Here is a 105247-nt window from a genome sequence, read left to right as displayed (position 1 = left end):
AACCCTTTTCTCCTCCCCTTCTCCTCTTCTCCATCTCACTGTGGATTGCAAACTGCCACACTTCTGAGCCCCTCTTCTGAAGGTCGTCATGCAGAGAAGGGGGTTGGGGGGTCGGCTGCCATTTTCCCAATTTCTCAGCCCAGGGCCTCACCTGAGTTGATACCTGGCAAATATCTGTGGGATCAATGTGTGGCCAAAAGACTGTGGCTTCCAGGGAGGGGCAGGGAGGGCAATTTAAGAGGAAGGGGGTCGGTTGAGGTGGCTCATATCTGTAATCCCGGCACTTTTGGGGGCCAAGATAGGAGGATTGCTTGTGACCAGGAGTTCGAGACCAGACTGGGCAACATAGCAAGACCCCATCTCTACCAAAATATATATTTATAGTGGGATGTGGTGACATGGGCCTGTGGTCCTAGCTACTCAGAAGACTGAGGCAGGAGGATCGCTTGAGCCCAGCAGATTGGGGCTGCAGTGAGCTATGATTGCGCCACTGCACTCCAGCCTGGGTAACAGAGGGAGACCCTGTCTCAAAAATAAATAAGTAAATAAATAAGAGGAAAGGGTCCTAGGTAAGATCCTTGCTGGGAGAATTGCAATTCCCACTTCAAGTGTCAGAGCTCCAGGGTGTAGATGCCAAGGTTTGATGTTTCTCACTATCTTGTACAGAGATCTCACTTACAGTGAGTAAGGAACCAGCACGTGCGGGAGGAGGGAGAGCCTAAGGGGCTGGAGTGGAGTCTGTCCTGTGTGCGGAGATGCTAGGCCACTGGAACAGATTTCTGCTGGACTGAGGGATCATGGCTTGAGCCCCACCACACTTCAGAACCCGGGGAAGGGGCAGGACAGAGCCACAACCCCTTTCTGTTCCTTAACACACACATCTTGTCCTTCTCCCTCCTTCATCCTACCCCACCACATCCCCAGCAAGCTGAGCCCTGCCTGGCTGCCAGGTCTTTGGGCAGAGCTTAGAAGCCCCTGTGTGACTGGGAGGCCAGAAACCCTTCCCTGGCCAGGAAAGAAGCTGGGGAGGCCTGAAGGTCCGACTACTCTGCCACTGCGGAAAGGGAGGTCACCCTGAGTCCCCAAGTCCAGGGCAATTCTCTGCTAATATGTGCATTTATTGCTATAATTTTCCTTTCAAATATGGCTTAATATGGCTTTAGCTGCCTTTTTTTTTTTTTTGAGATGGAGTGTCTCGCTGTCACCCAAGCTGGAGTGCAGTGGCACAATCTTGGCTCACTGCAACCTCAGCCTCCTCAGTTCAAGTGATTCTCCGGCCTCAGCCTCCCTAGTAGCTGGGATTACAGGTGTGCGCCACTATTCCCAGCTAAGTTTTGTATTTTTAGTAGGGACAGTGTTTCACCATGTTGACCAGGCTGGTCTCAAACTCCTGACCTCAAGTGATCTGCCCGCCTAAGCCTCCCAAAGTGCTGGGATTACAAGTGTAAGCCACCGTGCCTGGCCTAGCTGTCTTTGATATATAGTATTTTCATAATTACTCAGATGAAAGTATTTCATAATTTACAGCATGGCTCTGTGACATGCTCTATTTAGAAGACGATTTCTTTAAATCTGTCCATTTAGGGGTGATGCAGTTGCCATCATCATCATCCTAGTTTTATTCCACAGCGAGAAGAGAAGATACGCTACGATTTCAATTATTTGAATGGCTTACAATTGGCTGGGTGGTAAAGCTTGTGGACAATTTGGGGACATATTCCATGTTCTGTGATTGTTGGCTTCTGCGTTCTAATACGCCATTTGGATCAAGCCTGTATTTCTGCAGTGCAAAACTCCTATATTCCTAAACATTTTATGCCAGAGCTCTATCAGTTAAGAGAGGTTTGAGAAAATCTCCCACTGTGATTGTCTATTTCTTATATTTCTTCCTTTGGTTCTGTCAAATTTTTGCTTTCCACTTGTATGTGCTGTTTAGACTTGCTTTCTCGTCACATCATCGTATACTTTGAAGCACTTTTTGCCATAAAATCTGTTAAAAGAACGCCAGCCTACTTTTGTTTCTTGTCTGAATAATGCTTCCCTGGGCTTTTACTTTTATTCTTCCATATTTTAAATATGAAGAAATGTCTTCATATTTAAAATCCCTATAGTGTAAGCATTATGTGGCTGAGTTGTACATTTTATCTTGTTTGACAAAGCTTAAATTTTTATTGGATGTTGGTTAATTTACGTGTGATGATTTTAGTGATATGTTTGTGTTCAGATTTGTTTCCGTTTGCTGCATTCATTTTTCCCTCCTGTTGAATCCTTGCATTAACAGATTATTTTGATTTAGCATCCTCCATTAGCATGTTATTATTCAGTTCCCCTGGAGACTATGATGTGCATCTTTGATTCATAATTCATAATAATTAAAGATAAATTAATGCTTTCATCATAACCTTAAAAATGTTAACAATTTAAGACATTTTAATTCATTCCATTTCTTCTGTCTTTTGATTTGTTGGATTCACGTTTTTAAATTCTACATACATTTTGAAACTCACAAGGTATTATTGTTATTATGATTGATTTATGCAGTTTAGGTTTATCACAGATTTTTTAAAAATTTGTATTCATTATTCCTTTCATTTATATTTATCTGTCTGAAATGATTTTCCTATCCCTAAAACTGACTGACGTGGTTTGGATACTTGTCCCTTTAAGTCTCATGTTGAAATGTAATCCCCAGTGTTGGAGGTGGGCCTAGTGGGTGGGGTTGGGATCATGGGAATGAATCCCTCATGAGTGGCCTAGCACCATCTCCTTGGTGATGAGTGAAGCGGTTGTTTAGAAGTGTGTGGTGCCTCCTCCCTTTTCTCTTTGTCCTGCTCTTGCCATGTGATGTGCTGGCTCCCTGTTGCCTTCTGCCATGATTGGAAGCTCCCTGAGGCCTCACCAGAAGCAGATGTCAGCACCATGCTTCCTGTAAAGTCTGCAGAACCATAAGCCAATTAAACCTCTTTTCTTTATAAATGACCCCAACCTTAGACATTTCTTTATAGCAATGCAGGAACAACCTAACACACTAACAAATTGTATGGTTTTTAGTGTACATTTGGTGGCACTGAATTCTCTCAGTCTTTCTTTTATATAAATTTTCATTTTGCCTTCATTTTAAACTTTTTTGGTATGTTATTTCTAGATAGAGAATTCAAAGATGACAGGCATTTTCTTTCAGTTATCTCTTTTACTTAATTTGTATAAATTTAAGGGTACAAATGCTATTTTTTATTAAGTGGTTGTTTTGCCTAGTGGTGAAGTCTGGGCTTTTAGTGTGTCCATCATCTGAATAATGCACATTGTATCCGTTAAATAATTTCTAATCATCCACACCCCTCTCCCCACTCCCTGACCCTTCCAAGTCTCCAATGTGTATCATTCTACTCTCTATGTAATTTGATTTGGTTGTCTTCAGACTTAATTTTGGTTTTGTGGTGTGTGTGTGTGTGTGTGTGTGTGTGTGTGTTGTTTTTGATAGGGTCTTGCTGTGTCTCTCAGGCTGGAGAGCTGTGGTGCAATCACTGCTTACTACAGCCTCTACCTCCCAGGCTCAAGTGATCCTCACACCTTAGCCTTCTGAGTAGCTGGGACTACAGGCATGTGCTCCACACCCAGCTAATATTTTTTTAATTCTTTTGTAGAGACAGGGTCTTACAATGTTGCCCAGGCTGACCTAGAACTCATGGTCTTAAGAGATCCTCCTGTCTCAGCCTCCCAAAGTGCTGGCATTATAGGTATGAGCCATCCACTGTGCCTGGCCAATTTTGTATGCTGAGAAATTAGCTAAAATTCTTATTATTGCCTCTTTGAATAGAATGTGTGTTTTTCCCTTTGTTTTTGTTTTCATTGGTTTGCACTGGTGTGTCTAAGTGTTTTATTTTCCTTGTATTCCTCTTGCATTGGGTTAGTAGAAATTCTTTAATCTATGCTTACATTTCCATGATCAAGTTTAGATATTTCTTATCCGTGATTTTTTCAAGTATTTTTTCTACCCTATTCTCTCTTCCTCTAAGAGTCTAGATACAAATTTGATAGGCTTTTTAAAAAATAAATAAAACAAAGTAGTTTTAGATCTATAAAATTATAAATTTATATAATAGGGAGAGTTCCCACATACCCCACACTGAGTTTCATTTTGTGTTAACATCTTACATTAATATGAAACATTTGTCACAACTAATGAATCAACATTAATACATTATAATTGATATGGTTTAACTGTGTCCCCATCTAAATTTCATCTTGAATTGTAGGTCTTATAATGCCCACGTGTCATGGGAGGGACTAGGTGGAGATAATTGAATCATGGAGGCTGTTTTCTCCATCCTGTTCTCATGATAGTGAGTGATTTCTCTTGAAATCTGATGATTTTATAAGGGGCTTCACACTGCACTTCTGCTTCCTGCTGCCATGTGAAGAAGGACATGTTTACTTCCCCTTCCACCGTGACTGTAAGTTTCCTGAGGCCTCTGCAGCCATGCTGAACTGTGAGTCAATTTAACCTCTTTCCTGTATAAATTACCCAGTCTTGGGTGTGTCTTTATTAGCAGAATGAGAATGGACTAATACAATCATTAATTAAAATCCATACTTATTTCAGGTTAATTTTGGTTTCTTAGTTTTTCTTTAATGTCCTTTTTCTATTTCGGGATCTCATCCAGAATACCTTATTCCATCTAGTAGCCATATCTTCTTAGGCTTCTTTATGCTATGACAGTTCCTCAAAGTGTCCTTGTTTTTTCATGACTCATACAACATGTAGCCATTTCAGATTGGTCATTTTCAGTAGCAATATACATTTAAGATTCATTCACATTTTCATGTTTCTGAACAGTTCATTCCTTTACACTGGTGTACAATATACCATTGTATGGATGTACCAGGTTTGTTTAATCATTTGTAAAACTATATCTCCATTACTTCCAGTGTCTGTTGAATATGAATAAATCTATTAAAATATTCATATGTGAATTTGGTGTGAACATGCTTTTTTTTTGAGACAGGGTCTTGCTCTGTTGCTCAGGCTGGAGTGCAGTGGCATGATCTCAGCTCACTGCAAACTCAGCCTCTAAAGCACAAGCAATTCTCCCACTTCGGCCTCCCAAGTAGCTAGGACTACAGGCATGCACCACCATGTCCAGTTAATTTTTGTATTTTTTGTAGAGATGGGGTTTTGCCATGCTGACCAGGTTGAGTCTTGAATTCCTGAACTCAGGCGATCCACCTGCCTCAGCCTCCCAAAGTGCTGAGTCATGAGCCATGGAGTCTGGCCAAAAATACATTTTTAAGTCAGTTGGTTAAATACTTAGGAACATGGTAGCTAGATTGTAATGATAAGACTATGTTACACTTTGTTGAGAATCTGCCAAATTTTCCTCAAAATTGCCAGTACCATTTTGTCATCCCACCAGCAATACAATACCATACTAATAGTTGTACAATTGCATTGCGTCATTATTTTCATTTTCATTTCCTTAATGGTGAATGATGCTGAACATCTTTTCATATACTATTTGCCACCAAAACACTGTAAAGTGTCTCTTCAGGACTTTTGCCATTGTTTGATTGGGCAGTTTGGGGATTATATATTTTTTTCTTACTTTGGAGTTGCATTGTTTTTAATAATTTTAACTTTCATTTTAGATTTGGGGTTACATGTATACATTTGTTACATGGGCATATTGTGTGACACTTAGATTTGGTTTATGAATGATCTTGTCACCCAGCTAGTGAGCATAGTGCCCAACAGGTAGTTTTTCACCCCTTTCTCTCGTTCCCCTTTCCACTTCTAGTAGTCCCCAGTTTCTATTGTCACCATCTTTATGTCCATGATTACCTAATATTTAGCTCCCAGTTATAAGTGAGAACATGTAGTATTTGGTTTTCTCTCACTGCACTAATTCACTTAGGATGATGGCTTCAAGTTGCACCCATGTTACGGCAAAGGACATGATTTTTTTCTTTTTTATGGCTGGGTAGTATTCCATGGTGTGTCTATACCACTTTATTTCTTAATCCAATCTACCATTGATGAGCACCTACATTGATTCCATATCCTTGCTATTGTGAACAGTGCTATGATGAACATATATGCATGCTGCTAATGCCACAGAATTTTGTAGAATTATTTATTTTCCCTTGAGTATATACCCAATAATGAGATTGCTGGGTCAAATGGTAGTTCTGTTTTTAATTCTTTAAGAAATCTCCAAATTGCCTTCCACAGTGACTGGACTAATTTACATTCCAACAAACAGTGTACAGCCTCACCAGTGTCTATTTTTTTTTTTGTATTTTTAATAATCACCATTCTGACTGGTATGAGATGGTATCTCATTGTGGTTTTGATTTGCATTTTGCTGATGATTAGCAATATTGAGCAATAGGTTTTGTGACCACTTATATGTCTTCTTTTGAGAAGTATCTGTTCATGTCCTTTGCTCACTTTTTAATGGGGTTATTTGTTTTTTGCTTGTTGACTTAAGTTTCTTATAGATTCTGGATATTAGACTTTCACTGGATTAATAGTTTGTGAATATTTTCTTTCATTCTGTGGGTTGTCTGTTTACTCTATTGATAATTTCTTTTGCTGCGCAGAAACTCTTTAGTTTAATTAGGTCCCACTTATCAATTTTTGTTTCTGTTGCAATTGCTTTTGAGGACTTAGTCATAAATTCTTTGTCAGTGCTGATGTCCAGAATGGTATTTCCTAGGTTTTCTTCTGGGATTTTTAAAGTTTGAGGTCTTACATTTAAGTTTTTAATACATCTTGAGTTATTTTTGTACATGGTGAGAAGTAGGGGTCCAGTGTTACTCTTTGGCATATGAGTAGCCAGTTATCACAGCACTATTTATTAAACAGGGAGTCTTGTCTCCATTGTTTATTTTTGTCATCTTTGTCAAAGATCAGATGGTTGTAGGCGTATGACTTTATTTCTGGGTTCTGTATTTTGTTCTATTGGTCTATGTGTGTTTTTGTACCAGTACCATGCTGTTTTGTTTATTGTAGACTTGTGGTATAGTTTGAAGTTGGGTAATGTAATGCCTCTGACTTTCTTCTCAAGTTTATATTTTTTGTGGCTTCTACTCCACATAAAAAGATCTCACTTGTGCTGTCTTTCTGGATTTGCTTGTCCCTTTAGATTTGGGGATGTCAGTTTGGTCTGTGATCTCAATTATCTGATGAGTCCAAGAGAAGTTATGGACTTTCTGTATATTCCATTTATTTATTTATTTATTTATTTATTTATTTATTTATTTATTTATTTGTAAGGCTATGAATAATGACTTCTGAACTCTTTATAGGTAGAATCTGAAACTGGAAATCCTTGAAGGACTTTTTTTTCCATGTCAATGGTGTATAAAAATGCCTGCACATTCTCTGTTACTCCTTTCCTTGAAAGGTGAAGTTTATTTGATCTTCCCTTGAATTATAGTTAACATTATTAAGGCTCCGATGATAGAATATAGCAGAAATCATGTTCTGATAGCCCCTAAAAGATACTGCAAGGACACTGTCATCTTCTAATACTTCTTTGTTGAAATACATACTCTTGAAATGCTCCTATTTGGAGTTGAGTCACTGAAAAATTCCACAGAAGAATTATCTGCTGGAGAGAGAGCTCATTTGGGGGAACACAAAGGCATCAGACATATAAAATACTCAACCTTTGATATTTCTGCATCTAGTAGTTTGTGTCATCCTAGATGACACCCCAGACATCATGGAGCTTTGGTGAGTTGGCTCTACAGTGCCTTTGTCCAAATTACTCATTCATGATAACTATTTAATAATAATATGGTTTTATTACATCACTAAGTTTGGGAGACGTTTGTGACATAGACATAACCACAACACTCCCCTACATACCTCTATGGCTTCTGTGTGTCTTCCCTTCTTTTTATTTTTTATTCTTAAATCTGAATATTTACTACCAACGTATTTTTGAAATCACCAGAACTCTCTTTACCTGTGTCTAACATGCTTTTAAATATAATCACTATGTTTTTAATTCACTTATATTTTTCAGTTCTAGAATTTTCTTATATATACTTTAAGTCCTAGGATACATGTGCAGAACATGCAGGTTTGTTACATAGGTATATACGTGACATGGTAGTTTGCTTCACCCATCAATCTGTCATCTACATTAGGTGTTTCTCCTAATGCTATCCCTCCCCTAGCCCACCACCAACCAACAGGCCCTGGTGTGTGATGTTCCCCTTGCTGTGTCCATGTTTTCTTATTGTTCAACTCCCACTTATGAGTGAGAACATGCGGTGTTTGGCTTTCTGTCCTGTGTTAGTTTGCTGAGAATGATGGTTTCCAGCTTCATCCATGTCCTTGCAAAGGACATGAACTCATATATAGACCAATGGAACAGAACAGAGCCTCAGAAATAATGCCACACATCTACAACCATCTGATCTTTGACAAACCTGACAAAAACGAGCAATGGGGAAAGGATTCCACATTTAATAAAAGGTGTTGAGAAAACTGGCTAGCCATATGCAGAAAACTGAAACTTACACCTTATACAAAAATTAACTCAAGGTGGATTAAAGACTTAAACATAAGACCTAAAACCGTAAAAACCCAGTTCTAGAATTTTTATCTGAACTTTTATAAGTGAAATTTATTTGTGGACATTCTCCTTCTTCTCATCTTTTTCGCTGAACTGCCTCCACTTCTGTATCCTGTTCCTTTTTGTGTCTGGTGTTGGAATAATAAAATAAAAATTATAGCATCTGGATAAATCTGAATAGAAGATACTTTATATTAATAGAAGATAGTTTGTGTAGGAGATTATCAATTTTATCTAATCTGGAATATGGATGGATGTGAGGCTGGGTTTCAGTCTTTATACATCTGAGATATTGCTAGCTTTCTCATCCCTATAGGGTAAAATCCTTCAGAGTTCCCAATCTAATTCTGAGTTGTTCAATAGGATCCTTCTTTTAGGTGAATCCTACACTTCAGTTTCGCACCCCAGCACTGTAAGACTTGTGAAAACTCTAAAATTTAAGTTTTTAGCTACTGCTTTGTGCTTAGTTTTGCTGCCCTCACATATGACCTTGGTGACACATCAGTAAATTTGTTGAGAGGAAAATTAGCTCCAAACATTGGGCTTATTTACCCGATCTCCCTTCTCCATGTTATGCTGGCCCCTCAATTCATTCCTACCATGGCAACCATAACCTCAATTTTTTTTCGCCATCACTGTGAGATGACTAAAATCTCTGCTCACCTATTCTACATATTACACTTTCTATTCAGCCTCTCTGGCCTGCACCACTTAAAAATCTAATAAATATCTTAGAACGAAAAAACAACATAAAATTCTAGGCTCACCTTAATGAAGTTGCATTCTCTCTTTCTTGATCTTTCCAACTCTGGAAGCCTTGAGAGTTCTTTGATGTCTTTTAAAATGTCACTCTTTGGTGTTTTTGGTCAGATATTTTTGCTGTTCTCAATAGTACAGATAGTTTGGTATAAACTGGTGCATTCTAGACAGAAATGGAAGAGCCTGAATGTCACTGTTTTTAAAAGCTTTTAAAAGAACGGGTAGTGTTTTTCCTTGTTAATATAAATTGGCCTGAAGCCATCTCCCTCGTTTTGTTTTCCTAGTGTTCATTTTTTCCTTTAATTTATTTTACCAATTTAATATCAAAATCTAACTTAAAAACAAAATTATGCAGGACAAGAGATGAAATAATGAAGAAAGACTGTCACTCTCAGAATATTTTTATTCTGGCTTAGGATATAAAGCTATATCACATAAAACACACATCAGCTAATTTAAAACAATTGCATTTAATTAGGAGACAGTTACACTAAGTGTAGGAAAATGTGTGTAAAATAGTAAGTACCACATAGACCTTATCACTCTATGGAACTTGTCTTAACATTGTAATTCTGTATTTTAAAGTTAGATTTAGCATGGTTGGCTCCTGGTATGGTCTCTTTGACCCAGTATTACAATCCAGATTACCGTCTTTCACAATCTTTTAAGCAAATTCTGACATTATTGGAAATGGTTTTCAAGGCTGCAATTGGAAAAAAATTCCAAGATAAACAAGGAAAGAAAAAACACCAGTCTTTGTAGGATGAAGATAGTTCTTTATAATGACTGAGCATCCAAATTCACTCTGAAGAACTTTAAAAACAACTCATTCCTATGGAATTCTGATATAGTGGGTTGAAATTGCAGGTATCTAATAAGATCACTGATGTGTGGAAGCCACAGGATGGACGATAATGACATCATTGGCCAGCACTTACCCTGTTATTGAACATCAGAATGGTTGCTTCATTCACAAAGATTTGACCAAGGGTCTTCTCTGTAAAACCACCAGGTCCTTGACCCATCGCCATAGCTGACTGAGTTAGCGGTGAAGGCATTTTGTCCAAGCAAGGTCCATCAAGTTCTCTTCTCCTGACAATTGAAGATTATATTGAAGACATCTAGGGGATTGAGGCCAAGCCCCACAGTGGATGTGCTTGGAGAAAAAGAGCATGAAATCCAGACATTGGGGTATCCCAGCTCTTCCCTTCCTGAATCTTGTTCAACATTCACTTCTCTCAATTATCTGAGCCAAAGCCTTCTAAGATGTCTCATTTTAGTGTTAATTATCCAGAACTGTAACCAAAGAACCTAACTAAAAACTCACTGCTGAAAATTACTTTCAGAGATGCAAATACCTGATAGTCAGTCAACCGCAGACACTGAGGATTCAACAACCAAGACTGAAATAGGGTTATCAACTCACATATGGGCACCCGTGAGCTGACAGAAACCTAGACCCTAATGAGTAGCAGATGGTGCTTCTGAATAAAATGGTCAATTAGCTGTTTTGAAAACAGTTAGCATTCTAATGATAATAACCCCTTTTGAGAATAGGGATTCCTCACATGATAAGGACATTATTTCCCACTAACTCAGCAACCTAAATCTAAATGATACCAATAGTTGTAAGAATTAACATTTATCAAGCACTTACTTAAATGTGTGCCAAGCTTTCATGCCCATAGCTTTAGACATATAATTACATTTACTCACCACCGCCATCTTATGGAAAATATCTTCTCATTTTCTGGTTTTGGAAGTGAAAAACAGACAACAAACAAAAACCCTGAGACCTAAAGAGTCCACAGTCCATGGTCTCTTGGGTAGCAAGCAGCAGAGCTGGGATCTGAATCCACATCTATCTGACTTGGGAATCCACATGGGCAACCTCTACTTTTCACTGCTCCCCTGTGGAAAGAGGGCCTTTCGGGCTATAACAACGTGTAGTGTCATCTTCTTAGCATGTGGGTTGTCCTTTCCAAAGGAATAAAGTTGTTTTTATTCATGTCTCAGCATCCCATAAAGTTTCTTTTAGAAATCTGTGCTGATTACTCAGAATCAATCTGTAAATGTGATACTAAAATCAATATGTATTATAGATTATGAAATGCAAACATTGTCTTAGTAAATATTTATGACATAATGCCCTAAATTGTGTTCAATATTATATTTTGATTATCATTTTTAAAATTTTAAATCATATAACAAAAGTCTAAACAGGCAACTAATCAATAGCACTTGAAAAAAGTAGGATTCTACCTTAGAAGCTTGGGGTTAAATAAGATATGCATGGGTTGCAGACGGGGTGCACTGAAACTCCTTACAAAAGAGTCACTTACGAAACCCAGTTTGCAACACTGGATAAAATCAAATCAGGAATAATTTTTCAGGGACCAGATATTTGTATTCAAAATTTGGTCTACAAAAAAAACCAGCAACAACAACACATACACCCATTTAATTAATATTCCAAAATAAATTGTTACTCATTATAGTCAACCTGAATGAATGCAGCCTTTCTCTGGCATCTTTGTGGGATTGGACACATTGTGAGTTCCCTCACGAAATACTTCATAGGATGGTAAAATTCAACAGAAACTCTTGTCTAGACACAATCCCTGCTTGGTCACCCTGGAATGCATCACAGAGCCACACGCTACTCTAGTGGGTAGAGGTCGAGATGCTGTCAATAATTCTACAGTGTACAGGATGGCCTCCCAGGATGATAAGTCATCTGATGCAAAATGTCAATCATATCAAGGTGGATGATCTGGTTTGGCTTTGTGTCCCCACCTAAATCTCACCTTGAACTGTAATAATCCCCACTTGTCAATGGCGGGACCAGGTGGAGATAATTGGATAATTGGGGTGCTTTTTCCATGATAGTGAGTGAGTCTCAGGAGATCTGATAGTTTTATAAGCGCCTGGCATTTCCTCTGCTTGCACTCATTCTCTCTCCGGACACCCTATAAATAGGTGCCTTATGCCATAATTGTAAGTTTCCTGAGGCCTCCCTAGCCATGCAGAACTGTGAGTCAATTAAACCTCTTTTCTTTATAAATTACTCAGTCTCAGGGAGTTCTTCATAGCGGTGTGGGAACAGACTAATACAGTGGAGAAAGCCTGTTTTAAAGGTCCACTTCCCTACCTAATATATTTATTATTAGTTATTTAAAAAAATATTAAACACAGAACTGTAGTCCAGGCTGTTCTCAGAACTAAGGCTTCAGCAATGACAAGGCAGAGTCCCTGCCCTGAGATTACCTCCTAACTAGTAACGTGACCTTTGGCAAGATAAGTAAACTCCTGAAGGTTGGTCCCTTACCTGTAGAATAGGAGTACATAATAATATCTAAAGTGCACATTTTTATTAAGGATTAAAGAAGTTTATAGACAAGTTCTCTTTTGTACCTGCCCTCAAATCCCATGTCCCCTTCCCACCACCCCTTGGGAATGATTTGTAACATCTTATCTAAGGGACTCCTTTGGTTTTAGATACCTTCAATCATCGGTAGGTTCTTGATCATGTTTGATGAAAACATACATTTTAATGTTAGTCCCATCTTGTAATATTCCTTATTTTTTGCTTTTTCACATTTGCCATGGGAGTTGCTGGTGCAAACAACAGGTGGAAAAGTTCAAGGGCAAAAGGAAGACTTGCTAAATATAAGTTTCTCTGCCATCAAAACCCATCTGTTTGTCAACAACACTGGCAGAGTGGCCATAGTATAGCAGACATTGAAGCAGGCTCTGCAAAGTGCATGACCATTATATAGACAGATGAGACAGATGGCCCCATGGAGATAGAAATCCACAGCAACTCTGAAGCCATGTACAACTCTCAACCTAAGTTCCAAAAAATCTTCCACGGTGTTTCAATTTGCAAAAGAGAAGTATAAGCAGATCCATAGAAATTAAAAACAAATACTCTCCAAATCTCTAAACTTTGTTCAGTGATGTAAAATGATCTCTAAACTTTGTTCAGTGAAATAAAAGTACTTAATCTGCTATAAGGTCTAGGCAAGTCCAGAAAACTTGCCCCTTGGTATGGCAGTGGGACAGCATCAAATCCTCCCAGCTGTTCAGTGCTTACAGTAAGCCTGGTGGCATGTCTCAATCCTTACAAGAGCCAAGAGAGGTGGATGCTGTAGAGATGAGAATGGTGTGGCTCAGCAAGGCTGAGGAGTGGGTGCAGCCTCTGTGGTGTAGACCTCCTTAGACCTTCTTCAGCACCAAGCATAGTGCCTTCAATTATTCAATCTTTAATGTTTTCTAAAAACAAAGATATGCATAAAGACCTATTTTCACAGAGTCAGGAGTCAAGAGAGATAGTCTATTACTTTGGGTGTGTACATTTTTAGATTACTTCATCTATTGCTTACAAAAAGACCGCTGGATTTCTAACATAAATGTGGTCTAGGCATATGTGTCCCCATTTCCCTGATGGACTTTTCCTAAGCCAATGTACAAGCTCCTCAGACTGAAAGAAATAACAGTTTTGCTGACCCTGTGTTGAGAGTAATTACTCAACATTTGATAAGAAGGCATAATAGGTTGCCCCAATTCAGGTAACAAAAGAGGTCAGGGTATCAGAAGCGGTTCAGAGACCCGTTTGTGGGTGCACACTTTTCTATCCGTCATATCTCTGTGTAAGAATATCAAAGTGTAAAAATGTGACTCTGTCTTGAACTTCTTCTACTCACATGGGTGAGATGAAATTTTAAATATTAATGGTTAAAGCAGCTGAGAAATGATCAACTAACTATATATATAATATAAAAAGACAGTTCACTTGAAATCTGAGAAGAGAATGTAAAAATGCAGTACTTACGTTTGAGGTGTTTTTCTTACTTTCAGATTCTAAAGGTTGAGAACGTTGGGTGTGATGTGACAATTCATTTTGCACCAGCGCTGCTGTCAAGGCCTTCACCCAGATGTCTGTGTTGAGGTCCCAGACTTCAGAAAAATGAGAGAACACGTCGACCAGGATGACAGAGAGAAATCCCAAAGCCATATGTGAAAGTTAATTTCTCCACTGGCCAGGCAGCAGGAGTCTGAGAGCCTCGATTTAACAGCTTGAATTTGAATTGAATAAAGCCTCAACCAGCTGCAACAAAAAGTGAAAGATTTCTGAAAAGTAACACTGATAATTGTGGATAAATTCATTGTGCTAATTAATCTTACTCTAACAGTAAAGTAATTTGATTCAAGTATCTTCCACTGAATAGGGCAACATAATGGACAGTGAAATATACACCTTCGATTGGTAAAGATTATAAATTAAAATTTTGATTTGTGTTTCCTTTGCTTTCAACTTTTAGTATAACCCATGGAGATTAAATTGGTCATTAGAAGGCACACTACATACAGTTTGGTACCTGAATACAACGACAAACAGACATACATAATTTTAAAAAATTTTTCAGTATTCCACTGCCTAATTTCTTTTTCTCTGCAAGAAAATTGTAGTTTTCAAAGCATTTGATTTTGCAATGACTTATAACTAAATAATAAGCCAATCTTAGAATGTGTCTTTTAGTGAACATATGTTCTCATTCATGTTGGCAAATATGTAAGGATGAAATGTTGGTTGTCAGGTATACATATATTCAGCTTTAGTAGGTACTGCCTAATAATTTTCCAAAGTATTTTAACAATGTTAATTAATATCTTGTAATGTTAATGTTATAAAGAATAATGTTTTCTCCTTTTCTGCTGATTATTTGGGCTAACATATTGCATTCTATGTTATTTTTTCTTGGAAATGTGGCCTCTATGAAATGAATGTAGATGCTTTTATCCTACTGATCATTGAACTCTGTTCCTAAAGGGAGTTGATACCCTCTGTGGCACTCTCATCTGGCGACAGACATCCTGAGTTTTATCTATTTCCTTCTCTTATGAGTAAGATAGTTAAACTCTTTGTGTTTCAGTTTTGTCACCTGCAAAATTGGGATAATAACAGTTCCGACCTGATGGTGATGTAGTGTGAAACAAATAACATTATATATAAAGTGCTTAGAAAAGCACTAGACACAATGTAAGGGCCTGAATTATGGGTTAACGCAATAATTATAACTGCAATAAACTGATCAGTGGAATACCATTTTATTTGCCATTTTTCTCTTGGCTGTCTTGCCAAAAAGTAATAAAATAAGGTGTGCTAGCTACTTCTGGGAAATAGTTGTCTCTCTTTAAAAAGAGAGAGATGGCTGGTCACGGGGGCTCCTGTCTGTAATCTCAGCGCTTCAGGAGGCTGAGCGGAAGGATCGCTTGAGATCAGGAGTTCAATACCATTCTGGGCAACATAGCGAGACCCCTGACTCGACAGAAAAAATACCAAAATAGTTAAGTGGGCATGGTGGTGCATGCCTGTAGTCCCAGCTATTTGGGAAATTAAGGCAGGAAGTCTCCTTGAGCCCTGGAGTTTGTGTAATGATGCAATCATAGCCATGAGCTATGATTGCATCATTACACACTCCATCCTGGGTAGGAGAGCGAGATCCTGTCCAGAAAAAAAAAAAAAAAAAATAGAGAGGGAGAGAGCTGCATAAGGAAAATATTTTTGCTCTGCTCTCACTATAGATTGGAAGTTGTCAGGTGTGGGAATGATATCTGGAATTTCAGCAGCCACGTTTGACCATGAAGAGACAAGAGTGAATAGAAAGCCAGAATCCCAAAATACCCCTATTGGAAAGGAAAGTCCGGTTTCCTGAAGACACCAGAGATCTGTGGACACAACTTGCATTGACCTGCCTTTGCATTTACTGTTAAGTACCCAGTAACCATAACTATCATTAACCTGTCTGTTAGGTGTGCCATGTCTTGCAGGCAATGTATCCTAAGTGATATAATTCAAAAGCCAGAAGGGGTAAAGACATCCCAAGGTACGTAGGAAAGAGTTTTCAGATGTGCCATCACTCCCCCTCCTCACTCCTGAAGAGAGGCCTCAGGAGCAAGCCAATCATAGCATTCAATACAAATGTACAAGATTGCAGTCAACATCTCCTTCATTCTTCCTTCCCTCTTTCTTCCTTTGCTGGCCTCTTTTCTGCTCCTCAAGCACACCAAGCATCCTCCTTCCTTAGGACCTTTTCACTTGCTATTCGCTCTGCAGAAAGTTATTTTCCCCAGATGACCCACGCCTTTCTCACTCATGTTCTTCAGGTGTTCAAACATCACCTGTGGGACAGGAGCCTTATGTGTGTAAACTAAATCAAGTGCAAGCACTTCCCCTCACTCTCTATTGTCCTTGCCTTGTTTTATATACATCGGCACACTCATCACAACCTGACAATCCATTAATCGTTTATAGCCCCTTCCATCATATTATCAACTCTCAGGAACTTTGTTGTTTATTTTTTGCTGTATCTCCGACATGTATAAGAGTGCCTAGTACATAGAGGGTGAACAAGAAAAATTTGTTGAATAAACTTCTTCAACAGACATGTATTAAACACCTACTAGATACCAGACACATAAAATAATTAATTAGATCTGATGAGCTATCAGTTTGATAGTTAATTTGAAAAGTAAAGATATCTTAAGGGAAGCTTAAAAATCATATTCTAGACATAGAATAAAATGCATTATACAACTTTAAAATGCATTTGACCTTTGAAATAAAAATATAAATAGCAAAGAATTCGTGTTGATTAATGACAGTTGGTGATTTATAAGAGCTCCCTATTACTGCAAATTCAATGCTTCAACAGCTTCTGAATTCTCAGACAGATATAAATTAATTTCTATTGACAGAAATAGCAAAGTCTTTATTCCTGGGTCTGGAAAAGGAGTTTATTTTAGACTAAGATGTTTCTGCATATGATTCATTTCCTAAAGCCCTGAATATTAAGACATTCTATGGTGCGCTCATAAAAACTCTGCTTTGGAATCTCACTTTGGCATTGTCTGATATCTGTTTTCAGGGCCTGTACCTTTCTAGGCTTTTGACCCCAAACCTGACTATAAGATGCTGAAGAGCTGACACTATACCTTTGCATTTCTTGCAGGCCCACAATGCAGCCTCAAAGTGAACACGTGCAGAAAGTCGGCACCAGGGACGTGCTGAATCGGGAGGAGGCACTGCTCAGCGGATGAGACCTAGGCATGGAAATCAAATAACTCAAGGCGAGATTTCTTATCTGCCTCTTACTATCTGTGTGACTTTAAGCAAGCCTCGTCTCTTTAAGCCTCAAGGTCTAAATGGACAAAACGCATGTAAAAAAATCAATATTGTTCTCCTTAATTCAATCAAATTAATAGAAAAAATAAATAGATAAATATTGTCTAAAACAAATAATACCAGTCTCTAATTCTGATTTTCTCCAAATGACTATTTCATCTTCAGTTACACCCTCTGACTTCCAGAGCATGGATTTTTGTTCCAGAAAAATTTCCCTTTAAAGCCTGCCTCATATCACTTCTAATAGCGTTCTTCTGTTTTGCGTTTTCTGAGTATTCTCTTAATCTAAGGTTCTCTATCAAGTTTTGTCTTCTAATTTCTACTCTTTAGAACATTCTGCACTCATCCAGTGGACATCCCTATAAGGACAATTTAGAGAACTGGCTATCCATGAATTTTTTTTTCCAGGAAGCCACAGATCTATACTGAGGAAGTATGATAGTGCCTCAAAAATACACAATTCTGCACACATTCTCATCAAGCCTTGACATTTGGGTATCTGTTAGAAATACATATGTTTTCTACTAATACTTTTTAAACTATCCAAGTAGATAACAACACACCCAGAACACATACAGCAAAATGTTTGCAAGAGAATTCATGTGAAATGCCAGGAACACTTATGCATATCTTTTTTCGTTTGCAGGCTTCTCTCTGAAAAAGAGTCTAAATGGCTCACGTGCCAAGGAGAAGACATCTCTACAAGTTGCAGCATGAATTAATGTGACATGGACCTTCCTATAGAGAAGTCAATTCTTAAAAGTAGAAATCAGTTTCTGACCCAGGAAAATGAGTTGGAACCAGGTAGTAACCAAATATCTCTATGGAATATTCTTTCTAAGACAGGTGGGTGAGGTTTGTAAATCTTTCAGGCTAATTTAACCAGCTAATTTCATGCAAAACACAGCTTTTTGTTTTACGATTTGTTTTTCCATTGAGAATCTTTTAGCAGTTGGTGATTGTCTCTGAGATTTTAACATCTTTCTACTTTTATCTGCTTTATTTACAATATTTATATACTCCCTAATATTGCTCTTTTGGGGGCAGATAAAGGGGCAGGTGAATGGCGGGGCTCATAAGCACAAAAATGACATCCATTCTATATCTACATTTATGTCTCTTCTATACATTCACATTTCTATATCTATCATCTATCTATCTATCTATCTATCTATCTATCTATCTATCTATCTACCTATCTATCATCTATCATCTATCAATTTACCTGCCTATCTATCCTGTGTCTGTCTTCTACATCTACATGCATACCTTTTCTGTATTTATACCTTCATTTATATTTGTGTTTGTGTATTCTACAGCTATATCTACTTTATATATTCTACATCTGTATCTAAATCTATATTTCTCCATCTATGTAAGTTTTGTGGTTCTCCACTTCATAAATCCTGTTACGGCCCCAGTGGTGGACAGAGCCAAAAAAGGATTTTGGAGCCAAAAACACATCCTTTCAAATGTGGTTTGGTTGTAAATATAGAAATAGTGCAGTTTCACCACTTCAAAAATTACCTGCTGGCCATTTTTTTCACGTCTGAGGATGGAGTTTAACTGGCAGTGAAATTGATGGCTAAAGAATTTAAAATGTTTCTCATAATTCTTCCTGAGTAGAGATCTCACCTTAAATCCTGCTGAGCTGATCAGTGCATTTACATCATCGGGATATTAGAGTTGAAAGTCACATCAGTTGCAGCAGCTCCCTGTCATGAACTTCCTCAGAAGGGAAGTAGAAGCTGAGCTTAAAAAGAAATTCCATCACCTTGAAGTAAGGCCACATTCGAGGTGTCTTTCAATGCTACTGATGCATGAAGCCACTTGTCTATTTTATCTCTAGCTAGAGAGAGACAGATAGGTATCTATATTCACAAATCTATCTATATCTATCCCTCCATCCCTCCATCCATCTGTCCATCCTTCTGTGCATCCATCTACCTAACTGCCTACCTATAGACATCTATCTATCTATCTATCTATCTATCATCTATCTATCTCTATATCTATCTATATATCTATCTGTCTATACATCTATCTACTTACCTACCTATACATCTCTCTCTCTTTCTACCTCCCTACCTATACCTATACACCTCTCTATGTATCTATGTATCTATCTATCTACCTTCCTACCTATTCATCTCTCTATCTACCTATCTACCTACATATACATCTATCTGTCTGCCTGTCTGTCTGTCTGTCTGTCTGTCTGTCTGTCTACCAACCTACCCATCTATACATCTATATATCTATCGACTATGTGGTTGAGAAACTGGGCAGTCAAAGTGGCTCATTTAAAGCATAAATTCAGTCATGTTGTTCTTGTGCTTAGAAGAAAAATGACTTCCCATTTGGCTTAGAATGAAATCCAAACTCTCCACCATGATGGGCCAGGCCTGTGTGACAGCTCCTGCTTCTGCTGTCCACTTTGTGCCCTTCTCCTTCACCCATCCTTACAGCCACAATAGGCTTCTCTCTGCACGCCCAGTAACAGAGAACTTTTAGTCGGCATCAGACCTCTTTGACAAGGTGACAGTTTAGTCAAAGGAATCCTGCAAGAAGAGAATCTGGCCCTGCAGCAACAGGGCAAAGGTTATTCAGCCTTTGAGAGCAGCCAGTGGAAAGGTCCTGAGGGGTAAGGAGCCCAGCAGGCATTGCAATGCCCGTTGCAAACTCAGATCATTCTGCTTAGTGTTCTCCGAACACTCATCACTATCTGAAATCGTCTGGACCATTTGTTTGTTGTCCGTCCCACTCATGTAAGTTCCATGAAGGAGGAGACTCTGTTTGTCTTGTCTGTATCATTGCCCAGGACCCTAAACCTAAAAGCCTGCATATGACACACTAAGTGCTCAGTGAATGCCTGGGGAATAAGGGAGCTGCATGATTCTTTCTTTCTCTTTCTTTCTTTCTTTCTTTCTTTCTTTCTTTCTTTCTTTCTTTCTTTCTTTCTTTCTTTCTTCTTTCTTTCTTTCTTTCTTTCTTTCTCTTTCTTTCTTCCTTCCTTCCTTCCTTTCTTCCTTCCTTCTTTCTTCTTTCTTTTTCCTTCCTTCCTTCCTTCTTTCCTTCCCTACCTCCCTCCCTCTCTCCCTTCTTTCTTTCCCTCTTTCTCCCGAGACTGGGTCTCACTCTGTTGCTCAGGCTAGAGTACAGTGGCATGATCATGGCTCACTGCAACCTCCACCTCCTGGGCTCAAGCAATTCTTCCACCTCACCCTCCCAAGTAGCTGGGACCACAGGTGCATGCCACCTTGCCCAGCTAATTTTTGTAGTTTTTGTAGATATGGGGTCTCACCATGTTGCCCAGGCTGGTCTCAAATTCCTGGGCTCAAGTGATCCGCCTGCCTCGGCCTCCCAAAGTGCTGGGATTACAGGTGTGAGCCACCATGCCCAGTGGGACCTGCATCTTTCTCTGCACAGACTTTCCAAATTCAACCTAGGTAAACTCGTGGCTGCTCTCCATCCCTGTGTTCCCAACCTATTGCTGGTTTCTTTGCAGAGTCCCTTCTCTTGTTGCCTCTTGTCTCTACCCTGGAGAACCAGGTTCACGTCTTAGCTATTACAGAGCCTCACCTCACTTCCAGAAGTAACTATAACCCTTTGAACACCTGGTTGGCATCTCTATTAGCCTCATTTGCTTATACAACTTACTTGTCTGGGTTAGAATTCTTGTTTTTTCACTTTCTGCGTAACTTTGGGCAAGGTGCTCACCTTTCTGTAGTACAGTTTTCTCACCTGTACAAATAGAGAGCATAATAGTACTTACCCCATAATGTTCTTAGGAGGATTACATGAGCTAATACATAGTCTAACCACAGAACTGCAGGCGGATGTCATGGTCGCCCATGAGCAGGTCCAAAAAGGACCCCTGAAGCTTAAAAGCATTGCAGAGCTCAGCATAACCAAGCAGAATAAGAAAAAGAAAGACCAAGACAAGGTGAAACTCAAGGAAGTGATGGAATGAGCAAAAAGATTAAGGAGCAGAAGCAGTGTGGCCAGGACAAGTGGATCCCAGCCCAGGTGGCCTTCAAGAATCTCCAGGAGAACAAATAGAGAGGATCCTGAAGAAAGCATCCAAAACTTACAGGCAGAGTGTGGAGGACTTCAGCAGACACCTGCTGCACACAATCAAGGAGCATGATGAGGTTCTCACAGCTAGCTGGACGATGTGGCCTCCGCCCTGAGGATGGAGCAGCAGTGCAGGGAAGCGGGAGTCCACACTGGAGTTGTGTCTGTTTCCTTTGGCATTTTCTAGAAACATTGCTTTGCATGCACCCTCGAATCTCCTGTTGTGACAGTGCTTTTCAGAGCTGTGCCCCCTCATTGGGGAACTTGATTAAAGTGAAACACCTTTTACTCACTTTAGGTTTCTTGGTGGCACATAGAAAGTACACCTTTACATGTAAATGGGAAGTTTTAAAAGCTTATCCAGAGGTAAAGGCCACTTTTGTGTCCATGCCCTGTAAAAATGTTTTTACCCTCGAGTTGCGTCTCACCCTCTGAGGCCAGCCAGCTGTCTTCGCCTGGATGAGATGAACTCCAGAGGATGAGGGGCTAATGCCAGTGTGACCTGCGGGTGCAGACTCCTGTGAGACCCGGGGTGGGTGCCCTTCCAAGTGTCCTCCACCTGTTCCCTGCAGGCCGCAGGAAAGCCACTTGCAGCTTTGTGGTCCTCCGACGGCCTCCTCGGCCACCTGGCGGGTGAGACAGTGCAGCCCGATAGCAAAGCAGCCATCTAAGGCAGCGATGTACTATTTGCCTCATCCCTTTCTAGGTTTGTCGCCCCAGATCCCCTTTCCAAAAACTCCTAATGGACATTGCCCATTGATTGCCACTTTTCTTTGTAATGAAGCCCAGACATGGGCTGCCTTGGCCCTCAGCTCAGAAACCCAAGGAGCCTCTTGAGTTTACCCAGAGTTGACAAGATCACATGGGGCTCTTTGGCATCCCTATGCTCCAAGGATACCTCAGGGGTGACAGGACCAGGACAGAGCCCTAGCACAGACAGACACGGGTGCAATCAAATGGTAGAGCCCAGGCACCAGTGCTGGAGGGCCAAGAGGGCCTGTGTGTGCCAGGTTAGGGTCCACCTGCATGCGCTATTGGGAAACATCATCTCTTTGGGGAGAAATGGTCTCTGTTAATGTAGATATTTAAAGAATAACAAAGGCAGAAGAGAAAACCCAAGTGTGGAGTTTGGAGTTGTCTGCAAACTGTAGAATAAAGCAAAAACAAGTTATTAAAAAGTGAGCTCATATAGACAAATAGGTTAGAAAATTGATGTATTATCATAGCTTGATAGATATTTGCTTTTAAAATTATAATTGTAATAATCATAGTGCTTTGAATCATCAGTCCTTTGTAAAATCTTCACTCTCCTCAGACTAAAATACATTTTAGTACAAATGAAGGGATGGCATTTCATTTGTTTTAGAATATTTTCACAGATGTCATACATCTGGCAAAATGTAATTATATGTTAAATACATATCTCATTTCCACATTTAGCATATAAGAGGAAAATTATTTGAGGTCAAAATTCCTCTGGAAATTCCTTTAAATCAACTGTAAATTACAGCGTATGCATGTATTTGTGTACATAATCCTTTTAAGTAATAACTATGCCTCTCAAAGTGTTGAAAGTCACTGAGTTAGACCAAAAATTGAATGAAAGAGAAAACAACACACAGATAGGTAAGAAGCTGTCCAGTCCTCATCATAAATCGGGCATATTGGAGAAGCCACAAGTGTCCCTTCTTGCCTGCAGGGTTGACTCCATTAGGTTCCACTGCTAACCCCGGCAGACAATCCTAAATTATCTTCCTGTGAAGATTAACGAGATCGTAGACAACATCTTGCTAAAGATTGAGTTTTAATGCTGGTGCTTTAATTATCCTTTAGCGCTACAAAACCATGTGAGGCAAGGTATTAACATTTAAGTTTTTTTTAAAAGCATCAAGAATTCCAAAATCAGGTACAAAATCAAAAGGCAGATTTTCAAACAGAAACTTTGAAAAGTGGTTCTTTAATGCTTAAAGGATCTCACCCTTTTCCACAACAGAGAAGTGTCAAGAGAAGTGAGCAAGAAAAAATTTCTTTGGACAGAGCTTGGTGAAGAGACATCTTTGTGTTTAAAGGCAATCTTGAAACTCATGGGCACTGTGGTCTGGGATCTGAGTCCTGCTTAGGATGTGTGAGGCTCAGAAAGGTCTGGTTTTCTGTAGGACATCAGAGCTGGGAAGTGCTTCTAATCCTAGAAGGGACCTGGGCTCTCAGAAGGTACTGGAGGAAGGAGGCTTCATGTCCTGTGCACCAGAAATGGGTAAGTCCTGGGCTGACTGTGACATTTGGCATTTATTGTCCAAAGGGAGATGTGTTTGAATATGAGCATGTTTGCTATTGATGATTATGCATAAAAAATAGACAAGGCTGGGAGATAAGCCAGGCAATCAGAACCCTGTGGTCACTCTAGCCATGCAGAGAACCAGCCTGGCAATGGGGCCTGGACAGAGTCTGAGTGGGGTGGATGAACAAATAAAAGCAGTTGTGAAGGTTCAGGAGGGGTCGGCAGAAGCACACTATGCATTGCTCAGGGGGATCGCTGTCTGTGTGCCCGACAGGGTACCTCACAGGAGCCCATGAAGGTCTACACAGAATGAATCAGACTGAAACTTCCACCAGACCAGAGACCTCAAGCCAGCTGAAGACAGTATGTTACAATCTCTCCTGTCTCTTTTGTGTCCTTTCTTCCCTTTCCTCTCCCTTCCCCTCACCAACCCTGGAAAGATTAGAAACCCTGGAAAGAAGAGAGGGGAGAGAGAAGAGAAAATTTTCCCATCGTTTCCCATCAAAGTCTTCCAGCCTGAGCTGGGAAAGGAAATAATTTAATGTAGAATTGTATTTGAAGTTTTCTGTAATATTTTGAATTGATTATTCTAATTTAGACTGTTTGCAGCTTTTAGGGGAACACAGGATTATTATTGACCCTAAGAGAGGTGGTGGAAAGTCCTGGGCTAGCTGAAATTTTCATCCATTTACAGGAAGGATTAACTTATTGGAGAAAATTTAAGGGCTCAGGGAGACTGAATAATTGCATTTTAATATTATCCCATAAATTGTATATTCAGTGTACCTATTACTAGTGATTTTCTTGTGTTTCCATTCCTCCTATTAACAAATACTTACAAAATATTGTGTGAATCACTTTAAGAAATATAATTATGATATGACTTCAGCTTACTTAACACATGTTGTTTAAAGTTCAAAGCGTTTGTATAAATGCTTTCATTAATCTAATTCTTCTTTACAATAAAAACATAATCCCTCTGGCTTAATACAAAGAAAATTCCCCTTAAAACATTTTGAAGATATTAATAAGTCTGATATATATTAATGTCTCCCTCAGCTTCCTGCAAGTCAGTTTCGAATACTTTTTACATTTTACTTTCAGGCTTCAGACTGTGAAAAGGGGCTCAACTTGGTGAATAGAAAACTACCCTGCATTGAAAAGAACGCTGCTGGATCCACATCCTAGGTTCAGCTTTTATGAGCAGTGGGGCTCAGGGGAGGGGAGATTTACTAAATACATGATCCTGAGGAAGTATAAAAAGAATAGTAATAAAGAACAATGCCCTGAAGATTGTAAACACTGAAAGTTGTTGGCTGAGTTTTATCCTATCATTTAGGATTTTTTTTCGTCTTAAGTGACAGAATTGCGGCAGGAACCAGCTCAGAGCAGAAGTTGTCTGGGGCTGTTTCTGGGAGGCTGGGTGTTGGGGGTGGAGGTGGGGAAGGCAGGGACCTGAGTCCCAAGGACTGGAACGAAGCCAGTGCCTTTCTCTCCCTTCCTGGTGATCTCAGCTTGTCTGGTGTTGGTTTGGACTCCTTTGTTCCCACAGCAAAGTCTTCTCCACAAGGTTAAACAGCACCCGTCTCTCTCTCCACAAGGTTAAACAGCACCCGTCTCTCTCTCCAGCCTTTGTCTCTGGTGGCAAGGCTGATTTTACTCCAGCTTCAAACTTTAAAAATCTAGAGAGAGTCTCAGAAAGGCCTGGCTTGGTTTCCATGCCTATCCCGAATCTATCCTGGGGGAACAGACAGCTAAGATTGTCCAGGTTGGGCCACCTTCCTCCATGGGGTCAGAGGAAGGATGGGGTGCACGCTGCTGTAAAAACTAAAGTAGAGGTTCCTCTTCAAAGAGACTTTCCTCCCCATCTAACTAGGAATAAATAGTAGCTTCTCTTAGAAGCAAAATTTATTCAAAGACCTGTGCTAACATTCTTAAATATCTGCTAGCTGTAATAAAGAAATCAATGTACTTTATGTTCTTAACTCCCACAATTTAGCCTAAATATTTCCCCTGGCATGCTTACACTGGACCAAGCAAGCATTAGGTCATAGCCTGTTCCTCTTCCTTATTTGGAGGTGTTTTTACCTTTCTCAGCATTCCACAAGTTACTTCCGCCTTCCTTTGTTCTCCTCTGCCTTTGCCTCTTTTAAAAAGTTCTAAGTTGCTAGCCAATCGGGACAAATACAGAATCGGAGGTCCTATTGCAGCCAATAGAAAACGGACATAGCAGTAGGGTGGACGCGTCAGGTTATAAATGACCCTGTCTCCTTTGTTCGGTGTACTCTTATGGCAAAATTGCTGGCGAGTATACTCTTTCTGCAAAAAGTGAAAAAATGGCCTTGCTAAGAAAATTAAATTTATGTTCAAGTGCTATTTCTTTGCAACATCAGGGAACAAGCATTTCTAACACTGCTAAGAAAAAGGAGAAAAAAGCCTTGGAGTAGAATCAAACAGAAAGTTGGAGACTACTAGATTTCAATGTAAGTCCACTCAATAAGCCTCTGAGTGTCTACCTGAGGCAGGCAGATGCTGCTGCTTGCTAAGGATCCAAAGACAAGAAAGGCATGTGCATACCCCTTGCAGATGGCATGCATTCACTATGAGAAACAGAGCTTTCACCCAACAATCACCGCACACTGTGAGGAGCTAGTGTAGACATGTTAGAAAGCAGCACTGTGGCAGCTCTCAGAAGGTGTTGGTGGTCTCTGCCATGGGCAGGTAGGCACCAATGACCTCCTAAGATTCTTGATTGAGGCCTTGTAGGATGAGTAACAGTGTTCCAAAGACAGCAGTAGGAGTGGCTTCCAGACAAGGCGTGGAATAGCATGGCCTCAGGCAGAACCTGAATTGTCCCAAATTTTGGGATTAAAAGGAGTAAGTAGGAAAATAGAAGAGTCACACCTACTCATGGATAAATGGGCAGGTGTTAGCATGGAGGGTATTGCCGCCATGCTAAAGAGCTGGCAACTTGTTTCTGAGCATGGTTAAAAAATAAGCTGGTGATAGGACTATCGTGAAGAATAATAACAGATCCTCATAACTGTGGACTCTGGATAGGCATCGTGCTTTGTGTGTTTCACCTCTTGAACAGGTGCTGTTCCAGTTCTTTATTTATTTATTTTTGAGACAGAGTCTCACTCTGTTACCCAGGCTGGAGTGCAATGGCACAATCTCAGCTCACTGCACCTCCGCCTCCCCAGTTCAAGCGATTCTCCTGCTTCAGCCTCCCGAGTAGCTGGGACTACAAGCATGAACCACTACGCCCAGGTAATTTTTGTGTTTTTAGTAGAGATGGGGTTTCACCATGTTAGCCAGGATGGTCTCAATCTTTTGACCTTGTGATCCTCCCATCTCAGCCTCTCAAAGTGCTGGGATTATGGGCGTGAGCCACCGCGCCCGGCCGGTGCTGCTCTATTTCTTACAGTGCAGGTGAGAAAACTAGGCTTAGAAGATCTGTATGCTTGATCCAGGATCCCTCAGACAGTAAATGGCAGATCTGGAAAGTCACTTCACTACACTACACAGCCTCTTGAAAAAGGCGATGCATGTGGCAAACACAGAATATAGAGAAATACTGAAAATGAGGCATTATTACTTTCAAGCCAATGTCAGAAACAAATAGTTAACACACTGGACCTTTTAGAATATGTGAGCTCCCAATTTGCCCTGTGAAACTCATCAGCATTATTCTAAACTCCTCAAATGTCCATTTGAGTGGGGTGAGTCACAGTTTGTATTTGTTTTACTATGATTTCTGTGACCCATGTTTTGAATTTTAACATTTCTTCATCAGAGAATAACCAACAATGATTGCAGGGAAAGAACAAGTTCTGCTTTCTTACTAAAACTGGCTATTTCTTTTTTATTTATTCATTTATTTTTTTAAGATGGAGTCTCACTCTGTTACCCAGTCTTGAGTACAGTGGTGTGATCTCAGCTCACTGCAACCTCCACCTCTAGGGTTCAAGCGATTCTCCTACCCTAGCCTCCTGAGTAGCTGGGACTACAGGCTTGCGCCACCACACCCGGCTATTTTTTTTTGTTTTTTATTTTTTTGTATCTTTAGTGGAGACTGGATTTCACCATATTGGCCAGGCTGGTCTCAAACTCCTGACCTCAGGCAATCCACCCACCTCGGCCTCCCAAAGTGCCGGGATTACAGGCGTGAGCCACTGTGCTGATCAAGAACTGGCTATTTCTTAAATCATGCATGTGTATGTAATAACAGTTCATATTCATGGAGCACCTATTCCATGCTGAGCTCTTTATGGGTGGTCTGCATCTGAATTGCTAATTAATTGCTAAAGACTTCAGTGTGGTTGCACAGAAAAGGATTAAAGTACTCACACACAGAAAAACGGTTACTGATTATGACAGAGCTTTGTATCAGGCCTTGAAGAGAGCAGGAAAAGAAAAAAGAAAAACAAATGGGAGAAAGGGTACACCAGGATGAAATAAGCCACCTTAAAATCAGAAGTTGACTTCCAGAATCCATTTTTAATGTAAATTATTGATATTTTGAGCAGGTCCAATTTTGTAGCTATTTTGAGATTTTTATTTTTTTTTTCATTTCCATGATGGTAACCAAAGAAAGAAAATGTCTAAGTGCTGGCTTGACAGCATGGAGATTTTTTAAGGGTCCTCTTTGGTTTCTGACTTCTGAATTTTAAGTATCTATGGGAGCATTAATAATGAATCCATCTTTGCTGCTGACATCAATGGCAATGCCTGATCCTAAGGCACAGAACTTACCTTGGCCTTAGAACCCCAAAGAAAAATTCCATTTGTCTCTGGAATAAGAGGCACAATTACAGGGAGGAAAAAAAAAGAAAAAAAAAATGCCTGCCTGACTCCAGAAATTCTCTCCATGGAGAACTTTCATGATTAAGTTTCTAAACAAGCTTCACTGCAGATGTTCTGGGTATCTCTGGATTCATTTGTTCCACGTGTTTTCTGGGATGTGCTAATTTGTGAGAAAACACTCTCCTCCCTACCTTCTCTTAGCTACATGGTGTATATAACCCATGCCTTTGGAAGAATCAATTTTATACTTTGTGAAGGCTTCAAGACAGGATATTGGTGAAAAATGAGGCAGCAGAGGGGGTGGAGGGGATGTATTAGTCTCTTCTCATGCTGCTAATAAAGACATACTCAAGACTGGGTAATTTATAAAGAAAAAGAGGATAATGGACTCACAGTTCCACATGGCTGGAAAGGCCTCAGAATCATGGCAGAAGGTGAAAGGCATGTCTTACATGGCAGCAAGCAGGAGAAAGCGTGTGCAGGGGAACTCCTCTTTATAAAACTATATAGATCTCATGAGACTTATTCACTATCACAAAAACAGGGGAGTTTCTGGGCCAGAGTGAACGCTTTTATCTACCTCAACCTTTTACTTTAATAATACACACAGGAGATGGGAGAAATTGAGTACTGTCACTCAACTTAACTGTTTTCAGCTTCTTAAATTTTTGCCCAGGTTTCTCTCCTTAATTCCTTCAGTTCCAAAATAGATGAGGACCAAAGACAATATTTACAGCTAAGCTGCTCAGGTGCCTCAGTGAAAAGAAAGAAAACTCTCTTACCTCTGCCCACAGGGGCAGCCTATTTGTGGGTATAAAGTCTGGGCTGTCTAAGAAATGTGAACGGAAAATATCCTGGGCCCTTTCAAGCTGGGAACTGCTTAAGGCAAACCTGCCTCCCATTCTACTCAAAGTCACCCCTCTGCTCACAGAGATAGATGCGTATCTGATTGCCTCCTTTGGAAAAACTTATCAGAAACCCAAAATAATGCAACCATTTGTCTCTCACCTACCTGTGACCTGAAAGCTCTCAGTGTGGGAGGGGGAAGCTTGCTTTGAGTTGTCTCTGTCTTTCTGGATGGATCTAATGTACTTCTTACATATATTGATTGACATCTCATGTCTCCCTAGAATGTGTAAAGCCAAGCTGTACCCCAACCACCTTGGGCACATGTCATCAGGACTTCCTGAGGCTATCAGCAGCGTGTCTTCAACCTTGGCAAAATAAACTTTGTAAATTAACTGAGACCTGTCTCAGATTTTCTGGGTTCACAGAAATTTTATACAAAAGGAAAAAAGAAGTTTCCTTTAGTAAAAATCCTTGTTAAAACATCTCCCATTGCATCTTAAGATTGTATATTTTCCTTCCTATTATGTTGGTGAAACTTTTTGATGGCCCACATCCAATTGAGAGACAGGACTAGCTGGATTTCCTAGGCCGACTAAGAATCCCTAAGCCTAGCTGGGAAGGTGACCACTTCCACCTTTAAACATGGGGCTTGCAACTTAGCTCACACCTGACCAATCAGAGAGTAAAGAGAGTTCACTAAAATGCTAATTAGGCAAAAACAGGAGGTAGAGAAATAGCCAATCATCTATTGCGTGGGAGCACAGCGGGAGGGACAATGATCGGGATATAAACCAGGCATTCGAGCTGGCAACGGCAACCCCATTTGGGTTCCCTCCCTTTGTATGGGAGCTCTGTTTTCACTCTATTAAATCTTGGAACTGCACTCTTCTGGTCTGTGTTTGTTATGGCTGGAGCTGGGCTTTTGCTCGCCGTCCACCACTGCTGCTGGCCGCTGTTGCAGACCCGCCGCTGACTTCCATCCCTCCAGATCCAGCAGGGTGTCTGCTGTACTCCTGATCAAGTGAGGCACCCATTGCCCCTCTCCATCGGGCTAAAGGCTTGCCATTGCTCCTGCACAGTTAAGTGCCTGGGTTCGTCCTAATTGAGCTAAACACTAATTACTGGGTTCCATGGTTCTCTTCCATGACCCACTGCTTCTAATAGAGCTATAACACTCACCACATGGCCCAAGATTCCATTCCTTGGAATCTGTGAGGCCAAGAACTCCAGGTCAGAGAACACAAGGCTTGCCACCATCTTGGAAGCCACCCACCATCTTGGAAGCCACTGCCATCTTGGAAGCAGCCACCACCATCTTGGGAGCTCTGGGAGCAAGGACCCCTGTAACACATTCATCCTTGAATGACAAAATGTCTGGTCCAGCATGGTATTATAACATAAACATGGTGGGTGCATTTTCTTTTCCTTGAATTCCTTCACCATTTACCCACATTTTCATTCTAGCATTCTCGAATGGAGCATAATCAAAGTGAATGTCCGCATGTCCAGTAACCAGGCAACCTGAGGGGTGGAGAAGGATTGGGACTGCCAGTGGTCTGGGTAAGGAAGTTGCTCTGCTGCTTTGTCTTGTCTGTGTTTGGGGTTTCCCCTGCTATAGGGAGCAGCTGTCTGAATCTGGATTTTGGTCTGGTCTGGCATCCATGCTGGACAGCTCACATGGCCAAGTTCAGCCCCTTTCATTATTTCTTTCTGACCCAGTAGAGAGACGGCTGACCATTCTTTGCTGGCCCCTGCTGTAGGTCCTGGGGGCCCTACCTGGGACTTCCCATCACTGATCTTTTATAAGCTGGTCATCTTTGAATGAAAAGGGCTCCCCAGTGATGTGAGACACACCTGCCTGGTGGGCTGCCCTCTCCGTGTGCCCACTCTCATTCCTAGTCAAACACAGCAGTGGGTTCAGCCAAGATCTCTGTGCCAGCTGATGCTCTTCAAGTGCAGGTTTCTGGAAACCCTTCTCCAACTGGTTTCAACAAAACAGAAGAGTTCACTGATGAACAGAACTACAAAGCCCAAGAGTAGAACTGACTGACTAGACTCAGGGGCCGGAACAACGAATCCAGTCTCTTCCTCCTTCTCTGTATCTTTGGTAAATGTTAGATTTCATTTTCAGATTCCACTCACCATCTCAGGCTTCTATAATCTATATGCTTAGTGATACCTGAGGAAAAAATGTAGTATCTTTATCTGGTAATTTCTTAGGAGTCCCAGAACTCATACTAATAATCAGCTCCACCTTATTGAAAATTCATAATAATCAGCTCAACCTATTCAAAATCCTAACACTTAACTGTGGCCACCATGGTCAGAGGGATGGAGTGAAGAGGCTTGGAGAAGCCCCACTCATGTGCCTCCTGGTTCCTAATGACAGCAGCAGGGAAGAGGGTGGGTTTCTGATGCTCTAACTGGTCAGAAGGAAAGCCTCATTAAAATCCCCAGGTTATAAAAATAACTAAATCAAAATAAAATTTGTTACTGTGAGCCCAACAAATGAGTTGGGACATGAACAACATCAACAATTGTCTGCCCCGATAGCCACTAATTACCTTTGGGTGAGGCAGCACCATTTTGCTGGAAGAGGTTCTGCCTCTTGTGGATATGGATGGTTCTCTATTATTGTTACCAGCACCTGAAGGTGATATGGCTCTGATTAGTGGAGGAACACCAGATTCTTCTTCTCAAGTCAAATTAGAAAAAAACTACAGGGACACACGTGGAGTAGTTTTAAGGAGCGGAGAGTTTAATAGGCAAGAAGGAAGGGAGAAGACAAAAGCAAGAAGCTCCCTCGTACAGAGACAGAGAGGAGGAGTCTCCAAACCCAAAAGAGGAAACCCCAAGTTGGGTGGATACCTGCCAGGTATATGTAGAGGCTGGAGGAGGCGGTGTCTGATTTGCATAGGGCTTAGGGGATAGGTTTGACCAGGCATGTCATTTACGTAGCCCTGGAAAAAACTGACCCTCCCACCCTAGCCTTTGAATATGCAAATACAGGCCGCCATGATGTTCCACACACGTGGGGATATGTGGGGGTGGCCATGTTGCCAGGAACATGTGGGGCAAGGGCAAGAAGGCAGCCAGAATCCCCATGTGTGGGTGGACCTAGTTTCTAATGGCTCTCATTTGCTTATCAAAGGCTGCCCACCTGGCTCTAACAGCTGGGGCTTTCCAGCTAGACAGGAAATGTCTTTAAAAATGAAAATTTCCCAAGTACCCCTTTTTATCTCTATCCGCCTAAAATAATTTCTTAATAACTCTTACCACACAAGCATCCTCCTTCTTTAAATATTTCCTTGTTTATTTTACTAGGGAAAAAGAGCTGGTGTTGTCACCATTGTTCAATTTAAAGACCTAATTGGAATTACTCAATTTTACACAATTTCTCAGAATGGGTATCAAATTCCCTGGGTCCATAATCCACATAAAAAGAGAGATTAGGGTGTTCGGCACCTTTCTTAATATGCAAAACTAAAATTCTGGATGCTACTAATAAGATAGTCCTTTCTTTTTCAGACTGTCGGAAACATTATAGCCAAACAAAGATTCTGGTTTATTTTTCTCAAGGAAAGTGGAACTGATGTTGGAATTGTGAGGAGATTTAGACATCATCAGAAACGATTCATGTCATGATGTTGGAAGTCTCCTTTCTTCTTTAGTTCTGACAATGCGATGTAAAAGAGTATATATTTTATTTAAATTTCTATCTTTATCCATATACAATTGATAAATAAAATTGTAGACATTTAAGGTGTACAACATGATGTTTGGAAATACATATGCATTGTGGAATAATTACCACAATCGAGCTATTTAACATATCTCATCTCACATAATTACCATTGTGTGTGTGTGTGTTTAGTGAGAGCATTTAATATTTCAATCCTTAGCAAATTTCTAGTATATAATACAGGATTATTACCTATAGTCACAATGCAGTACATAGATCTCCACAACTTATTTATCCTGCATAAGTGAGATTTTGTACCCTTTGACCAATATCTCCCTATTTTCCTTTCCCTGCGGGCCCTGGCAACCATCCTTATACTCTCTGCTTCTATGAAGGTAATTAGTTTTAATTCACCTCCTGGGGTAGCAGTTTCAGTAATCAAACACTCACATTCCTGCATTGATTAGCAAATGCCCAATTAGAAAGTCCACAGTCCAGAAGTTCTCACTAAAGCCTGTCAGCTGCCATTTTCTATGTCTGCTCAACACTGGAGGTCTCACTAGCTAGTGTAATTCATCTAGAAATGCTATTTCCTTGGAAAGTGTAGTGGTGTGTTCTCTAGCAACATGGATGTAGAAAATGGGCTTTCATTGACGAGAAAGGCAGATGGAATAAACTGAATCAGTCACTCCTCACACCTGCAAAACAAGGTCTCACCATCTCATAAGCCCCATACTCTATACTTGTAGGGAGAGCACATGAAGTCAAACCCCTAAACCACCCTCCATCCAGTCACTGAGATGGCAAATTCAGGTTGCCAGATGCCAACTGTGATGGATTTCTTCTTTTAGAACATTGTCATAACTGTCCCATGGGGATCTTTTATGGCATGTGTTATGTGTTGAAGGACTCATGTGTTGAAGTCTTTGTTTTCTTTTTGTTGTTGTTGTTGTTGTTTGTTGTTGTTTGAGATGGAGTTTTGCTCTGTTCCCCAGGCTGGAGTGCAGTGAGGTGGTCTCTGCTCACTGCAACCTCTACCTCCCAGATTCAAGCAAGTCTCCGGCCTTAGCCTCCCAAGTAGCTGGGATTGCAGGCATGTGTCACCACACCTAACTAATTTTTGTATTCTTAGTAGAAACAGGGTTTCACCATGCTGGCCAGGCTAGTCTCGAACTCCTGACCTCAGGTGATCCACCCACCTTGGCCTCCCAAAATGCTGGGATTGGAGGCATGAGCCACCACGCCAGGCCTCATGTGTTGAAGTCTGAACCTCCAATGTGACTGTACTTGGATATAGGGTCCTTTAAAGAACTAATGAAGATTAACGGAGGTCCTAACAATGGAGCCTAATCCAGTTTGATTTGTGTTCCTAGAAGAGGAAGAGACATGAGAGATACGCACAGTGAAGAGACCAAGCTGGGACACAGTACGAAGGTGGCATCTGCACGCCAAGCAGAGGGACCTCAGAAGAAACTGAGCCAGCCAGCACCCCACCTTCGTCTTTGACCTCCAGCCTCCAGAACTATGAGATATACCTTTCTGTTGTTTAATCCATCCAGGCTGTGTCATTTTGTTATTGCAGCCTGAGAGACCATTACAGAATGTGTAGTTGGATCACTTACAAGGATAGAGGATCTGGGTATCGTACAGTTTACAGAATGTATGGACCGCTGTGTTCCTATTGATAATATGTATTAATTATCAAATACTCATGTGTATGGCAGAATTTGTCCTGAGGCTTTGTTTCCTCTTAATCTGATTGTGAAGTTGGAGAAAAGGCTAATCCCTTGCCCAGCTCAAACTCTGACAAATATGTAATATTATTTCAAAAATGGTTTCCCATGACCCAAAGGGCTGAGGCTACTTCATGGCATTTGCTCTTTGACTCACCTGGACAATCTCTAGAAATGCACCTGAACTCGCCTGATGAAGTGCCCAATATTTCCCATTGTTCTAGGGAGCTGGGTTTTTTTAGCATGGAAATGAGATGATAATGAAGCCTGAGGTCTTCCTGAAGTCATTTGGTTGGCTATCTTGGCTCTAATCAGTTTCAGCTGGTCTGGTTAAAAAGGGAACTTTTTATTGCAGGCATCCTTAAAGAGTAGCAGAGTTAGGATAGGGTAGAAATTCAGCTATGTCACATAGGCATTATACTAGGTAACACTAACACCAGGGAAGAAACAGTACCCTTCTCACGAGTGGGGCACTGTCACCAAGGAGATGGTGGGGTGGAGCTCTGCCTACCAACCAAACCGTACATCAAGACTTTATTCTCTTCTTATGCTCTAGAATTTCACAGTAGTATTGGAGATAGGACATTTCCTTAAAGAAAGATGGAAAGCTAAAACAGGTTGCTATTGATCCGCTGGATACAAACAGCTTGCATGTCTGCAAATTATTCTGGTTGACTTGTGCCCAGTCCTGTTCATACAAGGACTTCAAAGACTCACCGGTTCATTCTGGAAACACAGATATTTAAAAACCTCCCATGTTAGCCAGGCACAGCGGCTCTGTAATCCCAGCACTTTCGGAGGCCAAGGCAGGTGGATCACTGGAGGTCAGGGGTTTGAGACCAGCCTAGCCAACATGGTGAAACCCCATTTTTATAAAAAATAAAAATTAACCAGGCGTGATGGTGGGCGCCTATAATCTCACCTACTCGGGAGTCTGAGGCATGAGAATCGCTGAAACCTAGGAGGTAGCGGTTGCAGTGAGCCCAGATCATGCCATTGTGCTCCAGCCTGGGTGACAGAGCGAGACTCTGTCTCAAAACAGAAACAAAAACCACAACGAAAAAACCTCCCATGTTCTTAGGCTCTGGCTCTGTCTGGGACATCTGCTGTCCATAGAGTAACCAAGGGCTATTTCCCAGCCACTAATTCCAGAGGTTTCCAGAGGGTTTTGTTCCCTCCTTCTTTGAACACTGCAGTCCATCAGGGTTTCAAGTAGTCCTGGTTTCCCAAAGTCTTGGTTGAAACCTGAAACACAGGACATTTGACCAAAAAAACAAAACAAAACAAACAAAAAGAAAAAAAGCCCCTATCCTAATGCCACAGAGACCCCAAAACAATTCACCAAGTGCATCAGGCCTCAGAGAATCAAATCAACTCTTTCAGTCTCTGCCAATGGCCATTCTCTCCATAAGTCTCGGGCAAAATTCCCGGTGGGAGGCAAATGAAGCCGTGTCTACACATCTGCTGTCCTCCCTCCCACACACCCTCTCCACTTCCTTCCTCGGTAGGTCACAATCAAAACACCTATGCAAATTTAGTGATTCTTTATAATTTCTTATCCATTGAGCCTCTCATGCTGTGCTTTATCAGTTTTCCATGACCACGAGACGCTCGCAGAACAAGCTAGTGCTTGGGACAACTGAAGATGAAAAATAGATCATTGGAGGTTGTGATCTAGCAAGGAAGATTAGGTTTATACCTAGAAAAGTTAGAAAAGCAGGCGCCTAGAGAGCCAGGTGTCACCATTTTAAAATTAACTCCATCTTTAAACTCGCAACACACATTCCTTGCCAGTTATGACCCGTGGTCATAAGATGTTTACTGCAGAGGAAACCGCTTGGCAATGCCTGCAAGGACAAACTCCTACAACAGCAGAAAGTCCACATGTCCCAATATCACATAACAATATATGCTTTTAAGAAATGTACAATCATGCTTTCATGTACTTATAAACTAAAATGCCAAGGATAACTTTCTTTAAATGGCCAAAGTACTACATCTTGTCACATTGTCAGCCCACCCACACACAGAGATAGCTTAGCTTTTATGTAGATGAGACCCCTGTGTAAGAAGAGTTTAAAACAAAGACAGGGCATTCCTCCTCTTGCTTTCTGAGGACACCCTACTCTGAATCTGAAGAATTTTCAATAAATGATCTCTTCTCACTACACTCTACAACTCACCTTGAATCCCTTTCTGTGGGAGGTCCAGGAACCCTCTCTTGAGGTCTGGATCATAGGGACCCCTTTTTCCAGCAACACAAACATTGACAATATAAAAATAAAGAACATGTTTATCTATGATATCAATGTCTGTATCTGTAAGTATACCTAGCTCAAAATCTGTCTCTTTATTTAGTTTTCTAACTATATGTCTATCTGTATCATAGACATATTAGAAATCATAATTTCTAACATATTGTTGTAGGAGGTCATAACAGAACCTATTATAAAGTGACAGTCTCTTGCTCCTATTTTCTATTATTTCCCATTCAGTCCAGGTAAGTCTTTTTGGGGGACCCTCCCCCACACCCGCTGGAACAGTTACTCTGGCACAGCCGCTCCAGCCTGGATCTCATTTTTGCTTCTCCTGGACTTCTCACTGTGCAGATGTTAGACTCACACTCTCCTCTGGCCTCCTGCTCCTGCTCTGAAAGTGAGCAGTTGTCCCTCTGGGTGGCATTTGAAGTCAAAGCTGGGTCTCTTGACAGTGCCCACCCCTGGTATTCCCACTGCAGGAGGGAGGCCTCTTCTGTTAACAGTGACAGTTATTACAGAACAATGCCTGGAGAGATGATAACTTAGAGCAATTTCATTGTCTTTCCCCTTGACGACTCAGCTCCCACGCTAGAGCAGGTGAGGCAGTGCTTAGGAATAACAAAACAAAATCGCAAAGCCAGGACTTCCTTGAGTTTACTTTGCTTTCTCACTAGATTTTAATTATTATTATTATTATTATTATTATTATTTTGAGATGGAGTTTCACTCTCGTCACCCAGGCTGGAGTGCAATGACGGGATCTCAGCTCACTGCAACCTCTGCCTCCCGGGACCAAGCTATTCTGCCTCAGCCTCCTGAGTAGCTGGGATTACAGGCACCCGCCACCAAGCCTGGCTCATTTTTGTATTTTTAGTAGAGACAGGGTTTCACCATGTTGGCCAGGCTGGTCTCGAACTCCTGACCTCAGGTGATCCGCGTGCCTCAGCCTCCCAAAGTGCTGGGATTACAGGTGTGACCCACGGTGCCCGGCCTCTGACTAGCTTTTTGGAAAATTTCATAGAATGATCCAGGGTTCCAGATTCAATTTACTTTAAGGTGAAATAAGTGGGCTGGTTAGCAAGTGGTCAGCTTTTCTTTGGTGTGAGGATAAAAAGAGGGTGGCTACTTTCTATGGCTTTCCAAACAGTCTCTGTTTCACTTAGTCCAAAAACACGTAATGTTCATATAACAAAGAAATGATACATATTTGAGGTGATGATATACTAAGTTGCCTAATTGGATCATTCCGCCATGTATACAGGTATCAAAACATCACATTTTGTTCTATAAATATATACAGTTACTATTTGTGAATTTAAAATCAAACTATAAAAAATACATTCTACTAATGTTCTAAGATGACTTCTGAGACATTTAGCGTGTATTGATTACTTATACTATGTCTCTCACTGCTTCTACTCATTGAAGAGGTTTATATTGTAAGTAAACATAATTCTTATCATATTCATTTTACAGATAAGGAAACTAAAGTGCAGAATAAATATTTGTCCAAATCTGCACGAGAAAGAGGTTCAACACAGGGCTAGCACCCAGGGATGTCTAGTTTTCAGGACCCACCCTCTCGCGTAGTACACTGCCCCTCCCTCCATTCACTGCAGTTAGGATTCAGGAGCAATAACTGGACACAGTCAAGCCAGTTTGCATCTTTACAGAAAATTCCACCCATTTCGATTAGTGAAGATTCACACGTTTAGCTATGATTTGGCTCCCAGAATTCCTCCAAGTCAGAATATAAACAGAGCTAGACATAGTTCAGACAGTTGTGTCATACCAAAAAAATTTTTAAAAGGATACAGAATCAATCAATCAAGTAGAAAATGAGACATTTTTCATTAAGCTAAAAATAATTAAGTCAATTATTTGGCACTAATGCAACTCTTAAGCCCCGCGGGTGGGAACTTTTGGTTCATAAAAAGTGTTTAGTTCAGATCTGAGCTGAAACAACTTTCAATCTCATTTTCAAGTAGAAAGATGGCAAGGGCCGAGGCGGGCGGATCACAAGGTCGGGAGATCTAGACCATCCTGGCTAACACGGTGAAACCCCGTCTCTACTAAAAATATAAAAAATTAGCCAGGCGTGGTGGCGTGCACCTGTAGTCCCAGCTACTCGGGAGGCTGAGGCAGGAGAATGGCGTGAACCCGGGAGGCGGAGCTTTCAGTGAGCCGACATTGCGCCACTGCACTCCAGCCTGGGTGACAGAGCAAGACTCCGTCTCAAAAAAAAAAAAAAAGAAAGAAAGAAAAAAAAAGAAAAGATGGCAAGGGCTCCTTTACACACCAATAAAATCAGAACAAATACGTATAAGCAACTAGGACAATCCTGGAATATTGTGGGCACCAAGTAAATATCGTGGATGCATCTTATGCAGCCAGACAGGATGATCCAATAATCAGACATCCGAAGGCTCCTGGAGTTTGATCCTCTGAATTCACTCTGCAATATGAAGTCCTGTTATTCTTGGCAACCGATCGTGCTTTTGAAAAAGTGTGTCCCAACTGAGATAACATTGAAATTTTCTGTTTAAAGACACCTCAAATGACTGTGCTCAGGAGTCAGTGTTCCCATCAATGGGTCTGAAGATATTCCTAAGCTCCAAGCCATAATAAATGGCATCTGAAATTATTTCAAGATTAATCATCCTGGGTAGACCTTGAGGGTTAGTCTGAAATTGTACATAACAACCCGGAAAAGCTGTGCATTGCCCAGCTAAAGTGTGGTCCCTGAAAGCCATCACCTGGGCCAGGTAGGCTGCTAGGCCACCCAGAGTAGAAAAATACAGAGCAGCCTACGGGCATATTTTCTTACCCAAGGCCAGTTTAGACAGAAGAGTCACTTGAATAATTGTCCACTTCGTTCGTTCTTCAATCCCAGAGGATACTTACTTTTGGAATATTCACTTTACTCCCCACATAGCCATATTTTTCTCACTTAACTCCATCTCTTCTTCTCTTTAAGGCCTGGTAGAAAATGGCCAAATTTTATAAAATGAGGCAGAAGTGCCTCTAACATTGCCCATATGTGGGAAGATGAAACCTAGGAAAGACAGCTTAGAAGGAGGGAGTCATGGTACCCACTGGGGTTCCTCAATGAGAACATTGTAGAAGGTGTAAATTGGCGGACTCAAGGCTGAATGCAGCCTATAGGTATATTTTCTTGGCCTACATGTCATTGCTTTTAAAATCACATTGGTTTTCAATAGCCAAAGTTCAGGGGGTTTTATATGCAGGGTCCTGGGTTTCAGGCTACTCTTTAAAAGTTTAGAAGATGTGGCAATGCTGGGCCTGTGTTTCTGCATAGCAGCAAAGGCCAGGAGCAGAGTAGCAGCTGCTTGCCTCAGAGGTGGCATTAGATCTTCAGGACACCGCAGTCCCCACCACTCCCAATTGCCTTAGCCTGGTTTCTGACACTCATTTATATCACTTGTTAGGCTGCTATGGGCATTGGAGTTTGTGTCTCCTAATTTAATACCTTTGGAAAACATTACTAAAAAACACATTTCCACAAATAGACTTGGCAGTATGGCAGAAATGCAAAAGTTAATCAGACCTACATCCTGCCCCCATATAAAAATAAAGTGCAGAAGAGCATATATAGTATGTTTCTATTTGGGCAAAAAGAAATCCCACATCTTCCCTCTCTCTATGCAATGCAAGTGCACAGTGCATAAATCACAAAGATCTCTTAGCATTGGATGCAGTAGATATATCTACACGATTTGAATTTTTTATCAAATGCTTATATTAATTTTTTAATAAGAGATCTAATTGTTATGATAGTTTCCAGAGATGGCTATCATAAATATTATTCCTCTTTCTACGCACATTACACTCAAACTGTTAAGAAAGGGAGTCAATTTCTCCTCCCTTTGTATCTGGGCTAGCAGTATAACTTACCTTGAACAAGAGAAGGTGGTAACGGGTCACTGTGATGATTCCAGTCACCGTCTATAAGAGGTCCAACAGCTTTTGCTTTCTCTCTGGGGAAAACCAGGCACTGTGTAAGAACTCCAGCCACTATGCGGCTGCCATGCCGTGAGGAAGCTCACACAAGCCATGTGGATAGGGATGACCCAAGTAACCAGGCCGCCAGTGACCACAGAGGCCTGAGGTGTGTGATCCCAGTTGAGTCACCACTATTTGTGACATCCCAGCCAAGGATCCAAACATCGTGGAGCAGAGAAAGCCCCTCTCATCCTAGCTTGTCTGCATTGCTGATACAAAAGTGGTGAGCAAATAAATGATTGCTTTAAGCTCCTAATTTGGAGTAGTTTATGATGGGGTGATAGATCCTTGAAACAATAATGAAGCAAACAGTTGGCATTCTAGAACACAAACAGTAGAAAACGGGTGTGCACAAGACAAGCTGGACACATAGAATCATATCATCTTTCTGACTGAGAAATATTGCAGGTGCAATAACATGCATCTGTCATCAAAGGGCATCTCAGGTAGGTCCAAGTTGAGCTTAGCAGCCTGTATTCAGTTGGGAGCCATTGAGTTATAGCAGGAGTGTCTCCCATACTTCATTGTGAAGTCTCTAAGACAAAACAAACCCCTCTGAGCTTTAGTTTCCACACAAATGGGTAATATTGCTATCTCACCCTTTCCAAAGGCTTGTTGAGAAAATGAAATAACATAACTGTGGCTGCAAGTGTTTTGTAACTTGGGAAGGGCATACAGATCTGGTGAGTTACTAGAGCGGAGTTAAAGAGAAACAACATTCAGGTACTGACTTCAAGCAAAGCCAGTTCATGAAAGGCAAAGTAGGAGATAAGACTGTGGACACAGTGGCCTGGTTAAGACCTTGGTTCTGTGACTTATGCACTGCTTGCCTTGCAGCAGGGTGCTTGGAAACTCTGTGCCTTATTTTGCTCATGGTGAGTGAGAATTGTAACACCCACATTACAGAGGCATTTTGTAGTATTAATGAGTTAACATGCAAATATGCTTAAAACAGTGCTTGGCACACATTGAGAGCTTAATAAATATGAGCCATTAATTTTATTATTATTGCTACTATAATTAGGACCTAGAACATCTTCATAGTTCTAATGTAGTTCTGTTTCTACAGCATACAGTTAATTCTTAACATTTCAGATGTGATACTGCATTTCATCCTACCATTATCTTTATGAGAAAGTTTCACTGAAATTCTCACTAGTCAGCCACTTATTTCTGCTTGAACTTTTTCTGAGATAGAAATGTCTATCTCAGAGAAGCCTCTAATTTTTTAGTTTATTTGCTTGAGATAAATACATAGGAGAGAAAGTATTGAGGCAATTGGTATGTTCACTTCCAAAGCAATTGTCAAATCACCCTCCATAAAGCCTACAGTAATTTTTTGACCTCCTAGTAATCCTGTTAGGTGCATACTTCAACATTTTCTGCCAGCAATGAAAACGCAAACTTTTAAAATATTTTTCAGTTTGATCAGTGAAAATAAGTAATTCGTAATTTTATGTTGATTCTTTTTGTTACTAATGCTGTTGAATTATTTCTCAAACGTTTAATTTTCACATTTTCTTTTATTCCTGCTGACTTGCTTTTTCAGGGTTTTCACACATGATCTGTCTATTGCGTTGTTTTATTATAACTAGATGTTTTTGCTGTTATTCTGTTTTACGATTGTGTGTGTGTTTGTGTGTTTGTGTGTGGCTGTTGTGTAAGGCAGTGTTTCAACTTTGTTTTTCATTATTGACCTCTCTCAGCCTGAGGAGACTTTTAAGACTATTTCCTAATCATTTCCCTCCCTCCATGAAATGTTTATGCTGCAGATGTATTGCATATCTGTTTGTATACTGCATCTAGGCTTGCATTATTTTGTGCTCCCTAACAACCCCACCAGCAAATTTTGCTCCTGTAAGGATGCTACCTCTGCTATTGAGACTGCATGGTGTTGAAGACAGAAAGGGCATGTTGAGCGGGGAACTTCATTTCTGCCTGATTCCTGCATGTCTGGGGGAGACAGTGCATCAGAGCCCCACTGTCCACAGGTTGTTTATTATGTTTGTCTTCCTTTGCATTTTTTTTCTGTTTGTTGTTTGTCAGTGAATCCTCTCCTGATCACATTGAATCCTGTTGGACTTTTTTGTACATGTCCTGCCCACTCTTGTGCCATGGAGACACCCCCCAGCATTCTATTTTCTTCGCCTTTTGATCTCTAGAGTAGCTGTTTTCAAATCGAGTCCCACCACTGCACATGGCTTCAGTGAAGTATGACCAACAGTCCCAAGAGACAATTTCCCCTTCAGGGTTCTCCAACAGTAAAATTCACCAGGCAAAGAGTGCCCCATTAATCTCTTCGTCATGTGTTGTTTTTAATTTTTACAAAATACACATAACAAAATTTACCATTTTAAGCACTTTATTTTATTATTATGTATGAGCCTGGGTCTCATTCTATCACTCAGGCTGGAGTTAAGTGGCACAATCTGGGCTCAATGCAGCTTCAGCCTCCCAGGCTCAAGCAAGCAATTCTCCCACCTCAACTTCCTGAGTAACTGGGACTACAGGCATGCACCACCACACCCGGCTAATTTTTGTATTTGTTTTGCAGAGATGGGGTTTCACCACCTTGCCCACACTGGACTTGAACTCTTGGGCTCAAACAATCCTCTCGCCTCAGCCTCCCAGAGTGTTGGGATTACAGGCATAAGCCACCATGCCTGGCCAAATTTAAGCATTTTAAAGTGTATGCTGCGATGGCATCAAATGCATTCATAATGTTGTGCAATCATTACTAGTATGTAGTTTCTAGAAATTTGTGTCACCCAAAGAAAAACCTCCTACCCATTAAGCCATCACTTCCTATTCCTTTCCTCCCTAGTCCTTAGCAATGACACATCTGTTTTCATCCCTGTGGATTTGCTTCTTCTGGATATTCCATATGATAAGAGTCTATTATCTAGAATATATATATATATATATATATTTTTTTTTTTTTTTTTTTTGAGACAGAGTCTTGCTCTGTTGCCCAGGCTGGAGTGCAGTGGCTCAGTCTCCACTCACTGCAAGCTCTGCCTCCCGGGTTCACACCATTCTCCTGCCTCAGCCTCCCAAGTAGCTGGGACTACAGGTGCCCACCACCACGCCCAGCTAATTTTTTGTATTTCTTAGTACAGATGGGGTTTCACTGTGTTTGCCAGGATGGTCTCGATCTCCTGATCTCGTGATCCACCCGCCTCGGCCTCCCAAAGTGCTGGGATTACAGGTGTGAGCCACCACACCCGGCCTATCTAGAATATATTTTAAAATTCCAACTCAGAAAAGACAAATACCAGTTTTTAAATTGACAAGGTAAATATACGTTTCTCCAAAGAAGATGTACAAATGACCAACAAATATATGAAAAGATTCTCCATGACATCACTCATTAGGAAAATGCAAATCAAAACCATATTGAGATATCACTTCACACACACTAGGATGGCCATGAAAAATTGAAAAGCAAAAGAAAGAAGGAAAGACAGGCAGAAAAGAAAAAAGAAAGAGGGAAAGAAAGAAGGAAAATGGCAAGTGATGGTGATGATATGGAGAAATTGGAGCCCTTATTCATTGCTAGTAAGAATGTAACATGGTGCAGCCTCTATAGAAACAGTTTGTTGGTTCCTCAATAAGCTAAACGTAGAGTTATCATATGGCCCAGCAATTCCACTCCTAGGTGGGTACCCAAAAAAATGAAAAACAGGGTTTCAAACAAAAACTCCTATGGCCCATCCGTCTTGCAGCTGACTTCCTCTCTTTTGAGTAAGGGATTGTTCCTGGGACCCTGGGTGCTGTAGAATCCTTGAGAAAATACTGGTAGTCCCAACTGCATTTGCCTAGTTTCTTTCCCTAGTTTTCTGTGTTAATGATGCTCTCACAAATATCACAAATATCATTGTGCCTATATGTTTTGTTACTTTTTATTTTGTTTGTTTTTGGGTTTTTTTGGTTGCTGTTTGTTTGTTTGTTTGTTTTTGCCAGGCTCTCAGTGGTGGGGCTGGGGAAGCCCAGGAGAAGGGGACTGAGCTGTGTGCGTGATAGAGCGAGATATCCTGCAATGAGAAGCTGCAGGGTCTGGATGCACAAGTGAGCAGGGCTAGAGTGTGATCATCTATCACGATCCAGGGACTGGCAGAGAAAACAGGTCCAGTGCTTTAGAGGATGGGCAGCTGCTGTAGCCTTTTCTGCTTAATGGGCAGGAAAATATAAACTCAAGAAACAATGGGCAGAGAAAAGCCCCAGAGGGTGAATGAATGTGTTCTTCTTCACTGAGTACAGTAAATCAGGATTTAAGATGCAAACCAGGCCATTGTGGGAACCCAAGATCAAATGCATTGTTTCATTAGACAAGATACGAGTGTCAAAAGACTTTCCTGTACACTTGAGCGATTTCATTCAGCACCCATTAAATAAAGACAAAGTTGGCTGAGAGGGTAGATGACAATAGTGACCACCTCAATCAATAGTAATTAAATGGTCTTTGATTTACTAATCTTTTTCTCATGTACCTAAAATCTAATTTCATTGGGAAAACTAAGTTAAAACTACTTTAATTCTACCTAAATAAACTAAACTAAAAGACAAATGCATTTATAGATAAAATGTAAGTCCTGGGGGAAAAAGAATAACAGTTATTTATTTTAGAAAGTTCCCTGCTTATTTCTGAGTGTTGAGTGGGAAAACATACCAAAGCTTAGGCATACAAAACCTGCTTTAGGATTAAAAGTTTCCTTGAAAATGTTCAGAATTTTATTCTTAACCATTAATTATGTAACAAGAGCAAAGTCAATTTAATCTCTTTAAGCAGCATAGAATAAGATCATTGCCAATGCCATGAGGAACCTTCCAGAGCAGTTCTGCCCCTTTGGAGGAAGCCAAGAAGGACCCAATCCATCATCACAGAGGCACATGGACTGAGGGCGTATAAGGGAGATTGGGCAAGGTTAGAACTTGCAAGTCCTTGTGGTCTATGGTGGGGAACTTGAGGTTGGCTCTGTATTGTGCGATATGTCATTGGAGAGTTCCCAGCATGGAAGCAATATGACTGGTTACTCCAGGCCTCAGTTTCCCCATCTGTAAAATAAAAGACTACGGTGAACTGTATTCATTACTTTCCATCTCTAACATCTGTAATTTCAGGGAGGAGGATGAACTGAATAAGAGCAACATAAAGAGAAAGTAACAGGCTTCATGAATCCAGAACTAAGTTTGCAGAATTGCAAAGAAAGGTGTGTGTGTGTGTGTACACATATACATATGCACATATACATATATACACATATGCACATACATGCATACATACATATTTGTCTCAGTAAGAACCTGCTTATTAAAATGTTTGTGCCTTTCAGAGGGTGAAGGGTTGGCAGAGGGAGGGGATCAGGAAAAATAACTAATGGGTACTAGGCTTAATACCTGGGCAATAAAATAATCTGTACAACAGACACCCATGACACAAGTTTACCTATGGAACAAACCTGCACTTGTACCCTGAACTTAAAAATAAAAAATAAAATGCTTGTGTAATAAATAAGAAACCATTAGCACATGCGCAAATCGCAAATAGCTTGGAATGTTCAGAAAATCTTAAGTTCAGAGAAAGGCACTGAAAGAAAGTAGTTACACTTCTCATATGGCCCTAAATCAGTAAATGTCAATTATTTTAGCCCCAGGACCCCTTTATACTGTTACATATTATTAATAACTCTAAAGGACTTTTATTTATTGAGGGTCCTATCCATCAATATTTATTATATTAGAAATTAAAACAGAAATGCCTTTGATGCCTGTTTTTAAAAATACTAAATACATTACATGGTAATATAAACAGCCTATTTTTATAGAAATAACTTATTCCAAAAAAGTGAGGGAGGAGAATGGAAGTATTTTGCATGTTTACTAATCTCTTCTTTGTACAACTTAATAGGAAACAGCTGTGTGTGTGTTCATTCTGTTGCAGTATCTTGTAGCCTCTGAGAAACTCCACTGCACACTCATGGGAGAAAGAGTAAAAGAGCAAATAGCATCATGGTGTGATTACTAAGAAGGTAGTTTCTGGCAATCATCAGGGATAGAGTATCAGCTTGGCGTCTTTAGTTCCAGAGTTATTGTGCCTTGCAAATTTCTTAACTTTCTATTCTAATTAAATTAACAAAACATGTTCAAAAATTTATCAGGATCACACGTTCAAATGTCTACAGAGGCCAGGGAGGAGGATTGCCCGAGTCCAGGAGCTCAAGATCAGCCTGAGTAACACAGGGAGACCCTGTCTCTACTAAAATCATTAAAATATTATCCAGGTGGGGTGGCATGCACCTGTGGTCGCAGCTACTCAGGAGGCTGAGGGGGATCAGCTTGAGCCTGGGAGGTCGAGGCTACAGTGAGCTGTGATTGCACCACTGCACTCCAGCTTGGGTGACAGCGGGATATCCTTTCTAAAAAAAAAAAAAAAAATCAACACCACAAGTGTCTACAATCACTCAGTAGATAACACACATGAGTGAAAGTACACAGTGCAGCAACATGGACCTCTAAGTAGGGGACACTGGTGAACTTGAACATTCATGCCGCCGAAAGGATGCCTGTTACTCAGCTCCCGTACATGTGCCCATGGGATATGTGAACTCAGTATTGCCTGTATTCCAGTATTTCAAAAGAAGCCGTGCATTTTTGAGTGTCTGTCTGTGTGTGTGGGCTTAGTATCTCTTATTTTTCATAAGTGAGAACAATGGGATAAAAATCATCAAATGATGATTTTTTTGCCTCCTAGGCTAAAGAGCATACATGTATTAATCGTTTGCCTCTTTTGTCTTTTTCTAATTGCAAAAGTAACCCATCTTTGTTGAGCCAAGGAATGGAGTCCCAAAGGCTGCGGGCAACATCTGCTCTCTACAGAGCTCTTCTCTGTGCTGATGCTTCAAAAGCCCACAGTAAGACACTACTGTGTTCTCTTTGTAAAGACCTGGAGTTATTTCTCAAACGTCTTTGTAGACAGCTGATGAAGTACAAAACAAACCCAGGCCTATTTGGAAGTAAGCAGGAATTAGCATATCAGCAGCTGTGGCATCTCTTCAGACACATAGCAACAGGGATGTCTGCTGAAAAAACCAAGGTAGAGAAAAGACCTTTGCAGAATCGTGAGTTCACTTCCAGCAGGCTAGAGCGGAAAAGAGGCCGTTGCTTCTCGTAGAAGTACTTTTGAGGAAGGAGAAATGGTGGTGGTTTTAATTAAAATAGAATCTTTGCTTATGGTTAAAAAACATGACACTGAGGTATTTTAAAAAGTTTTCCCTGCGAGGGAGGAACGTTTCTTCACTTTAATATTTTCTTTTTTTCCCTTGCTGCTCTAAGATAACTGTGCATTTTCACAGTCATATGTAGATTAGGATTAGTAAAAGCATCCTGTATTTTTTAAGGTCATCAGAATATAAGCCCAAACAAGAAGGGAAAATGTGAGAATTATTTTTTTTTTTCAGGGCTTTAATCCCAGCATTGGGAGCCCACTGAGGTGGTGTTTTAGAAACTCAGGGAGGACTGACCTCAGTGCCCATAATTAGAAATGAAATGCCACATTGCTGACTCTGTAGAGAAGCAAAGGATGCAATTATTTACACACCTAGGACAGATGTGTTTTCTCCTCTCAGCAGGCCAGGGAGAAATTCCCTGCAGAAAGATTTTTATCAATCAAAATTGTATGCCAGTCATGGATACAATGAAGATGGTAAGAGCAATATCTTTTTCTCTCTCTCTGAGTCTCGCTTTCTCTCCCTTCCATGTCCTGTTACAATTATTTCCCAACAGATAATCTTGTTACACGTTTCAGATCTCTGAGTCTTGCAGCCTGTTATTAAGGTTTCACAATGCTCAAGCTAACATTAAGTAATGGAGACTCAGAGAGCTGAGCTCCAAGATGGAGGAGCAGAACTGGACACTGCCAACAAGGCTTTGCTCTTACTATCAGCTTCCATGGAGTCAGACATAGGATGTCACTGGAGCCAAGAAAGGTCAAGACAGAGACCTGTAGCAGAGCACTCCAGGGAGCAGCCAAGGCCCTGGGGTGAGTGCGTAGAGGCAGGAGACGAGGAGGAAAATGAGATGAAGGCAAAGGTGCACATTGTGGAACATTTGGAAATCACAGATAAGGAGAAGGAAGAAAATAAAAACTGCCAGCTGTTCTAACAGTCAGAGACAGCCTCTGTTACGATTTGGATTCAAATCTTCTAGTCTTTTACTCTTTGCATTTTGGAGTCAAGAAAATAATTCTGTTGTAAACAATAGTTGATAACATGTTTGTTTTTTAATATCATGCATATCTTTTTCTATTAGTATTTTTCAGCAGTACCTTCTTTTTAGTGGCTGGCTAATATTACATTATATAAATGAGCTATGTTTTATATACACCAGGAACCATGAACTTAAATACTTCAATATCCAGACAGGTGATGGAAATGATTGAAGTAATGATTAAGTGTATATCAATAGAGTGATGGGTACTGGAATAAACAGGAAAATGCTTACACAGTCTAAGGAAAGCAGTTCATATTTTACCGTGGCCAATTTCTGTCATGTTAAGATGCAGTGTTTATGGATGTTCTGGTGTTTTGAGGCAAACCAACATTCCAGGATTTATTTTAAAAGCATATTTATAAATATTGGCAAGTAAATGAACTTTTAAAAAAAATCACTGAGTTGGCCACAGAAAAAATACCTCTAGGCTGTATTGTCCTCCTAGCTTCCAGTTTGCAACCTTGTATGCATTTAACTCAAATTTGACTCATTCATGAATTTTAGACATTTAGTTTGTTCCCAATTTTTATTTTAAGCAATGTAAAAAGAACCAAAATATGTGAATAAAATCTTAGGGTTAATATCGCAAATATAAGACAGCTAGATTAAAGGTTATATATTGTTCAAGTTTTTGAAACATATTGCAAAAGTGCCTTAGGAAAAGTTTCACTAATATACAATCTCCCCATGTTATGGTTTGGCTGTGTCCCCACCCAAATCTCATCTTGAATTGTATCTCCCATAATCCCCATGTGTCATGGGAGGGACCCAGTGCAAGGTAATTGATTAATGAGGGTGGGTTTTTCCCATGCTATTCCTGTAATAGTGAATAAGTCTCATGAGATCTGATGGTTTCATACATGGCAGTTCCCCTACACAGATTCTCTTGCCTGCTGCCATGTAGGACATGCCTTTGCTCCTCCTTTGCCTTGCACCATGATTGTGAATCTTCCCCAGCTATGTGGAACTGTGAGTCAATTAAACCTCTTTCCTTTATAAATTACTCAGTCTCGTGTATGTCTTTATTAGTGACATGAGAAAAGACTAATGCACCCCAGCAGTTTGTACTAATATCCAATGTACTTTTCAAGCTTGGATTATTAATATTCTGTGTGTAAAATTATATATCTAATTTAAAATATTATGAGTATAAATGTACCTGTAATGTGTTTTGTTATTGAAAATGTTGAGGTTTATTTTTCAGTTCTATTTCTTCTTTGGTAAAGAAGAAATACCTACTCACATTTTAAATTTTGTTTTGTTTGTTTCTTTTTTATTTCTAAGAGTTCTTTATATATTTAGGATATTATTGAAGGATTGCCATTCCACACCATATTTGAAAACATCTAAAATCCCATCTTAACACAGATTTAATATTTAACCATATGCACAAACTATTTCTCAAAATGATTTTCTTTTTATTGAAAATGTTCCAAGATTTGAAACACATGACATTTTATTCAAAAATTAAAGCCTGCAATTTGAGAATCAGGCCATCTGTAGATGATCAGAGATGCTCTTACATACAACATTGCTACTTGTGCAAAGTGAATATATCTCATTTCAGTGATAAGAAAAAACAAGGTCAGAGGGATAAAAAGGAAGCATGAGGAAAATAAAAAATCAGATTAAAATCTTACTTTCCCCAGGGAACAACTGAGCCTTCCTCACTTTGAAATTAGTGCGTGGAGCCCGATGACGTCATACACATGTCTGGTTTGGGGTGCCTGTCACTGAAGAGCTGTTGCTAAGTCATCTAAGAGTTTTGGGTAAATTCTTCCATCAGGACTCTGTCTGTGAGAGTTCATGATTCAGCCTCCTCGACTTCCCTGTACTTAATTAACACCTCTGGATCCCCGTGTGATTTCTGAAGGCAAGGTCCAAACACTCCCAGGCTCCCAGGCTCCCAGGCTCGGTGCATCTCATGCCTTGACTACCCAGGCTCTTTCTTATAGGAATTCACTCTCTATCTTTAGAAAAAACCCTTCCCAAACTTTAATTCAGACCCTCTTCCAAAGTGGAACCTGCAACACCAGGTATCATGGCACCACTCACTTTCATTTATTTCCTGTGCATTGGTGTTGATGTATAATATCATTATCACAAGGAGGGGATCTTTTAAGCAAGGCTGATGTAGACGTAACTACTCATCCTGAGATATCTTCACCCACCAGGTTAGACTCAACTAACATACTTGGATCCCGTAATTTTTGTCCTTAGAAGGATGTAGTCTCCCCAGTATTGCTTCTTTATTTTCTTGCCTGTATTTTCATACCATTTCTTACTAAGATGTCTTCCCCTAAACCTACTAATTTAATACAACCTATTTAAAATTATACTAGGATTCTTATATTACCACATACTAATGCCTCTAAAGCCCTTCAAACAAATAAAACATTTACTAATAACCTACCTTCACTAAGTAGATTTCCCTTCTGGTCTATATTATCCAACTTTGTACACCACCATTTCTCCATTTTACACTTAAGCAATATCCAACTAAATTTGATGTAGAAAGAATTGAGATCAACCTGTGAAACACAGAAAGGGCCATGCATGCATCTGAGGTTTCTGTGCCATGCTGTTTCATAGTTTTACTCCTTTGCTCACAGATTTCCTCTTTTTGGAAAATCTCTATATTTTCTGCCTGACATTCTTCATAATCTAACTTGGTTCTCATTGTTTCTGGAAGCTTTATCTGAACTCCAAGCTGAGCTAGGTACCCCCTTTCTAAGTCTGCATAGTACCCTTTATATAAACCTAATGTATGCGTCTGTCAATTTTTAGTTTCTGAATATTTTTTATGTAAACTATAAGCGTGCGGAAAGGTGTTGGGTGTCATGTATCCTTTATCTCCGTGTCCATCAAAGCCCATGGAACATAATAAATCTTGGGACTAAACCAAGGGGATTCATTAGGATCATTTTTGAAAGCTCCTTCAGCTCTGATATTTTATTCTACCTATCGGGTAAATGACCAGAGAAGGAACTATTATTCTTAGTTTAAGTTGTATATAATGTCAGGCTTCTGGCTCAAGCTTTATTCACAGTATAGTCAATAGAATCTTCTTATGATTTATTGAATCTGCTTAGCTCATGTGAACTTAATTCATCACTATAAGCCCAGAGAGCTCCGACCTTCCATCAGATTTGGGAATTGTGCCACCGTGGATGTATTGTTACTATTTTAGAATCTAATAACAAACATTTCTGCCTCCTATACAGTAGCCTCGGGCTGAAACAGAGGAACTCTATTTCTGGATTTTGTTGCCTGGAAAAACAGCCATTTCTATATTACTGGTTTGGGCTTTTGAGAACGAATTGGAAAGACATATTTTGGATTAGTCAGGGGGTTTATCACCAACTACCAATACACACTAAATTCATAGTAGTACCTGTAGCTTGGTTCTGGCAAATTTGTTCTGCCTTGTAACTGCAGATGTGGAGCAAGTGGCTTCTGGGTCTTTGTAGCAAGGGAAAAGAGAGAGAGATAAAAAAGTACATCAGCTTTTAAATACCTCATTCCAGAAGTGATAGGCATCACTTGCTTTCCCAGAGTGAGTCACATGACCCCCAGTTTAGCTGTGGGTGAATCTGAGAAATAAAAATCTCACTGATATATGTATGTTTCTATCTCTGCCACACATTTCCAGATATTGAGACATTATAAAACACATTCTAATTTTTTTTTTTTTTTGAGACAGGATCTTGCCCTATTGCCCAGGCTGAGTGCAATCATGTGATTATGGCTCACTGCAACCATTACCTCTTGGGCTCAAATAATCCTCCCGCCTCAGCCTCCTGAGTAGATGGAATCACAGGCATGCACCACCCTGCCAGGCTATTTTTTAATGTTTTTTTTTTTTTTGTAGAGACAGGGTCTTGCCATGTTGCTCAGGCTGGTCTTGAACTCCTGGGCTCAAGCAATCCTCCTGCCTTGGCCTCCCAAAGTGCTGGGATTACAGGTATGAGCCACCACACTCGGCAATCATATGGATTCTAACATCTCACCTAGAATAAACCTTGTGCCTAGAGAAGAAATCCCTTTCAGTCTTCTAGGTTCTAGAATCTAGAGTTTGAGAACTTGACTTTCCCTTATCTGTACAGTAGCCTCTCACTTCAGACACAGGAGTTTTTGCACTTCAAGTTGTCCTAGTATATTAATTATTTTGGGCACAGTAAAACAAAAAGGATGTTTGTATGAAGAAGCAGATTGAGATAGAGCTTGTGGTGAAGAAATATCCTCTTTCTTTGCTTATTTTAGGTCTTTTGACTGGATCGGTTCCTCTAATAGGCTTTTAATGACTGTTCCACCTGATATCTGGGTGTGAGTCCCTGTGCTCACTCCCTTAATTTCCTGGAAGACAAATCAATTAAGCCCCAGGCCTTACTGACCTTGCCTTGTTGTCTGTCTTATGCTGACAACTAGTATTTTATTAACACGCTTGGAGAGGGCTCACCCCAATTTGTTTCTCCAGATGTTTTGGTCATCCTACATCAGAATAAGACAAATTCTGCCTTCAAGCAGCCCCATAGTTTAATGCCAGATGATGTGAAGCCTTGTTTCAGATATCAAGGACTCCGCCCGGGGGAGGGGGCGACCTCTATTGCTGAGCTTCTCAGATTTATTTAGAATCGTGATCCTTAGTGACTGCAGGAAGCCTCATTTGTTGTTTAATACTCCGGGTTCATGATGAAGGTGCATACATTAACAGGTACCGAGGGTCATTGTGACCCAGGTGGAGGCTTCACAATGTCCTACAATGTCAGGGCAAGGAATTGGCCCATGCTGAACCAGTGCTGTGCTGAACTGTGCTCCTGTTGGAAAACAGAAACGTCCTCTCAGTGCATGTCGTCTCGGGATAAACCATGCCTGCTTTATTAATGTGTTTACTGAGCACCTGGTAAAGTGCATGGCACAGAAGTGGGGTTCAATAATGAATGTGTCCATGCATAAATGAAAGCCCCTATGATGAGAAGAAAAAAACATATTGGTTTTGCTTTTTTCTACCTTCTTAGATTTTAACAATTCAAAATACTCAAGAAATTTTAGTGGGGATGTCAACGCGTTGCTCCGAAACCAATAGGGAAACACCTCTAGTCTAAGCTGCACCATTTTCTAAGCACCCTCCGCCCCCACACCATTTCACAGACCTTGGCCAAAGTGAGACATTCCACAGGGGCTCGGGCAATGACAGCCTGCCCAACTGCCTGACTTTATCACCTTCTGGGGGAAGAAGTGCAAGGAACATCACATTCCGTCAGAACAGGGGCCAAACCGCCTCATCATGGGAATTTGTTATCAACATTTTTCCAGGCAGCAGACCATGCCCCTTCCTCTCTGAGAGCCCTCTCATCCAGGCCTATAATTGCCCCAGCCTGTAAGCAGCAGTGGGCATTAAGCTGGTCCCCCACCTCTGCCAGTCTTATGCTGGACATAGAACCTGCATTTGCTGTAGAGCCGCCAACTCTCTCTGTGTGTCTTTCTTTAACCCCCACCTTCCCTTCAAAGCCTAACAAACATCTTCCTCTGGCTGCCATGGGTCACTTAAAGGGGCCTTGTGCGTGTGTCTCCACTCACCATTTCTTGTTTTCCCAGAGACTGCACAATTCTTTCAACGGAGTTATTAAGAAGGTTTTTTCAGAGCCTGATTGCTTGGGTTTTTATGTTTATTCTGTAACTTCCTGGCTCAGTGTGAGACCTTGGATAATTTATTCAATCTCTCTGTGTCTTCGAGTACTCACACACAGAATGGGATTCATAATAACATTCATATTTCATTGGGGGATTAGTCACAAGCTGACTATATCTGCTGACTGAATCCTGGCCAGCTCCCACCAGGTGGCCGTGTCTACACAGCACTCTCTTTATGGTACTCTTCTCCTGGTTCCAGAAACTTCCCTGAGCCCTTGTCCCTTTAGAACTAGGGATGACAACAATGTTCCTTACTGCTGCTGTCCTCAGGATACTGCATTTTGGGTTTCCCTGTAATAGTCCTACCCACTGATCCTCATTATTTATGGATTCTGCATTTGCAAATTTGCTTACATGCTAAAATTTATTTGTAACCCCAAAATCACTATCTTTGAATAAGGTGAAACTCAGCCTTCTTGTTTAAGCTTTCATGCTGTACATAAGTATCTTTTTGTGGTCTATCAAATGCCACTTTTTTTTTCATTTTTATGCGTTATGTTGATGACTTTACTGTTATAAATGACACCCAAGCACACTGCTCAAGTGCTATTTAGTGTTCTCAGGCTCAAGAACGTTGTGATATGGCCTATAGAGATGTGTGTATTAGATCAGCTTCTTAAAGGCAGAAGTTACAGAGCTGTTGGCCATGTCTTCATTCTACAAGAGTCAATGATTCATATTACATAATGTATAATGTTATTAACATAATATCTGTGGCTTCAAAATAGGAATATGCATAAAACAGGTATATGTATTGATTGATGGAATGTTGGGACCAGTGGCTCCCAGAAACCTAACCCTGTATTTCTCCTGGAAGCAGTGGTTCAACATGCGCTAATTCATTATGATGACTTGATGGAATGCGCAATCTCAAATAATAAGAATTGACTGTAATACATTAAGTATTTTACAAATTATACCAAGTGTCTTTTGCATCCTTAAGAAACCCTGATTGGTAGAATCATTGTCTGTCTTTTATACATGTGGTTTAAGAAAATATGAAACACAGTCCCTGCCTCTCAGGCAGGCCACACAAAGCAATTCAGGGCCCCAGAACTACCCCAACTTCTGCACTGGGCTCAATGCTCTGCCTTCTTGCTTAGACAAGGGGAAGCTGCTGGAATCACATCTTTTCTGTACTGACTTGCCCACTGCTCTCCAGGGCCAGAGCCTGGCCGTAAAGCAAGTCTCACCTGTTCTGTACAGACCAAAGGCTCCATGAGAAAAGAAACCAATAATATTTCATTTCCAGCTCTAGCCCTAGGCAGGTGAAATCCTTCCAGCTGCAGGCAGCTGGAAATGCTGCCTGGCGCTCATTCAAACAACCTGGAACTGCATCGCCTTGCGTAAGAGAAGACTTGAGGCTTAGGGAGTCTCTCAGTATCACCAAGCCCTGTCATTAAGGTCATTGGGAAACTACAATCCAATCCAAGCAGAACTACACATGGCCCAGATCCTTCAGGAATGAAGGTTTGGGTCACTCTACCAGGTAAAAAAAACCACAATATGCTGAGGTTCTTGCTGAAGGCAAAGGGAATACAGAATGGGTAATGGCAGAAGCTAGTTATCTAGTGGTGAACGTGTGGCCAGTTGCAGAAACAGGGACGGTAAGACAAGGAGGACTGAAAATGTCCTCCTTATTTTGCTAAGACTATATTTGTGCAGGTATACACTTGCACTAAGAAAATTCTTCATTTTATTTCCATTCTTTTTCCTTTATCTTGTGACATAAGATTTGTTGACTCCATATCAACATTTAAGTGTTGTTAACTTTATGTAATAGCATTTAGGCTAAGGATTAATGCACCTCTGGTTGTACGAAGGATAGCTGTATTATTTTAGGCATAATTATGACCTTATCATCTTTATTTGGAGATATATATGGATTCAAGTTGACAAGGGGTAGACTTGTGATGGTTAATACTGGATGTCAACTTGATTGGATTAAAGGATATGAAGTATTGTTCCTGGGTGTATCTGTGAGGGTGTTGCCAAAGGAGATTAACATTTGAGTGAGTGGACTAGAAGAGGCAGACCCACCCTCAATCTGGGTGGGCACTATTCAATCAGCTGCCACTGCAGCTAGAATACAGCAGGCGGAAGAAGCTGAAAGGACTTGACTTGCTGAATCTTCCGGCCTTCATCTTTCTCCTGTGCTGGATGCTCCCTGCCCTTAAACATCAGAATCCAAGTTCTTTGGCTTTTAGGCTCTTGGACTTATATTAGTGGTTTGCCAGGGCTCTGGGGCCTTCAGCCACGACTGAAGGCTGCACTGTCGGCTTCCCTACTTTTGAGGTTTGGGACTCGGACTGATCCACTACTGGCTTCCTTGCTCCTTAACTTACAGATGGCCTGTGGTGGGATTTCACCTTGCGATTGCATGAGTCAATTTTCCTTAATAAACTTTTTTTCATATGTACATCTATCTATCTTATTAGTTCTTTCCCTCTAGAGAACCCTGACTGATACAACTTTGGTTATGGGATTGCTTTAATCTTTCTGGGTGATTTTAGCTTGCAGGAAGTCTTGGGAACTGCTGTGAAGATACTTGTCGGTTGCAGGTGTGACTCATCAGGCCACCTTATTCTAAGCTCCCTATTCTACCCACTTCCATTCCCCTCTCCTGCCTCCCACTCTGTAGTCTATCCTGGAGGGCCCTACATTCAACTGGCTGCTAACCTAACATCACTTCAGTTTTATCTGTGGCAAGCCCAGGCCACTGATCAAGCAGGATGAAAGCGTATTTCTAGTGAAGGAGACAAGATGAGAAATGGGCACAGTCCTGGCCCTGCTCAGAAGCACCTGATTTCATTGACCTGTGTCTAAAGCCGTTTACTTCAACCTTCTTTTAAATGCATCAGTACTCCCTTTAAAAAAATTCTTGTAGCCATTTTGACAAAGGTAATAAGATGATATCTCATTTTTTGTTTTCATTTGCATTTCCCTGATGATTATTATTAAAAAGACAGAAAATAACAGATATTGATGAAGATGCAGACAAAAGGGAATCCTTGTACACTGTTGGTCGGAGTGTAAATTAGTACAAACTCCACAAAAAACAGTATGAACATTTTTCAAAGAACTAAAAATAGAACTACCATTCCATCCAGCAATCCCACTACTAGGTATCTACCCAAAGGAAAATAAATCATTATATCAAATTATACATCATTATATCAAAAAGATACCTGCACACATATATTTGTTGCAAAACTATTCACAATGACAAAGATACAGAATCAACCTAAGTGTCCATCCAAGGGAAAATGGATAAAGAAAATGAAGCATATACACACAATGGAATGTTATTAAATTATGTCTTTTACAGCAAGATGGATGGAACTGGAGGTCATTATCTTAACTGAAACAAGCCAGAAACAGAACGTCAAATATTGCAGCTTCTCACTCATAAATGGGTGCTAAAAAATGTGCACAGTTGGACGTAAAGAATGATGGAAAATGGAAACTAGAAAGGATGAGGGGGTGGGAGGAGGGAAGATAATGAGAACTTGCTCAGTGGGTACAATGTGTGTTATTTGAGTGATGGATGCCTTAATCCCCTGACTTGACCACTATGAAGTCTATGCATGTAACAACATTGCACATGTACCCCATGAATTTATAAAAATAAAAAATTGTACACACCCTAATTGTGCCTTGAAATTATTATTATATTACCTAATCTTTATACCCATAACATTGGGAATAGATATCTTATGTTTATTGCCCTTACAGAAGTATACAACTAAGATCTATTTAAACATTAAATGCAAAACAAAACTGCACACCAATTTCAGTTCAATTTAAATGTGATAATAGTATTGCTTTTTCTGAAACTTGTCCACTGCTTGCAATATGATTGTGGTCGAGGCCATTATGCTTGTTTGCTATATTTAGTTCAGTTAGTCTAGAGCCCTGGGCATGCTTTAGTGACTCAACTCTCTTACAACCCCTTCTCTAATTTAACACAATGAAATATTAACCATATTATGTGCCAAGAGGCCACTGGAATATTACCCAGCACAAACATGTCATTTAATTTCTCATATCAAACTTTATCATCTTTTAATTAGTGTGAAGCATATAAAAATACTTCTTTTTTTTTTTTTTGAGACGGAGTCTTGCTCTGTCGCCCAGGCCGGACTGCGGACTGCAGTGGCGCGATCTCGGCTCACTGCAAGCTCCGCTTCCCGGGTTCACGCCCTTCTCCCGCCTCAGCCTCCTAAGTAGCTGGGACTACAGGCGCCCGCCACCGCGCCCGGCTAATTTTTTGTATTTTTAGTAGAGACGGGGTTTCACCTTGTTAGCCAGGATGGTCTCGATCTCCTGACCTCATGATCCACCCGCCTCGGCCTCCCAAAGTGCTGGGATTACAGGCGTGAGCCACTGCACCCGGCATAAAAATACTTCTTGATAACAGTTATGAAAACATACTCAATGTCCCATGCTAAAATGGGCTGGACTCAGTCAGATGGATGGTGTTGAACCAGACTGTAGGGGATACACTGAGATTTTTGCTGTGTCATCATAATGGAAACTCCCAAATAAAGCAATTTTTGCTTGCAGTCTTTAAAATGCAATTTGAGCTGGGCGCGGTGGCTCACGCCTGTAATCCCAGCACTTTGGGAGGCCAAGGCGGGCGGATCACCTGAGGTGGGGAGTTTGCGACCAGCCTGGCCAACATGGAGAAACCCAGTGTCTACTAAAAATACAAAATTATCTGGGTGTGTTGGTGCATGCCTGTAATCCCAGCTACCCGGGAGGCTGAGGCAGAAGAATCGCTTGAACCCGGGAGGCGGAGATTGCGGTGAGCCGAGATCACGACACTGCACTGTAGCCTGGGCAACAAGAGCGAAAATCTGTCTCAAAAAAAAAAAAAAAAAAAGCAGTTTGAAATATACTGCCTTATAAACATTTTCCAAAAATAACAGCATCTTCCTATTAGTGCCCCATGAAAAGCCCAAGACCTCTCTGAATTCTTGCCTCACTTTGCCTGTATGCCCCACATAACGCTTGTCATGTTTGGCCTCACGGACTTCAAATTCCAATAAAGACAAAGACGGGTCCATATTGCCCAGTGATTGAGAATGTGTGCCCCGGACCAGGCACTGTTGAATTCACATTCCTGCTCAGCTTCCTGCTAGTTACATGACCTTCCTCATGGGACCCAACCTATCTGTTTGCCTCACTTACCTCAAATGGTATTCGTAAGAGAACCCACCCTATGCCATTGTGGAGAGATTAAATAAAACAATTCAAGCAAAACACTTATCACAGTGTCTGGTAGATGTACATGTTCAATATGTGTTAGCAATGATAAACTATCATTTCAATCCCTCCTGAAGTGGCGTATAGCATCATTACTGCATAATTTTTCTAATTGATACCTAGCAAATTCGCACAAATTCAGTAGTTTAGAAAACATTTATGATCACACAGTGCTGTAGGTTACAAGTCTAAAGGGGGCTCCACTGGATCTGTCTCAGGGAATCAAAAGGCCAAAAGCAAAATGCTGATCAGTTACTTGGGCTCTGTTCTGGAGGCACTGGGGATGAATATGCTTGCAATCACATTCAGGCTCTTGGTTAAAATCCTGTCCTTGAAAACGCAGGACCAAGGTCCCTGTCTCTTTCTTGGCCATCAGCCAGGGACCACTCTCAATTTCTAAAGGCTGCTCACATTCTTTGGCCCCTCTTGGTCTTCAGAACAACAATGGGCACATCAAATCCCCCATGGGCTTGGAGTCACTGACTTCCTCTTCTGCTCTCAGCTAGAGAAAACTCTCTGCTTTTTAAGGGCTCGTGCAATTAGATTAGACCACCCAGATAATCTCCCTTTTGTTAAATATGGTAACAAATTTCATCCACATAGAAAAGGGAGGGGAGTATACAATCATCATCATCATCATCATCACGACAATAATAGTTAATAATTGCGTTAATGTTCTATTGCTTCATGGCAACCCACCATGCATGAAGCTCCAGTGCCAGGAACTGTTATAAGCAGTTAACTTATATTAAGGTGGGTATTACTATTATCATTTCATATCTAAGAAAAATGAGGTAGAGAGAGATTAAGAGCTTATCCAAAATCATCACGTTTACAGCCTTGTATATAGTAACAATTTCACAATGGCTTGATGAATTAATATTGGAATTCACTCCTACTTTAATTTGCATGCCAACAGTGACAATTCTCACAGTACCACAGGGCAATTAGAAAATCCTACTTCAAAATGTCTGCATATGGAAAGTTTGTTACCCTTGACAACTTTCTTCTCATAGGAAATACTTGCATTCAGGAGCTGACTGAGAGCCCGATATATGAATGTGGCTTGTGACGTGCTATTTGGAAAAGCACTTGTTCATGGAATGATAAAGAACTGGTTTCTGTTCTAATTCTGAAATTCATTCCAGGCCACATTTCCCCCTCAAATTCGCCTCCGGGGAAACAAGCTTCCTTGGTTACATCAGTGCAGCTACCACGACCCAGAAAAGCACCAATAGCAGTAGAAATTCCCCATTAATAACAGCAAAGCAACTTCCACATGATTCTCTGTGTTAATGAAACAACAGAGAAAAATGTTGATGCAGTTTTCTTAATGATAGACATTTGAATTAAGTAAAAAGTAAGTAAAATAAGAAAATTACAGGAATGCACATCAGTCATCTGATTTAACTGGTTGGAAATTTTTGGGATACAGATTCAGTCTGCAGTAAATGATAATGTTTATATGACAATATTCTTCACAAAAGCTAATACCCCAGTAGTCAATGATTAAAAATTCATCACTAAACTCTGTGTAAAACCTCTCCCTGCCACATGTCCTGAAAATTAACCAAAATGTGTTTACTTTCTTTCTAGTAGAGAGTTAGAGATTTTGAAAAGTGGATGTTCAAAGGTATTTCCTTTATTAGTAATAAAAGTTTTGCACTATTTATTATACATATCAATTCCTATCAATAAATCTCCTTTATAGAGTGTTCACACTTACTGTTCAATTATTTATAGGTTTTGGACTTGGGTAATATACTTCTATTTGCTTTTAATTTCCTCATTTTATCTTGCAAATGGTGCCGCACTTCGTTATGCATGATTTGGTATTAAATTATGTAGAGGTGCCATATTGCCACGGAACGCCTGCATTTGATGAGGGTATTAAAATAGTAACAATGTAAATCACCATAGCAACAAAAACATAAATTCATACCCCATTTCATATTCTGTGTTAAAAATCCTATAGCTCTTGCAAATTCAGGTAAAATGTAACTCAAACCCAGCCACTGAATCATTCCGGACCCAGAGATACATCAACTTTAAAGAGCATTGAATCTTTGGAATAGCTCATACCAAATAGCATAAATCACTTTTTAAATAATTTCAGACTCCCAGAACAGCCTAAAAATTAGTACAGAGAGTTCCAAAATATTCTTCATCCAATTTCTCCTGATGTTACTTACATAACCATATTCGATGCTTAGGATCAGGAAATTTACATTGACGCAATACTATTATATCAGCAAACTTTATCAAAATTTCACAAGTTTACTTTCCCTCCCACACCAGCTTTTTTTTTCTGGTTCAGGATCCATTTTGGACTAAGTTTATGATATTTCCCTAGTCTCATCCAATCTGTGATCGTTCCACACACTGCTTTATCTTTCATGACCTTCCACTATTGAAGAATACTGGTCAATTGTTTTGAAGAATGGCCCTCAATTTGCATTTTTCCCATGTCCTGTTTATTTTGATATAAATCCACATAACAGAGGCTGTGCCATTCTGAGTGCATCATACCAGGTGGTGCAGGGGCATTGATTTTTTTTTTTTTTTTTGGATGGAGTCTCGCTCTGTCACCCAGGCTGGAGTGCAGTGGCGTGATCCCAGCTCACTGCAACCTCCATCTCCCGGGTTCAGGCAATGCTCCTGCCTGAGCCTCCCAAGTAGCTGGGATTACAGGCACCCACCACCATGCCCAGCTCATTTTTGTATTTTTAGTAGAGACGAGGTTTCACCATGTTGGCCAGGCTGGTCTCAAACTCCTGAACTCAAGTGATCCGCCCCCCTTGGCCTTCCAAAGTGCTGGGATTACAGGCATGAGCCACCGTGCCCAGCCAATATTTTGTTTTATTAGTGATGTTAAGTTGTATTGCTTAAAGTGGTATCTACTTAGTGTCTTCATTTGAAATTACTGGCCTCTCTTTGTAATGAGTAAGTGTCTGTAGACAGATACTTTGACCCTTGGCAAATACTACGTTTCTCTTAAAACTTTTGACTTTAAAAGTCAAAAGTATACTGACATTAGCCAATAATTTTATTACTGTAGAATTGGTCTCAAGATGATTTCCTATTTCACATATTTTTTCTGCATTTTCATGGTGATTCTACTCCTTAAAAAGCTATATTTTCTCCACTATTGATTTATTGATTAACATCAATATCATATTTTCTCTTGAGTTATTCAATACTACCACACTTTGTTGTTCAAATTGTTCCAGCTTCAAATATCTTGATCTCCTCCAATTTGGTTTCTATGACCTTTCAATAGGCCTTCATCACGGTTGAGTTTTTTCTTATTTTTGAGCACCCTAAGATGCTCTAGGCTTATCCAGTAATTCCTCTGTCTCAGCCCAATAATCACCTTTTTTTTTTCCAGGAAACTCTGATTTATGTTATTGGAATATGGTATTAGAGACCAAGATCTGGGAAACAGGAGGTCTCATTGTTACTGGGGTGCCATTGCTTAGGCCCTTTTAAAAGACAGAGCTAGAGAATATATGTGTGTGTATTAAGTTGTGTGTACATGCATCTTTATTTATGTATCTATTCATCTGCACATGGGTGTGTGTTTGTGTGTATGGGTGTGAGTTAATACAATTGCCTCTAGGTGTAGGTGAGGAATTGGATCCAAGACTGCTGTATATACTAAATTTTCACATACTCAAGTCCTGCAATTGGCTCCATGAAGCATACATATAGGAAATGTCAGCCCTCCGTATACCTCAGTTTCACATCCCATGAATGTTGTTTTTATCTTTGGTTGAAAAAATTCTGCATATAAGTGAACCCACACAGGTCAAACCCATGTTGTTCAAGGGGCAATTTCTCTAATACTTCACATTCTGATCTAACATGCCTGGGTTCACTCTAGCCTTCTCCACTTCCATATGTGTAGTTTTCCTCCATTGTTGAGAAACCTGGCTCTACCATATATTTTACATGTGTGTTCAATCCTAGTATACATACAAAGTAGTTTCAGAATTCATAGAAAGTAGTTTTCAGAATTGCTAACTTATAACTTTGTGAGAAACAAATGTGCTACTATATGAAAACATCAGTGTACAGTTCTTTTAGTCTTCAGCCTTTTAGCGTACTGCCAAAATGCTGTTTTCCAGACTTGCTTAAGTTAGTTCTTTGCGTTCTCACTCTCAGTAGGTTGATGTTTTTCATTTGTAATATGGATGTCTCTATGTACTGTTTGCATTCCTTTCTTTCTGCCCTCCCCCACCCACCACACGCATTTTGGTTGATTTTATTTATTTATTTAGGAAGTATGTAAAACATTACCATGATTCCACAAGGCAGCAATTAAAAAACAGTGTACTCAGAGGAATGCCACTCCTCCTGATACCTGCAATCTCATCCTCATCCTCGATTCATCACGTTCTCTTTCTACCCTCACCCTGCAGGCAACCTCATTTATTTCGAGTTGTTCCTTCCTGTAGTTCTTTTGTACAAATGACTACATTCATGCATATTTTCTTATATCCACTTCTCACATGATGGTAGTATACTACAGATGATCTTTTATGCTTTGCTCTCCTATTTAATTTGTAGCTCTGAATCATGCTTATTTCCAAAAATAGGTGACATTTATTTCACTGTATGAGATTTTATTGCAAGCTACACATATAACGAAAATATTTCAGGTGGATCAATTCATTTTCTTCTATGGCTTTCTTAAATCACATCAAACACCTTTAGAGAAACAACATATAGATTTGTTTAAATATGCTAGTTCTCTCTGTTCTCATCCCTATGTATTTCCACATTATAGAAAAACATACTTTTTCTCCTACAGTTTGAAAATATTATTTCATGGCAAGCCAAAATTTTAACATCTTTTCTAGAGCAAACCTAATAGCCATCTTGTAGGTAAATATCTAAGAAGGCCGTGTCTTTCTGTTTCTATAAAGTAAAATAAATTCCCTAAGTGCTTCAGCACATTTTAAAGAAACAGAAAAATAGACTGACACTTACATTTTGAAAACCTCATATTATAGGTAGGCAAAACACATCCCTACGTATCAGTGTGCATGGAACATACTGGATATTTAGCATAAAATCTTTTTATTTTGGGGGAGAGTTTATAGATAGAATGGGATTTGCCAAGATTTACATTTGCACTCTTGCCCAAATATGTAGTTAAGTTAGGAAATTCTAGTTTGCATCTGAACATAATGCATGTGTGTATGTATGTATGTAATACATATATTTAATATCTTTCACAGTTTTTAAAAAATCTTTGTGGAATCAAAGAGACATCTGAGCTTCCACTGTTCAAAGCAATATACCTAAGAGCTAAGGGGAACAGTTTTTTTGCCTTTGGGATTGGCCACATCTCTTGACGTAGCTTAGAAAGCATGACCCTTGATAAGAGCTGACAGAATCAGCTCTATAGGTGACGGCTCATACGTCTGCCATCAGAATCCCCTGTTTGTTTGCCCATAAGCCATTTTAGTCTCAACCGTTGGATTGAGATATGGAACATTAGTCAGTTTCTTAGACAGGGTAAGGGAACCATACAACCAGGTATGTTCATTTGCGACATCTTCCGGGCTTATTCAGTAGCCACTATCTTCAATTGGGCATTGGTGTCTTTTGAGGAGATGAGAAAATGTGATTGATTTACAAGTGCTTGCCTGTCCCATCCAAGACTTGTGAGATTTAGTCTCCATATATGGGATCACGTCCTCTTTTCTACAATGCCCATATCCAATCCTTCTCTGCATAACGTACAGGATGCTTTGTTTTGGTGACTTAACCTTCCTATCTATTTTTATGTGTGTACCATTGAAATAGCACCTTTTTAAAACATTATTTTTTCAGTTATGGCTGGGCCATGATGGCATTAGTATCACACTCATTCTCATTTTTATGGTCTGAACTTTTACAAAACATGGGCACAATAGTCACAATGTTAAAAAAATAAGTAAGCTCTATTTCTATAAAAAGCACAGTAGTTAATCCACAGGTAAAGTTACAGAGAACCATTAGGGCTGATGACTTCGGTGCACTAAAGTTGCATCACAGGGAGAGAGGGAAATGGAATAATGAATGATCCCTTAGTCTGAACCTCAGATGATGTTTGCCAGCATCCAAGGTGGTCGGGGAAAGAAGAGAGACAGCCACGGCAGAGGTAGATAAGCCATGCTGGGACCCTTTGACTCTCAAAACAGCATTGTTCAGCACCCGTTTGGAGGCTACCATATGAGTCTTATACTGTCCTCTAAAGTCTTTTACACCCATTGCTAAAATTCAGGACTGTTCACAGTCTGAGGAGGATTTCCAAGGGTGCAGAACTTTCAATGCCACACCTGGATGGCTGGCCATCCTAGAACGGGATTTTTAAAGCACCTTGGAAGAGATTTGCAAACACGGGGGCAGAGTTGACACACTCCTTCCACTTTCCTTTTCTTCTTTTTTCCTGTATATAATATCCTTCTTAGTATTCCCTCTGCTTCAGTCTCTTTCTTTCTCAGACTCTGCTGTGAAGTGCTAGCTCAAGTGTTGACATCGCTACTTCATCTGCTGTGGATGAGTCTTGGACAAATTTTTTACTATTTTACTAGCCTTCATGAGCCATGGTCTCCTCATTATACAATAGGGATTAAAATTCAGTACATTATAAGTTTATTGTTAGGAGAAAATGAGCAAATAAATATAAAATGCCTGACATCATAAGGGATCAATAATTCTTAGCTATGATGTATTTTTATTATTGCTTGTTTTTCTAATTCAAAAGAAAATTCACTATTTAACAAAGTTATTAATGTATAAATGTATAATATATGTATGGTGGAATCTCAAGTGTATTTCTAAATATACTTGTATATATTATGTATATATTTATATATACTTATGTATAAACATATACATGTACATATTTATATATACTTATGTATAAACATATACGTGTACGTATACATAATACACATATGCATATGTGCATATTTACATATATACACATATACATGCACACATGCACACACACGTATAATACACACATGCACATATATGTACATACATATATACACATACATACACATACACATACATATATACATGCATATATACACATGCATACACATATGCACATGCATATACTCACACACATACATACTTATGTGCACATACACACATATATACACATATATACATATACACACATGCATACATACAAATATATACATATACATACATATATACACACACATACATATATATACACACCCACACACAAACACCCCAGAAGGCTCCTTATTGCCCTTTTAAATACTCAGCACTCTATGTTCTCAGCATTCACTTCTATTGCCATGTTTTTGATTGTTATCTGTTCTTAAATCTCTTATTAATGAAATAATACAAATCCTGGCCTTTGGGTGACATCTTTTGTACATTATTTCTGTGTGATCCATCCAAGTTGCTATGTGTATATCAATGACACATTTTTTACTTTTTACTTTTAATTCCAGCATGGTATTCCATATAAATACACCACAATATTTTTTATCCATTCAACTTTAAGTGGTGATTTAGATTATTTCTAGGTTTAGGTGTTATGAATATGGCTGCTAGAAACATGTTTTGTGCACGCGTTTTGATGGGCATATGCGCCCATTTTCCTTGGCAGATAACCAGGAGTAGTACTGATGAATAGATACTAACTGCAGGTGTTAGATAATATTGCTTTGCCATTAGTTAATAGTGCCACAGAGTTTTCCAAAGTGGTGGTACCTCATTTACTTGTTCTAGTCCTCATAAGAGTGTTGGTGAAATCATGTTCCTAACCTTCAGTTGCAGAGATCATTGTACCTAGCCCAATAGTCTATCTCTTAGCTTTTCACCTTTCCTTACTGACTGTCCCTCTGGATGCTGTCTGTGTAATAGAGAGGTCGAAAGGAGAGACCTTCCCATCCACCCTCACTGCCTCCTCTCAGTGATAATCCTGGCCATTGTGCTGCAGAAATTGACCCTTTCCCCATCACTTTATTTTGAACTTCTCTCTTATTTTTGCATCTCCATGACAGCCATTTTCTCTTCTTCTGCTTTGCTTCAAAGATCTAAATTTCTCCAAAAAAAAAGAGCAAAGGAAAATTCAGTGAAACCAACACGTATCTAGCTAGTTTCAAACATTCAGTTTTCCAAGTTTCTCCACTTTATACTTTTTCTTAATTAGAACTCTAACAACCCTGTGTCAGATCACTCTGAGTTTATTGCACTTGAGGAATTGACCACCCCTGGGTAGGTTTACGTTCCAGAAAGGGCGACTGCACACATCCAGCCTCTATAGTCACACGAAAACATAGCCCATGGGAATGAGAGCCAAGCTCACTCTTACCACCTCATCTACTCACAACAGTGCCGACAATTTGCTCTGCGAAAATGAAATGAAGGACCTGCTGTGCCTTCCTCTCAGAGATCAATCTAAGCATCTTCACAGGAGCATGGGGATGCAACTTGGGAAGAGATCAGTGTCAATAGGAAGTCAAAATCTCACACTCTGGTAGCTCAAAATTGCCTTTGTTTCTACTGCTCTAAACAAGTAAATGACTCTCTGGTTTTAGCCAGGCATAAAGAGACTGACTCATGTCATTCATCTAAACTCACAAAGAAGGTTGTTCTTATTTGCTTGGCTTCGTTCCCCAAGGGGAGCTTTGATGGGTGTGGGGCTGCATCCCAGGTAGAGAGAAGACTCTATCTCTGTTTTATGTAGTCGCCCTTGTGTCATTCTCCTATGGAACCAATAGGGGTGATTCCATAAAACTTCAGAACAGGCTTCAGGGAATTACTGACACAGGTTCCTGGGGATCCTCTGAGAATGAAAATATGAAAGAAAAACAAACTCTGTAAAATATTTTAAAGAGGTTTACTCTGAGCTGGTATGAGTGACCATGGCCCCAGGCATCACAATCTCAACGGAGGCAGTCACATTACAGTTTTGTTTTTATTTTTGGTTGTTTGTTTTTTAATGGAGTCTTGCTCTGTCACCCAGGCTAGAGTGTAGTGGCACAATCTCGGCTCGCTGCAACCACTGCCTCCTGGGTTCAAGCTAATCTCATCCCTCATCCTCAGCCTTCCAAGTAGCTGAGATTATAGGCGCGTGCCACCACCCCTGGCTAATTTTTGTATTTTTAGTAGAGAAGTGTTGGCCAGGCTGGTATCAAACTCCTGACCTCAGGTGATCTTCCCGCCTCAGACTCCCAAAGTGCTGGGATTACAGGTGTGAGCCACCATGCCATGACTGGATTACAGTATATTTTTTACATTTCAAGGAGGCAGGAGATACAGGCAAAGACATAAATCAATACCTGGAAGACACACATTTGTTCAGCCCCAAAAGGTGGGACAGTTTGAAGTGGGGAGTGGTTACAGGTTGTAGGTGGATTTAGAGATTCTTCAATTTGCAATGGGTCAAAGGAGTAAGGCTTTGTTTAGAAAGAGAGGTCTGAAAAGAAAAAGTGTTTTTTTGTTGTTGTTTGTTTTGTCTTTAAGACAAGCTCTGGCTCTGTCGCTCAGGCTGGAGTGTAGTGGTGTAATCACAGTTCATTGCGGACTCGACCTCCTGGGCTCAAGTAATCCTCCCACCTACGCCTCCCAAGTAGCTATAGGACTACAGGCCTGTGCCACCATGCCAAGCTAATTTTTGTATTTTTCGTCTTGTACTGTGTTGCTCACAATGGTCTCAAACTCCTGGGCTCAACCCATCCACTGCCGTGGCCTCCCAAAGTGGAAATGTTCTAAGATAAAAATGATGTATAGCAAGGCTGATGGTCTGCAGGCACAAATTAACTCTTACTTTGAATGGCCTTATGTCTTGTTTATAATTTGGTATCTTATTGCCACAAACAGTCTGTTTTTTCGGTCATATAATCTCTAATTTAACATTAACACTAGTCAGTTTTGCCTAAACTCCAAAACGGGATATAGAGAAGTGTGTCCGACCTTCCATCACATCATGATACAGGACTATGTTTTTCAGATTTCTCTGGGGTCCTCTTGGCCAAGACCTCTTGGTTAGTTTGGGGGCTTAGGATTTACTTTTAGTTTACAGAAACAATATGGACATATGAAGGTGGAGGACTGAGCCAGTCTGTTTAGCACCCATTAACTTTCTAAGGGTTCTACTTCTAAGATTTAAAAACAAACCAAACACAAACAGCATTGCTACGCCTCTCCCTTTTAAGCTTGGTCAGTCAAGGAAGACATTTTAAATCATGAGACAGTGATGAAAATGAGCTAAATTGCCTACATATTACATGTATTTAGGGTGAACAAATGTCAACACTGAGAAACACTGAAAGAGGAAAGACAAAAATAGACTTTCTTTTGCCAAAAGTAAACTTTCTGTAATTGGCAGGCTCCTGTCTTCTAATTCCATGAAGAGTGACCAAGGCATGGCTGTCTTGGAAGCACCTAAATAACATTACTGTAAGAAGCATGAGTGACTCTCCAACCAGGCATTGTCCAATAAGGTAGATGTTGAACACACTGGAAGTGATGGTTTGGAAATGATACCAGTTCAACTGAGAAACTGAATGAGTGACCCATGGCCCATGGCCGAGAATGTGCTCCTTAAGTACCAAGTGCCATAAATGCATCTGGGTCCACAGAGCAAGGCAGGCATGGGATGCTCAGGAAAGAAGCACAGGGTTTCTCTAAAGTTAGCTCAGGACTTAACTGTTCACAAGGAGGATGTGGTTAAGGCTTAAATGTCCAGAGAGAAGAGGATGATAGAGCACGCCTTGCACATAGCAACTGGCAGGATAGCCTTGTAGGAAGTCATCTCTCTGTGAGGCTGGACATCTGGATTCCATGAGAAACCTGTGCTCGCCTCCACCACACAGCACTTGCCTTTGCCAACAGAATACCCCATCCATAGGTCTCACAACTGTCACTGCTCTGAAGCCACTCCACCTTGATGGTGACAAGGAGCTGAGGGGTTTTACAAGCCAAATAAGCATTATGGGGTAGGACCCCAAATCAGAGAGAGCCAGCTTGAACCCTGGGCTGCAGAAATTTTCAAAATAACTGGAGTTCTATGAAGTGAGTTTGAAGAGGAGGAATTGCCTTATGGAAAAACCTCCATCAACAATGCTAGTCGAATGCTGTGTGTGGTCATCACACTAGAAACTCCAAGGAGACTCTCTCCTGGAATCCTGAGGTATTACTTATGATCCTCATAGCCACAAAACTCATTTTGTGAGTTCCTGCTCGTCCAGGAAGATGCTGGTACATCTACATCAATAAGGTAGACGCTGAACATCTACATCTATAAGGTAGATTGAATACCGGAAATGAGGCACTGGAAATGATACTAGTGCAATTGAGACACTGAATTTGTAACTTTAATTAAATAAAATTTAAATTTGAAAACTGACAGTATAAGTTTTATGGGAGGGGAATGAGACTCTCTCTCTCGATCAGAGGAGCGGGGTGAGCATACATGGCAGGAGGAGAGGTTGGAGCTGCCTTTGAGGATGACCCACCACAGTGGGATTCCCCTAAACACATGTTGATTGACTCTTCTCAAAACGTCCACAGATTGCATAATGCTCTTCCAGAAACTCACAAAAGCATATAACAAGAGAAAAGGTGAGTTCACTTTAGCTAGGAGGTGCTGACACCAGGTCTTTACTGTGCAGGTGAGGTAAGACATGTTCTGCTCATTCACCTCCTTTTCTCTCCTCTTATCCAATTTTATAGGAAGGGGACATGGAGAAGGAATGAGAAAGAGAAAAACTTACCATGCTTTCAATTTTAGCAGCAGTGTTCTAATTCAACAAGGGCCTGAAATGGAAAAAAAAGAAACATTAAATTGAATGAAAAGGCAGAATTTTGATATTATACTGCACAAGACTCCAATTACTACAATGAGATATTTTATGTAATAAAAAGAATCAGCAAGACTCTGAACTGTGCCTGTGATTTTATCCAAGAACAGAACAGAACAAGTCAAGAGATCTGGTTTTTGAATTAATTTTCAATTAGAATATAACTTACATATGGTGACATTTATTGTTTTGTTTGGTTCTACAAAATTTGACAAATTTGATATATTTTGCAGAACCATACATTAAAACAGCAAATTTCACCATATGTAAATTAACCACTTCTACAAAGACATGGGGTTAGTTTAATCCCTCCAAAACCTCCCTCATCCCCCGTAGTAATCTAACCCACACTCTACTCCACCTCCTGACAACCACGAATCTATTTCCTGTTCTGATAGTTTTGCCTTTTGCAGTGAAGTCACACAGTATTTGACCTTTTGAGTTTGGTTTATTTCACTTAGGAGTGTGTGTTTAATTGTCTATGTAGAAAATCCCAAGAAATGTACAAAAAAAAAAGATGAAAACTAATAAGTGAGTTCAGCAAGGTGGCAGAATACAAGATCACCATACATACAAGATCACCATACACAAATCAGTGTGGAATAAATTATCTCGGTCAGAGTTGGGCAAACTATGGCCTAGGGGAGCTGCTTATTTTTACAAATAGAGTTTTTATTAGAACAGAGCCACAGTCATTCATTTACATATTTTATAGGTTGCTTTGTTGTTACAAGAGCAGAGTTGAGTATTCGTAATAGAGACCATAACATATTTACTCTCTGGTTCTTTACGGAAAAAGTTTTCTAAACTTTTCTAGATAATAAGCATTTAGGCATTAGAATTAACTGGGAAATATAATACTTAACACAGGTTTTTGTAAAGATTCAATGACATAATATATGGGAAATGTAATTATAATGTAAACAACATATACGTGCCTATTAATGTAATTCAGCATATAGACTGCAGAAAGCTTATTTATCTATTGTTTTTAAAATATGGAATAAAAAAAACCATACTCTACCATAAAACCATACTTACAGAGCTACCAGATCTGCAAATTTAGAATTTTGTTCTGATTTTTTAAAATGGCACCAAGACAGTATCAATTTGATTTTAAAACTGTGTATAGTATTTTCCCATGCAAATTAAGTTTTCAAAACCTACTATTAAGTGACCGCTCTGTGATTTTAGTATACTTGCTCTGTCTTTTACATAAACAAACGGTTTTCATCTTTCTTCCATGGATCCTTCAATTCCACAGAGGTTCAATTATATGTAGGGAGTGACCTAGCAGTCCTGGGAATTAGAACATGGGCATCTTTGATAGGCCATTGTTTAGCCTACCATGGTGGACACTCCCAGGGTTGACTTGGAAATTCCTGGAGGTCTTTTTCCATCCTCTCCTGCCTTCTTTAGCTTATTTAAGGCTTAGTCGTTCATGGTCCCTAGGTGGCTGCCTCTGATTCAGGCACCATCATGTGGTCCCCAGAAAGCAGGACAGAATGTGAGCGCAGTTGAAGGTCTTTACCAAGTGTGACTACTTTCTATGTGTCAAGGAGAAAAATATTTCCAGTGCTTTAAGACGTCCCACCTGTCTCATTGTCTATAAATGGGTCATGTGCTTGTGCCTAGACCAATTACACAGGAGACAAATTTGTCATGAGTGGCTTAGGTTTGACTTCGTTTATCTCCTGGAGCTGGGAACATGGGCAGCCGTGTCGAATCAGGGTCCTTGTCATAGAAGGAAGAGGGAGAGTGCCTGTTGAAGAGACAATAAACAGTGAAAAGCACAGGAGGCCAATAGATTTGAAGACTTTTCAGCTCTAGTTTGCTGGCACTTGAGGTGAGAAAGGAAAAAGTAGAAAAATATCCTTTTTAAATAAACATAAATTAAGTCCAAAACTGACTTTGCCCTCAGAAACTACACTGCAGTTAAGAATAATTGCTAGGCCAGACACTGTGGCTCACATCTGCAGTCCCAGAACTTTGAGAGGCTAAAGTGGGTGAATCACTTGAACCCAGGAGTTTGAGACCAGCCTGGGTAACATAGCAAGACCCCATCTCTACAAAAATACCAAAATTAGCTGGGCGTAGTGGTACACACTAATAGTTCCGGCTACTGAGGAGGCTGCGGTGGGAGGATCACTTGAGCACAGGAGGTGGAGACTGCAGCGAGCAGAGATCGCACCACTGCACTCCAGCCTGGGCCACACAGTGAGACCCTATCTCAAAAAAAAAAAACAAAAAAACTGCTTTTTATGCGTTTTAAAACTGTACCCCTATTTTTCCTAGAGGTTAATTATCCTCATTTTATCTTGCCAGAAGGATAGAGCTCTTCATCTCTGTTAGAAACGACCATCAAAAAGATACATCAATTCATTAGAATCAAAAGGTAGGCTTTTTTAAGTGTTAAATGACAGGAACATCGTTGTTAAGGTTTGCTTCTAAAGCACGGATCCTTTCAAGGTGACCTAGGAAATCTGAGCAAGGTGGGTGAGGAGGAAATTATTTTATGTTAGAAATAGTTACTTCATTGTTACCTCTTTTGAGTTTTCTAGGTCTTTTAAAATCTGATCATTTAATGACAAGTCATATTTCACAGTCATTAAAAAAAGTTTCAGGTGGCCGTTTCCAATTGGAAAACTGGCTGGGCACTGTGGCTCATGCCTGTCATCCCAACATTTTGGGAGGCCGAGGTCGTTGGATCACTTGAGGTCAGGGGTTGGAGACCAGCCTGGTCAATATGGTGAAACCCCGTTTCTACTAAAAATACAAAAATTAGCCAGGCATGGTGGTGGGCACCTGTAATCCCAGCTACGCAGGGGGCTGAGGCAGGAGAATCACTTGAATCCAGGAGGTGGAGGTTGCAGTGAGTCGAGATCGTGCCACTGCACTCCAGCCTGGGAGACAGACGGAAATTCTATCTGAAAACAAAAACAAATTGGAATAATATCTAAAGTTATAAATTTGGCAACTTAACAACTATATCCTTTAAAGTAGAACCATGCAAAATTCATGTATCATGGCAGTCATAATCGTGTGAAAACAACATCCACATATTATGCAGGTGCATCACAAATGGACACGCCCTGTAATTTATTCCTTCTGAACCAAGTCCATCTGAGTTCATCCTGGGAAGACTGATGCCTGAATCTCTGATTAGGTTCATAAGTAAATAATCATCATATTCATTCATGCGTTTCTGCCACAAATATGCCCTAAATCAGGAAGGTACATAGCTATGATTCATGCCTTCAGTGATTTTAAGGGGAAAAAAAGGCACCTCTCTGTGAGTTACGAGTCTGAGCCAGGGTGAGGATAAAATGACATGAGCTAATCACAGTAGTGAAAGGTGACATTTTCCCATCAGACTGAATCATGATAACAAGACAATAACAAGATATGTGTGAGAACATTCCCCTGCCAGAGGACAACCCTGCAGCCTCATTTTGCAGCTAATGACATTTTTCATTTTAAAACCATTCCATTTTTCTTATAGATGTATTTGATTACGTGAAATACAATCACACAATCACTTTAGAATAATCAGAACATACAGATTATTTTTAAAAACTTAAAGAAAAATTAAACTCACTGTTATGGTTTGGATGTTTGTCCCCTCCAGATCTCATGTTGAACCTGCAACCCTGGGAATGGCATTTCAGCATGAGATTTGGAGGTGATTGAATCATGGATGCCCAAATCATGGATTTGAAGGTGACTGAATCATGGAGGCCCAATCCCTCATGAATAGTTTACCACCATCCCCTTGGTGATAAGTGAGTTTGCACTCCATTGGTTCACACGAGGTCTGGTTGTTTAAAAGTCTGGGACATCCCCACCCCTCACTCTCGTTTCTGCTCTTACCATACAACGTGCCTGCTCCTGCTTCACCTTCCACCATGATCGTAAGCTTCCTGATGCCTCCCCAGAAGCTGAACAGATGTTGGCGCCGTGCTTGTACAGCCTGAAGAACCATGAGCCAATTAAACCTCTTTGCTTTATAAATAATTACCCAGCCTTAGGCATTCCCTCACAGCAACACAAGAGCAGCCTAATACAGTCACCCATATCCCCTACCATCAAGAGACAAAAACAGTTTACATTTCAGTAACATTTCTCAAATAAATATAAACCTAAAAATGCAGAGTTATATAGTATTTTCTCCAACAACAGCAATGCCTTTAGTTTCTAGGAAATGTGAAATTTCAAGGAATATTTGCCAGATACAAGTATGCAAAATTTCAAAAATGTAAAATTAATTTCAAAGAATATTTGCCAGATACAGAAAGGTAAAATTTCAGCCTAACTATAGCATGCAAAAGCAATGAGTCACACAAGCTTTCTCTGATTCACTCCTGATGGAGTTTAAGGCATTGTTCTGTATTTTACAAAAATGTAAAATTAATTTCAAAGAACATTTGCCAGGTACAGAAATGTAGAATTTCAGCCCAACTATAACATGCAAAAGTAATGAGTCAGACAAGATTTCTCTGATTCACTCCTGATGGAGTTTAAGGCATTGTTCTGTATTTTACAAAAATGTAAAATTAATTTCAAAGAACATTTGCCAGGTACAGAAATGTAGAATTTCAGCCCAACTATAACATGCAAAAGTAATGAGTCAGACAAGATTTCTCTGATTCACTCCTGATGGAGTTTAAGGCATTGTTCTGTATTATAGACTTGCCTCTGTAGCCACCTGTTAATACCTTTTGTGCCTGCACTCTGCCATGTCCCAGTGAAAGCATTAGTCAGCATATAGCTGTTTCTGGCGCTCTTTCTCTCTAATATAGCCTTAGAAGCCACTTTAAAATTTTCTACGGGCCAAACCTTTATCTTCTAAATCTGACTCTTCCATTGAGACCAGTAATCCATTAGTCCATGGAGTCTGCATTGCTTTCAATCTGGACACTGCATTGTTATTTAGGATTCAATGCCTCCTGACTCCTACAGATGGCATTTTTTTTTTTTTTTTTTTTTGAGATGGAGTCTCGCTCTGTCACCCAGGCTGGAGTGCAGTAGTGTGATCTCAGCTCACTGCAACCTCTGCCTCCCAGGTTCAAGTGATTCTCCTGCCTCAGCCTTCCGAGTAGCTGGGATTACAGGTGCCTGCCACCACACCCAGCTAATTTTTTGTATTTTTATTAGAGACGGAGTTTCACCATGTAAGCCAGGATGGTCTTGATCCCCTGACCTTGTGATATGCCTGCCTCAGTCTCCCAAAGTTCTGGGATTACAGGCATGAGCCACCACGCCCCGCCCAGATGGCTAATTTAAGATGACCTTATGCTGACTAAACAAAAGGTGGGCCAGGCAGGCTGGATTGAGAGTAAAATGTTTAATAACTAAGGATATAAAGCAACCTTTCCCCCCAAAGTAATTGTCTTGTGGAAATTTTTTAAATCAACAAAATAATGGTATTTGCAGCAACCTGGATGGAGTTGGAGACCATTATTCTAAGTGAAGTAACTCAGGAATGGAAGACCAAATATTGTGTGTTCTCACTCTTAAGTAGCATCTAAGCTATGAGGATGCAAAGGTGTAAGAATGATACAATGGACTTTGGGAACTTGGGGAAAGGGTGGGGGGAGGTGAGAGATAAAGGACTACACATTCTAGCCAGTGTTCACTGCTCAGGTGATGGGTGTACCAAAATCTCAGCAATCACCACTAAAGAACTTATCCATGTAACCAAACACCACCTGTTCCCCAAAAACTATTGAAATAAAAATTATGATAATGTTTTTGAAAAGACAAGTTTAAATCTCTCACTCACCCTTTCTCTCCCACTCCCTCCTCTCTCTCTATTTCTGGAGGGATGGGAATCAAATAAGCAGTTGGCTGCAGTTTATATTAATTAAATGTTTGGTTTATTGTAAAAGTTTTTAATCTTTATTTTTAAATCATGATAACTTATAAACAAACTTGTCGATATTTGAGTAGTCATAGTTTGACTTTTCCATGTCCATATTCTCTTATGCTTTTTATGTAAAACATTAAAATTAGAAATGTAAAAGTCTACCAAGAGGGTAAAGAGCAGAAAAAATCTTTTTTATTAACAGAATATATATCTAAGTAGAGAACTTGTGGAAATTATGCACATGGACAAATTCCAATTTCACACTGTAGGCTTCCGTAATTTTATTTTTCAGGACATGAGTTATCAGAATTCTTTCTCCTGAAAGAAAGTGGAGATCAAAGGTAAAACTTCTAGAGAATGAGATGAAGGCAGATGAAAGAAGTTAACAAGACATTACATGACTTGATAATATTGCATGTATGCAAAAACCTTATGAAATCAACTGTGTTCTAGCGACCACTTGTTTTTCTTTTTGTCATAATACTTTTTATTCTCTTGCAATGATATTGATTCATCTGCACCTGACATCAACTCTGCATTTGTAGAAGGTGATAAGAATACAGGGAAATGGAATAAGTGGCTTTGCCTGCAATCCCGCAGCAGCAGAAATGTCCATTTCCTCTCTCCTGAATAATACTACATTCTCCACTGGGTTCCACAAGTTTCGAGGTAAAAGCATGAACATACACGAAGTCACCATCACTACCCTCACCACCACCACCATTATTTCCACCATATTCACCCTTTTAATACGCAAACTTCCTCCAAGGCTTCCTGAAGTCACCCAGAAATGCATTTCCCCAAGAGTGAGTTGTGCTAACATTGTATCCTATGGAACTCTGGGAAGCTACCCAGATCCTCAACTCTTGGAGTCTTGCTGACTGCATGTTCCAGGCTCCACATTTAAGCTCCAGTGACTGCTGATGACTGCATGACCTAACACATGTCCTCAATCCTTTCTTGGCCTCAGTTTCTTCACCAGTGAATTCTGAATGCTGGAATTGGCAATATTTCAGGTTCTTTCCAACTGGAAATACCCATGCTAATAATTTTAGTAAGTCAATAGCCATAGAAACCTACTGACAAAATGAGTATTTTAACAGAGACAGTTGTACTTTCTTAATTTTTAGCAGAAGGGAATGCATATGTATAATATCTATGTTGCCTTCTATGTGTAAAAATAAATACACAGACACAGATGTCTTGTTTTTTGTAAGTTCAGAGACCATTATTCATTCAGTCGTTCATTCCACAAATATTTATTGTGTATGTCAGTCAGGTTCTCCTGCATAATAGACTGTTTGCAAACAAAGTAGCTTTAAATAGAATTATTTGATTGCTCACAATTTTGTAGGTTGGGAATTTGGTCTAGCTTCAGCTGAGATGGGTTCACTCACGTGTTTACAGTAACTGGGGGTTCAGCAGTGTAGTTATGTGTCAGGCAGTGGGTGCCGGCTCTGGGCAGAGGTGATAGGGGATCACAGGGCATGTGTCCTTCACCCAACAGGCTAGCTGAAGCCTGTTCAGGGGTGACCATTACAGGCTTCCCAAGAGCAGCAAGAGAGGACAGGCTTCAAAAAGGAAGCACTTTTTTAACCCCATTTAAGTGATATTTACTAAATTACTATTGATTAAAGCAATTCCCCGTTCCAACTTCAGATTGGAGATGTGAAAGAATAGATTTCCTCTTTGGTTAGAAGGAAGGGGAAAATCATTTGCAAAGGAGTGTGACTAAGTGAGGGTAAAATTTTGTGGCCACTTTTGAAGCCTAACTCCATGGGTTTCTACTCTATGCCCAGCAATGGGTGATTTGATAACAAAGCATCCCGCCCCAACAAAACAAAGTAACAGCAGACTGGACCAGTTTTTGTTGTTGGTGGTAGTGGTTTTTTGTTTGTTTGTTTGTTTTTGTTTATTTTTTTGCTGTTGGTGCTTTGGTTTTACATTTCATTGTAATAGAAACTTTTTTAACAGTGGTTTTAGGCTCACAGCAAAATTTAGATGAAGGTACAGAGATTTCTTTAATACTCCCTGCCCCCACACATGCACAGCCTCCCCCACTATCAACATCCACACCAGGGTGGTACGCTTGTTACAATGAATGAACCTGTAGTAAGAGATCACTGTCACCCAAAGTCCACAGTTTATATATTAGGGTTCACTCTTGGTGTTGTACATTCTAGGTTGGGACAAATGTAGAGTGCCATGTCTATAGCATGATAGTGCCACACATTATGGTTTCACTGGCCTAAACACCCTCTGTGCTCTCCCAACCAAGTCGATCACTTTTTAGGGTAAGAATGGTCAAGGCGGGGATCTCTAAGGAAGAAACACTTAAGCTGAGACTAGAAAGATGAATAGGGGTTAGCCAGGTGAAAGAAGTTAGACAGGACAGAGGATTGAAGGGTTCTCCAAGCAAAGAGAAGGGCATGTTGCGGGGTATGGGTTAGGTAAAAGCCTGATGTGTTTAAGGAAGAGGAGAAAGGCCAGTGTGGTGGGTGAGGGATGAGGGGCAGAAGGTGGGCATGTGGCTGGAAAGGTGGGCAGGGCTGGTGCACAGAGTGAAGGTGATGGAGACCACTAAAAGATTTTAAGCTGGGAGCTTCAGGGTCTGCGTGGTTCTTTCTAAGAGGCCTCTGGAATGAATAGGAAGGGACAAAAGTCAGAGCAGATAGACTGGCCCACTTTCAGATGCTGTTCTTTCCCTTCTTGCTCATGTTCCTCCATGGTTGACCCTCCAGAACATCAGCTATGTTGAGTCCTCCACCTCCTATGAGCAGCAGGCATGGAACACAGACTCCGTGACCCTCAAGAGGCCTAGAGGGAAGTGGCTCTGATGTGACCTGCCCAGGTGAGTGGTGCTCGAGGCAGGGCATTCCACTCTCAGAGGCAACAGAGGCAGATCTGCTTCTTCTGGGGCCTCTGCAGGGTTAGGGGCTGACAGAGTGGGAGCATCGCCATCTTGGACAAGCCCCTCATTCTAAAGTTCACCTTAATAAAAAAACACCTAAATCCAAAAGGCATCAGCCTAATGGCTACGGTCAGCATGACCATAAACCACAAATAACATCTCTGACCAGAAACATTCCAAATGCCCCCCGCAAACAAAGACATGCTAGCCCCAAGATAAGTCCTCTCTGACCAGGAAGATGCCAGCCCCAAAATAAGCCCCCTCCTGCCAGAAAGATGTCTGCCCTAGACAAACTCGCCTCCTCCCAGAGACATTTCAACTCTGCCATAAAACTTCTCCCTTGCACAGGAACATTCCAAGCTTGTAATAAGCCCCTCATCCTAAAACCAATATGTAGTCTGTAAGACAAAGCACTCCTGACTGAAATCAGCCAGAGGCCCCTCTCAGGTTTTATCTAAAGTAAACCTGTCTTTAACTGCCAGGCCGCGTTTCATGTTAATTTCATTTTTCTTTAACTCTTACAGGGGCTTCCTCTGCCTTAAAGACAGGTGGAGATGGGGGACCCTGGGCTTTCAGGAAGCAGTTTAACTGCTCTAAACAGGCTTCAATTGTAATGCCCAGGAGATTTCCTTCATTTTGTGGCAAAGGAGGTAGTAGAATCTCAACACTAAATCCTCGAAGATATATATTACTTTGCAGGGGTAGCAAACAGCATGCCCAGGTTTTAAAGAACAAAAGTATTCATTTTTGTTGCTATTGTTTGTTTTCTTTAAGAAAAATGGGAAACTCTATGCACGTACAGTGACACAAACATAAACATAAGGTTCGTGTTTCCAGGACTCTAAGCACAGTGGTCTGGCCAGCTTGAAGTCACCCCAGCACTTAGCCCCATGTGTGAATCGCAGACCTAAAGGGTGCTGCCCCCCCTGCACCACCATCCCAGCCTCACCCCATCTCCCTTCTACACCCAAGCACAAATCCATGAGAACATGGGCATGTGGCCAGAGATGCAGTCCTTATCATCTTCAGCCAACAGGACTCTGAAAAGCATCTTAAATTAAGTGATTTATTAATACACCAAATAAGTAAAGGACCTGAAAGAAGCTTCTAATTAGAATGGTAAAATAATGTATTATCCACATTAGGGCATTTCTAAGAGTGACAGGAGAATGCTATAATTAGCGGGCACAATAGGCATAAACAGAGCCTGCATCACATGTGGGTGATAGATGAACAATTCAGTTACCTAGTGACAGATATTTTTGTTTACAAGAATGATTTCATGCTCATTTAAATGGTGCTATATTGCACTGGATATTGCCTCTAATTTTCAAAATCATTTTTCTTAATTTAGAGACATAAGTATTAATAATATGGAAAAAACAAATGTTGCATTGATAATGAAAATAAAAAGTAATACAAATCACATAGAAGCATGAAATTATTTGCAGAAAATAAATTTTTCCCCACGAAGTAGCTTTTCTGGCCATTTAAGAAAGCAGAGTTGACAGGAAAGTCACATGGGAGCCAGGGCTTAGAACGTTTGCAGCTGCTTCTTTTGTTCTGTGATGCATCATCTTTCATGTTTGACTTCCTCCTTGCTTGCAATTTCACAGTTTGAAAAAAGCTTTTTCAATAACTGGGATGAGTTGTACTTAGCTGGTTTCCTAAATTACATCATTTTTGAATGGGGGAGTATGGCCTAGTGGTAGCCACTCTGAGAGTGTGTGAAAATGACTGGGTAAGGAGGGGGAGTTCTTACACAATGAAACCCTATTAATTCATTTCCAAACTCTCTGCATTCTACTGGACCACGTCTTGGAGATCTGTCTCTCAACTCTGCCCAAGCAATCATGACACAACTATCCAGAAACAAAGGGTCATTATTTACCCAGATTTGTAATCCAAACTTTTTTTTTTTTCTTTGAGACAGAGTCTCGCTCTTCGCCAAGGCTGGAGTGCAGTGGCTCGAAATCGGCTCACTGCAAGCTCCGCCTCCTGGGTTCACACCATTCTCCTGCCTCAGCCTCCTGAGTAGCTGGGACTACAGGCAGGCACCCACAACCACGCCTGGCTATTTTTTTTTTTTTTTTTTGTATTTTTAGTAGAGACGGGGTTTCACCATGTTAGCCAGGATGGTCTCGATCTCCTGACTTCGTGATCCCTCTGCCTCGGCCCCCAAAGTGCTGGAATTACAGGCGTGAGCCACTGCACCCGGCCTGTAAATCAAACCTTTAAGCACAATGATTCACTTTATTCCAATAATCACTGGTCTTGATTTGCATTTCCCTAAGGACTAAAGATATTGAACGTTATTCTGTGCTCATTGGCCATTTTGTTTGGAGAAACATCTGTTCAAGTCTTTTGCCCACTTTTTAATTGTGTTATTTGTCTTGTTGAGTAGTAACAATTTTTTGTTTGCCTTAAAATATATTTTTATGCTAAGATACAGAACCCAGACACCAAATGTCACAATATTTATGGTTCTATTTATATGAAACATCCAGAATAGGTAGATCTGTGGAGAAAAAAAGGCAGATTCCTAATTATCAGGGGCCATGGGGAGAGGTCATTAGGGAGTAGCTGCTTGTTGGAGAATGGCTATTATCAGGGTTTCCTTTTGGATGATGAATTTTTTTTTTTTTTGAGACAGAGTCTTGCTCTGTCATCCAGCCTGAAATGCAGTGGCATGATCTCAGCTCACTGCAACCTTTGCCTCCCAGGTTCAAGCAAGTCTTCTGCCTCAGCCTCCCAAGTATCTGAGATTACAGGTGCACATCACCACGCACAGCTAATTTTTGCATTTTTAGTAGAGACGGGGTTTCACCATTTTGGCCAGGCTGGTCTCAAACTCCTGACCTCAGGTGATTCACTCACCTCGGCCTCCCAAATTGCTGGGATTACAGGCGTGAGCCACCATGTCCAGCTGGGTGATAAAAATATTTTGGAACTAGATAGAGGTGGTAATTTTACAACACTGTGAATTTAGCAATTAAAAAAATTATTGACCCTGGATAATGTTGAATTAATGAGATGGAGATATTCCAAATAAAAGAATATCTGCAAGTATCACATATTAATGTTAAAAAATAAAATAATAATAATGTGTTGACCATGTATCTCTTGACCTGTGTCACTGTGTTTGCCATTACTATATGGTTGTGATGGGGATGGCCAGTGCCCTCCCTAAGTTAGTTGTAAAATCGTGAGGGATTTACGTTTCCCTGATTTCTTTGGTATCTGCATTTCAGATGTCATGTCTCTCCCATATCACATATCTAAAGGCCCAGGTTGTCCTCTTACCTTTGTTCTGCCCAAGATGAGAACCCAGGACCATGCGTATCCTAGTGGGATCCTACTCCAGTTGACATCAGTGGGGTAACACATCCTTTGTTGGTTCTCTTTCCTGTATCACTTTCCCACTTCTCCACTAGTGCTTTCTGGATTATCTTCCACATAAACCCTGAGAACTTGAAACCTTGTCTCGGGATCTATTTCTGAGTGACATCAAACTGAAACAAAATTCATCTCACACCTGGTGAAGTGGAGAGGTGCATCTTCCCACCACAATCTCATACTGGAGGGGAAATTACAGGACAGAGAAAATGCTCTTGAAATTAATGCCTTTTTAATGTCCAATTTTCAGGGCTCTTCCATTTCAATCCTTTGATACCCTCAAGATTTACTGCATTACCAGTGGTCAGCACCTCACTTTGGAAAGGGGGAGTACTTGCCATCCATCGTTTTCTGAGTCCTGAAAGAATCCGCACATAATATCTTGTTATAGATATCAAGAATAGTATAGCAAATGGTGGTGCACATAAGGTATAATTTGGAAATAAAACATTACGAATACTGCTCATGCCTCCTGGGCGCACTTCTCTAATTTTCTCCTCCTTTGCTTTCCTCTAATGCAACCATTGCCCTAAATTTTGTTTTAATCATCCTCAGGGCCTCCTTTAATAAGGAGTTTATTTGGCAAAAGAGCGTGAAGACATCATCTACAATACCATCTGTGATAATTCATAAAGTAGAGATTTCACATTTAGACTCACAGTTATCAGATCTAATGAGTACTAATGTTTCCAGTAGATACAATCTATTTCATTGTGTTTTACGTTACTAGGTCTAATACATCATTTGCCAATAAGAGCACTGAAAACTTAAGACTTTAAAAGAAAGTTCCATATTAAATCTGTCAGATATTTACTCTAACATAGAACTCCAGCGTCCACTTTTGTATTGCCTCCTTGCAAATAATTTGTTTTTCATAATTAATGTTTACTTAAAATATGACAAGGTGCTTGTTTCTGTCCATGGAAAGGTTCACTTGAATACAAAGCAAATATTATTTTATATAATTCTAGGTTGTGATCATGCTAATTTATTGCATTATTTTCTAGTAAAATATTATTATTGGCAGCACATTTCATAGGGGAAAAGAACTAAAGATATTTTATGGCGGCAGTCAGTGTTTAGAGAAGTAATTGAAATGTGTAATGAAGTCAAAGAAAGCTACAAGGATAATTCACAATCCTTCATTCAGCAAAAATATCAGCTTATGTTCAGTGGTGGTTATTGGCATGTAACTTGCAAAAAATAATGTTTCGGGAGAAATCATACACTTATTTTGTAAATACAGGCAGGTAAATTGGAAGCTCTGTGATATATCTAAGTTCATACTTTTTGGGTGTGCCTTGAAAACAAATGGAATGCATTGACTTCTATTCTTTCTTCCTAACTCAGCCAGGAGTCTGCGTGGTAAGGGATCACATGGGGATATGTCTCATGCTGGAGAAGGTGGCACCTTTCATTCTATGTACGGACATTGAACATCTTCGAAGGGAAGTGGAAACATCTTCAAAGTACCTACGTATCAAAGAAAAAGCATTTACTTAAACCTCAGAGAAAGTAGCAAACACTTCATTTAGAAAATACCTGACACTAAAACTAATATTCCACCTTAGAAGATAGAACATTTGCCTTCTAATATTTTGTTTAGAGAAACACTGAACAGGAACTGAGATCTATAGAGTTTCAGGAGAAATTGCTTTAACGCTTCAATCGCTACATCAAACAGTGTTTCATGTTCAGAAGCTAAGATATACACTCTGACCAATTAATGTTTTAAACCTGAAAAACACCATCCTTTTAAAAACACATAAAAACAATATCACCATTCAGCAGTCAATTTTTGAACTATGTGTCAAACCTGCTGTGGGCAATATTTTATTTATTTTGAAATAGCATCCAAATAGGAGGCACAGCCCCATCTCTGATTAAAATGGAGCGCACTAAATGTTTTGATTCCTGAAGTGAAAGATATTAAAGGGCTCAATGGAATAACTGTGTGGCTGAGACCAGCACTATCTGTCAAGTCTGAGGGTTATCTTGAGCTGTGTCCCTGGGCGGGTGTCTGCCGGCCATCTCTGAGCCACAGGGCTGGGCAGCTCCACCTCCACCTGCCACTTGGATTGTGGGATCTTCAGGACACTGCTGCTGAACTGGGGATATGGGTGTGGCCACTCTGCCTGCCCAGTGACCTCTCCCTGTCGGCTGCTGCTCGATGACCTGTGCAGGCAGAGGGCCCCTTTCTTCCCCAGCATCCTCTCTACCTGATGGAGGGGTTGGGGTTCCTTCATCTCATGATGGAGAAGAAAAGTTTTGCTCAAGGGAAGATGAGGCTGCTGGGGATCTGGGCTTCTGTGCATGGACTCTCCTGTGCTTGTAGGTGGTTACACATCTGCAATTATATTTGGACGAACAAATGCTGAACATGTCCAGTTTCACTGCACTTCCCCAGCACCAACGTCCCCATCATTTACATGCAATTTCCGTCCCAGCATCAGCAGCTTACTCATGGATCAGGCCATCAGAGGTGGGTGAAGGCCCAGATGATTCTATTTCTTGACCTGATAAGCTGGGTTTTTTTTTAATGGCGAAATGCTAATATAGGATTACAGAAACTGTCGTGTATTTCAAATGCTTACAATCTCTAAATTAATACTTTAAATAGATGAATGTATGTGTACGTACTTGTGCTAGCAACATGTAATTATACCCCTTAAGACACAGTGACTCGCAGTGCACTGCAGATTTTGTTGCCAGGTCCTATGTGTGTGTTTTAAGGTTGGTTTATGGCTGCCAGCTGTCTTTTTTCCATCCTTCTGGGGACACGGTCTCCCTGGCAGATAATGCTGTGAGTCGTCTTCAAGATCCTTCTTGAATGACAGACGCCACTTCAAGTGGCCCTCCTGGCGCCTACCCACAGTTTCTGCTCTGGGGAATGGACTGTTCTAATTCTCTCTACCCTGGTGAGGAGCACAGCTTCAGAGTCAGAGGGAACTGGATTTCATTCTGGCAGCTGCTGCATACTAGTTGTACGACCTCAGACAAATCAACTTTTCTTTTTTTCTCATTTGTAAAATAGGTATAACAATAACCTAGGCTTCTGTGCATGAACTCTTCTGTGTTTGTAGCTGTTTATACATCCAGGCATACATCGCATTTATTCAGTCCAATAACTATTAAAATAGATGTATAATAACTACATCTATTTTTAATAGTAATAATTAATAATTATTGCTGGACGGAATAATTGCTGGATGGAATAAATTAGATAATGCATATTAAACAATTAGCACAATACCTGGTACTTAATTGTTCCTCAATTATTATTATATTATTAAAAATTAGCACGTTAATAATATTCAAATAATAATATTTCTAATTGCTCTATTATTCTAAGTACATGTTATAAGTATTTTACATTTATATACTATATATTTGCAAGTGTTCATTTATATATACACACATTATGTATTTATAAAATATATATATATATATAAACATACAAATGTACTACGACTTTCTGAAGATCAAGAACTAATCTACCAAAATTCTCAGTAGAGTACTATGCATGAAGTTAGAGTTTGGAGAGTATTTGTATCAAGGACTTGGTTAATTTAAGAAAAGAACATGGATACTCTTTTTCTAAAGTATAAATCCTGCTTTAAAAATAATTAGTTGGTTCAATACAATAAAGATGATATCTATATATTTTCAGCATATTCTCACTTCAAATTAAAGGTAAAGATTCATTATAATCAACTGAAGGATAAAAATAAATATTAGGCCAGGCTTGGTGGCTCACGCCTGTAATCCCAGCACTTTGGGAGGCTGAGGCAGGTGAATTGTTTGAAGTCAGAAGTTTAAGACCAGCCTGGCCAACATGGCAAAACCCTGTCTCTACTAAAAATACAAAAATTAGCTAGGCAAGATGGCTCATGCCTGTAATTCCAGATACTCAGGAGGCTGAGGCGGGAAAATCACTTGAACCCAGGAGGCGGAGGTTGCAGTGAGCTGAGATTGTGCCACTGCACTCCAGCCCGGGTGACAGAGGAAGACTTCATCTAAAAATAAAAATAAAATCAATTATGAAAATATAATGCCAGAAGGCTTTTCTTTTTCTTTTTGTAGGGATCTGAAGCCAATTCGTCAAACTACAAATTTGGCAAATTTAATGTTTTTCTCTGCCCATTGATATGTGTTTTAATATCTCAAAATGTGTAAAGCTAATGTAATGATTACTGATTTGAACCAGGACTGAGTTTGCAGCAGTTCATCTCCAATCTCACACGCAATCATGACATGGCCTGCTTAAAACATTGTCCTTTCTGATAACCTCATGCCCTGTAATTTAGTTGTGGGCCATTCACGGTCATCATAACTGGGCAGCTTTTTGTTTAGAGTTCCAAGATTGAGACAGGAAAAAATAGGACAGATGATGTGCAGAGAGCTGTGTGTTTTCCCATGAATTATCACAGATCAATGAGATAGGGTGTATTTGCCAATGCAAAGGGCTCTGATCTTTTGGAAGCCGTGGCCCAGTTGATGACATAAATGTTGCTGATTCATTCCTCAGTATGTTCACATACCGAGGATGTCAAAATATGTCCATTCTGACGATGTCCCAAGGCCAGTAATAAAGCAAGAGTGGCCAAGGAGCAGCCATCTCTTCCTGGCAGGATCCTCAGGACCACCTGGCCAGGACCTGCCAAGAGAGGATGAGCGAGTTCTTAGTGTTACTGGAAAGGGGTCTGGATCCAGACCCCAAGAGAGGCTTCCTGGATCTCAAGCAAGAAATAATTCAGGTCAAGTTCATAAAGTGAAAGCAAGTTTATTAAGAAAGTAAAGGAATAAAAGGATGGCTATTCCACAGACCCTGCAGCAACACAGCAGCCCCAAGGGCTGCTGGTTGCCCATTTTTATGGTTATTTATTGATAATTTGCTAAACAAGTGTTGGATTATTCATGCCTCCCCTTTTTAGACTACATAGGGTGACTTCCTGAAGACAATCTGTGTGTGTGTCTCTCTCTCCCTCTGATATGGTTTGGCTGTGTCCCCACCCGAATCTCACCTCGAATTATAGCTCCCATAATTCCCACATGTTGTAAGAGGGACCAGGTGGGAGATAATTGAAACTTGGGGGTGGTTTCCCTCATACTGTTCTCCTGATAGTGAAAAAGTCTCATGAGATCTGATGGTTTTATAAGGGGAAACCCCGTTTGTTTGGCTGTCTGATTCTGTCTTGCCACAGCCATGTAAGAAGTGCCTTTCTCCTTCCACCATGACTGTGAGACGTCCCCAGCCACATGGAACTGTGAATCCGTTAAAACTCTTTTACTTTATAAATTACCCAGTCTCTGGTATGTCTTTACCAGCAGCGTGAAAACAGACTAATATACCCTCTCTCTTTTCCATTTTCTTTTCCATTCACCTTGTCGGTGGCTGTCATGAAGAAAGACATTCAGTTGGACTCACCCACGCATTTCAGCCTGCTCAGAAAGTCACAAATAAGACCCAGGGTGAGGCAGCAAACACTAAAAGGAAAACATTCCTTTCCTCCTCAGAGCAGGCTTTGTGGGACAAAAATACACACCTCCCCCCAGAGACTGCAAGTAAACTAAATGTGCTAAGAAACTTAAACCCACAGTTTTTGATGGTTGAATTATTTTGGACCGGATTACACCCATCGTGGCATTGGGGTCACCACAGCATCCCTCCTAAAAGTTTAGAGAAAGATGTGTTTAGAATCTCCTTAAAGATGCTGATGGCATTAAGGGTCTAAAGACATTTCAGAACAACTTCATAAATTAAAACACACACACACACACACACACACACACAAAACAAAAAACATCTAGGAACAGAAGCAACAGACAGGAATTGGAATCTTACCAAAAGATTGTCTGTGGTAGAGACACCATCTAGAAGGTGAATCCCAGACACGTTTTTAAGAACAAGATCAGTATTAACTGCATGGAAACTTCAAAAGAAAATTCAGCCTGGGGGACAGGAGCATATCAAAGTTTAAATCCAGTAAAGACTTGTGTAATCATAAGCTACAGGCAGTTGTGGGATAAAGAGAGACCCACTATCTCATTGTTAAAATATTGTGGAATTTATTGCAACATGCCCTGCTGCTACTAAAAACTAGAAGAATGAAGAGAAAAGCTGGAAGGTTTTATATAGCGGTCTTAAAAATCCATCTTAAAAAAATGAAAATTTTAGCCTAACATCCAGATGGTTGCTCCCAATTTACCATTCCAGTGCGAGAATATTTACAAATGCCCAGATGTTCGACCGTTGAAACACTGCCAGCTCTGGTTTCCTCCGCCTTCTGCGGATTACTCATCTCATACTCTACCCAAGTCCTTAGAGTGGTAGCAATTAATCTCTTTGTGTAAGATCTCGTGAGCTCAGTCATCCGTTTTTTTTTTCCCCTTAACCCTCATTTTTCAGGGAACAAGATAGCAATCACTGTAAACTTAAGATAAAATTTGAGTTTCTAAGAAAGTATAAAAGGCAACTTTTAGGAAAATAAAAGTGAGGTTATAGCTTTGGAGAAAGGGTAAAGTTGTTGGAGTGAAATAATATATGTCTTTAGAAAATGCAAATAGAGGATTATAATTTTAAAAGATGGCTGGCTTATCATCCACAAGGGTGAATTCATCATATTTTAGAGTACCATTCCCCCTTTTCGTTCTCTCTTTCTCTTTTCTTCTCTCTCCCATAGACCAAACACTGCAAAGCAGAGAAAGGGAGGGGTAGAAACTTTCCCTGTAATGTTTCTTTTTAACTTGCCCAACACATTTTGAGCTTATTTAGTGTAAAACTTGTAAAACATACCAAAAACCCATCATTTGGCAGATGTATCATTTTCTATGAGGTGAGTGAGTGAGAGTGTGTTTAACATAGTTGCTGAGCTAGTACTGCAAAGAAGATTGAGGTCTACAGAAATCATTTGAAGTGGAGAGGTAAAAGGATCCCCTTATTAGAAATTAGAGGCCATGTAGAGAGAAGAAAATATTAAAGAAGAGATGAAGACCTAGGGATATAATCAAAATATATTACGATGTAGAAATCACTTTAAAAACAAAATAGCTTAAAAGAGTAGAAAATGCTTATCTCTGAGTAGAGAAATGTGAGTGATGGTTGCTTTTATGTGTCAACCTGGTTGGGCCATGAGATGCCCAGATAGCAGGTTGGTATGGTTTGGATCTGTGTCTCCACCCAAATCTCACGTTGAATTACTATTCCCAATGTGGGAGGCAGGACCTGATGGGAGGTGATTGGCTCATGAGGGTGGAGTTTTCATGAATGGTTTAACACCATCCCCCATTGGTACTGTCTAGTGAGTGACTTCTCACCAGATTTGGTTGTTTCAAAGTGTGTGGCACCTCCCCCATCTCGCTCTTCCTCCCACTCTGGTCATGCAAGATGTCCCTGCTTCCCCTTCGCCTTCACCATGATTGGAAGTTTCCTGAGGCCTCCCCAGACGCCGCCATGCTTCCTGTACAACCTGTGGAACTGTGAGCCAATTAAACCATTTTTCTTTATAAATAACCCAGTCTCAGGTATTTCTTTACAGCAGTGTGAGAATGGACTAATGCATTGGTTAAGCATTATGCTTCGTGTGTTGGTAAGGGTGTTTCTAGAAGAAACTAGAATGTGAATCTGTGAACTAAGTAAAGCAGACATCCTCCTCATGGTAGGTGGACACGGTCCAATACACAGAGGGCCTACATTGGAAAAAAGGCAGAGGAAAATTGAATTAACTTCACCTGATGCTTAAGGTGGGGCATTAATCTTCTGCCCTCTATGCTCGTGGTTCCCAGACCTCCAGACTCAGACTTCAATCTACACAATCGGCTTCAGGCTCTCAGGGATTCAAACTGTACCCCCAGCTTTCTTGGGTCTCCAGCTTGCAGAGGGCAGATTGTATACACACACACACACACACACCCTATTGGTTCTGCTTCTCTAGAGAACCATGACAAATACCATGGGAAATTGTTAGGGAATTGTTTATCTAACAAGCCGTATTGGGTTATTTGAATCTGTACATTTGTAATTGCCCATCTTTGATGTTTTTAAAGCAATTATCCTTGCCATGTTTTTCCTTTTCAGGTTTTCTTTTTAAAAATTTATATTTTCATATTAAAATGGTGAGAGTGACTCATGACATGTTAAAACATTTGATATTCCTTTCAAGTGGTCTGACTTATAGTTCAAATAATCTGTTATCCATGAGTTTACTACCTATTCTATAAGTTTACAGCAATATAAATCAAGGTCCATGTTCTCAAGTAACTCATAGATTTGCTGGAGACAGAAATCAGGTAAACATAAAAATCAAAGTAACAACATATTTCAGTCATTCTAAAATTCATGTTTTGTCACACCTTAAGATCACAGAAATTGCAAACCATCTTATGTTTGAATGGCATCTGAATGAGAATTGACAGTATTCATTCTTTGTAGTCCATAAAACTAATATTGTAATTTATAGTTGGCATTTCAGGCTCAATGAAGTATACTAAATATTAAAATTCAATTGTTAATTTTAATAAATAAAATATTTCACACTCAAAATGCAGGAAACAGGAGGAAGATGGGAACCCCCTGGAAATCTTAATGGAGAAGGGGATTCTTAAGGTTGAATGCAGGATGATGTTTATTCCTAACTCTTTCTTGAATGTGTGCTGGAGTGAACATTCTCTCTACTGCAGGACACCACCTAACTTAGTTTGGATCATTCCTTTTTTTTCTTTTTCTTTCTTTTTTTTTTTTTTTCGAGAAGGAGTTTCATTCTTTCACCCAGGCTAGAGTGCAATAGTGTGATCTCAGCTCACTGCAACCTCCATCCCCTGGGTTCAAGCGTTTCTCCTGCCTCAGCCTCGGGAGCCTCAGCTGGGATTACAGGATCCCACCACCACACCCAGCTAATTTTTGTATTTTTAGTAGAGGCAGGGTTTCCCCATGTTGGCCAGGCTGGTCTCAAACTCCTGACCTCAGGTGAACTGCCCACCTCTGCCTCCCATAGTGCTGGAATTACAGGCGTGAGCCACCGCACTCGGTCTGGATCATTCTTACCTAGATTATCTGTCATGAAGCTCTGCCCCTTCTCGGCCATCCAGCCAAATTTTCTTGGAACAGGTAAATTGTGATCTACCATTTGTATAAATCACACAAATTGTGTTTTCTTGGTGAAACACAATTTATCTGTGAAAGAAAGAAATGAATTTCTTTCCTTTGTGATCTACATCTAGCCCCCTTAGCTTCTGCCACCAGCAAAATAGTTGGTGTCTTTTTTACCCAGGCATGCTGTCCTCTTGGGCAGGACTTCATTCTAAGCATCCCCAGGCAGGTATTTTTACATCTATAATGGGGTCTACAGTGGGTTCCAAGGGTCACACAACTTTAGCCCACGACAGAGGGACACATTCTCTCCCCTGTTCCCCCTGGTGCAGCCCTCTGTTCAGCCATCCCTAGCTTTTTCTCGCCTTCTCAATGTGAGTCGGGCACCTGTCCTCTGTGCCTGCCTCACTGCGTGGGACACGTGGCCAGGCCTGCAAGTGCTGGTGGAGCTGTTCCCACTGGCCTGGGCTTAGGGGCTGGCTCCCTGTGCTTCCTGCTGGAGGTGAGGTGAAACCGGAAGCCCAGCTCTGTCCAAAGAAACCCTCCTTTCCAGTCCTCCATTGCCCTACCCTGACTTATCTTCAACAAGGCTGAGTCACCTCACTGGTCATTGTTGGTTTTGAAATGTCCATGTGGCCTGTCTCACAGCTCAGGGGTGAGGAATCTGTTTCCTATTACTTCTTGGTACCATAGGTTTAGCTCCCAGTGTACCATTTCTTTGCCAATAACTAACAGAAAGTTGCTGTTTACGTCTGCCTCTTGCAGCAGACTGGAAATCTTTGAAGTTTGAGATAATATTATGTTCATGGCTCTGTCATTAGATCCCAACAAAGGGAAAATTGCAAGGCAGGTTCTCAGTAGACACTTCTGTATTTGATGCATGAGGGCTTTCTAAGTGAGGAAATAACAAAAGCATAATGAGAAAAGGCCGGAAATGGAAATGCTGTGAAGGTCACCAGATATAGTTGCATAGGTTGTGCACTACTCAAATAAGGAGGCACCATTCACATACATGATCATATAAAAGATGCTTCTGAAGCAGCCTCATTGTCTGGAGTAAATCCCCAAGGTTTTCCATCTCATGCCAAGGAAATCGAGGACGTGGACACATGAGAAGTGAGTTTAAGAACAGAGGTTTAATAGGCGAGAGAAAACAGAAAAAAAAGCTCTTTCTCCTGCAAAGAAAGAAGTGCTCCCCACTGGATCTTCTGGTTCCACAATGAAATGCATGGGGTTTTATAGATGAGCTTGAGGAGGTGGTGTGTGATTAATACAGAGCACTAGAGATTGGTCAGACCAGGTGTGCCGTTTGCATAGCTTGCAAAGAAGCTGGCCAACCCACCCTACTCCTTTATTATGCAGATGGATTCTCTACCTGGCCAGTGCCATGTTGCCTGCTTTTTACTGCACACTTGGTGACAAAGAAAAGGAAAGAGGGACCCTCCACATTGAATATACCTGGCTTCCAGGTATCCCTTTTCTATTGGCACAACTGCCGGCATTTACCTATGCAAGCTTCCAGTTTGCTTATTTATGTCTGCAGCTCAGTTGTACAGGCTGTTCTTTGTGAGAAAAGAAATGATTTAGGGTGTGCTTTTTGTTAAAAGAGAAGCCTTACCAAGGACTCTCTTCTGCTCGCTAACTGCCTAAATAATTTCTTTTTAGCTCCTGTATCACTTGTTAGTGTTGGTCAGGGTACAACGTGAACAAGCCTCTGTAGCAGCCCTTTGTGGGTCTTGCCACTTCAGAGTAAAGTAATTATCACCCTATTCTGTTTCCTTGCTCAGATAGAATGTTCACAGATTTAGGTCCAGATTTATCAGAACACAGTTGACTCAAAGGGGAAGAAGTGAAATCAGAAAATCGCTGCACACAGCAATCTGGTGCAATCCCATTACCTAACTTTACTTGACAATTTCAATTTCAAATAAACTTCCAAATGACTTCAAGCAATACAATATAAATGTTTAATATCAATAAAACAAATTAACAATGCAAAACTAAAATATCAGTGCTAAAACTCAAAAATATCTTAGAGTTGAGACATTAAAAATCATTCATAGTGGAAATTGCTTTTGATAAAACAGTCTAGTCCATACAACCCTTTAAAATAGCTTATTTCTAGGCATTATGAAAAGTAAAAGTAGTCAAAGCAGGTAGCATCATTTCCTGCCTCACTGCAAGACAGCTGTAGGCAAGCAATGAAAAAGAATATCTATGCAAAGGGTTTGTTTTGATGTTTTCCACACTGTATTTAAAGTCATAAATTGCTGCAATTGCTGCAAAGGAAGTGTCTAGTCGGAAGCCTTTATGAACCTGTGTGAAAGCTCCAGTTCCTTGCAGGTGTGGCCTCAGACCTTTCTGGCAGATGGGAACCCTGGGCAGACCTCCAAGCTTTGCTCGGCTGGGGATAATTAAGAAGCACAAAGGAACTGGAGACAGAGGAAAAGAAATGAAAAGCTGCCTCAGAAAATTGGAGACCCACATGTTGACTAAAAGTGTCTGTGTGTTTATGTGTGTGTGGCAGGCAGCCCTGAATAAACCCCTCCTCCAGCAGGTATTCAGTGCACCCTAGCACAGGTAAGACAATCAAGAAGTTATAATCAGAAATTACAGGAATAATACAATATAACAAAGCAAAATTCAGCTAGTTAAAGAATAGAAATACAAAATCAAACGTCCAAACTACAGATGGGAAGAGCGGAAAAACAAAAGAATAAACGTTAATCAGCCCTAAACCAGGCAGCAAAGGAGAGAGAGAATAAAAAAGCAAAGAAAAGCATGGTAACCAAGTATTATCGACTTAAGAGGTAGCAGCAGAAGTATTCCAAGGAAGGAAACTCTTTGCTTCAGAAGGTGCCTAGATAAGCATTTGGACTGAATGTCTTGCCAGTATGAGTATAAGCAGAAGAGCAAATGAGCAAACAGGCAAAACAAAAAGCATTGCTTGGCTGCTCTTCCTAAGAAAATGAGGAAATTGGCACTACTTCTAAGATTTAAAGGAAGAATAGAGCATGCAATGGGCAGAGAAGGGCTAGCTTGCATGGACTTTTTAAATAATTAATTAATTTTTTTTGGTACATGAGTAAGCCCTTCAGTGGTGATTTCTGAGATTTTGGTGCACCCATCACCCGAGTAGTGTACACTGTACCCAATGCGTAGTCTTTTATCTCTCACCCCCCTCCCACCCTTTCCCCCAAGTTTGGAAAGTCCATTATATCATTCTTATGCTTTTGCATCCTCATAGCTTAGCTCCAACTTATGAGAATATATGATGTTTGTCTTTCCATTCCTGAGTACTTTGCTTAGAATAATGGTCTCCCATTTCATCTAGGTTGCTGCAAATGTCATTATTTCGTTCCTTTTTATGGCTGAGTAGTATTCCATGGTGTGCGTGTGTGTTTGTGTGTGTGTGTGTGTGTGTATCACATTTTCTTTTTCCACTCGCTGATTGATGGACATTTGGGCTGGTTCCAAATTTTTGGAATTGAGAATTGTACTGGTATAAACATGCATGTGCAAGTGTCTTTTTTATATAATGACTTCCTCTGGGAAGATACCCAGTAGTGGGATTGCTGGATCATATGGTAGATGTACTTTTAGTTCTTTAAGGAATGTCCGCACTGTTTTCCATAGTGATTGTACTAGTTTACATTCCCACCAGAAGTGTAAAATTGTCCCTTTTCACTACATCCAAGCCAACATCAATTTTTTAAAATTTTTTGATCATGGCCATTCTTGCAGGAGTAAGGTGGTATCACATTGTGGTTTTGATTTGCATTTCCCTGGTATTAGTGGTGGTGAGCATTTTTTCATACGTTTGTTGGCCATTTGTGTATCTTCTTTTGAGAATTGCCTCTTCATGTCCTTAGCCCAATTTTTAATGGGCTTTTTTTTCTTGCTAATTTGTTTGAGCTCCTTGTAGATTCTGGATGTTAGTCCTCTGTCAGAAGCATAGACTGTGAAGATTTTCTCCCACTCTGTGGGTTGTCTATTTGCTCTGCTGATTATTTCTTTTGCTGTGTAGAAGCTTTTTAGTTTAATTAAGTTCCATCTATTTATCTTTGTTTTTGCTGCATTTGCTTTTGGGTTCTTGGTCATGAAATCTTTGCATAAGCTAATGTTTAGAAGGGTTTTTCCAATGCTATCTTCTAGAATTTTTATAGTTTCAGGTCTTAGGTTTAAATCTTTTATCCATCTTGAGTTGACTTTGTATAAGGTGAAAGATGAGGATTCAGTTTCATTCTTCTACATGTGGCTTGCCAATTATCCCAGCACATTTGTTGAATAGGGTGTCCTTTCCCCACTGTATGTTTTTGTTTGCTTTGTTGAAGATCAGTTGGCTGCAAGTATGTGGCTTTATTTCTGGGTTCTGTATTCTGTCCATTGGTTTATATGCCTATTTTTATACGAGTACCATGCTGTTTTGGTGACTATGGCCTTACAGTATAGTTTGAAGTCGGGTGATGTGATGCTTCCAGATTTGTCTGTTGTTGTTGTTGTTTTGCTTCATCTTGCTTTGGCTATGTGGGCTCTTTTATGGTTCCATATGAATTTTAGGATTGTTTTTTCTAGTTCTGCAACGAATGATGGTGATATTTTGATGAGAATTCATTGCATTTGTAGATTGCTTTCGGCAGTATGGTCATTTTCACAATATTGATTCTACACATCCATGAGCATGGGATGTGTTTTCATTTATTTGTATTGTCTATGGTTTCTTTCAGCAGTGTTTTATAGTTTTCGTTGTAGAGGTCTTTCACCTTCTTGATTAGGTATGTTCCTAAGTTTTTGGTTTTGTTTTGTTTTGTTTTGTTTGTTTTGCTATTGTAAAAGGGGTTGGATTCTTGATTTGATTCTCAGCTTGGTCACTGTTGGTATATAGAAGAGCTACTGATTTTTGTACGTTAATTTTGTATCCTGAAACTTTGCTGAATTCACGTACCAGTTCTAGGAGCTTTTTTGGATGAGTATTTAGGGTTTTCTAGGTGTACAATCATGTCATCAGCAAACAGTGACGGTTTGACTTCCTCTTTACCAATTTGGATGCCCTTTATTTCTTTCTCTTGTCTGATTGCTCTGGCTAGGACTTCCAGTATTATGTTGAATAAAAGTGGCAAGAGTGGGCATCCCTGTCTTGTTCCAATTCTCAAGGGGAATGTTTCAGTTTTTTCCCATTCCTTATAATGTTGGTTGTGGGTTTGTCATAGATGGCTTTTATTACCTTAAGGTATGTCCCTTCTATGCCAATTTTGCTGAGGGTTTTAATCATATAGAGATGCTGTATTTTGTCAGATGCTTTTTCTGTATCTATTGAGATAATCATGTGATTTTTGTTTTTAATTCTGTTTATGTGGTGTATCACATTTATTGACTTGCGTATGTTAAACCATCTCTGCATCCCTGGTATGAAACCCATTTGATCAAGGCGGATTATCTTTTTGTTATGCTATTGGGTTTGGTTAGCTAGTATTTTGTTGAGGATTTTTTGGATCTATGTTCATTAGGGATATTGGCTTGTAGTTTTCTTTTTTTTTGTCATGTTCTTTCCTGGTTTTGGTATTATGGTAACACTGGTTTCATAGAATGATTTAGGGAGGATTCTCCCTTTCACTATCTTTTGGAATAGTGTCAATAGGGTTGGTACAAATTCTTCTTTGAATGTCTGATATAATTCATGTCTGGTCCTGGACTTTTTTTTGTTGGTAACTTATTAATTATCATTTCAATCTCGCTGCTTGCTATTGGTTGTTCAGAGTTTCTATTTCTTCCTGGTTTAATTTAGGAGAGTTGTATATTTCCAGGAATTTATCCATCTCCTCTAGGTTTTCTAGTTTATTGCATGGCACTTTTTGTGCCTTAGAAAAAGCATATCTTACTACAGGCTGAGGCAATCCAGACCAGGACATTAGGAAGCAGAGCATGATACAAAGTTCAGCCCCTACTAGGCCTCTCTGCCAAACCCCCTTTTGCCATGCACATTCTGGCTTAGTGGCCATACCAAAAACAAGAGTCTCATAGAGAGTGGGAGGCAAGGTGGTCTGAGAACATTTCCCTAAGGCCAAGGGACTAAAGGATGTTTTAAATGCAAATTGATTAACAGGGATGCCTCATGCTCACTTTTCAACTATCAGCATTTCCGTAATGTTCGCCCTTTGTCTTCTTCATTCCCCATCCAACTTCGGCAGAGTCTGCTGTAACTTGCAGAATCTTTGTGTAAGTAAAGCTTTATGTGAAATTGAAGGAAGGGGCTGAGTTTAAAACCTGGGTTGTACCCACACCAAAAGAGAGAGTAAGCTTAGAAATAGGAGCCAAAACAGTAATATGATCATAAACCTAAAGGATTCTCAGAATACCGGGGAAAGACTTCTACAGAGTAAGATGGTTTCAAGCCAGCATAAGCCTCAAGGATTCTCAGAATAATGGGGAAAGACTTCTACAGAGAAAGATGGTTTCAAACCAGCCACTTAATACAACAAAACACCAGGAGATCCCATGTGAAATCCTGGTGACACTCACAGAAATTAGGGAACAAAAATGCCAGAAACAACCGGGTCAACTAAGTTAATCTTATGTGTCAAAACTAAGCACAGGGCATGTCATATGTAATATGTTTACCCTGCTTTGTGAATGTATAACTAGGAGAATATTTACAATGCTATAAATATTGGATCACCTTAAATTATATGCTTATTGAATGCATTTACTGAACAAAATAAAATTCCCTAAAATGAAAGCCGTTCTAAAAATTTAGAATAGAGACCATATAAGGATCACTTGCAGGGAGTTCATGTTTATTATTTCTCTGTTTGTCATTTATTTGGTTGCCATATACTGTAACTTGCATGATGTGAATTGATGTGAGTGGTAACACTAACCTCTAAAATATAAGAAGGGCCCTTGGTCTTCCAATGAGGGCTACAGGTGACTGATAAACTGTGGTTGGTTTGGGGAGGTTTAAAATGATCAGCTCTAGGACTTAACAGCCATTAATGAAAAATTATATTCTGAAAAGTGCATTTATTTCAATAATCGGAGCATGAGTCTTAGAACAGATGATCCTTGAGAACTAAATCTGTACATTCAATAGAAAGCCATTACCAGGCAGGACAGCTGGATCACAGGGGTTTATGCCCTTGTTAAGACCAGAGATTTCAATCAGAAGGTGGGTTTCAGAAGTGGAAGTGATATCAATCTAGACGTCAAAGTCACACACACATCACACAAGCACATGCACAAGTTTGCATGCATACACACACACTTTCACCTGCACATACACGCACCTGGGCACAGACACAGAATGAATACATGTTTCCTAGGCAACAACTGCAAGTAAATTTCAGTGCCCAGTGTCAGGGAAACCTGTGCCCCTTATCACCCCTATATTCTCTATTCAATAGAAAATTGCACTTCCACCTCTCAGTCTGAAATCCCAGCCTTATTCAGTATCGCTGTAGCCTACATTTTCTGTGTCATCTCTCAGTTCTCCCCTGTTCCTCATCGAAACTAGACTCATCAACATTCAGTAAACAAGTTGTGTCATTTCTTCACTCTAGGGTTTTTCAAACACTCCTGCCTATGCCTGGAGCACTCTTTGCTTCCATTTCCATCAGCTGGAATCTAGTCAACCTCAGAGATGCATTCAAAGCCCCCTCCTATATTTGGACTTTCCAAGAGACAGCTAAGGGAGCCTCATTTCTATTCTAACCTAGGAAATGCCTTGATAACCCACATTAGCTAGGAGGGGAGAGGTTGGCTGCTCAACTCCATGCCTCCCACAAAATCACTGGCAAAGGCTACCTCCAACACTGAATGTGATTGCAATTATTGTAATTAATAAGAACTCTTTTTGAGTACTAAGCCTATATTGGGTTTTATGTCTTATTCTAAAGAAAGAAATTTCACTGATCTATTCCATAAAGTTAAGACCCCATATCATTTATCGTGATCTCCCTGGTTCTTAGATCAGTATCCAACACATAGTAAGCAAAAAGGAAATGCTTGAAGAAATAAAAGAACAAGTGAAAGAAAGTCAAACTTAGGTTTTAGCTGAATGACAACTTGAGAAAGAAGGAGGGTATAAGTACACTGACAATTTGACAATATTCATTAAAAATCTTGTTCTAACCCAAATAATGCTACTCATGGAATAAAACACATTTTCTAGAAGCATCATTTGTCTGTTCCACAGTTGTTCACCAAACAAACAAGCACCTGCAAAAGTCTAACTATTATGAAGAAAAGTAATTTTAGTTGGAGTGCAAATTATATGGTACATGGACTTTCATAAAACAGTTTGTTCCAAGAAAATACTTGCAGGAAAATATTTTCTAAAATAACTAACAATGAATTAAATATAATGCTTCAAGAGAACCTTGGAATCCTCAGGTGAGATCCAGGTTGAAAAATATGATGACCTCACACAGATGACCCACTCAGAACACACTGACCCCGTAATGGTTTTTTTCCTTCTGACCATAGAGGGAAAGACAGAATTAAGCAGTCTGCATCTGCATTGAGACAAGACTTCTTTTAGGATAAATCTGAAATATTTAGATATTCCTTCTTTTTGAAACAACTAATATTCAGGAATACAGATAGGGAAAAATAGGTGAACAAAGGTCATGGTTTTCAAATTTGAGAAATATGTGGACCACTTTTAAAGGTTAAACAATTTTGAAACCCTAAGACTATTTCTTCTGATTGTCAGTGTGGAAGACACTCAACTAATAGTTGAAGGCTCTTTTCAACGTAGCTGACTTAGCAGGAGGGTGCATCCTTCTTCCTTTCAGCTGCCAAGAATATGAATATGACTCTACAAGGAGCTCTGGCCTCGTGAGTGGGCATTCAGAGGACCTGAAGACAAGATCCTTCCCTAGGAGGGCAGAGAAGTGTAGTCAGGGTGATGAACACAGGCTGCTCTAACAAATATGCCCTTCTTAGTGTCTTAACCATCTAAAGGAGGTCAGGCAGCTCTTTTTTTTTTTTTTTTTTTAAGATGGAGTTTCGCTGTTGTCACCCAGGCTGGAGTGCAATGGCACAGTCTCAACTCATTGCAACTTCTGCCTCCCATGTTCAAGCAATTCTCCTGCCTCAGCCTCCCAAGTAGCTGCGATTACAGGCCCCTACCACCATCCCGAGCTAATTTTTGTATTTTTGGTAGAGATGGGGCTTCACCATGTTGGCCAGGCTGGTCTCCACCTCCTGACCTCAGGTGATCTACCCACCTCGGCCTCCCAAAGTGCTGGGATTACAGGCATGAGACACTGTGCTCTTTTTGACAGCTCTCCTCCCAAGGGTGATTCAGGTCTCAGAGGTTTCTGTGAAGCTGCCAGATACAATACATGTCCTCCAAAGTCTCTTTAAAAGAAGAGGGGAAAAAAATGAGCCAATGACTATGACCTCACAGGCATGTTAGGGCCAGGCCTAGAAGTAACATAAACTATTTCTACTCATATTTAATTGTACAGAACCAGTCACAAGGCACTAACTCATGAGCGAGGCTGGGAAATGCAGATTATTCTATGTTTCCAGGAAGACGAAAGGAGATTGATGAGCACCAAACTAGTCTCTGTTACCATCAAAAGATAGAGGAGGTCCTGGACTGCCAGCCTGTAGAATTTTCTGTGGGAGAGAACAACACTTCCACCTTGGGAGACATCTCTGTTAGTCAGAAGTCTAATATGCACAGTTAAGCTGTTAAGTGGTGTGGATATGAAAAAGAAGGCTGCTACTTCAGAACTGTCCCCAGCAGCAGGCAGTACATTGATGTTGGCTCCTTCCCACTGGGAGGGCACCAACTTCCTGCTGCATGGCCTGCTGGGAAACAAGATGGTGCTCCATGGCCTGCTGGGAAACAACATGCCCTGGGGCATCATGGGGATTTGAACACTTGAATGATGACTGCCTGAGTCAGGTCGGGAGTCTACAACAAATTACATTACCAAAGACTGGGTGGCTTAAACAACAACCATTTATTTCTCACAGTTCTGACTCCACCCCAAAAAATAGAATATACATTCTTCTCATCTGCACATGGCACATGCTCTACAGCTGACCATACGCTCAGCCCTAAAGCAATTCTTGACAGATTCAAAAGAACTGAAATCATACCAACCGCACTCTCAGACCACAGTGCAATGAAAATAGAAATCAGTACCAAGAAGATCATTCAAAACTATACAATTAAATGAAAATTAAACAATCTGCTCCAAAATGACTTTTGGGTAAAAAATTAAATTAAGCCAGAAATCAAGAAATTCTGAGATTAGGATGCCAACATGGCTGCATTCTGGTGAGAACCCCCTACCAGGTTGTGGACTTCTTTCTTTTTGTTGTATCCTCACATGGTGGAAAGACAGCGAGCCAACCCTCTGGCTTCTGCTTAAAAGGCCACTGGTCCCATTCATGAGGGCTCCACCCTCACGACCTAATCTCTTCTCCAAAATTCCATTTACTAATACCATCTCCATGCGGTTCCAAGATGTGAATTTTGGAGGGACATAAACATTTAGTTAGACTATTGCAGTGACAGAGCACAGTGCTATGGTGCATGGGTCATCATGGATTGAACTATTTCATGGTAACTCTGAGCAGTCACTATGATCAGGAATTAGGAGAGAAAAGGGGATTTATCGATGTTTTCTCCAAAACATTCATACAAGTCCAGGCTTTTCCCAGCTACCTTATTGTAGTGACTATATAACTTGGAGCAACTATAAGGAGGAAATAAAATATTATAATCTAATCTATTCCAATGGTTTTCAATCTTACAGTTTGCCTTTTCTAATTACAAAGTCTAATCAACAGAAAAAACTTAGAAAACAAAACAAAATTACAAAGAAAACAAAATCCCCTATAATCTCACCATTAAGAGACCATGTCTGTGAAAATGTTGACACGGGTTCACCAGAGTATGGGAGTATTGGTACACATGCTTATAGGAAGACAAACTGACTAAACAAATTAACTTGTAGCTTTCTCACAATATTTCACAGAATTATTTACATCTCCATCAAATTGTTCCCCAAAAAGTGTACTTTGAATAATGCTTAACCGTGTTAATTTTGTATATGAACCATATCTTAATTTTTAAATGTCCTAATTTAATGCCTATAAAATAGGCTTTTTTACTTTTAATCATTTCTGTTTTTAATTTTTGTTGTTGTTCCTTTTATCTTTCAATGAAGAAAATTATGACTCTCCTGCTTATCTTGTTGAGGTTATGAACAATTTTGGGAGGAGGAGTGAAATTGTTTATAAATACTTAAAACATCAATGATGAGGTAATGATGAGTATGTTACCACATCATTTGATGTTTTAAGTATTTATAAAGTAAAATTTAAGTTTATAAAATTAATTCTTTCAGCTGAAAGTTAATTCTAGAGTTATTAGAAATAATAATTCTGGAATTATTATTAGAAAGAAATTAAGACATAAATGATTTATTTCTAATAATTGGAGTTATTAAAATTATTCTGCAATTATTAAAAATAAGGGGTCTGATGTTAATATTCTAGGTAAAGAGATAATGCCTATGAAAATGTTTCAAAATCTTGGGAAGGTAAAAGCCAGTATAAGTGATTGTGATCTAATTATTACCTCTCTTTGATCAAGTTTAGTAGCCTCAATAGCCTCAGTGAATTCTTTATAATTTACAAACTCCTAT

At 40.2% G+C, this 105247-nt stretch overlaps 5 long non-coding RNA genes and 1 pseudogene across 5 annotated transcripts, besides 3 other annotated features; 2 read left to right on the top strand and 4 right to left on the bottom strand.

Annotated features, from left to right (window-relative positions):
• Positions 1-7385: 7385 nt before the first annotated feature.
• On the bottom strand, positions 7386-37690 carry LINC02347 (long intergenic non-protein coding RNA 2347). Its single transcript, NR_130748.1, has 12 exons — positions 37583-37690; positions 37144-37205; positions 35118-35286; positions 32110-32192; positions 21630-22238; positions 17346-17453; positions 14182-14457; positions 13444-13622; positions 11064-11413; positions 10286-10439; positions 9356-9510; positions 7386-7585 (listed from the first exon to the last, which is right to left on the bottom strand). It is a non-coding gene; the product is annotated as a long intergenic non-protein coding RNA 2347 (long non-coding RNA).
• Positions 21276-22634, top strand: FAM32EP (family with sequence similarity 32 member E, pseudogene; annotated as a pseudogene).
• Positions 26035-26534: an enhancer, noted in NCBI's record as "H3K27ac hESC enhancer chr12:126938183-126938682 (GRCh37/hg19 assembly coordinates)". NCBI's record gives its function as "activates a minimal SCP1, AML or CMV promoter by ChIP-STARR-seq in primed H9 embryonic stem cells {active_cell/tissue: H9 hESC(primed)}" and the evidence as "EXISTENCE:reporter gene assay evidence [ECO:0000049][PMID:30033119]".
• Positions 26535-27036: an enhancer, noted in NCBI's record as "H3K27ac hESC enhancer chr12:126937681-126938182 (GRCh37/hg19 assembly coordinates)". NCBI's record gives its function as "activates a minimal SCP1, AML or CMV promoter by ChIP-STARR-seq in primed H9 embryonic stem cells {active_cell/tissue: H9 hESC(primed)}" and the evidence as "EXISTENCE:reporter gene assay evidence [ECO:0000049][PMID:30033119]".
• On the top strand, positions 30844-79379 carry LINC02825 (long intergenic non-protein coding RNA 2825). Its single transcript, NR_147498.1, has 4 exons — positions 30844-30951; positions 34601-34751; positions 74643-74712; positions 78476-79379. It is a non-coding gene; the product is annotated as a long intergenic non-protein coding RNA 2825 (long non-coding RNA).
• Positions 30969-32168: an enhancer, noted in NCBI's record as "BRD4-independent group 4 enhancer chr12:126932549-126933748 (GRCh37/hg19 assembly coordinates)". NCBI's record gives its function as "activates an origin of replication core promoter dependent on BRD2, P300/CBP, MED14 and CDK7 cofactors, and independent of BRD4, by STARR-seq in HCT116 cells {active_cell/tissue: HCT116}" and the evidence as "EXISTENCE:reporter gene assay evidence [ECO:0000049][PMID:35650434]".
• On the bottom strand, positions 45944-54025 carry LINC02350 (long intergenic non-protein coding RNA 2350). The gene is made up of 3 exons (NR_146291.1): positions 53969-54025; positions 52904-52971; positions 45944-46296 (listed from the first exon to the last, which is right to left on the bottom strand). It is a non-coding gene; the product is annotated as a long intergenic non-protein coding RNA 2350 (long non-coding RNA).
• LOC124903048 (uncharacterized) lies at positions 72746-75244 on the bottom strand. Its single transcript, XR_007063515.1, has 2 exons — positions 75123-75244; positions 72746-74079 (listed from the first exon to the last, which is right to left on the bottom strand). It is a non-coding gene; the product is annotated as an uncharacterized LOC124903048 (long non-coding RNA).
• A 4725-nt stretch (positions 79380-84104) lies between the features above and the next one.
• On the bottom strand, positions 84105-87428 carry LOC107984448 (uncharacterized). The gene is made up of 3 exons (XR_001749384.1): positions 86710-87428; positions 85778-85963; positions 84105-84848 (listed from the first exon to the last, which is right to left on the bottom strand). It is a non-coding gene; the product is annotated as an uncharacterized LOC107984448 (long non-coding RNA).
• Positions 87429-105247: the final 17819 nt, after the last annotated feature.

Source organism: Homo sapiens, chromosome 12, assembly GCF_000001405.40.
Source record: "Homo sapiens chromosome 12, GRCh38.p14 Primary Assembly".
Taxonomy (NCBI): Eukaryota; Metazoa; Chordata; class Mammalia; order Primates; family Hominidae; genus Homo; species Homo sapiens.
This window is presented reverse-complemented; position numbering and strand designations above follow the sequence as displayed.